The sequence below is a fragment of the Falco peregrinus genome, chromosome 4 (genome assembly GCF_023634155.1).
Source record: "Falco peregrinus isolate bFalPer1 chromosome 4, bFalPer1.pri, whole genome shotgun sequence".
NCBI classification, from domain to species: domain Eukaryota; kingdom Metazoa; phylum Chordata; class Aves; order Falconiformes; family Falconidae; genus Falco; species Falco peregrinus.
This window is the reverse complement of record NC_073724.1, coordinates 38,815,488-38,959,666: the sequence shown is the minus strand read 5'-3', so window position 1 is coordinate 38,959,666 and position 144,179 is coordinate 38,815,488. Positions and strand designations below refer to the sequence as shown.

At 45.6% G+C, this 144,179-nt stretch overlaps 2 protein-coding genes across 2 annotated transcripts; both read right to left on the bottom strand.

Moving 5' to 3' along the window:
- Window positions 1–148: 148 nt before the first annotated feature.
- MID1IP1 (MID1 interacting protein 1) lies at window positions 149–2,822 on the bottom strand. Its single transcript, XM_055803041.1, has 2 exons — window positions 2,506–2,822; window positions 149–2,070 (listed from the first exon to the last, which is right to left on the bottom strand). The coding sequence occupies exon 2, from the start codon at window positions 1,924–1,926 to the stop codon at window positions 1,432–1,434; it is 495 nt and encodes a 164-aa protein (XP_055659016.1). The 5' UTR covers window positions 1,927–2,070; window positions 2,506–2,822; the 3' UTR covers window positions 149–1,431.
- Window positions 2,823–35,066: 32,244 nt separating this feature from the next.
- Window positions 35,067–138,669, bottom strand: TSPAN7 (tetraspanin 7). The gene is made up of 8 exons (XM_055802960.1): window positions 138,518–138,669; window positions 54,310–54,498; window positions 52,018–52,092; window positions 50,471–50,566; window positions 48,517–48,672; window positions 44,023–44,106; window positions 36,507–36,579; window positions 35,067–36,184 (listed from the first exon to the last, which is right to left on the bottom strand). Exons 1-7 carry the CDS (start codon window positions 138,596–138,598, stop codon window positions 36,511–36,513), a joined length of 750 nt encoding a protein of 249 aa, XP_055658935.1. The 5' UTR covers window positions 138,599–138,669; the 3' UTR covers window positions 35,067–36,184; window positions 36,507–36,510.
- Window positions 138,670–144,179: the final 5,510 nt, after the last annotated feature.

The window sequence follows — 144,179 nt, the reverse complement described above, 5'->3', positions numbered from 1 at the left end:
TCCTTAAAGCGGAGAGAAAAATTCTTCTATTTTTAAAAGAAAAAAACCCCACCAAACAAGCCCTAAATCCGATGGCAATAATACAAAATGCAATTGCAGTATGTCTACAAACTTGGCATTTCAGTGCATGAGAAGAAAACTTCATACGTTATGTAAGGATGTACGTATTTATTAAATCGTTATCCTCTGTGATATGCACACATTGTATTGTAATCAGTAAGTACACTTTTAATATTAGAACATGATATAGACACCCAATTCCAAGGCACATTATTTCGCCAAATAAAAGAAAATAATGCAGAGAGAAAGAAATCAATACAACTTGGATAACATAAAACCAATTAATTACTTGTATCCAAGGAAGATTAGAGAGGAAAGAAATGCAAGAGAGAAGGGAGGGCAAGTATCCCAGACCTGTTCCAAGGGATAGAAAAGAGCTCCCCACAGTACATTAAGATACTTCCCGAAAAAGCGAGTCATTCCTAGGCTTCGCTCCAACCTCCATGAATCTCTGCCTGCAAAGTAACCATGACTCCATCTTCTCAGATTCTGTTAAAGGGGCACTGACCTTCATGCCAGCATTCGCAAGGAGCAACTGGACTGTCCAGTTGGGAGCAGCTTATCAAACTTAGGCCGTGTATGGTGCAGTCAATATGGTCATTCATCCATTTTGGATACGCCAAGTTATCACTACCTAATCACTCCCTTCGGGGCGGGGGGGGGGGGGTAGGGGTGGGAAGCCCACAAAACCCCCTCTCTTGCACACGAAGAGGCTTCTCCATCTAGTAAGGCAGCTCTGGAAATAACTTCGAACAACAGAAGAATTCCAGACGTTAAAAATATCATTTAATTAAGCATAAGTCATACCAAAAAGTTTTAAGTCACTTTTAGTTAATACATTTGCATTTATTTTAGAATATACTCTACATCTGAGTAAAAAAAGTTTAAATAAACTCCAGTACATGTACAACTGTGGGGACCTGCCATCCGTCCCCTGGCAGAGGGATGCTCGTTTGCTCACTGGGTTCCCTCCCGGGTATCGGAAGCAATTTTTATGTTTTGTTATGTTCATCGGCTTGTGTCGAGCCTCCCGTCTGCCAGCTACGCCACCGCCTCGCACGCGCACCGGTTCGGCACCCCCGCCCGGGGAGGCACAGCAACCGCTCGCCCCATACCCAATAATAAAAAAACCCAAACAAAGAAGGAAGGGGAGGGGGGAAATAATTAATGAGCTAGTATTGATTAATTTACATCTCTCTCTGGCTTGTGCGTTGGTAGAAAACCGGCTGCAGTCCCGGGAGCGCGCAGGGGAGCCGCAGCCCGGGGCACACGCAGGCCCCCACGGCGGCGGCAGCAGCGCCGGGCGGGTACGCGCCGCTCCCGCTCCCGGCGGCGTGCCGGGCGCCCCCTTCCCCCGCTCCCCCCCGGCGCTCACTGCCCCCAGCTGCTGAAGCCGATCTCCTGCTTGTATCTGTTGGTGAGGACGTTGGCCTTGCGGGTGAGCTTGGAGAGGACAGAGTGGAGTCCGCTGAGGTGATAGTGGAACTGCTTCTCCAGGTCCTCCTCTCCCTCGCCCTCCTCGGCGGGCCCGCCGCCCAGCTTGTCCTTCTTGCGGGCCGCCTCCTCGCCCGCCGGCGGCTGCACCACGCCCCACTCGATGTCGTTGCGGATGGACTTGAGCAGCATGTAGTGGCTGTACATGTCCCTACGGGAGAAGTAGGCGCCGGGGTCGCCGGGCGGCAGGGCGGCGTCCCGCTGCGGGCAGACGGCGCCCGCCGCGTCCAGCTCCTCCAGCAGCAGCGGCACGTCGCGCAGCAGGCTGGGCACCATCACCGTCTGGTCCATGTTGTTGACGGCGCCGATGAAGCGGTTCATGGCGTTGAAGAGGGAGTACTTCTGGCTGTACGAGTCGCAGATCTGCATCATGCCGGCGGGCGGGCGGGCGAGCTCAGCGAAGCGGCTCGGACGGCGGGGCTCCTCCGGCGGCGACCTCCTCCTGCTGCTCCTCGCTGGCGGCACCGCTCGCCCTCCGCCGCGGGCTGGGCTGGGCGGCTGCTGGCGAGCAGAATCCTGCTGGGAGGCAGCGGCCGGCGGCGGGGTTAGGGGCTGCTTGCCCTCCCCCAACCCGCCTTCCCTTCCCTTCCCGTCCCCTCCTGCCGGCGCCCTCGCCATCTTCTTCTCCCCCCCCCTTCCCGCCTTTATCCGCAGCCCCGTCCCCTTTTTTAGGCTTCCCCTCCGCGGCCCTTCTGTTCGCCCTTCCGCCCCCCGCTCCCCCAGCAGCCCTCCGGAGGCGCCCGGTGCAGCCGCCGGGGCTCGCTGCTGCCGCTCCCCTCCGTACAAAAAAAAAGGCGAAATGCAAAAAAATACCCACCCCCCCCCCTCCCCGCCGCTCCCGCCGGGAGCCACGCGTGGCGCGGCGCTGGGGGGCGGCCGCGGGGAAGGCACCCCCGCACCGCGCCGGCGAGTCAAAATGGAAGCGGCGCCCAGCCGCCGCGGGGGAGGCACCCACCGTCTCCGGAGCCGTCAGCCCGCCGCCGCCCGTGGCCGCGCTCCCATCCCCGGCGCCGTATTTATAGCCCGTATCTTAAACCAAGGTGTTCCCCAGTGCCACCCCCCCGCGCCGGCACGCCAGATAAAGGCGGCGGGCGGCTCCGCCTCTCGCCCCGCACCGGGGGAGGGCGCCGCGACGGGGAGGGCGCCGAGACCGCCCGGGACGGGGCCACATCCTGCTCCCCGAGCGGGAGCGGGCGGCGCGGGTTCGGCCTTCGCGGGGGAAACTGCGGAGCCGGGACCCCGGGCTCCCCCCCCCCCCCGTCCCCGTCCCGCGGCTGCAGCACCGCACCCGCACCCTGAGAGAGGGACGGGGGCTGCAGAGCCCCCCAGCCCCGCGGGCGGGGCACGGCGCCCTGACCGAGAAGGGCTTCAGCACCGCTGTCCGCTCACCCAGCGCCGGGGCCAGCGGCCTTGAGCCGGCGGGGCGCCAGCCGCCCCCTCCACGGCCCGGGCGGGGAGCGGGAGGCGCGGCCACGCTGAGCCGGGGCCGGGGAGAGTGATTGACAGGGCGGCCGGCGGGGACACGCGGGCTCCGCGTGCTGTCCGCGTTCGCCCCGGCCGCCCATTGGCTGCCGGGCGCGCGGCGAGCGTGACGGCCACGCCGCCCACCCCCCCGCTCCGCGTGCCGCGGCGGCAATTAGAGCGGGCCGGCAGGGAGGGCGCCTCGGCCCGGCCCGCGTCGCCGCCTCCCGCCAGACCGCCGGGGAGCCGCGGCTGCCCGCTGTCCTCCCGCGCCCCGCCTCGCTTCGCCGTGCCAGCCCCGGGGCCGGGGGGGAGCGGGCGCGCCCCCCCTCGGACAGCCTTTGTCTGCGGGCCAGGGCTGCGGAGGGCCGCCTGCCAGCGGCCGCGGGGAGGCCGGCGTCACCCCACAGCCTCACCTCCGGGCCCAGCCAATCGGCGACCAGCCCAGCGGCCCGGCTCCGCCACCCCCTGCCAATCAGCGAGCCTCGGCAGCAGCCAATCGGAAACGGCAACCCCCTCCGGCACACCCCCGCCGCCGGCTCGCGCGGCCCTGGTAACGGGCGAGTCGGCTGGTGGAGCAGCCGTGGGTCACGTGGGGCAGCACGGCTCGGGGGGAGGGGGAGGTGCGGGGTTGTGTGTGGGGCGCGTTGCCGTGGCAACGGATCAACCAGCAGCCAGAGGCGGCCCCCCCCCCCTGCCGCCCCGCCGGGGCCTGCGCGGCGCCGGGGAAAGCCCGTGGCCGCGTCCCGGGTGGGCTCGGGGAGCCGGCGGGGCCGCCGGCCGCGGCGGGGCCCCAGAGCTCGGCTTCGCCCGCGGCAGCGGAGACCGCGGCTGGGCGGGCAGGAGAAGCCCGGCCCGAGCTGCGCGGCCTCGCCTGCCGTCCCTGCCGTGCCGGGTGCCGGGCGCTCCCCGCAGCCTCGCAGCCCCCCGGGGCTGCTGGCGGCCGCCCAGGGCCCGGCCCGAAGTCGGGAGGCCGGTTCCCCAGGCACCGGGCGGCAAACCGGCTGTGTGAGAGCCGAGGTGGCAACCGGGCGCCCATCGCCAGCAGCCCGGGCACGGCTGATACTTGGCGGCTAAGCAGCAGCAAGAGAGATGATACGGGGAGGTATAAAATTTCAGTCTGTTCGCAGATAATTTCCCGCAGGAAAAAAAAAAAAAAGAAGAAGAAAATAATCTCACCAGGCCAGAAAATTGGCCACAATATACATTTGCATCTTTATATAGACACACTGTGTCATTAATACACCATTAACAATTTTGCTGCCTTTAATTGAAATACAGTGTGTGCTGAACATTCAATAAATTGGAAGAAGCGGTAAATCTTCAGGAACAAGAAATCGGTTTACTGTCCAACGTTCCTGTCCAAATTAAAAAAATGAAACACTGAACAAATTAAAACTGAAGGCTGTGCCCGTGGTTAGAACTTGCTGGCTGGGGAGGAGAAAAAGTTGGTGGAAATAACCCAGTTTGAAGCTGCAAATGGGAGAAGTATGCAGTCATAGCAAAAGCACCAGATGAGGAAGTGCCGTGTCTTCACTGCACTGGTACTACACGAATTATGACCTGAGCATAAAATCATTTTCACCCCTGCCTGCCCTCCTTGTTTCCCACACGTATAGCCACACGGTCTGCTTCCACCTTTGACTGTGAATGTTACCTCGCTTTAGCGTAGCACTAGTGCGGTGCTGTAGCCTGTGCAGGCATGTGTCTAACCCATTAGGCAGAGACAGATCATATTCAAGTCAAACTTCACAGCATAAGGCAAACGGCTTTTTTTTTTTTTTTTTAACTTCCTTATGTTCTGATCGATTTTGATATGCAGTGTAAATGTCTCTGGTACGTATAATGTATATCATTAACACAAGCCTGAGTAGGTTTGATTGCTCTTTGGTTAGAATGAAATAAAGGAGCACGTATTTCTAACTCCAGTGCTATGTAATTGCAATGGCTGTGCACACAAGAGAAAAAGAAACAGCACTTTTCTTTTTTCCTTCCTGTTAAGAAAAGATGATCCCATTTGTGGCACCAACCTTCATAGGCAAGCAGCATTTGTTTAAAATATTTCCTCTTGAGAATGATCTGATTATCATGGCCGTGCAGCGCCTGGAAAAGACGTCAGCTGGAAACCCCTTATCTGGTGTCCCGAGCAATGAGGAAGCTTGCATATTGTCTGTCTGGCAGTCCAAGAAGGTGTAAACACTTACCTTTGCCCAGCACAGGGGCCCAGGTAAGGAAACCAAAAGGGCAACATGCAACTGTAGTCTTTATCCAACGCCTCAACTGGACGGAGCGCTCCTGACGTAGAAGTCCAGAACTGTGGGGGTGAAAATGCCTTTCTGCTTGGATAGATTTGGTGCTGCTATTCAGGAAAGAAATTGTCACATATAAGTTACTATATTAGCTACAAACCTTTAATTTTCCCTAAAGTGATTGAGAGCTGGTGGTGCTCCGCCATTTTTGGATGAGGGCCTTCTTTCTGTGGCCAACTCCTGAAGAACAGGGATAAACTATCGCTATTACTATTTAGCTGTTACTGTTACTGAGCTATTCCTAGTATTAACCAGTTAGCTGTACATCAGTATTTAGCCACAGTAGCGCTAAGGTTAGTGCTACAAAAGCTAGCTGTAGGAACAATGCTGCTAGTGGTCTGTCTCCTCCGGCGACATTAGCAGCTGCGCAGTATTTTTCAGGAAAAGACAGATGATTCTGTCACCTTGCATGGGTTTTTGTACCATTTGCAAGGCCTATCTAAATTCTCTCTTCAGTGGCAACAGGGTAACAAACCATCTTTGTTAACAGTTTTCCCAGGATGCATGTTGGCACGGAATAGGTGCCACTGGCACGTTGCAGACCGGCAATGGCTACACTTTGGCAGTTAGGAAGTTGTTCTGCTGCACAGTGTTTGCAAAATAAGATGAGAACTTGTGTGGGTGAAAAGTGATAAATATGTGCAAATATTTAGTGTTGCGTTCTGCAGCCTGGGAATACCATTTGGACTGGCCCGTCTCTTGGGAATTTCATTTCCTCTTGTAATTTGTTGTTGATGTGACACGGCAGATTAAGAGTTCAGCCTCAGAAACTGCGAGTCATTTCCTTATATTTCTATTTGGCATACAGTTTTTCTCAAACTTGTGAACTGCTTCCCTCATTTTGGGTGGCAGTACAGATGCATACATTTAACACTCCTTTCGTCCTATCTCCTTCTGAAACCAAGTCCAGTTGTACCAAACTCTGAACTGAGGAAGCCTGTCATTTCTCATCTAGAAGGAATGTATGTAAATTTATTGGCTTAATTGATGCCTCTCCATGAGTTTCATGTAATCAGCCCTTGTAGCTTAACGTGCTAATGAATAGGGTAAGTAGAAATCTAATATGTTAAAGGAATGCAGACCAATTTGTCTGAGTCCTGCTGAGACCTGTGATACAACTTTTGCACAGATTTACTCGTCTCTCTTCTATCTTTCGCTTAGCTGCCTTTTAATTGTGATTCAGTTGGTCCCCCATGAGGCCAGAGATTCTCCAAAGTGGACAGAAACCTCTGGGAAGGTGTGCAGAGGGGTGAGGAAGAGGATGTTTGTAAAAGGGAGCAGGGATCGTAAATCCCCTTTCCTCCTATCACACATGCAAATCTGAGTGAGACTGCATGCTGCCAGAAGTGGCACAAGAGCTCTGTGGCGTCGTGTCTCAGCGCAGAGGAGCAGGAGTGTTTCCTGTGCATGGCGAACAGCGTGGGATTCCAACGAGAGCTCTGGTGGGAGCAGGAGTAGGGCACAATGCCGGGCAGGGAGGTGGCTGTCGCAGGTGACTCCAGTGGAACCCCTCCAAGTCACCTGTCTCTGCAGGTTGCACCCAGGTCTCTCCAGGCCCGCCAAGTCCTCGCTTCCTCAGAAGCATTCCTGGAAATCACTGCAAGTTCAGCTTCAATCTGTCTGCCAGTGACTGTGTATTTTCAGGGCCTGGGATCCCTTTCAAGTGGTGCTCAGCTAGCACCAGGAGGTCAAAACAGGCTGACAGACACGCCGCCTTCCCCCACCATAAAGGAGCCGATGGGATAAATGCTGCCACGGTGTTGTTTGCACGGCATGTGCACAGCATCCTTCTCCTCTGCCTTTCGCCAGCCTCATCCGTTTCCCCTGGAAGCTGGTCGGAGCAAGCACCGTGATGTGCAGTGCCCAGGACAACAGCGGCCCTTTTCAAGTGGCTCCTTAGCACTGCCATAATAAGCCTGATAAATAAAACATGGCTTGCAGACATGGATTTACTGGAGAGGGCTAAGGGGGCTGTAGCTCCCTCATTAGTATCTCCCGGTGCAGCATGTGTGCTCCTCATTATGTGGCACAGTGGCAGTTGTCTAGTCATCCACGATGAGGCTGCAGCCACTCCAAGGATGCGCCAGGGATCCCAGGCATCTTTTTTTTCTCCTGTGTTAATAATGGGAATTTACAAAAGAAAAAAATATCCTTGAATATGAAGAGGAAAGAAGGGGGAAAGACTGCAAGTCTCTCCAGGACTTGGCAGGCCTGGAGAGACCTGGGTACAACCTGCAGAGACAGGTGACTTGGAGGGGTTCCACTGGTCTGATTTTCTCTCCCTTGCATCTCAGCAAACGCGGAGAAATCCATGTAGCTGTGCTGATATGGAGTTGGTGTGAGTAGAATCAAGACCTCTGGACTGCACAAAGTCTTATTTTGGGGAGCTTTGTTTCCCTTCAGTCAAAAATACTGCTTGTAAACTTGTGGCCAAAGTATAAACTTCATACTTTCCCTCCCATTTTTCTTCTGTTCAAGGGAAAAGAATCAATTTGGCCAATTTAAAGTCCCTCAAAGCTGGGGACTCAGGAATCTGGGTTAATCTGAACAGGGTTTGTGGAGGTTTGATCCAGCTTTTCTTTCAGGCCATCATTTAAATCCCTCCTACTGCCCGCATACAAGCTGCAACTGCATCATCATAGTAACCCTGTGACCGAGAGGCATGAGAGTCTCCTCTGAGACTGTAATCTCACTCTAAACGGCTCTCTGGCGGGTGCTTGTGAGTGGTGATACATCATGCAATTTTCTCCTTTAGAGGCTCGCGGTGTCATCTCCGCCGTGATCCCTGCCCCGCCTGGCCAGTGCTGGTAAGCCGGAGCCCGGGGCTGGCCTGGGAGCGGGTTCCTGGCGCAGCACCACACGGCTGGGGCACCTGCAGGGTCATGAAGGCATCAGCAAAATCTGCCTCTTCCTCTCTGCCACCCTGGCCACGCTCCTGCAGGGAAGATGCCCATTTAGCATGGCAGGAGACTTTAATGGCATAGCAAAATAATCCTCAATAAACTCGTGACTTTCTGTAACGGTATTTAATATGCAGACAGCCAAACGAATGCCACCATGATATATTTTTATGGACAAATATTACATATTAAGCCCTGATTTATACATTTGAGCGTAATACCTGGGGCTTTGAGGAGAGCCTTTAATCTCTGTCAGCGAGGCAGCAAGCATGCTAAAACGCCAAGTAAATCTGCATGGGAGTGGTGAACTGAGCACAGCGTATATCAGAGTTCTTCCGCCTGATAAAATTAAATACACAAGGCCACCTTTCTGTGACATTAACGGTTTGATACGCAGGGGCTGACATCAGGAAATACGGATCTGCACTTCCCACTCTGACCAAAACCTGCAGTGTTCCTGCTGCTTCTGCTGTCCCCATCCTGACGTGGGGGAAGGGTGCCACCTCAAGCTCCCAGAAGTTCCTGGGTGAAGGAAGGTCTCTGCCTGAAAGTTCTCCCCTCTCCTCCCATCACCCTGCCACACCTTGCCTTCTGTGTAACAGCCTGGGTGCAGCCGGGGATGGGTGGGGGTGCCAGCACCCTATTTGCCCTTTGTCAGCATCTCTAGTAAGGTGAGCGTCATCTCAGCATCGGGTTCTGCATTTAATAATCTCACTAGCTCAACTGTTTCTATCTGATTCTCCCTTCTGAACTGATAAATCTAAATTGCACATTTTCTAAACCGCTTAGCTTAGGGGTAAATCTTTCAGGTATCCTCAAATGACTATCTGGTGTCTTCTGCACCTGTCTAGCACCATCTACTGTAGCTTTTTTATACCGTTTTCCTTTCCCTTCCCATCTGCAGGCCTATGATTCCTGCAGGAGCTGCCTTCATCCCGAGGAGTTTAGGGAAGAACGGGAGCTCTGATTTCGTTTGAAAGACCTGGGGCTGGCATGATGGTGAAACAAATACAATACACATTCATCCTATTGATTAAATTCCTCATTTAAAACCAGTGACCTGATTTTCATGCCTAGCTTGATGTTGTTAAATGTTCTCAGTGCTCAGAAAGAGAAGAAGATGGAGCAGAAGAAAGGTGGCTTCACTAAAGTTTTCCATGCTGGCAGGTGGAGCAAGAATTAGGGATGTGGCAGGACAAGGGGCTGGAGCAGAGCTTTGGGGGGGTGTGTGTGTGTGTGGTGTCTAGAGGGCCTGCATGGCAATAAATCTTCAGTTGCTGCCAGAAGATGCCAAGGGGGAGATGTCAGCCTCGATTCCTACCACCTGATGGGGAGTTAGGGGGTGCGACTAGAAGCAGCAGGATTTTCCTGTGAAAGTCCTATCTCTTCTTGTTACATCTGGTATTAAAAGAGAAGCTGCTCTGAAAAAAATAGCCTCCTTTTCCCAGCTCTGCAGTTCAGAGCTGACATGGAGGCGTTACATGTCCTTATTATATGCACTCCTATTAAAATGTGGTTTGGGCTGGAGGATGTTGTATGGTTAAAGACAACCATTACAACCAAAAGTAGAACCACAGCTTTCCAACTGCTACAACTATTATGGAACTGTATGATTAATATTTAGTTGTTTTACAAAAAGCACCAAAAGCTGGAAGTCAAAATCAGAACAAAGTTGTGCTAAGGACTGCATATCGCTTCTTTAAAAAATAATAAATCTGTTCATAGTGAGTATTTCTGTAGGTGATAGATTAACATAAAAATACTGATGGTCTTTTCCAGGGTTGTAAAACACAGACCAAGGTACATCATACATTTTTTTGTTTTTTATTGAAACACACATTATCTGTTTGAAACTAACTTGTTTCGATAGCAAGTAACATTTTTCTACAGTCCTTGTGAAAACTGGAAATGAGGTAGATATGGAAGCTTACCCTATGAAGTTCTGTGGCAAATCTGCAAACCTAAAGACCACAGGGTTTTTGTCCTGGCTTTGTTTCTTGCTGAAGTTAAAAGAGCTAAATTAAATCCATGCTTTAGCCATATGTGTAATTTTGTTCTACTGGAATAGCTTATAGCTGTCAGTGAATTTATCCATATTCCCAGCATTATGTAAGGGATGACACAAGAGCCTAAAGCTTACTCTCTCCAGTAGTAGCATGCATTCGTGAGCTTAAAATTATTACAACAGCGTTTTTTCATTTACGTGGCTGGAGAGAATCTGTTTTTGCAGTAAATTTGTATTTCAAAGCAGATTTCTGTGTCCGTCATTATTGGTGGTTTACAAGATTTCTCTCCCTCCGCCCCCATTTGGAGATGTGGGAGCAAATGAAATAAACCCATCATAAAAATAATTTTGTCCAGGTGGAACATAAATCAGCCAAAAAAATATTATTCTACATGGCAAATAAAAAGCATATGCTGTATTATTTAAAGCGCAGCCTCCATATTCACATACAAAATTAATGCTACAGTGGGAGGTAAAACTGACGGAGGCAGACAATGAAAATATTAGGAGTAAAACATGATGCCAGGAACAATTCAAGCAGAGCCACTTGCAGGGTCATGGTCATATTCCATTTCAAATGGGCATGGAAATACACTGTGGGTTATTCTTCTCCAGAGATGCACAGATAATAAGCACCTGCTCCCCATGTCTACTCTTCCCTTTTAACTGTTGATTTATTGGATGTTTCTGAAAGCTGTGGTCAGGCTGGTGAGGGATATATAACGTGGTGCCTGCAGGAAGAAATGGGAGCGGGCAGACGAGCTGCCACATTTCCCATCACTACCGCGGGGTGAAGGGCTGAGCGGGGTTCAGAACAAAAGCTGGTTCCTCTTCATCTTCCAAGCAAAAGGACACTACTGAAAGGTAAATCAGCAGTCTCCCTGTACTCATTGTGCCTGGATTGCACCTAGGACAGCCAGTAAAAACATCCTAAACTATGTTCCTTGCCTCAAACTAGTGTAAATGGTGGGTTCAGAGGAGACACATACGGTGTTCAGCAGCCTAAGGCACCAAAAGGGATCTTTTCCATCACTAGGTATTTGACTTCCACAGCATCAGTGTAACTACCAGAATATATATCTATATAACTATAAAACGTATTCTTGCATCTGTTTTAAGGTAGTTTTCAGAACAGCATTAGGAGTCCAACCTTCTTACACATGTATATACTGCATACTACTACTGCGTACTGTGCGGGAGACAGTACCGCCAGCAAATTTTTTATACTCATACTAGTTCTCCCAGGCTCAGGGAGGGCATTCACTCAGTTCCTCCTCTAAACTGATAAACAGCCTCACTAAATAAGGCATGAACATAATCTTCAGAAAATATTGAAGCTGGGTCACTACGAAGAGACTTTCAATTGATAAGATGTTTTTCCATGTAGTTTAATAAAAAAAAAATTGCATAGAGAGTTTGCTTGGTGTAAGTTACGCTCTTTCACTGTTCTCTGATATTTTCTCTGCAGCAGGAGTGGAGCTTTGCAGCTACATGGTCTTGAGATGTTCCAGTCATGGAGGTCTGTGAGATTTAAACGACACTGCGTGCCCATTTAGAAACAAAAGAAAGAAAATTACATTTAATTAAAAATGTGAATCTGGAAATGTAGGGCTATTGAGAATCATTCTGAATTGCGCATTTTACATACATGGCTAAGAAAAAGCTCCACTGTAGCAAGTGGAGTAATGCATGATTCAGTTCCCCTATGATGGTAAGCAGTTTATTAACCTGAACTACAAAATCATTCAAAATTATATTTTGTGATACTGAACTTCTGACAAATCCCCAGATGTAAGGAAACTGAGTGGGCAGCTGCACAGTCTTCCACTGAGCCTTGCCTTGTCTTTAAATGGTCGCAGGAGAGGTGCACTGGGAGCCAGGGTCAGAAAGGTAGAAGAGCAGTGTGGGAGCAAGAAACTCTTGCCTTTTAACCCTGGCTCTGAGTCCTGCTGTGGTCCTGAGCCAGTCACCTTGGGCCAGAGGTTCGGGCATGAAGCAATCACCGTTAAGGCCAGGCTTTAAACGGAGCTCCCTGGGCTCATTCCTGAGCCCCTTGGACCTGACTTACCCAGAAGAGCAGCAAAGTATTTAAAAAACAAGTCCTGATGGTGCATGCTGGGGGCTTTTGAAATGGGCTCCTTAAGGTCTGATCTTGCAAGTTTATGATGGAGTTGTGAGCATGTCCCACTTACAGCTCTACTCATGCTGCCTCTCAGGCAAGGGCTGACTGCAAGGGAACACAACCTCGGCCACCACACTTGCTTCAAGGACTTGTTAGGGCCTTCTTGCAAGAGCAGAGCCCGCAGGACCCACCTCCTTGGTTGGACTTGGCATGTCTCTGTGGTGGGGAACAGCATGGCGGCATCAGTGCAGAGCTTTGCCCTTGGCATGATGGTGCTAGCAGGGCTTGACTGCTTTTTTTTTTTTGGGATGCGCACTCGTGGCTCTGTGTGGCACTGCACTACATTGTGCAGGGCTGCCAGCTCTGCCCAGTGTTCCATCCCAGGCTGTTGATATGCCTTCTCTCCATTTGATACCTCATGGTTTTTCAAAATGAAGTTACAAAGGGTTTCAGGGAATACACCTGACTATGGACCCTCCTGGTAGATTTTACAGCCCCACAGTTGTATTTTGTCTTGCATAAGGCTTTCTTAGTGCCTCATGCAATATGTCCTTGACCATCATGAACCAAAGACCAGTTTTTTCTCTTTTGCTTGTACCAGACCTTAACCAAAGGTGTAGCCTGAATGACACAAAATTACTCATGTGCAGAACAAGGCAGAAAAAGAGCATATCTTCCCCCACAGGCCTCCTGACCCAGGTCTGGATTCATCAGCACTTGCATTGTAAACTCCCCTGAGATGAGCCTGCCCCATGTAATGTGACTGGATGGCAACGCTGTCCTCCTCTGCCACCAGGGCTCACAGAAGGTTGCCGCAGGGCTGGTAGCCAAAGCCTCTCAGCGGATTTCCAAGATGGGCTGCTGGGCAGATGGGTGCACGGGCAGAAGGGAAAATCAGGCAGATCTTAACGCTTGCCTGGCAGTTTGGTTCCTGGTTATCAGGGGATTTTTGGCTCCATGTGAATCTTTTTCTTTGACAGACCAGTTTCAAGGAAAAAAACATGTTTCTCAGCCTGACCTTCACACATGCATCACTGCATGTGTGTCTGCTCTGCCATGTAACTGGAAAGGAGATTTAGGGCACAGGTCTGGCAGAAAGCACTGCCAAATGTACAAAGTAAACATACCTACCAAAAAGGGGGGAGGTAAATTTACTCTCCGATGTCTTTCAGCTCTAGTAATCTCAACCGGTCCAGTAATCTCAATTGTTATAAATAACACTGCAAATGTTCTCCAGGAGAAGCGTTATCTTTCAGCTGACAGCATCCCTTTAAGCGCTAAGACACTGTTGCACCGAGTTTTTGCTGTATCCAAACGGGACTAGATTGAAATCAATAGCCCCATTTCGCCTGTCACTTACTTAAGCTTGATTTGAACCCATGTCTGTAAAGCTGAAAGGCTTTCCTAGTCCATCGTTACTGTGCCTCCCATGGCCAGCCCACCTGTGAGGATTTCACATTCCTATATTTTAAAAAGAAATATGATGGACAATGAAAAGAAATGTTTGTTTTGTTTTAATGTGTTTAATTCAACACCTTTTCTGTTGTTAAGGCTGGGCTCGGAAAGAGACACATCTGCTCAGAGCAGAGACTTTCATAACTCAGAGTTACTGGTCTTACCCACAATATTGGTGATAAAAATTGATTATCCATTCCCACTTGCTTCACGATCCATAGCTTTGTTTTTTTCATTCATAGTATAAGCTGGCTTATACAGAGTGAGCCAGTGTTATTTAACTAGCCAGGGATGAGCATAATACATCTTACCTGCTAAAAGCCCTCACCAGCAGAAAGCAGGATTTTTTCATGTTAGCCCTGTCCTGTGCTGAAGGTAGAAATAATCTGGACTTGGGAGCTGCCACATCTTCTTTCAACTCTGAAAACACCCTCCGATTAGTGTATGTGCACAGCCTACTCAGGCTTACTGCTGCCTTTTACCGCCAGGTGCAAAGTCTGGGACTCAATAGGGCCCCATCCTTTGATGAACAGTTATGCTGAGTTTCCCAGGGGAAGGTCATTTTGGGATTGTCACCAGCACCTCATAAAAGGCATGGGAGAGGGGGAAGGACTGCATATTGCAAGGTTGGAGAGAAAAATTAAAGGGAGGGAAACAGCTCAAAGCTTCTGCAAAACTTCCTGAGTGAAAGCTGTGTTTTGGAAGTCACGCTTCAGCAGTATGGGCTCACCTGCTCCCAAGGAAGGGGACCACGCATAATACATCTCCAAGGGGGTCACATCATGACCATTAGCATCCAGAGCCTTATATGCTGTCTTGCAGCTGTAGGAGAGAGGAGTAGTGTTCCTGCCATCAGCTCTCTGCAATTCCCAAGCACTAAAAGGGCAGAGCAGTCTGGATATCATCTTCAGATGAAACTGTAAAGGTTGCAATCTCCAACTTAAATTGATTCTTTCGGTCTAATAGTTAGATATGGTGTGGGAACAAACATTATCCCTAAAATGGGATAAGCTATAGTGTTGCAGTTGTGAGGAGGAGTTTATTGACATGACCATAACCGTAACTCCCTTACAAAAAATAGAAAGGTAATTTACTGGCCTGCCCAGAGATCAGTGTTTTTGACTTAGACCTAAAAGATTTTGGTTGTTTGATCCAAAACTGGATCCTGGAGCCTCCACCTTTCCCCTTCTGACTCCTTTTAGCACAAACAGGTATTATCTGCACACAAGGAAAAGGGAGAACAGACTCCTAATAAAAATACCTCGTAGCTTATCTGCATAGGTGGCAACTGCCTTCACGTAGTAAAACAGCCAATGCATAGGCTGACATAAAATTGAAAGGAGAGGTGCTTCCCCATGGGACTATTAAATGTAAATCTTGTTTTGTTCAATAAGGAGATGAGACAAGTTTTGTACCCAGTTGTTGGGTGATCTCTTTCGGAGAGAGGACTGCTTGTCTTGCACAGAACGTAGAGCTCCTGAGGGCAATTGCAAAGCAAACAGCTAATGCCAGCAATGGCAATAAGAAAAATAGCCACCTACACAACCGCGCGGGCCTTTATGGTCTGCTCCCCTACGGTATTTAAGAGATGCATCTGATCTTTAAGGTGCGATCGCTGCGGTTGCAAGTCACCCTCGTGGTGTGAAGGCGGGAGGGGGGTCAGGCAGGGCAGGGGGGGCACAGCCGGCCCCCGCGGGCCGCCCACGGGCAGCCGGCACCTCCGCGACCCGCTGCGGGGGCGGGGGCGGGAGCAGCGGCCCGGGCTGCGCTGCAAAACTGGCGCTGCTGCGCCACCTAGTGCCGCGGGGGCGCACTGCAGGGCCCGCCCCCCACCCGGCCCCGCACGGTGCTATGGCCCCGCCGGAATGACGGAATTACAGGAACTTCAGCTTCCCCCACCCCCATTAATTCTCATCAATATTTTATGTGCCGTAATGGCTGGATAACCCCGGCTCAAGAGGCGGCATTTCATGCTGTCGATAGCGATGGGAAGGGGATAAATCGCCAGTGGCCACAGGAGCTCTATCTGTGGCTCACCGGGAAACCCTTCCCCCGCCGATTAGCTGCCACGGAAAAGTAGATATTTAGTGTCATTCTCATCTCCTGATTTAAGGCTGAAACCATGCGGGAGCCGAAGCCACCGGCCGAGCACCGCTGCACGCTCCGCTTGTTCAGCACATGCGGCTCCGTCAGGGTGTGGGACGTGAGTCAGCGGCGCTCGGCGCGGAGCCAGGCGATTGCTCCCAGTGACAGCGAGTAATGAATGTGATCAATTTTGCGGGCCCTCCCCCTCCTCTGGTAATCGTCCATGAGTAGGTCACGGTTGTCTCACATTTATTAGTTCTTCGGAATTATTCGGTGAATAATTGCAGTGAACGCAGGGCGTCCTGAAGGACTGTGCAAGCAGCTTACTGGGGGGGCTGGGGGTCAAAGGGGTTTTGGCTGGTTGACTGGAAGCACAGACACGCTGTGCTGAGCCTTTCGGTCCAGACACACAGGGGTTACTCCCGTGTGTGAATTTACGGTTTACTTTCTGAAATCATTCTCCCCTGTTCGTTTAGAGTGTGCTGTGTCTACAAACTTTGGGGCTGTGACATTTTTAAGACTATAACTAGATATGAAAAAATGCCTGCGATGTAGTCCAACCTAATTTCCTATAAAATACAAATTAATATTTGCTGAACCTTTTAGTTTTAGGTTTAATTTCAGCAAATTCTAGTCACCTCCAAAATGGAGAGGGCAGAGAGAAGTGAGTTTGGCTGCCCCACAACCGGTTCCCAGCACAGAGAAGGCTCATGCTTCGTGAACTGGAGTTAACAGGACGGGAAAAGGAACAGATTTGGACTTTGAATACCATCCCCTTAGAGAAAAAAAAAAAAAAAGAAAAAGAAAAAATTTCTCTTTTTCAGGTAACCACTTTCCAGAGGAGCTTTAGGTATAATTTCTGGTTTTGTTATGTAAAACTTCCTTCTGCAGTTGAATCCACACGTATGTCTTCACAGGCACCAGAACTTGTCCCAGTGCGGAGTCAGTATTGCTGGGGTCAAGGACTAGACCCTATACCATGCATGGTACACAGCAGATAATAACAAGGCAAAGCAAAGAGAAACTGAGTTGAGCTGGGGTCAGAGAGGTAGCCTGAATGAGCGAAGGCAATGATAAATAAAGAGCAGTATTCAGAACACCTCTACGGCTGCACAGGAAAACAGTGCAATGGACATACCGCCATGAGGAAAACTTGGCAGCTTTCAAGTAAAGCCGTACCACACCCTGTAGGCTTGGTGAGCTATGAATAATATCAAGGTTTAATTTTACATGCTAGCGCAGGCTATATTGTCATCTGCAATTCAAATCTTTACTTAGAAGGTTATTGGGTTTGCTATCAAGAGAGAACAACAAAGAAGTGTTTGAAAACAAGAGCCAGTGAGACCTGGTTTTCTACAGATTCATGGCTTAAGGCTGAGCACCTAAGAGGACTTTGTACTGTGTAATAACAGTTACGCTCACACGGTACCCTTTCCGTCAGCTGGGAACATTAATAGGGTCTTTTCCAGCCACCTTCTTGCTTTCATGCAACCCACAGGAAATTTTGATCTTGGACGTCTTTGGCCCTCTGTCACGTTTGGTTAAATTGGCTGGTGAGTTTAAAAACTGTTGAGGTTACCTGGACTGAAAATCAACTGATGGATTGAATTAGTCTTGCTTCCTTAGCAAACTCAAAGTTAATCAGCACAGAGCTGGAGGGATGAAGACTTCAGCCTTCAAAATGGGATTGAATCGCAGCAGAGAGAATGAGTTTTTTGAAGCCAGGCAAGCATTTTCATCATTATCAACAATTATGACTAATAAAGTAAAAACAGTAACAGCGGACCTTTACGTAATAGCTTACACCTCAATGTGCTTTTCAAACTTCTTTTTTCCACTTTTAGAGTAATTTTCTCAAAATGCATTACATTTTTGCAGCACTGCTGAAGTACAGTCCCTCCTTGGATAGGGCAAAGGCAACACACCGCACATCAGTGGAGGGAGAGGAAATTTTTGACAAAGATTTTCACATAGATCCCTGCCCTGACATAAAATGCCATATTTTCTTTCATATTAAGGAAAGGAAGCCAGGGCTTAAACAGTAGACATCTTAGTGTTTTTTTGGCTAGACAAGGCAAACTGTGAGCATTACTGTAGATAAGACACCCCAAAGCCAATCTCCTGTCAATACAAGGAGCTGAGTTTGAATTGGAGTTGTGCTATGAATGCATAAGCACAGCAGAGTTGATCTTATGAGATGTGCAGTGATGTGCAAGCGCACAGATCCTAAAAGATACAGAGCATGCACCAGATAACTCCTCAGACCCAAACTTGTAAATGCCTCTCTTCTGAGGACTTGAGTGCCAAAGATGTGTTCAGAGGCAGAGAAGAGTCCATCAAAAAGCCTTTGCAAGTATTGCTGCTGAGCTGCAATTCACTTTAACTGTCGGGGTAGGATGGGTTGTATTGTATTCTTACAGAAATATTAGCTATGGAGTATCTGCATGTATGAGGATATATATACAAAGATCCAGAGACAAAAAATTACTGAATGCTTTATATTTTACTCCTTACAGATTCTAAGGTTGGTGGTAGTTATATGTTGAGAGGAGGCTGAGCTCTCATTACTCACCTACCATCAGCACACAGACATGAATGCTGCTTCTGCAGTTTAGCAAACACACAGAAGGGGTACTGTAACACTTACTAATTAGTTTTCCTTTACAGTATTTCATTAAGTTATTATTATTGTTGTTGTTATTGTTACTATTTTTCTCCCAGTGAGTGTGCACAGAGAATGACAAAATAATCTGGGCAGACACAGCATGATTGGGAAAGAAAAGGGTTTTTAAGCACTTCATTTCCCCCCATCCTGTTCCCTCCAGCAAGACGAATAAAATCCTGTGGTTTTGATGCAGAACCTTGTGCAGGAGACAGGCAGCAAATAATTAAGCGTTCCTTTCTGACAGCCCAGCTTCGGTCCTGCCTGCAAACACGCAGATAATGCCACTGCAGAAGCAAGGTGTTAGTGGCTGCATTAGTTTACCGGTATGCCAGCACGTGTACAAGGGGGCTGCATGCTGTCAGCGCTTGCTCGCTGACCTGATCTGTGTCAGAGGGTCAGTGCCAAGCATGGCTAAAGCCTGATGGATGGGCATAAACAGCGAAGTGTAGTGGGCTTGTATAGGGGTCAACACCTGCATGAAGTCTACAAGCATGAGAAGGAGAAAGGAGTGGCACATCTTTAACTTTCCCGGGGTTCATATGAAAGCAAGTTAATGACATAACCCATGTTCGTCTCCTTGAGTTAGACACAAGGACAGCTAGGAGATGCTGGAGCAACCTCAGATACAGTGAGCCTACGCCAGCTGCTGGTGGTGTGCCAGCTGTGATGTGCTGAGCATGAAGCTGATGGAACAAAGTGCATGGGGTCCTGACTAGCCAGCTCTTCATCCAAATATTCCCCTCTGATAAAGGAAACTTGTATAGCTTCTTTAAAGCTCCTTAGAGCTGCAGAAGCTCAGTTATTTTATGGAAGGTCATAGGATAAAATAATGGACATGGCTGGAGGTGGAAATGAGGTGATAGAAGGACAAACTAGACCGAGGTTTCCTTTTGTACTTTGTTGATGCAAACACCAGTGATAGCCAGATAGCTAAACTGAAGTGTAGGACTTCAGAGAGACAAAGACTGATGAGGAAAGAGCTGAAGCACTTTTCCATGTCAGTGACGCTGTGCCAAGAATGCCCTTCCAATTTTTTTTCTTCCCGCAAAATAAAAATATGTGAAGTTGTATGAAAAATATTTGATAGGAAATACTAATTGTGTATAAAGCTACTTCTGGAAGTTTTATAAATGAGCTTTTCAAGGAACTTACAGGGGTGAGAGGTCAATTTTAATTGAATTTCAATGGGATTTGTGCATCTGTTGTTTCACAGTCTCAAACAAAATTCTAAACCTGTTGGTTTTCACAGCAGCAATACTTAACTGCTTTCTTCATACTGTAGTAAAAAAATAAAAGTCCTTTAAATAAAAATCAACATAATGGACAAAAAAATTACCATTTGAAAATCGTAGGCTACTATATTCATTTAAAGAAAACATTCTTAATCTTGCTAATCCCTATTCAAATAAATCCAGCAACTACTTTAAGAGACATATAATGATCTAATGTACTCAGCCAGCTCTGTGTCTCCTTCAATAACTCAAGGGGAGAAAACAAAACAAAACAAAACTCCAGCCAATTGCCAGATGGGGATATGGCACAACTTAGTAAATTAAAGTAAGATGTGAGACAGATGGAGGAGGCCCTTTCAGAAGTCAGATTTTTGGTAGTTAGAAAGGACAGTGATAGGCTGTGATAAAATCCCAGCTAAAAATCACCCAGAGCAGATTGGACCTAAACCAGCCGTGGTATCCAGGAGTCACAGCCTTACGTTAAAAGCCTGTAAATAGTTAGCTCCACAGCTCTCCTGTGCTTAGATATGAGTTATTTACCTGGGAGCATTACTAGGGTACTTGGGCATGATCTTTGCTGGAGCAGCAGGCATTTAGCGCTGCTGACCTGAGCCCCTCAGTCATCTGCCTTGGGGTGAAGAGCCCCTACCTGGCTGCCTTTCAGGGTGGACACAGAGGTCCTTCTCACTGTCCAGCTCAGACTTCAGGATGTTTTCTCTCCATTTCAATGTCAGTGAGCAGAATCATTGCAAAGCACTTTCCCACACTCCCCCTTCCACACTTTGCTTTTCAGCATCGTGGGAAATACTGTGTCCACGCTTTCCATGACTACTCCCTAAATGACTGAATGTCCATGTCAGGAATATGTAGGGGGATTGATTACACCATCCTTTACTTTGAGGGTTTGTTGCTAGTTACAGTATTTCCTCTTTGGCTGTGTTTCTTTCCCCACTCTCCCATTTTTGCTGGAGACACAGCACATTAGACTTCATCGTGTTCACATGGGAGGCTTCTGCTTTCTCCAGATCATTTGACTGTATCTCATCAAGCTGAACACACTAATTACCGGGTGGCATGCTGGCTATTATTTTGAATTGACATTCTTCTTCTTCCAAACTTTCAACCTACTTCCAAAGGCACTCACAGTTACCTGCCAGGATGCTGCTCCCTGCCTATTCCTTTTCTGTGGCAGTAGAGTAGTTTAGGAACAATTTCTACTGGGATGCTGCAGAGTGACTAGATGACCATCAGAAAACTGCACGGTGACCTACATGGCCTGACACATCTTTCCAAACTTGTTCCCTGTCCTTGTTGTGCCTCCTGTGAAGCTCGCTACAGGGTACAGCTACTCAAGCCTGTATTTCTGGGGTGACACAGCACTTCTCCTTTCTTTATTGCTCCCTGTGGACATCTTGCTCTCTTTCAATGACTTTTTTTCAGTTTAGCAGCTTTCCAAAAGCAGAGACACTTGATCATCATCTAAGCTTCACCAAGCATGTTAAGTCCGTGCTGCACATCAACAAATGTCATACTGTTTGACAGATTATTGTTCGAGAATAAAAATATGGCCATTCTAATGAAATAGATACTTGTGAAGGTGGGAACCAGAAACCATGGAACATTTCACAGTCATTGCCATAGCTTCACAAAGTCCTATTGTTTATTTACTGCTACATTTTGGTCTGCAGCATGAGCCTGATCGTAGTGGTTGAAGGGAAAGGAGGAGGAAATACTAAATGGCAATGCTGGTAAACGCTTCAGATCATTTCTCTCACCCCTTCTCTACATCCACTGCTCTAATTGTCATACTATGCTGTATCTGAGCAGTGCAGTTTCTTTAGTAAGTGATTTGAGTTGCATTCCTGGGTGTGAACACGCTGACCTACTTCAACCTCCTTTGCAAGTTCTAAATTTCCCTGTTTACCCCTTTAATTCTCAGCTTGTTCGCTGTTGCTTATAATCAGCAGGCTTCACTGCCTTTCTGGTTGGTTTCTCCAGACATAATTAAATTGTCTGGGATTGACATCTGGCTCTGCTGAGGTTTGGGTTGTATCTTCTTGGCTGCCTCAATGTCCTCCTTGGTTTGAGATTCTGATCGCTGCCCGCCCCCACATGGCACATCATCAATGGGTGCTTTCATTCCTGCAAGACTCTCTTGCGCCTACAATAACGCTGTGAAGTATTTCTGGCTCTCAAAGCACTCCGGAAGGTTATTTCAAGACTCAGTCTCAGCTGTGGTGCCTGTTGTGCATGCTGGAGCCTCCAGCAGGACTGCATCAAGTGAGAGCAATTTATAAGGGTCCCTGTCCCTTTGCAGAGGGCCCTGAGCTCCCTAGGGCTGTTGTCTTCACCTTCACACCCAGCCGGAGCTCTGGTTTGGAGCATCCCTTGGTCATTTGGTAGCTGATAAAATCCTGCTAAAATAGATGGTTTGTGGAAGAACGGGGTCTCTTCCTACTGTCTGTGATCTTGCCTGAGGGTCAAAGCAAGACCTGGTACCTCTCCTGCTCCTCTTCCTCTCCTCCACTCTTATGAAGCAGTCTCTTGTTTTGTATGCTACAAGCTATGCTGTCTGTGCTCTTCTGCAATGCTTCTTTTAATTAAAGTTTGACATTACAAGTTTTAATCTTGATATTAAATTTCCTGAGTTTTCTGGTCCCATACTTGCTTGCGTGGCCATGGTTAGCTATGACCATTGCTTGTCTTCTCGTGGCACTTGAACTTGCTCCTATCTTTCCTGTAAAGACCCTTCACCATTCTACCTTCACCTCCCAGCTTTTACCACTCTGGAGTTTTTGTGATTGTTTCTAGTTGGAAGCTCTTCAAAGTATGCATCCAATCTGTCTTGCTATCATTCCTTTTAGAAAAGGTTTCCCCCTTTCCCTTGGATTTTGTGTGCACTTTTCCTCTGTCTACTTTACTCTGGCATTCCCAGCCACATGCTTTTTAACACTTTCTAGACATCATCACAGTTGTGTTCATTTCTTTTGTGGGCACGTTGCTTTGCCCGGTGTGATCTTTGTGCCCATGCAGAGGCTGCCATATATCTTTATTTTCTACAGCCCAATAAGGTGACATTCTGCATGCCCATAGGGTGTTAAATGAAGATGTGTTGAGAGCTGATTGGTTTGGAGTTATAGAATTTCTTTAATATGCCAGATTAACAAGGCTAATTAATTATTTTAGTTCTGTTTTAAATATGTAGGATTGTTTTTCTTTCTGAGTTCTTACACAGAACATGGAACTTTGGTAGATCAGATATGTAAATGCATCAGCTCTAATGTCACATTCTTCCTTTCCTACCCTCACTCTCAGCCTTGCAGGTCCAACTGCAGCTAAAACCAACAAAAGGTGCCACTGATTGTGCTGTTTCCCATTTTCCTACCAAGAGGCAGACTTCTGAGGTTTTTTTTTACCTTACCTTTCCATGTTCCCTATATTTAATCTTTTAAGCCTGGCAGCTGATCTGTAGTACATAAGATTTCTAAAGTAAGCAAAGTAAACTCATACAGCAAGCAGCCCTGCAATGCCACCATGCCCTAGCCTGGCTGTATTCTGTGGCAGCTTCCCAGCTCCATGTTTGAGGCATGGCAAAAGTCAGCTGGAAACTTGGCGCCGCACATTAACCCACTAGGAAATACAGTCTCCTCAGATTTGCCGCTGGGCTTAACTGGAGACCACCTCTGTGCGCAGAGACTGAGCACTACGCAGGCTCTTCCAACTTGCACCAAATGAGATGTCCTTTAGCTGTGACAAAGTGGGAAGTTGTATTATTAGCAAGATTAGTTGCTCTGATCTCAAGCACGAGGGCAATCTATTAATTGTACCCTTCCTTGATTAGACAGTCTTCTCCGAAGCACCTGAGCTGCATGAAAGCTCCGGTCCTGCAGTGAGAGCCTTAACGAGCCCTGGCTGCACTGTGTAGCGGGCAGAGCTCTGCCTGGGAGAGCTGGAGCTGCTCTGGGCTTCAGACGCTGGTGAACAAGCTTGTTTAACAGGAGGAATATGTAAAACCCTGGTCTTGTGCTGTGGTCATGACTATATAATGAGAAATCTTTCTCTTAAGCCTGTGGTTTTGGTGCTGAGATCTTCATGTTGAGTCCCTCCGATGATCAGTGTCTGTGTGTTTCAGCAATACCTCGTCTACACGTGGGCTCATTAGTAAGAGTGAGATTTACAGAAACAACCACCGCTGGAGAGAGGGGGGCTCCTCTCTTCCTGCATTTGTCTCCCTGGCTCCCAACTAGAAGTGTTCCTGGGATGAAGGGAGTGGACTCGAAAATATTTGGCATCCAGCATAACTTGTTTTCCCCCGGTGGAGCTGGCAGATCAAACAGCAGAAACCAAACTGGGACCAGTTTCAGGTGACTGCCCTTTGTTTCCCATGGATTTCAGAGCTGCCTCCATGACAGGCTAATGAGGGCTGCTGGGTGCCAGGCGCTGCCGGGGAGTGCCACTGCGCATCCTTCCCCGTGATTGAACTGCCACCGTATCACAAAGCAGTGAGAATAACTTTGATACACTCAGGAGGTGAAATGGCAAGTACAACTGTGAAGCTTGAAAGGGAAGCGCCAGAAAGCAGAGTACAAGCTACTGCTTGTCATTTAGCAGAGACAAACATGAGTGCAACCAAAACAACAGTGTTATCCGATTAGCAAGCACCTGCAACCCGACAGGAGCAGATCTGCAAAGGCAGGGGATCTGTCAGCTGCTCTTGCAACACCACTGCAAGTGCCACAATACATTAAGTGGGAATAAAGGGTGGTGGTGTAACAGGTGTAATTGCAACAGTGCTGAAAGGGACACTGTCAGAGCTTGCAGACCTGAAATTAGATCTCCCAATCTCCTGCGTGGGTGTGTGGGAGATGCAATGTTGTATTGCACTGAGGCTCTGACTGATGGCTCTGCTGTGGCATCCAAGGATGCAACAATCCTGTGCTCAGGCACAGGGCTTGCAAAACTCAGCATCCCCTTTGCTCGTGGTCCAGAGCAAACAGAGGACTTACGCGACTGGGAATACTTCAAAGAAAGCAGCTGGTACACACATGCTTGGGACCTCTCTGCTGACCTGCCAAATACATCTCTGCTGCCCTGGAAAGCCACCTCTCAGAAACACGTATCAGCTTTGAAAGCACTCAGTCACTTTTAACTGGTCTTTCCCTAGCCACATATTCTCCCCTCTGATAATGCAAAAAATGTATTCAATTTCAGTCAGAGTATAAGTTATACAGGTATATTACACAATGATGATGATGATGATGACAATGATGGTATGTGGCATAATAGCTGTCTTTTACACACATAATACAGAAGTGAGTAGCACCACACACTTACTTCACACTTTACAGAAAATACTCAGTATATGAAATGTCACCTAAGCATGGTTTATCTGATCATATTTCTTCCCTGAAGGATAAGTGGTGAAAACAAACAACACTGATAAATTGGAATGTCCTTATAGGGTTTTTCACGGCTAGGAGTTCTTCTGCTGATTAACCTGCACAAAACAGAAAAGATATGGTTCACATGAGGGACCGGTGTATTGTGCCCATCTTCTGCTTTAAAGATTTTACAAGCCAGCCTATTAGGCTGCTACCAGTTTAGTCAATCAGCCCTTGGTTGTTAGGCTGTCTTGAGACAGTTCCTTAGATGCAAAGATGTGCCTCCTCACTAGTACGTTCCCCAGGTGGCACACGTGTGCATCTTTCTCAAGGAATCAAAATGCTGAGAATGCTAACTGGGGGATAAAACCCAAAAACCTTGGTCTTTGCACGTGGTGTTGAAAATTGCACTGTCAGTACCAACATGGGGCTGGAAGGGACTGCCAGGGCTGGGAAACACCTCTCTTCTAGACCCCTGCACCTGGGCCTGTGGGTTGTGTCCTCCACAGCATGACTCTGATTTGATCAACTAGACTGGAATGTCAACTCCAGCATGGCAGAAAAGCCAGGCCCTTTGCTGTTTGCCCCCATGCCATTTTGGTGGACTCACCACAGAAGGGCTGAATTTCCAAATGTCTTTTGGGTGCTGGAACCCCATAACGCTGCCAGGTGAAGCCCTGCTCTCCACCAGCCTGTGTTTGCCAGGGAAGGGATGGACATGCCCAGTGGGGGGAACAGGGGATGGGGACTTGAGCCTTCTCTGGACATTGGTTGGCAGCTCCCTGGCATGTCGGTGCCCGGGGGAGCAGCTCAGCCTGGGTGAAGCGGGGTGTTGATTACACCGTGCTATGCACAGCTGCCCTTTGACACAGCCCAGCAACGCGGCCTTGCCAGAAGATGAATGAGGCCCTACAGATGGAAAAGGCCTCCTTACCTGCTAAACCTGTCCTTGCCTTCTGCCGGCAGTAGGAACGCGCTACATACAGTGCCTTGCTGCGATCCATGTCTTAAAAGCAGCTTATTTTTCCCTGGAGAGATGACAGTTTGCTGTGAGTTTTTGGACATGTACGCACACAGCACACCTTCCACAAGCACAAGACCACAAGCAGAGAACTAGCATGCCCTTGGAAAACTTACTCTGCTTACAAAGAAAAGGGGCTCCAATTATTCTCAAATGCAAGACACCGGTTGGCAAGAGAGAAAGGGAGGCTGAGGAACAGTAACAGCCACAGTTTGTCCACTCTGGGAATAAGCCAGTGGCAAACACAACAGCGCATTTGTGTCCCAGGTAAAAATTCCCTCCTGTCTATTGTAACTACGCAGGGTGTCCAGCGTTTGAAACTCTGCTGGGACAAGCAGCTGTGTGCAAACACCTTCAGCGCTACAGGCAAGTTCATTGCAGGCAGCAATGCAGCGAGAATGTTGGCGCTGACCTGACTGCTGGCTGGACAGGTTGAGCTTCGACCTTATACCGGACTGTCACACTGCTGTGCCACCTCAGGCCAAGAAGAATAGTTCATGGCATTTCCAGCATTCATTTTTAACACAACCATTCTTTGAGCATCCAGCTGCAGGCTGCTCAAGGGGAAAGCAAGAGTGTGGCCATCAGGGACTAGGGGCTGGAGCCCATGGCTTGCCCTGCAGTACTGCTGCTGCAGCCGCTGCCCTGATCTGAACCAGGTACGTGGTGCTTGTTTGGGCTGGAATTTCAGTGCCTTTTGCAGAAACATGGTTTGACTCCAGAAAAGAGCTATTATTAATCATCTCAGTCATACAAAGAGAGCTGCATTTGCCATTATTTAACCAAGCATCAGTTGATCTACTAGGAAATAATAAAAAGAAAACCAGCAGAAGAACAGTTCAGGTTCAGAAATTACTGCAATTTCAGGGTTGGGTTTTGGTTTTTTTTTTTTCTTTTTTGTTTCTTTTCTTTTTTAAAGGGAGACTGCAACTCTGTAGCTGGAAGAATCTGAGCTCCTTACTCCAGTGGCAGCCTGCATTTCTGTGTATTTCCCACCCTACCGTTACTACATCCCTTCCTATTAGGGAAAGTTAGGCACATCACATTCACCTCAAGACTTACTCGAAGACTTGGGATAAAATGCAAAAAATGAGCAAAGCTGTCCATCTCCTTGCTCTGCCAGCCTTTACTCTTGAACTGCTGCTGTGCACAGCTGTCCTCAGGAAGCCTGGCAAAGCCATCCAGGCAGGGAGCCAGGGCGAAGAGGAGGTGCTGGATGTGCTGCCCCACGGCAGTGGCAGCATCCTGGGAAGGACAGTGACTACCTCACAGGCTGCCAGGGGCTGACAGACCTGGCCCAGGGGCTGGTGAGGGGTAGCCTGTAGGTAATAGCTGTCCAGACTTCACGTTTGCTGTGCCTATCTGGGATAGGTTCCTTAAATACTGTATAAATGGGAATTTTGCAGGGCAGGTAATTTATAGGGAGGGTTTATGAGCATCTCCCACTTCAGTAAGTGCACCTGTGTACAGGGTCTCAGCTCCTACTGGACCAAAACATACTCACCCTGTAACTCCACTTATTTTTGAGCATGGAGCTGCCTTTATGTCTTAAGAGTCTGACCTGTCCTAGCTGCAGATATTAGTGGCTACTGTTTCTTGGCACTGTGGCTATGATGGCATTAAAGGATACTTTCCTCTCCAAGCTTCAACCATTCCTGCAAAATTTCCTTTCCTGATATTGCAAGAAAATGAATGATGGAAAATACAGACTCCACCATGCTGTATCGATCCATAGGAGGCCTATCGAGCCCTGATCTTCCTTGGTTCTGTGGCAAGATCACACCAAATCTTTACCCATTTTATTTGTTGAAAAAAGCAAAAATCAACCAAAAAAAAGAGGCAACTCTCTAAGAAGTGAAAACTGCAAATACATTATTTTTAAATATCATTATATCATCAAAATATATAAAAAACGTAATCCTTGAGCCCAGATACTTTAAATGTGGTAGTTAAGTGATCACTAATTCAAGTTTCAAATCTAATTACAGTCAGTTGAACTTCTGAAAACTTCTAAACTGAAAACAATTATTCCCCCCCGCCTTGTCTGCCAACCTTTCCAGCAAAAACTGAGGAATAAAACTCTAGTGAATATTAAACTGAGGGACCTTTTCTTTCCCTTTATATTAAAATCATGACACAGCATGGGAATCAGCCTCCCCAGGGGGCAGGTGCTCTGTGTGGTACCTCAGAGGATGGTTATGGTTCCACATGAAAAAAATATTTTTCCCGATGTCCTTTTTTTTAAAGTTAAGTAATTACATCCAAACAAATACATGCTCGAAGAAGCTTACAGATGCAAAATTAGGCATCCATAATCTATGAAATGCCAAAATCAAGACTGCCTAAAGCAACTGTAGTGCAGCCCTGTGCTCATTGCACTGATCCCGATCGCCTCCACACTGCCTAATTCTCTTCTTATTTTCTGCCCCTGTTTGTTCCTATCCTTACACCGACAGCCTTAGCTCCATGGCGTGACTGTATTTCCTTGACATATCCAGTGAGACGGTGCTCTGATACTGCACTATTGCCTCCAGGCAGTACCACAGTGCAAGCTAAGCAATCATTAACATTTACTGCTCATCCGAATGTTTTATCTTGCTGCACACAGCATGGAGCAGCAGTGGAGCCACGACCACTGCAGAGGCGTTTGGTACAGCTGGCTATTAAAGTTTGTGTTGGCTCCAGAGCTGGCTGCCATGCTTGCCTCCAGCGCTCACATGATGCCCCTGTGGCTGCAGCATCATCTCCCAGCAGCCCTTGTCCCCACCATGGGGTGGAAGGTCCCTGCTCCCAGGAGAGCACAGAGGGGCCTGGAAAGGAGAAGAGGCTGGAGGTGTCTTTTTGACTTGGAGTGGGAATGGGCTCCCTAGCAAATAAGTGTACGATGGCAGTGGGAGAAGTGGGCAAGGAAGATCTTACCTGCAACACGTAAATTTGCTGCTGGCCCCCTCAATTAGACCTCCCATGACCTGCTGTCTTTCCACAGGGAGAATGCCCTGAGGGCCAAGCTCCCCAGCTTCATCCTGGACCCCTTCTTCCTAATTTGGCAGCCCAGCTTGGAGGGGAGGATTCAGCTCTTCGCTTGAATCATCAGGTTCATAAATGTAATGGGGAAGCTTTTGAAGCCTGAAGTGCAGGATGCAACGCCAGCAGCCCCCTGGTAGGCAGCGGCAGCCTGGGTCCCCACCAGATCCGGGCTAAGCAGGGGCCACACCTGGGTCCAGAGGGGAGCACTGTCCCAGGGAGCAGCACGGGTGCTCCCAGGGCAGGGGAAAGGGAATTGCTGTTTCTTCTGCTTAGTCTGTGAGGGCTCTCCCCTGACAGAGAGTACTAGCCTGCACCAGGCTTACCACCTTGAGGAGAACCAGGCAGCCGTGATGACCACGGATGGGCTGTCAGAGCAGGCCAGCCACTGAACTGAGAAGTCAACTTGATTTTTGCATTTGTACCAATGCTGAAAAATCTCGCTGAAAATGCCAACAATCAAATAGGAGCAATGGGGAAGGGCTGCTGTCACCTGGTGCTGTTCCCTGTGGTGCCAATGGGTTTAGCAGTGAAGGGAAGGCAGCAGGGACACACAGCCCTCCGCCGCTCAGCTGCCAGACAGCTCTCAGACAGTAAAATCACCGTGTCCAGACAACCACGAGCCAAATTCCACCACCACATGTTCCACCCTGTCAAGCTGTATGGACACATTGAGCAAAAGGTAGCAGCCAGCACTAGCGCATCTCCACTGGCTTCCTAAGCTTTGCACCCAGGGACAAACGAGGCACTAGTCTTTTTGTATGCTTTGCTTCACCTCCTTAATGAGTAAGAAATCAAGTCTATTGCAATAATGCAAGCAAATTATTAATGGCCTTTCATTCTGAAGCAACCAGCTCCAGTGTTTACCAGAGTAGGATTGCCTCCTGTTTGTGACCATCCTGCTGCTCGCGTTGTCAAACAACATGGTTTTAAAACAACATTCATCTGAAGTGGATTATTACTGGGTTGACTACCCCTTGGGGTGTAATGAAAAGCATTCATTAATTCTCAGGGCAGGAGGGCTAATTACTTTTTTATAAAAAACCGTGCTAATTGCCAATAACTTCTTTATTAAATGGGTCTCATAGAGATGATTTTGATTGGCTTTTTGATTTCCCTTTCACATTGTAGCATCTAAAAAGCATAGGCCAAACAAGAAGGGAGCATCTAGGTTATCCTGGTAAGCATCGGGCAGACACCCCACCATTACAAGGACCAGTGGACTACGCCAGTCTACTACGCTCAGTTCAGCACTCGAGCTTGCTGTGGTGCCGGCCAGGGATTTCTGAGCCTCATACCTTCACGCTGCCTCATGCTTCCACACGGCAGGTGGGGACCTGTTTTCCACACTCCACAAGGCACGGCACTGATTTTGGCAGGCTCCTTGTGCCGGCGCGGCAGAGGGAGTGCACAGGGCTCGGACTGGTTCCCTGCAAGGCTGAGTTCCACCTTGCCCGCAGGGAGGAGACAGTCCCTGGCCCTGCAAGTACCAGGGCTGCAAGAAGGTAAACGGAGTAGCACACAGCCGTAACCCACGGCCTAAGTGTACCAGTTCCTATACTTGGTAGAAGGGCTCATTCATCTGACATTTGGGTCACACTGAACTCCAGGATGATGAAAATTCTGGGCAATTTTTTGTTTGCTTTTAATTACAAACAACTACAGGGCTGAAGATACCAAATAATCAACATAAGCACTAACTGGTTCTCATGAGCAAGCAGTAACTTACAAATGCGAAATTAAAGGTAAATCCCACAGAAGCACGGTAAGCCCACGGGAGCCAGAGTAGGAACCTACCAGTGTCAAACTGCTCCTGCAAAGCCTCAAGTAGTGCCATGGATTGATGCTGGCCATGAATTTCCTTGCATGTGCACCACAGTAGTTTCTAGCAGTCTGACACCTGCAGACTCCCACAAAAGGCTGCTGTCACCATCAGGAGGACATAAGAGGTGTCCTGGCAGGCAACATTCCCTCTGGACCAGACCACAGACCTCCCTGCTGTGGGCCTGAGCTACTGAGCCTGCTCATCTTGGAGCTGGAGATTGCTGTGCCACCGTGTTGGACACATGATCAGGTTGAAATACTTCCCATTTCAAAGCATTTTGCCTGAAAAAAAAAGAAGTTTATATAGTTTTTGCTCTTTTTTCTCCCCCTATCCCAGCCTCACAGTTCTCCTACTGGGCATCAGCCTTCTCTCACATCAGGTTTTCTGATTCTCTACCCAAGAAGATAAACCACACAAGCCATGGCTTCCATGCAAGCCAGAAAACTGTCCTTGCTTCCCCCTCTGGAAATGATTGCAATTTAAAAAATATGTTTTTTACTTGGATGAATAATAGGGCCTTCAAAACCAACTTTTCATTTCTGAGTGTCCTGGGAGGTTTTGATAGGGCTGGATTCCCAAAAGGTACGTTGCTCGGCACTTTTTGAAAGCTAGAGCATTTTGGAAATGCCTCCAGGGGGTTGCCCAAAATCTCCTGCTTCTGAAAGCCTTGGCCAAGATACTGTTATATGAGCAAGGTGAATAAAAAATAGCATTCTGGTGATTTAGTAGTTGCATTGGGAATGTACCTCACATTAGGAGTTACACTGTCATACAGTGCACCAGGGATGTTATATATGTGTGTGTATATACACAGCGCAGTTACCAATTACAAAACCCGACTGCAATCTAAAATAAATACTCAGTGTCACCTATAGATAGCTTCAGCAGAGACCAAAAATAGCCACACCGCAGTTACCATGGAGCAGAACAGACTCCAGAGCTTCAGGAGATGCTGCTTCGGCATGGCTTGCTTTTAATGAGCTTGCATGTACCAAGTATCTCCAGTCATGCCGGACAAAAATGAAACGTCCTTTCAATAAAACGTTTCCTGGCTGCAACAGGAACAGGTGCAATGACAAGCAAAAGGCAAAAGCAACAGCTTTTTTTCTCCAAAATTAGGCCAAGCTGGTAAAAGCAGCTTGCAGAAAGTTGAGCAGATTTTACATGTTTGGGGGGCAAAATGCTTTTACTTACAAAAAAGCAGAAGTGTCATTTGTATGCCAAGTCATGAAGATTTCTATTTTTGTTACACAGGTTCATACTGAAGCAGCCCTAACTCAGCCCTCCTAGGAGTCCGACATCCTGATCAATCCTGCCCCTCCAGCTGGATGCCAAATATTTTATGCACGGGGCTTGGCTGGCAGCCAATTGATTTGCTAATCTTAAAATTATCTTAAACAGTAAAGAGCCATTAAAGTCGAGGGAAAGAGCCACAGAAGACAGAATCATTTTAGCCCCTGCACTGGGTCCTCCAAGAAGCAACAGGCTGAAGTCCCATAAGCAGTCCCGCAAAGCCAGTCTCCGCCGTAGCGATGCTACTGGGGACGTGTAGGGATGGCAGCAGCCAGCAAGGTCCTCCAGCACGGCCGCCTGCTCCTTGAGCCACAGTTTAACACTATGGTGAAAAATCACCTCCACAGCAACATACTATCCTCTTGGCAGTGCTCGAGGCTGTCCTCCTCAGCAGAAGCAAGCCCTGGGAGGCAGCTCAGGATGGGGTGCATGTGCCAGCTAAGGCCGGTGGTCCACCCTGCAGCCAAACCAAGCTAGCAGCTCACCGGGACCAAACGAGGTGGTCTCAATGCCCTTTCTTCCTCCTCCCAGAGTCCCGCTCTATCTCCCACTCTCCTCATCCACCAGTCATGCCCCATTTCTCCCACCCCTCTTGGGACTCATCCAGTTGCCCCATCACCCATTTTGACTCCCAAACCTGCCCAACCTTCTTTTGCCCAGCTTGGGTCTGCTGATTGCAGTGAATGCAGTTTGCCCGGGGAGGGATCACGCAGCCCAAGCCAGCCCAGTGCAGCAGGAGCTGGCTCCCTCCACCACTGATTCAGTTCATGCCAGAAGGTGGACCTCAGCCCCTGAGGCAAAGCCCCCCTGGTACCCTGTGACAGCTTCACCTCTGGAGGGAAAATCCTGCACATCTATGCTCAGCTGACGTTAATGCACACTCAGCAGCTCTGGCTTTGTTTCCTTTCCATTGCCACACTTCTCCCTCCAGGACAGAGGAATGTAAGTGCAGCAATGCTGTGCCTGGGGAAGGGGATGCCACAGTGCCAGCTCGTGCAGCCCTCCCTGCCAGAGCGGCTGCGTGGCCCCAGCCTGAGCCAGGGGGATTTCGCTGGGGATGCCCTGGGTGGATCCTTCACCAGCCTGATCCACTCCATGGAAGCTTTCGAGAGCCCAGTCAAAACACCTACCCCATACAAGCAAGACTACTGCTGGGCTGACGGAAGCAGTTGAGCACACACTGAAGGGCTTTGCTGAGTAGACTTAATTCAATGCTTACACCTTAAAGGTGAGCACATGCTTTACTGAATGGGGATGAGCAAGCTGAAGCAGTTTGGGGGCCCGCTGACCCATCATCCAACATCAGCATCTTCAAAAGAAACAGCTCTTGGCACAAACAACTCTTTCTTTCAGGAAAAAGAGAAAAAAAAAAAAAAAGAAAAAAAACAGAGTAAAGGCTGGTGCTTTTCCACTCTGGAAGGTCATTGGTGGCTCCTGAGGGAGGAGGCAGCAGCCTTGTCCCCCTCTCTCCCCTCTGTGGGGCAGGGGAGACCTGCCCAGGGATGAATAGGGAAGGGAAACTGGGGCGGCTGCTGGGCCAGTTCTTTCTGGTGTGGAAAAATATCCCCCTGCGAACTTCCTGAGCCTGCGGGAGAAGGGCATCACTCCAGCATGGCGTAGCCCCAGCAACCGAGTGAGCAGCTGCAATTTTTTAAGCCCTCAGAAGGGACTGCAAATGTGAGTGCTGCAACCTGTGCCGAGTGGCTTTGTCCCCAGAAAAGTACACACAAACTACACAGCATTTATGCAGGACCTGTATTGCTGTTCTCTATGTTTAAAGATGGCCCGCTCCCTCACAGCAGATGCTTTATTGCAGGCAGATTTAAATTTGTGGACCAGCTTCCTCTTCCCTTATTTACAAATCTCTATTTGTAGATTAATAAAAAAGTTGATTCTCTTTCCTGCTTTGGAAGCAGGCTCTGAATAAAACCAAAGATGCCACCAGGGTTTTTAAGACCTGCCGCCTTGGCACATACCAACAGGTTTTTGCCCGTGTGGCTGCAAGCCCTTTTTATAGTTGTGTGTGACAGCACACTGACCGCACCAGCACCACTCAAATGTCCATCGAGGGCTGATGCTGGAGACACCACGTAACTGGGTGGATGGCACTGATGGATGGACCCTGGCGGCTGTACGGGCTGTGTGGACACAGGCGCTGTGCAGCTCCTCCACAGCCAGGAGGCTACAAGGCATCCCTCCTCGAGTCTTCTCTGTCCGTGTTGCTAGTGTAAAGGCTTGGTCCAAAACTTCCAGGTTTAAACTTTCATGGGCTTTCCATCAGATCTTCAACATTTCAGGTATTAAATGAGAAAGAGGTAAGTGTCTGCCTTTCCACGAATGCAGCAAAGACGCATTCCTCCCCAAATCTCCCTTCTCCCCACCCTCACCACAACCAGAGAAATGCTTAGTGCCAGAATCACACACAGTGCTAAGGATGGGATAATTAAATATTGCATACTGTTATCAGTCACAGGAAGAAAAATTGCAAAGCAGAGGGTATGTGTCTGTCACGTGGAGAAACCAGCTGTGGAAGGTTTTTCTAGGAGATTTGAAACGATTCCAGCTCTTTCTCTTTTTTTCCCAGGGTAGTAACATTTTTCTGTCACAAGCAAGTTAGTTGTTAAAATATGCATAAAGACATGTCACTCCAAGCTATGCACTTGTATTTCATGTTCACTTCCCCACTCGGAAGAGTTTTTCCATGACTAAGGAACAAAAAGGAAGCGGCTAGAAATCTGTAATGGTTCCATTTATTAATACGTATATCACAAATACTCACAATATCAATGCATTCTCGTTGGCATGCTAGACAGAGGCATTATTAAAAAAGTCCTATTTTTTTAAAAAGGTTTTAAACTTTTGCTTTCCCCCAAAAATATTTCATATGCCTGTTTTTTTTTTTGTGATTTTTTTTGTGTGTGTGTTTTTATTTTGATTTGATTCAACAATGTATTTGGTGGCTGCAACCTCAATGCAAAAGAAAAAAAAAAAGAAAAAGAACAGGAAAAAAGTAGGAAGGCCGCAGTACAGCACAGTTCAATTAGTTCATAACTACCTAATAAAAATAAAGGAAGCAAAATTCCTGCCTTCACAGTAAGCAACAACACAGCTTAATAACAGTATTACACAGGATCAGGTTCAGAGGCAAAATGCACTAGACAAAGCCTATCGGGATACGCACTAGGCATACAACACTGAGTAAGAATCAAAGATGTAGAAGAACATCAGGAATAATGGTTCCCTTCAAGCACAACATTTTAACATCATTTTCAAGTATCTTTATGTTATGTTACTGATTCCTTTGTTTTTGGGGAAGGGGGGCAGGCGTGGGGAAGGGGGAAAGGATGAAAATCTTAGTAAAGCAATAAACAAAACAAGAAATTAAGATAAACCCAAAAGAATATATATTTCATATACCGGTTTATATGGAAGTGTGCAACACTTATTAACCATGGTGAAAGGCTAATTATGCCCTCCAGTCACTACATGCACAGCCCAATCAATGCTGTTAATGAATTACCTTTGTTAACTTACGATGCAACTACTGTGTGACCAAGAACATACATACGGTGCCGTCCTACACCGAGCCGCGGGGATGGGGTCTGGGTCTGGAGGCCGAGGGGACTCGGCTGCTCTTGGTGGCACCGCGGTACTTCACAGAATGGTACACTACGCATGGGACAGAGTTCGGGAGGTGGGGTGCGAGTGTGCGCGCGCACGTGCTTGCTTGTGGGGGTGTGGGTGTGCGTGCGTGCGAGAGACAGTGTGTGCTATAACATTCATTTTAGTCTTTCTCCAATTCTGCAGCTCCTGATCTTCAGACAGGCTCTGGACTTCACACTCCTGAAAGACCTAGAGAACAGGGGGGATAAAAATAAAAGACAAGTGGGTTGCTTTGGCTGATAACAGTGTTCATGGCAGTTATGTTGTCCTCTCTTTTCAAGAACAAAACTGAAATGACAAAACATTCAACAGGCCATTTCCCCCTTCTTTTCCCACCAGACAGCATATCGGGATGAAAAACCCAAAGCAAAGAATCCTGTGGGAAGACTAAATTCTCAATGAACACACTAAGCATCTAAAACTTGCCCGCCACGTTCAGCAGAAGCAGCACAGCCACAACCATGTACCCGGGTGTACACGGCACGTTGCACAGAAAGCGGGGAAAGCTCACCTTGTTACACCATCTCGTACTGGTTAGCAGTAATAAACCGGGACAGACAGCATGCCAGCAGCATCCCAATCAACTGTTCCAGAAAAGAACAGAAGAAGAATAGAATTTAAGTTAAATTAAATGAATGCAGAGCAAAGGAGAGGCCATGGTAAGCAAAGACTTCATGTTCTGGAGTTACTATGCACAACATAGTTATGCCCTGTTTTAGGGACTGCTCTAATCAGAAAACCAGCATTAAAGCCTCCTGTCTTTCTTCATTGGATCTTCTTGATTTTTATCAGAACGTCTTTATTTAATAGGCAGCATGCCTTTTTGCTACTTTTCAATCCCGTTGTCATTGCCTGGCCAAGTCAGACGTGGATGGGTAAACCGGTGGGGGGTATCAGTCAGCACACTACCAGCTGAGCTTCACTCATGAGGTCCACATGGGTCCCTCACCACCACCCACCAACACCACAAGCTGGCAGCCCCCTTAACTTTGTTACCAGCGTGCTGGGGAAAAGCTTCCTAATGCCCCAGAGCTGTTATGCTTTCTTTACATACGATGCAGCACTGGAGAAATGAGTGTTATAAATCTGGAAATAAATAAAAAAAAAGGTCTTTCACTATTCCCTTGGCTGTCACTCAGATTATTGAAAACAGATCCCTGGCTTCCACTCGTCAATAAGCACTCAGTCATTTCAGCGTTTTGCCTATTGCAGTTTGTTAACGTTTCCTGCATATGCCAACAGTGTTAATATACTATAAATAATTCAACCTCGCTTTTCTCATTTGGATCGGTCAATTAATTAACTTATGAGCATATCCAGATTGCTACAGCTCATCCCTGCCTACGGGGGTGAGGTGAGAGGGCTGTCCCTGCAGATGGACCAGCCTTCCCAGGACCGGGCTCCAAGCGAGTGCTGTCACAGCTGCTCCAGCTGGCTCGCCCCTGCCCGTGGGGTCACCTCTGCCCATCTCCTGCTGCGGGCAGCGTGCATCGCAAGGGAGTGGTGCTTAAGAAGGGGGATCACAACCTTTCAGCAGCAGCCAAGTTCCCTCAGATCCCACAGAGCACGTGTAGATAGCTCCTGGCTGGCTGCTCGCCCAAACCGGCTCCTTCTATTTCATGCTTGGGATTGCATGTCCTTTCCTCTCAACTGTCAGTGCTCCCCGTTAATGTGATCATCATCAAAATATACATCTTCTCTACCAGCCAATTGCTTGATTTGAGCTGGCATCAGCCCAGAGCAAGACCAAGCCAGGGTACCTCAAATCCAGATAAACTGTTTTCTGCCTCTGAGATGTCACATTCCTGGTCAGGCCATGCTCTATTTGACAGAAATTTGATCCCTCTCCTGTTTCAGTGTCCACCAGAACTGTTCTGGGCATCTCAAAAGGGTACAGAGGCACCTTTAAAAGCAGGCTGAACCCCACTGTCCCCAACAGGAACTCCCCAATTCTGGCACCAAATACAAAGGATGACACTGCCTTGGTTATAACCAGATATGGGGCAGAAAACACCTGACCAACCTCCAATAAAAACCTAAGCTACTAGGGTTCAGGGGCTGTATTTTCAGCTGCCAGAAGAGATGTGGGCACTGAATACCCTCTTCAGCTTTGAAAATCTCACTTGATACCAAGAAGACATTTTAGCCATCTTGTTGTCTCTTCTACTAAAGTTCTCTAGATGGGTGTTCAAACAGGAAACTTATTTGGTAGCTGGAATGCTCATGCCCTCACCCAGGAGTCCATGGGCCAGTGATGATGAGGATGCCAGCATTGCCTGTCTGGGCTTCGGATTTCCACGCTTAAATACTCCAGTCACTGGGAGGATGATTTTATCAATCTGGCAATTTAGAAAGTGTTGCTGAAACCCCACCACATTCTGCAGGTTTACTGGAGAGGCTTCAACACTCCCACTGCTGACTTGTGTGATGTTTCTTTAGCTCAGTTTTGTATTAGAGAATGAGATTTCCATGATCTCCATTTTGGAGAACAGTATGTATTTCTCTGTGCATCGACAGGCAGAACAGAGTAAGTGCCTCTGGGTGGCCCTGTCCTACCCGCTTCGCTATTGCTTTTCTGTGTTTGTGGTAACTTTCAGTCTTTTTTCACCTTCCTCTGCTGGTCTGAGAAGTTACTTCTCTGCCTTGCTGCATTTTTCGTTACAATGAACTTCACAATTATTTTCACTGAGCAAACTGCGGCCCAGACCCAAGTCAGTTCCTCCCTCATCCTACAATGGCCAACAATGTGCATACATTCAGCCTTTTCTTTTTTTTAAAGCCTGTGCCATGAGTTATCTAGTATTGCTCCCGACCACAATCTGCCTGTATCAGATTTACAAGGGGAAAGATGCTGCAGCCCGTACAAATAGGGAGCCATGGGCTTTTCTTTCCCCCTACAGCTGTAGCAGGCCTCCCCAGATACATTTAATTAGAGATTCTTCTGTTTTACATAGGCAGTAACTCTAATTAATCAGTGCATCTAAGCTTTGTAGCATTTGCAGGCATGTGGCAATGTTTTGATTTACTCACGTTACTTGTAAGATGAATGTCAGGCTACACATGAATGTAACTTTCTGGTCTTTGGCCCACATTAGTTCTTGGCTCTGAACGTATGCTGGTTTATGCATTTAAGTGGTTACAGTACCATAGCATTAAACTTCTCTGTTTCAAAATTTCAAGAATAATGCCACTGCATACACATTTCACACAGCACTTCCAGCTATTACCAGGATATAGCAGAGCTAAAGTACCTTAAAAGTACTTTGAACACATATAAAAACATGTATTTTCCAAGGTGTGCAGACTTCCACGTCTAACCACAAGAGCACTGTCCCTTGTGCAGCCAAGAAGAGGCAATACTGTATTAAGCTGCTGAATTTTCCTCATGGTGCTCATTACAGTCATAACTACAGTTCACTGCATTTAAATCTGGTTAGAGGCTCCCAGTCTGCGAACCGCGAATGAGCGCTCTCCACCCCCCTCAGCTCTCTGCATTTGCTTGATCACTTGCAACCTCTGCTCTTCAGACAGTTGGAAGCCCCTGTGCAGCAGGTCCTTGCAGCTCCTCTGAAAACACAGAGGAACTGGCATGAAAGGATTCCTGCAAAGAAACTACTTGCTAGAAGTTGCATTCATTTCCTTTCACTTCCATTGTCCCTCAAATGCACATCTCAACTTTCATCCACTTCTTAAGTTTTTTTATTTTATTTTATAGTCCTAGTTTTTTGAGTGCCAAGATGCCAGACTTGGTTCTGGTTTTGTATTCTTCCTCACTTTCCCCCATTCTTCCCTTTTTTCTAAGATTATCATAGTCTTCTGAGCTATTACATGGAAAACTGAGATTTGCCTTGGAACCTCTGGTCTTGCTGCAGGAAACTTGAAAATACTGACAGTCTTTGGTTTAGAGCACAGGGAAACCCACATCCCGCAGGTGCATCTCCTATATCATCCTGTTGGCCAAATCTCATTCCAGACAACAGAATGCAGTGTGTGAATTCTTCATCTCTCCATGGTTTCAAGGAGTCATCACAGGCATATCTCTGTTCTGACCACTGAAATCCACCCAGAGCAACTTCTTATCAATCTTACTGGCCTACCATATACATGATAACTATTTTTTAAATATAGTTATTTTGCAGGAGTTAACATTGACTGAAAGCTGTCCTGCATGACATATTTATTACATCTTACTATACTGAAGAGAAACTGAACTGCAATTTGAATTTCTATTTTATTTCAGGTCTTGGTATCTTCACCATTTCTCATTCTTTGAGAGAATTTCTATAAATAGAAATGTGTTGAACTAACTTAGAATTCATCAGCAGATCAGGTAAGCTAAAACTGGTTTTTTTATTCATCAGGAATATTTTTTTAGCTCAATGATTTACCTTGCCATATTCTGAAAATGAAAATCTCCAAGCATCCAGGTTCCCTGGTTTTATTTTAGAAGACAGACAATTTTCTACGTCACATTTTGCTTACCTGAGTCAGCCTCCTGTGCCATGGTATGCCTCTGGCACAGGTCCTAACTCCATGCTGAATCCACAGTGATCAGTTTTTAGAAGGAACCCAGTCTTATATCAGATTTCAAGTTGCATACTGGGTCCTGATATGGAACCCACTCCCTAACCCTGGTGCAAGGGTGACAGAGGTGTGTAATCCTGTGCTAGGGCCAAGTCTCAGCCTCTCTATACTCAGACAGGAGTTGCAGCAGACAAGGATGATGTCTGTGCCAGAACTGCGCGCACAGTCAGGCAGAGCTACTCACATTAACACTGACAGCAAAGAGGGCAGGTGGATGTGCACTGTAGAGAGGGACTGTAGCTGCATGAGAACTTATCTTCAAATGACAGGAACCGTGCGTGCTCAACAACTGGTTCTGGGCACGTGGACAACTCCTGGCTTCCAGTCCTTCAGTACAAAGGGAGTAACTTGGCATTAACACTTCCCTGAGACTCCCCTCCTCAGGGAGTCTACTGCAACCATAATCTATAAACCACTCCAGACTCTGTCTTTTGCATCCCTTAAGCCAACGCCTACACTGTAGTTTTATCTGGGCAAAACTCTTCATCATCTATGCTGCTTGCATAATTTTATTCTCTGTTGGGCACAACACTGCGATCATTCTGCTGCTCTGAAGAGCACGTGCTAAACTGAAATTATTCCAGCTGGAAGTCAGCACTGGCATCTGAGTCCAAAAACAATCAAACTGCATTTTATTGTTATTATTTCAAACCCAAGGAGCAGTGCAGACAATGTCAGCAACACATCAGGTTTTTTTTTAAACTCTGACTCTGATTGGGAGGTCTGTGCCAGGCCTGTAAGATGTGCAATGCCATTACATCAACCTTCCCTATTTCTGGGAATCAGCACATTCCCCATGCTAGTCAACACCTAACAAATCATGTGAAGGAAAGGCCCTTGAGCATGCTTTACTGTAGAAGAGCAACATGATCTAATTTGTCTTCTATTTAGATTAAACCCATTCTCAGTAGGAACGGCGAAACCTCGCCTACAGCTGGAGCACTGCCTGGCATTACTGCCAGCCACAGTTAACCTGAAATCAATTTGTAAACAACGTCCTTAATTGGGTCCAGCAAAACAGATTAGGCAGTAAATTATAACTGGCCGCCTTCTATTCTTCACACCCCAGGAGAGCTGCATTTTTGTCCTCTGCATCCCCTCTCTTCTCCTTTTTACACATTCCCAAACACCCCAAGCAGCTGGATATCTACTGTGAGTGCCAGAGCCTTGCACATTCGCAGGGGGAGGCGCATCCCCAGCTGGCAGCAGGACACACACTGCCATCAGGCAGCACGAGCTGCCAATGCCACATCAAAATATACTTTGGTTTTCACCTGGACTGGCAGTGGCAAAGTGCCCTCCCCGCTGTGCTGCCTGCAGCCTGTCATGCTAATCTCACCCTGTGCCAAAGGGCTCCTGCTGCAGGGGCCACACTGCCTGCACTGCCCGCACTGCCCGCCTGCCTTGTTGTACGGAGCTCACAAACAACCGGTGACCTAGAGTAAACATCCAGACACATCCCAAAATACTAACAATTCCAGCTGCACTCTTGCAATGGTCTCCCTTCCAGCTGCAAACAATTTTCAGGCAAGACAAGATGATGCTTTGCCTGTTGTATGTATGACATGCTGATTAAAGGTTTTCAAGTAGCACTGGTCCTGCTCAGCAGCATATGAATTGTACAATTCTGCTCATCTGTTTTTCTTTTGGATAGTTCTATGAGATGCTTTGTAACTGCCTGGCTGTCTAGAAACCAAACTGAAATAAGAGCTCAGAGTCCCATAGCAGTAATCAAGTCATAATCAAGGTTGGAGAAGAGAATCAAGGTAACGTGACCATTCACCAAGAACTAGAGTAGCCTATTAAAGAAAAAAACAAAAGTGAACTCCCCCTGCTCCATGCACCAACAGCTCCAGACTGGTGGTTTCACCGCTTCAGGATTCTGAAGACCTGACACTCACGCACATGCTCTGGGCGGCTGGCAGTATGATGAACCAACATTTACGCCCACATGAAAAGGCCTGACAGGCCAAATCATGGGTTTCTCATATCTAACACCTAAGCTACAAGGCATCAGATTTCCAGATATGCCCACAGCAGTGCAGTTAGCTGGTTTGAGGCCAAACAGGTTTAGGTCTTGCTCAAGTTGTGCATATGTTGACTGAGAGGACATGGTGGCCATTTTCCACAGGGCTTGGGGACAGTTTTACTGAAGAACCTGGAGGCCATTGTAACTGCTGAGCAAATTAAAACTCAGAGATGTAACTAAGCCACCTTGCAGCCAAGCATGGGCTGATCACATGGGGCAGCAGGGGCACGAGGGCAACCACAGCCCTCCCATTAATTCACCTGCCCATCACTGGCAACAGCACTGGCAAACCTCTTGTTTCCAGTGCAGCACAGTGTAAACCTATAACTTGCTAACTGAATTAATGAGTTTTAAGAAGTCAAATAATTTTTCCTAGCACCTCATTTTTCCCAACAAGTGGATAAACACAAGACATTCAACAGATACATTCGTATTTTCAGCGTTGCCTCAGGACCCAGATCTGTAATATTTGTGAATGAAGCAAATGAAAGTTGCATGACAGGTTTTGAATATGACATTTGCCATTGTACTATGTACTGTCCACAGAGAGAGTACTTCTCAGGTAGAAGTGGTTCAGGCATCACACATGTCGCTGTATGTTTTGCTGAACCATTCTGCAAACACTTTTGCATTGCCCATGTTTCCCTCCCTCTCATTTCTGCATGTTTCCAGAGAGTCCTAGTCATCACACACGAAGTGACTAGTACAAAGGACCATCTCACTGAAAGATGCAGGTGTTTTCCTGCCCCTTCTTCATCAGAAGATTCTGACCAGACCTTTAGTTTTCCTAACTAATGTCTAGGTCAAGGCAGTCTGAGCATTAGGGAGCAGCAAACACCTTCTTAGCTCCCTTCTTGTCCCTCCCATGCCAAACTCCTTTTGGTGCAGGCAAGATGTTGGTTTAATAACCTGATCTTGCCAGATCTCTGCTCAATGTTCAGTGCTAAAAGAAAAAAAAATAAATAAAATTGGTCACCGAAACCAGGTGACCCCTCCAGACTCCAGGTCTAGGATAAGGAGGCCTGAAGGTATACTCTTACTTGAATTCTAGACTCCTTTAAGAAAAAATAAGAGTGCTTAGAAGATAGAAGCCTATCCAAACAGTGGATAAGCTATTTGTCTTCTTAGCTGTTTATGCTCCATTTAAGCCAATGTTTTATTGGGTTAACCTCTATTTGACCCAGTGGAGGGACAAGTTGTTTTCCTTGAGCTAGTCATTAGCTCAACCGTAACTGATATTCCCAAGGAGAAACTTCATTTAAGTTGAAAAAAAGAAAATCAATGAACAGATGACCTCAGGACTAATGAGCTTGCTGAGTTCAGTCCCTTTCCATAATCCTTCCTTCCTTGAAGTCTGGGTACAGAAAAAGAGAGGGGGGAAGAAAGGGGGAAAGGCAAGCATTTATGCACTTACCTGTGAGAATGCAATCCCAAAAGCCACTCCAGCTATGATTCCCATATTTGTCTCCATAAAACTGGTCACCAAGTCATAACAGCCCTGGAAAACAAACATAATCACTCCTTGTATTGACCTTCCCTCCCATGAATGCATACATACAAATTTCTCATTTAAAATGGGCTTAAGCTAGACAATATTTTTGTGGCAATTTCCGAAAACGTCACCGTTTTATTTAATAGCAAATCTGAGTGGATGATGGGAAATGGTGGCAAAACCAGTTCTTAGAAACAAATGTATTTCAGTACTTTTTAAAAGCTAAGTGTGATGCTACACTCATTTTTATAGGTCTTATTAAAGAAACCCAGTCTGCATTATTTAATAATACATTAATATAGCCTTGACCTGAAAACAAACCAGTAACAGTATAAGGTAATGTTACAGTACAATACAAGTGTCAAAGATGAATACATGATGCTGATTTCCTCATACTTCATATATTTAATACAAGCATGCTTCAGGTGTCCAGTGAGGCAATGTGCTTGCCTTCGCCTGTCAAAGGACACCAGGCAAGGTACGGAGTAGTATGTACTTTAAACCTTATAGCAAAGTTATCAAGGGTTTTGTACAAAGTTTGTTGGTTCATTTGCCCTTGGACATAAATTCCCTGTCCTGCTCCCCAAACCTAATTTTTTACCTCTAGCTCAGACCCTGACTCCATCAGCTGACGTGCTTCATTGTGCCTCAATTCACAGCCCACACTGAGGCCAGAAGATTCATATATATTTCTGCCTTTCTCTTGGATAGGCTTTTTTGAGATGTCCCCTTCAGTATGACAATTTTTGCCAAATTTCTCCCCTCACCTAGTCTACCACTCAAAAAAGTATTTGAAATCATCTTTCCTAGTTTGTGATGCCTAAATGAATCTAAACAAGTGAAAAGAAGAAAGATGACATCTTGAAGAAAAAGACGACAACGTCTACTTTTTCTTTCATTACTAACTCATCTGCACACCCAATCCAAAGCTACCTCTCAGCCCCTTTTGCCATTCTTCCTTAAATGACCAACACCACTCACCACTTAAGGCCAGTCCCAAGGCATTTTATTTGATGTTATAACTTCATCCACTTTATCAGAAGTTGGAAAAAGCAAAAGTAACAGTGATTTCCCTTTCGCAGTTTGGACTTCCATCCCATAAGAGAGCAGTGTCTCCACATTCCCCCTCCATCCACATACCCCTCATTTCTGCAAACACTGTAGGAACTCTTTACGTGACCTCAGAGCATTAGGTGCTTGTAAAAAATAAGAGCTAGAAGGAAAGGACAATGTCCTTTGTTAGATACAGGCCATTCATTAACTGAATTGTACCTCTTTTATAATATCAGAAGACATTTTATTTAATCCTGAGAGTAATGAAGTGGTAAACCTAATAGCAGCTGAGGACCAGCACATTCTGAAATACATATTAATCCTTATTTATGTCTTACAACAGTGTACCGTATGTCACATTCAAGCTTGCTTATTTAACACATCAAGCAACCACAGTTGTGTGTGTCTTACATATTATGAAATGAGATTAGATTTCTCAAGCAGTATTTTCATTCTGTCTGACATTCCTTAATGTTCTCCCAGCTCTTCTGAAATTTGTTCTGTTCAACAGCCTTCAAGAGATGCAACATCTAACAGCAATGGTAATTTGAGGGAGACAGAAGATCATGTTAAAAAAACATGCAAGTGAGAGAGTTTTGATCACTCTCCTCATTTGAAGACTATGCTTCCCAAAATCACAATAATCTCTTTCCTGAAGTACACTGCAAAAATACAGCTTAACTGCTCAGTCCTTACTGTGTACCGAGGGAGAGTGCAAGAAGCACCCAAGAGTTGCATACACAGTACAGATGTATGTGAAGCACTGTGTGGGCACATCCTTGACTCCACGCATCTGGTCCTTTATTAAGATTTTAGAGAGAAGTCATTCTTGAGGTTTATTGGTAATGAACTCTGAAGATTAAAAGCACTATATGAACATTAATTAGCTAATCCTAATGGCAGCTCTTAAAGTTAGGTATTAGTCCCATCTGAGATAAAACTGACAGAGAGACTAAATGATTTACCCAAGGTCACTAAGCAAGTTTGTAGCAGAATTGGCAAAGAAAATCCAGGAATGCTGTCTTTTAGTCCTGCAATTAGATCATTACTTTAATCCTCTTTGGATAATTCAATCATTAGTTCTCATAAATTGCTAGCAATGATTAGCTCATAAAGAACTTGCCTTACTGATAGTTTTGCAAGACCCACCCAAAAAGATGTACCTCAAATATACTTATACACAGGAATGGTAACAAAGGTCTTCCACAACACAGAGAATATGTATCTTCCTTTTTCTCCAACACACAGAGAGCAGAATGCCAGTTTCCCAGACAAGCAAGGGGCTTGGGTCAGAGGCAGTGACATTTGCTTGCTACCTGAAGTGAAAGCACTGGTCTACACAGTATTTCCTCCTGCTTGCTTTTTATTCCCATGCCTCTTTCAGAAACATCCCACCTTTCTCAAAACATTTGGGACAACTGTGATCTCACGACTGCTAAACAAAAATATTTACAACGTTTGACTACAAATTGCTATCTCAGTACCACAGGACATCCAAACTTCCTCTAGGTAATTAAATCAAGTAATTAAATCAACTGCTTCCTCAGGAACTAGCAGTCCTTTTCTGTCAGGTGACGCATGCATTTGACAGGAAAGCAAGGAGCAAGCATGAGTGGAAGTGAGTTACTAGCCCTGGACTAGCACAAGCTCATTCATCCCTCATCCGCTTTCTACAATTTAGCAGGCATCCTTTGCCAAGAGGAACTCGCAGGGGGACAGGGATTTCTCTGTGCATGCAGAGCATACAGAGCAAGCCTGGCACTTCGGGAAACACTGGATCACTGCTGGGAATGCAAATGCCACCTGCCCAGTTATGCAGCCCCGAAAAGTCCGGAGCGAGTGGCCATCCCGAACTGAAGAGGTGGGACCTGCTGACAGAGTACCAGTCACACCAGAAAGCTTCCTGGCTGGAAAGGTGGGCAGAAGCAAGGGCTCAGAGTGGGCTGCCCAGGAGGTGCTCTGTCTGCAGTGGATGCTGGCTGTACTACATATCCCCTAGATCCACCCCACCGTGCCTCTCACCCTCTTTCCACTTCTGCAAAAACAGAAAGTTCCTGTCCAGTCCAAAGTGCGACTGGATGAAGTGGGTCCTCCTTTACACTCCCGTAATCCAGCAAGATTCTTTTGCTGGTGGTGAGTGAGTTTCTTAACAGGGAGACGTCACTAATGTTCCACATATGTCTGCAACAAGTGGCTCTCATTAAACTATTACAAAAAAGAAAGGCTTAATGGAAAATAATTCCCTAGTCTCTTTTTTTTTTAATACATGTTGGAAAATGTCCATTTGACTAGTTTTCAAAGAAAGGTGTTTGAGGCTGTGCTCAGCCACCACTCCAACCTCCTGATTCAGAAGTGACTGAGGTGAAAAAGACAAGAAGAGAAGACAGAGAGGCATTTCCATATTTCCCGTTACCTACTCAGGACTTGCATTTATTTTCTTAAATTCAACTCTGAAAACAAAACCAGAAAAGAAAATAATCCTCAAGTCTCACTAAACTATGCTGCAACTTAGCATGGTAATTTGGCCACAATATCATTCCTTTTGCCAACAAACTTGTCTGTTGCCTCTCTTGCAAATCTCAAGTGAGAAAATAAAAACTGATGATGCACTAGCACTTAAAGCAGTAACTTGAGCTGTATTTCTGCAATGCTGTGACTGCTAAATATGCTGCATTATTTTCTCTTTATTCCTCTCTTTCTTTGTGTTTTCTGTACTTTTATTCTCCAATTATGCCTTTTCTTCCTGTTTTCCCAACCTGCTTTCCCAAGCCTATCCTGTTTTTGGCTGTGCTATACTTGCAGCAACAAAATTTCAAAGATTTTAAGAGTCACTGTAAACGTACCAGCCAACCACAACATTTGTTGTCAATTACCCAGTTTTTCCTCTGTTTGGGATGACAGTTGGGCTCCGGCACTGAAATTACTTTTTGAACATAAGCAAGAGTAAAACCTGTCCTTCCCTCCACCTAGCTATGTCTTTGGCCTCAAGAAAACCCCACAGCATTCAGCAGGAGCAAACAGGGAAGCAAAGAAGCACTGACAGATCTAACCCTCAAGGGCACACTCCACCCTGTGCCTAGCCAGTGTTGTCTCTGTGTGCAGTGCCATACCTCAACCTCTGCTGTGAGGAAGGGGAACAAATCCCCTCCTCATCAGAAATGCTGCTGCACCTGGTCATTTGAGAAATTCCGGCTTAAAGAATTTGCAAGCAAGGGTGAGGCAAAGCCCATACCGTCACTCAAGCCCAATATACACATTATCAAACAACCATTTGAAATGAAATGCAGTTGTAAGCAGCCATATGCTCCACTGGTGTACTGGACGGTTTCATAATAATTGCCTCTGGCACAACATTACTGGTACCTTCTGGTTTACTTTAGTGGCAGCCACAGTCATATTGCGCAGATCCTGAGTATTACAGTCACTGGAGTTCATGCAACAGCTTGTAGGAATGCCGTGTTTGAAGAAGTAAGGGCTGGTGCTCCAGTTGGTGTAACTCTGAATGCCGCAGCAGCTCAGCTATGAGGAATAAGAGGCAGATTTAAAACAAACAAACACAGAATCATCACTGCTCACTTAATAAGCTCATAATTGAAATAAAGACAGGTTGTCTTCAGTTTTGAAAAGTAGATACCACCCCCTACGCCATTTATCACAAAAGCATCAGGAATGGCATTTACAGAAGATGGGAGCAGATGACCTACTAAAAAAAAGGTATTTTATGAGCAGAACTATTATTTGTAAGACTTGACAAAGGTCCAGCTATAAATCCATTTTTTTTCAGTCGAAGGTCTGTTAGTTTTCTTTCTCATTTGTTTATTTCCTTTGTTTATTTAGCTACTGATTAAAGATGACCCTGGGAATTCAAGACAGAGCCTCACAATGCAGTCAAAAAAAAGGCCTTAAAAACCCCAAAGCATTACATAGAATTACATGTAACACATACAGGGTCAAACTAGTACAAATTGCTAAGGTGAAGCAAGTCTTTCTAACTCACCAAAATAATTTCTAGGAGAATTTACTGAGCTGTGAATAGAAGGAGACCGTAGGTTCATAGAATGTGTCTATGAAATCAGCTGAAAAAACCCTAAGTTGGGAAGAATGTTCTGCTCTGGATGCTAAGCTAGAAGACAGTCACTCAAAGATATACAGTATGTGCTGAATTTTCTGTCATGAAAAGGGCTTATAAATGCAGTTCCTATACAAACAGAGCTACAAATGCAATGAACATTTTGCTACGACAGAAACACTGAACAATTACTCAAAACTATTTAGTTTAGCCAACTCCAAGGAATCAGAATTTCAAAATACAGGTTAACGTTAGGCAAACAGACAATTTGATGGCAGAATATACTCAGTTTAGAGCACCACAGTCATCTGCTAACCCAGAGAAGCCAGGTGAGAGGTACAGTTTCAAACATGCTAAGGGGTCCAACATAACATTTGTAATTTCTAAAGAAGATCCAGAAGTCATCAATACAATCACATTAAAATTTCAGCCATTCAGCAAGTTACAGTCATATGAAAAGCAAATTGGCTCATAGAATGTATGGCGAGCTGAAGGGATAGCTTCTCGCTATGGTTTCCAATAGGAATTTAAATGTGAATTTTATTGCTCTGTGCTGCAGCTGGTGGACTTGGTCCCTTGTGGCTGGCATCTCCAACTAGTTTGGCTGTGCTGTGGCATTTGCTCATGCCCTGTGCCCTGCTGGAAGGCAAGGCAACCTCTCATTGCTCTGCTACCGCACGCTATGGGTCAGAAAGGCTCTTCCACTGAACACCTATTCCACCCCTCCAGCACGGCCAGAGAACAGCTTTCATTGCCAATCTCAGCAGCACATTTGTTCACCCCTTTTTCCTCTGGAGAAAATAAACTCTGTTCCTCCCCTTAACTTACTAATCCCCTTTGCCAGCATCTCACTGTACTAGTGAAGAGAACTGTGGCAGTTTATCCATGATACAGGATGCTAGATTATAAATCTTGTCTCATCCAGATCAAATTTACAACATTTCCTAATACTATTACAGATCCCCTAAAGAACAAGGTGTGTTCTTAAGAAATAAAACTGGACCCTAAACCTAATTCAAGATCTGGGACCAACAACAAGCAAGTGGGACAGTCCCTGTCTCTACTAGATAGCTTGTTCATCAAAACTTAGGCATCTTGGACAAGCATATCAGTTGAAATTTTTTTTCTTTAGATCTGCTTTTCCAGCTTCTAATTTTGCTTGCAATATACAGCTTGCAGATTGATCTAATCTAGACGTATGCTTTGTCTCTCTTTATTATTAATTTTAATATCCAATTTTAGACTTACACTTTCCTGTACGTTATCCACTGCATGGCTCCGCTCATCGTTCTTGTTGTAATTCTGGATTGCTTCAGTATATGTCCTAAGGAAAGTATCCTTGATCTATGAGGGCAAGGAAAAAAATACAGCCCACATGAGCAATGAAAAGCATAACATTCGAGGCATTTTTTGCAGGAAGCAAATACAATACCTAACAAGGCACTCAAACTACCCCTTCACACTCATTTTTAAGTGTGCTTTCAGAGCTGGCAGAACTCTCTCTTAACTGTCAGGAGTAATTCATGCCATTTTTCAACTGGGGTCTACTGGACATAGAAAGAAAACTACCCCAGCAAACTGCTACATTTTAAAAAAACAGAAAATGACTTAACCTTTAAGAAAGATATCCTTTGATGCTTTTTTCCCCAAACACTTTGTTCCAGCACTAAGCTGAAGGAGATTGTGTGCTTCTCTCAGCCCATGGATGCCCAGTGGGAGCCAAAGCTTGTGCAAGTGCCTTAGTGGCAGAAGTCAGTGGCATCAAATGAAGACATGAATTCCCTGACCAGGCAGCAGCCCTTGTCCCCAGCACCAAAGGTGTTTGGGTAAGGGACAAGAGGTCTTTCAGCTGAAGAAGTTCAGGCACATCACCAGGGAAGGCACAAGGGTGGTAAAGGGGCTGGGTAGCAGATAATTTGGGCAGCCCACATGGCTGTGACCTTCACAAGAGACTTCCTCTCCTACAGAGGGGTAGCAGCCTGGCACTGAGGCTGCCACAGGTTAGGCCAGATGAAATGGCAATCCTCAGCAGATAGACAGGAATTTCAGGATCAAATTAAAACTATTCACCACTTGCAAGGGAAGACACCTGAAAAGCCTATAGCAAGGGAAACCTCATGTCAAAAGAAGAGACTAGAAATCAAGGAAGGTCTCTGGGGTTGTCCTGGTTCAGCATTAATGGCATGCAGGTCCGTGGACTTAAAGCTGGAGACAGACCTGATTACAGTGGCTAAAGCAGAAGTGCTACTACAAATCTAGACCATCACATTTTCGAAAGCTTCTTCCTGTCCCAAGTTCCTACCTCACTATTTCTAATCTTTCCTTTTTCTCAGGATAGAAACAAAATCCCATCCCATGCACTCCCTCCCCCCGAAATAAAAAGATTTACAAAACATCGTCTGGCCTGATGCAGAAATGCTCTCTGCTTTACATAAACAAGCACTTGCCTGGCTGAAGAAGCTGTGTTTAAGAAAAGTGTTTAATCTATTTTGCAGCCCTCAGCATATGTAAAAGAGTAAAGAAGATCTTACATGATGGACACAAAAAACCTCATAGCTCCAGAGAAAATTATCAGGCAGCTGAGGCCAAGAGCTTTGGCTAAATCCCTTCATCTGGAATTGCATCAGTTTTTAAGAACTGCACATGTTATTGTTGCACATCAGCCACATCCCTGGAGATGCGTATGGAGCCACCCAGCTCAGTGACCTACACATTCTCCACGCTCCAGAGAACTTCCCAGCAGCGCCTGCCCAGGGAGGCACTGACATATGCAAACTCAGCACATTTCCACCTACCTCGTGACGAAACACAAACCCTGAAATGCCAGCCACTAGCTCAGCCAGGAACACCAGGGACAAAAACATGGCATACTGGAAAAGAAGGAGGCAAGCGAAGTCAGGACATGACAGCCTTTTGTCTCAGCACAGATACTGTTCAGTCATCACATAAAATACAACTTTCTGCTCTAGACACCCCTCAAAGATGTTAAGAAACCAAAGGTCTTTTGGAGGCCATACACAGGTTACTACCTGAATATATTATATGTGTTTATACAACTCAGAGACGATATGTATTGTCTAATTATCGGCTTTTCTGACTTTTCTGTTCCCACATTTCTTAGTGTTCTCTTAGGAATTAAAACACACTCACATGCCAGAGACGGACCAAAGTCATTCAGGTTTTGATCTTGCAACAAGGAATACAAACAGACCCTCCATGTTCGCATAGCACTCTGCTATAGTAAATAGGCTTCTCCAGGTGTTTTGGTTCACCTTTATCTATCTTACTGCTAGACTGGGATTTGCTGCCTGATTCCTGAAGTTTCTCCAATGAACGAACTGAACCACTGACTTCACTGGCAATATTCTCATGATAATACTAGACAGATGCTTCAAATACTTTGCTGACCCAAGGCCCATGTTTGGCTTTAGGAGCAGCATTTGGATCTGGAGCTAAATAAACCTTGAAAACAGTGCTTTCAGTGTAGAGACTCAGAAACTATTAAAAATACATCTAAGCAGAAATATGGAAGGTAAAGAAAAAAATGCAAAGTGGGATAGTAAAATTTGAAGTTGGGTATTAATCTTCTGGAGGGAAAATTACTTTTTTCTCCACATGCTAAATAACAATTAATTAAAAAAGGAAACATCTTAAATTAAATTCAGTCCTAGCAGGACTTTGCAGAAAGAGGGAAATTTATTTTTAATGGAAGGTTGTTGGGGAAGGGAAGACAACAGTGAAGGCAGAACCAGAAGAGTAATTCTCTCCAATTAATGCAGGTGTCAAATCACTGCCTGTATTCTGTTCAGAAGAGAAAGAAAATTTTGAAGTATTTTTTACGTGTACAATGAAAATAAAACCATGTGCTTGAAACAGCACATGCCACTGTTAGTGGCATGCCTAAGTTACATGACTTATGGAGCAGCTAGCAGAGCCTGATTTCCTATGGATTTATATCATCATTCACCTTTATCCCTTTCCCATCTGGACTGCAGTAACTCCAACAAGCCTCTACACGTGCCCTGACAGCACATCACCAGCAAAAGACAGCAGTGGTGCACCTAAGACAGCATTAGGTACGTGCTGACTGGCTACCAGCATATACCTGCTGACTGCTTTGCAGCTGCTACCTCTCCCCTGCTGTGCCATCAACTGAAGAAATTTAACTCTCTTTAAGATGTCCTTTTTTAAAATCCAGTTCAAACTGGAGAAGAATCATCCCATCTCCTTAGAAAACCAGCCCCAAAATACTGTAGCAGCAGATGCATTGTACTGTCAAGCCCCTTTCCACCGTCTCAGTACTTCACAAGTGCTATTTCCACCCTTCAAATCATTACACATGGAGGATTTTGCTCCTGAATATTCCTAGAAACACAGTTTATCATATAGGTTCGTTTAACCTATAGTTATTTTGCATTTTAAGGTAGACTGGAAAACAGAACAGAGAAACTTATAGAGAAGTTAAACTGGACTGAGAGACAGCTGCTGTACCTCTGCTTAGTGTACCTTGAGTCCATGCTGCTTTTGAGATGAGGACAAACATACCATACAAAGCTTTGTTTTCTGGGGTTGACTTGTTTCATTCCAGTGAATGTTAGGAGAAAAAGAAAGGCTGGTGTGCTTTTAGAAGGTGCCAACTATTTTCTCCATATATTTCACATCAGAGTATTACAATGACCCCTTTAAAATATACTTCAAATGAATTTCACATTTACGATGCTTTGGACATTTTTAAGATTGTAAATATACCTATCTGTCTGGCTCACAGAAAAACCAGAATGATTGTAGAATTACTCACAGAGTAATTCATCAGCAGCATTTCACCCTGCTCCCAACAACATATGGGCCTGTACGCTGTGCGGTAGCAAAATTCATTCATACTCAATCAACAGCTGGTTTTGGCAAAGATTTTTTCCCCCTTCTTTGTCCAAAAGACGCATGTGTTGAACATTAAGATCAATAAAATCTGGCTTATGTGCCTAAACCCCCACATTAACATCTGGTGAAGCTTGGCAGGGGGTGAGGGGAATCCCAATACATCAGCAAAACCTCTTCCCCTCTTGCTTAAGGCACTTTGGCATGCTTACCAGTTTCAGCATCCATGGGCTCCCACGACAAGTGGCAAAGCAGCCGAAAAGCCCAAAGACAATGATTGTGGTACCCGTTCCGATGAGCACATAGGGAGCATTGGTCGAATTCTCAGCAATGAGAGAGATGTATGTGCCAAGGGTAAGTTTGCCCCAGACGCCGACTGCGAGAAGGATAACGCCTGTGATCTGCAAAGCAAGAGGAGAAAGCTGTCAGGATCTACCAGGGAAGGCATCCAAATTTAGTACACAGTGACCCTGAAGAGATTCATTGGTGCTGTTGTGTGGGCAGAAGGAAGCCTCAAGACTTTTACTAACTCCAGAGGGATGGATAGAGAAAATTAATTTCCAGCATCTGGAGATGTTATGTTAAGACTGCCGCTGGAGGACAAACATCTAGAACTAATCACTGTACAGCTGACAAGTGGCAAGGGAGTACGCAGTGTACCACCTGCAGGAACAGGCTCTCTGCTCCTACAGCACACTGAGAGAGGTGGCCAACTCCATCACTCTCAACAAAAGCCAACAATAACTGCTGCCACCTCACACCTCCTGAGTTTTGCCACAAAAACTGCCTGAACCTCAAAACTCTGCTGCTTGACATCCCGTCCTTCTCAGTGCCAAAGTTTCAGGAACACAAGCATTCCTTGCAGTGCGTTATTCTGGCAAGTGAGCCTTCCCCAGGCTATACAGCAAGTGACCCCCCTGGCTGTGCAGAAGACTTCCCCCCTGACATGGAGTGGGAGGACACCAGTAGGTCCTGGGAGCACCCAGCCTCTTGCTGGAGGTGCACAAACAGAGGCTGCCATGCTGCAGGGCAGCTGGGGCAGCAAACTCCCAGCACCGGCAGGGACGGCGGGGCAGCCCATGGTATGCTACACACCAACACTGAGCAGTGGCCACAACAGGGATGATGATGCCTGCACCATCTGCTGATCATCACTTGATGCTGACATGCCTGCTTCAAGAGTGCACACACATAACATTCCCACAGTACAAGCAAAGACGGGACACAAAGGGCCAATCCTAAGTGCCAGCTCTGCAAACACTTCCCGAATTCCCCAAAACCTTCTTACTGGCTCCTCCAGACTACTGCAAAAGGGCAAGAGCAAGAAGAAATGTCCTGACAGTATTATTTTGCTCGCTTTCCAAGTTTTCTCCTGCGAATATCTTTATACTGCTGTGAAATGTTGAAATTCAACACCACTATACCTGGGTTGCTCTGCAGTTGTTTGTGGAGGGGATTCTTACTCAGTTATATTGCACCTAAAAACTCCCAACTGAGCTACACTGTAAGATCTTTCAGCTACTTTTCATATAGGTTGTTGTGAATTAATTCAGGGAAAGCCTTCTCAAAGTAAAAAAGGAAAGCAGCTTTTTGGCTTTTTTACCTAGGCTGGTTCTAAAAGGACTATGCAGGGTGCATCCCCGTCACTGCCTTCCCACCGCACCTTTCCGCTATCCTGCAGCTCAGCAGCAGCAGGTAAAAGAGCCTGTCCTCTGCTCGACCTGTGTCTGCGGCAGTAGCAGCAAGTGCTGCTCTGCTACAGCACTTCTCCCTCTCTGGAGAGGGAACTGCATTCAGCAGAGCTGCTGAATAATCAGAGTCACCTAAGGAAAATACCAGGAGGAGGGAGGATACCAAACAGATGCTCTGAAGAAAGATACAGGGGTAGGAATGCAGGAAAAAAGAAGAAACCAAAGGAACAGAGAATAAAGAACGAAACAGAGGTGAGGGGACCAGGCAGGCAAAAGCAAATTAACATGTCCTCAGAGAGAGAAGAACCTTTCTATACCAGAGAGAAAATAATCCCACCTGGCAATTTTGGCACTTCCCACCTCACCCCCTACCCTTACCCATACCTGCCAGAGCTGTAGGGAAGGCATGCAATCATGGAATCATAGAATTGTTTCGGTTGGAAAAGACCTTTAAGAGCATTGAGTCCAACTGTTAACCCAAGACTGCCAAGTCCACCACCAAACTATGTCCCTAAATACCACATCTACATGTCTTTTAAATACCTCTAGGGCTGGTGACTCAACCACTTCCCTGGGCAGCCTGTTCCATTGCTTGACAACCCTTTCAGCAAAGAAATTTTTCCTAATATCCAATCTAAATGTCCCTGGGTGCAACTTGAGGCTGTTTCCTCTTGTCCTATCCCTTGTTATGTGGGACAAGAGACTGACCCCCATCTCGCTACAACCTCCTTTCAGGCAGTTGTAGATAGCAAGAAGGTCTCCCCTGAGCCTCCTTTTCTCCAGGCTAAACAACCCCAGTTCCCTCAGCCGCTCCTCATAAGACTTGTGCTCTAAACCTTCACCAGGTTCGTTGCCCTTCTGTGGACACGCTCCAACACCTCCATGTCCCTCTTGCAGTGAGGGACCCAAAACTGAACAGCATTCAAGGTGCGGCCTCACCAGTGCTCAGCACAGGGGGATGATCCCTTCCCTTGTCCTGCTGGCCACACTATTTCTGGTACAAACCAGGATGCTATTGGCTTTCTTGGCCACCTGGGCACACTGCTGGCTCATGTTCAGCTGGCTGTTGACCAACACCCCCAGGTCTTTTTGCACTGGGCAGCTTTCCAGCCACTCTTCCCCAAACTGTAGTGCTGTGTGGGGTTGGTGTGACCCAAGTGCAGGGCCCAGCACTGAGCCTTGTTGAACCTCATACAACTGGCCTCGGCCCATCCACACAGCCTGTCCAGATCCCTCTGCAGAGCCTTCCTGCCTTCAGGCAGATCAACGCTCCCCCCGCAATTTGGTGTCACCTGTAAACTCACTGAGGGTGCACTTGATCCCCTCATCCAGATATTAAACAGAACTGGTCCCAATACTGAGCTCTGAGAACACCACTGATCATCTGTCACCAACTGGATGTAACTCCATTTACCACCACTCTTTGGGACTGACCATCCAGCCAGTTGCTAACTCAGCAAACAGTACACTCATTCAAGCCACAGGCAGCCAGTTTCTCCAGGAGAATGCTATAAGAAAGGGTTTCAAAGGTTTTACTGAAGTCCAGGTAGGCAACATCCACAGCCTTTCCCTTGTTCACTAAGCAGGTCACCTTGTCATAGGTCAGGTTAGTCAAGCAGGACTTTCATAAACCCCTGCTGGCTGGGCCTGATCACCTGGTTGTCCTGCATGTGCTGCATGATGGCACTCAGGATGACCTGCTCCATAACCTTCCCTAGCACCGAGGTCAGGCTGACAGGGCTGTAGTTCCCTGGATCCTCCTTCCGTCCCTTTTTGTAGACTGGTGTCACACTGGCTAGCTTCCAGTAACTGGGTCACCCCTGGTTAGCCAGGACTGCTGATAAATGATTGAAAGTGGCTTGGCAAGCACTCCTGCCAGCTTCCTCAGTACCCTTGGGTGGGTCCCATCCGTCCCCATAGACCCGTGCGTGTCTTAGGTGGTGCAGCAGATCGCTGACCATTTCCCCTTGGATTGTGGGGGATTTGTTCTGCTCCCTGTCCCCGTCTTCCAGCTCAGGGGGGCTGGGTACCCTGAGAACAGCTGGTCTTACTATTAAGGACTGAGGCAAAGGAGGCATTAAGTACCTCAGCCTTTCCCTCAGCCTTTGTCACTATGTTTTTCCCTGCATCTGATAAAAGATGGAGATTCTCCCTAGCCCTCCTTCTGTCACTGATGTATTTGTAGAAACATTTTTTATTGCCTTTTATGGCAGTAGACAGGTTAAGTTCTAGTTGGGCTTTGGCCCTTCTGATTTTCTCTCTGCATAACCTCATGACAACTTTGTAGTCCTCCTGAGTTTCCTGCCCCTTCTTCAGAAGGTCATAAACTCTCCTTTTTTCCCTGAATTCCAGCCAAAGTGCTCTGTTCAGCCAGGACAGTCTTCTATCCCACCAGCTCATCTTTTGCACATGGGGATTGCCTGCTTCTCCGCCTTGAGCATTTCCTTCTTGCAGAATGTCCAGCCTTCCTGGACTCCTTTGCCCTTCAGGACTGCCTCCCAAAGGACTCTGCCAACCAGGCTCCTCAACAGGCCAAAGTCTGCTCTCTGGAAGTCCAAGGTAGTGGTTCTGCTGACACCCCTCCCTACTTCTCCAAGAATCAAAAACTCTTGTAATTTTGTGATTGCTGTGCCCAAAACAGCCTCCAACTGTCACATCACCCACAAGTCCTTCCCTGTCCATAGACGACTGGTCCAGCAGGCACCTTCCCTAGCTGGCTCACTCCCCAGCTGTGTCATGAAGTTATCTTCCACACACTCCAGGAACCTCCTGGGCTCTTTCCTCTCTGCTGTATTGTATTTCCAGCAGACATCTAGATGGTAAGTTGAAGTCCCCTGCAAGAACAAGGGCTAGCGATTGTGAGGCTTCTCCCAGCTGCTCATAGAATATTTCATCTGCCTGTTCATCCTGGTTGGGTGGTCTGTAGCAGACTCCCACCATGACATCTGCCTTGTTGGCTTTCCCCCTGATTCTTATGCATAAACACTCAAGCCTATGGTCACTATCATTAAGGTCTAGATAACTAAAACACTCCGTTAACATACAGGGGTACTCCACCACCTCTCCTTCCTTGCCTATCCCTTCTGAAGAGTTTATAGACATCCACTGAACACTCCAGTTAAGTAAGTCATCCCACCATGTTTCCATGATGGCAATTATGTCATAGTTTTTCTGTTGCACAGTGGCTTCTGGCTCCTCCTGTTTGTTGCCCATGCTGCGTGCACTGGTATAGATACACTTCAGCTGGGCTATTGATCCTGACACCTTTTTTGTGGGAGAAGCCCTAACTCCTGTGTGACTGTTCTCAATCACTTCTGTGGTTTCTGACACACACATCAATAACTCTTGTGTCTTTGCTGCTGCATGGATCTCTGTCCCCTACCTCCACTGAGATGGCAGACTGAAGGACCTCACTAGCACACTGTCCCTCAAACACTGGTGTGCTGCCTGCAGGCTTATCTCTAGTGACTCTAGTTTTATCCCCTCACCCCTTCAAATCTAGTATAAAGCTCTTTCAATGAGCCTCGCTAACTCCTGTGCAAAGAGCCTTTTACTTCTTTGGGACAGGTGTACCCCATCTGTTGCCAGCAGGCCTGGTGTTGCATAAACCGAACCATGACCAAACCCCCCCAAATTCTGCGCGGTGACACCAGCCTCAGAGACAGATATTGATGTGCTGGCTCTTCCTGTTTCTCCACTCATCATTCTGTGCAACTGGAGGGATTCAGGAGAACACTACTTGTGCTCCTGATACCTTAACTAGTTGTCCCAAGGCCCTGAAGTCTCTCCTGATTGCTCTTGGACTGCTTGTTGCAACTTCAGTGCTGCCTGCCTGAAAAATGGATAATGGATAGTAATTTGAGGGCTGCATAAAAGTAGGAATCTTTGTCTTCACATCTTTAACCCAGGCCCCAGGGAGGCAACAGAATTCCCTGAGAAGTGGGTCCAGTCTGTGTATTGGGCCTTCTGTTCCCTTCAGATGGGAGTCTCCTATGACAGTGACCCATCTTTTTTTCTTTATGGAAGCAGTTTTGATGCAGGGGCATAGGCTAACTTAACCTCAGTGACAGCTCCATGCCAGATGAACCATCGTCCTCTCTATTGTTCTGTTCTACTTGCAGACCCTCATACCTATTATGCACGGGCATCTGGGAAGATGGGAGAGTCACAGAGGAGACAGCCTGCTGTGCCCGGCTGGACCTTGTCACCATTGCCCCTCATCCCTTCAGTCACGGTGTTCAGCCAGGCAGAGAGAGCACGGGGAATCCTCTCTCTCACGTGTCCTGCCTGCCTGTCGGGCCTGTCCCGGGGAAGGTGGGGTGCGATTCCACTGGTCCCTCTCTCTCTTGCACTCCCTGATGCTCCTCAGCCTGCTCGCCTCCTCCCAGTGCTCTGTCACCAAGCAGGGGAGTCCCTCTCCCTGGGTGCACCTCCCACAGGACCGCTCACTGCTGCTGGCCGGTACTGGTGTCAGAGCAGGGCACAGCCAGCAGCCCGGCACCTGGGGGGTTGCCTGTTCCCACTGGAGCTCTGTCTGGGCATCTGTGCCAGTCGTGATGTGTGCAGAGCTCAGAGCGGCCATGGCTTTCTACTGGGGGGAAACTATTGCTCCCTGGTCAAGTTGGCAGGGCTTCAGTGCCTGCCCTGGATGCTCTTCTGCCCAAACTGCCATGCCATGCCATGTTTGTGTGCCTTGGTTGCTGGCACTCCCCAGGGGCTTCTTCTATATATAGGTGTGTGGGGCTTGGTCGACGTTGCTCCTGTCTCTCCCCAGGTCCCGCCAGGTGCTGTGGCATGAGCTGCGAGCTCCCAGGAGCTCTCTCTGCTCCCCCTGAGGTTCCTCCAGTTTGGGAAAACCCACTGTACACCACGCTGGAGTGCTCCACTGCAGATTGTGCTGGCACCAGAGCCACCTCAGTGACTCCACCGACAACATGGCCCCACCTGGCTCCTACTCAGAGCACACCAGCAAGCAACACTGCCAGGGAAACCCATCACATCCCACTGTCTCCCTAAACCTCTCCTGCTCCCCCCCTACCAGCCACAGCAGGCATCAGCATTTCTGTCACACCTTTGGGACAGGGTTAGCAGAAGAGACTCCTGCTCTCCTGCCCATGGTGGTGGTAGGAATAAATCCAGCTCCTCACTATCTTTCAGTGCAACTGCACAAAAAGTGCTGATTCCTTGCTCTTGTACCCCACCAACTAACAGCTGAACATAAAAAAAATCATCAAGTAGCTTACCTACCCTACAGGCACCAAACACCTCCACTGAGTCTGGTCCCATCCACATACAACACTATCTTCACGTCTCTCCCTTTTCTCCCTAAGAAAAGCTTTTTCAGAGGTGCAGATTAATCAGCAAATTCCAAAAGTGAGCTCTGGGGGACTCGGAAATCCGCAAAACAACTTTTGGTTTCTCGCCTCCAGTTTGACAAAGGGCTGGTTTCTGTGCCTGAGCTGCTGAAAGTTTTACCGCTGTCCCCGGGGAGACATAAAAGCAGCCTTCGCTGCCAAAAAGAACAAGCAGTTTCACATTTGAAAGAGAACTCAAGCCTTGTAATAAAAAGCATTTTTAGTTGGCTGTTTGAAACAATTACTAAACCTTTACCATCCATTTTAGGAGTTTGCTTTCCCCCTGTCTCAGGGGGGGCTATCCAATTTATGGTACATGCAGACTTTGGAAAAAAAAGAGCAAAGTCTCTCAGTGGTTTATACCCCTTCTGCTTCTTAATAGAGCTCTGATTTACATGGATTTAAGGAAATCCCTCAGTTTGTGGGGAGGTCTAAACCCTCAGCAAGTTTGGTACTGTGCAGAAGGGATGGGATGTTTCCACAAAGACACGCTGCAGATGCACCTTGGGTTGCAGCAGCACCTGCTAGAATTTCACTCATGAAGAGGAAAAACCAGAAGGCTTCCCTGCAAACCTTTTCATGACCTTTATTCAAAAGAGCACAGGCAGTAGTATGACTAACATCCTCCTCCACCCAAAGGCATACCTTGTTTCCTTATTTTCAAGATAGACTTTTAATCCCTATCTCTCTGCTCCATCACACAATCAAAAGGACAATCAATGTACTGGCCTCTGGTTTGGTTTGGTTTTTAGGTTTGTTCTCTTTAAAAGCAGGAGGGACAATGGCAGATGGAAAACCAGGATAGCACTGGCCTGAAAACAAGACAGCAGGAATACACACGGCTCCTGCCACTCACCATCACTACACGCATCTTCTCCTATTCTACCTCTTGCCTCAACAGGCTGTGGAAAACAGCCCTGTATGGTTGTACCTGATTAATTAAACAATTCCTTCATTTGACCCAAAACCACCACGCCAGCCTAATTCTGTGTCCAGTGTGACCTGTGGGTCAGGCCCAATAGGTGCAAGAGCTTGGTGATGTGGGACCATTTGCATCTGAAAAGTCTAAAAGGAAACTCAGAGCACCTCCTGCAATGCACAGACCCTCCCCAGTCTTCCCCGCTCCCTTCCCACTGCAATGTTTCCATTCAGACCACGATCATATAATTCACTGGCAAAATGGAAAATTATTAGGAAACCATCAAGATAAACAGTGGCAGATAGATATATGGATATGATCAATACACCTTCTCCTGCAGACGTACAAATTATTTCAGACACCCTGGTAGTCAGAGGAAGAACAATCACAAGCCTTTCAAGTTTTACAGCCCCCCCCGCCCCCCCCGAGCCAAGATTCATCATCCAGAGCAGTTTTATTTATAAACACTTGGAACAGCCAGCAAGGAGCAAGACAGCAGCAGTCCTACTCCACCAGTGGACTTCTACAGCAAAACCTGGCCTTCGTGTGGCCCCTCCAAGAAATAAGATTTGTCCTGGAAATGGTATGATGACTACAGCCTGTGCTTAAGGGTGGCACAACACCACTCCAGATCCTAAGAAGACAAAAGACATGAACTAGCAGCTGCAGAGCCTACAGTTCTCCAAATGAGACGTCCGGAGTGGTAAAGAAAAACAAGCATTAGCACAGGGCAGGGAGGGGAGGGGAGAAGTTTGCTTCTAAAAAGCGACCACGGGAGAGATCCTGCCCAAATGTAAGGAGCTGTGGGAGAACCATCAGTAGCTGCTCTCTGGAGGGCTGGGACCCCGTTCCCCAGGGGGCAGAAGGATCAGAGTGGTCTCCCTGAGCCTTGACCCTGTCTTATGCAACACCAGCTGTGATGAATGCGATGTGATGAAGGCAACCCTGGCTTTTACCGCCTCGCTCAAGCACCTCTGGCTTTGTGGGTTGTTGGTTTTTCTTATGGTTTCAAACTCAGAGTCTGAATATGCACAGAAGCAGCAGATCGGAGGAAGGATGCACAGGGAAGGGCGGCCTAGATAGCTCAGCCATTTGCAGTATTTACCAGCCATCATGTACCAAACCATCCCCTTGCCCAGTGGCTAACGACAGGACTGCCTCCACGGCACAGTGCAAGGCAGGAGCCCTGGCACAGGCAGGAGGCCTGGAAGCACCCTGTGGGCACACTGCTGACCTTGGGACAGGGTTAATGAAGTCCACCGAGGAATATCCAGGGCTGGGCTGGCAGCGCCTGGGGTTGCAGCTGTGTTGGGGAGCTCTGCTCACTTGCCGCCATTCCTGGGACCACTGACACGGGGACACTGCCCTCCCAAAGCAGATCTCTGACCACCCCTTCATCACAGCGCTGGGTTCCACATATGGTGAGGGGCCTGAGGCTGAGCAACCGACGCTGCACACGGACAGAGCCAGGCAGGTGAAACACACCCTCCATGCTTACGGATGTGAAACTCACAGCGTGGATGGAAAAACAGAAGCTGTGATTATTACACGATAAAGTTATCCAGCTTTTTGTGCCATCCTGTTGTCTGGTGTGGTTAAGGGAAAGCGAGAGAGAAAAGAACCCCAAAATACCAGGTTTCAAGACCTGTCACAAACACACCCAATGCTTTGATTTGGAAAGGAGCTCTGAAGTTTTCCCTGGACTTTATACAAACCTTGGTTTAAGCACTAATAGCCCACACCTGGATAAAACAGTCAAAGCATGCATCCATTCCCAGACAGCACCATCAGAGATTGGTGCCAGCAGCCAGGGCAGGCCTGGTGTGTCCATGCTTAGGGCCAGTTCCTACTGTCCCCAGGAACTTGGACATGTTTTGTGTCCCCGAATGGGTTTGCAAGCAGTTTGTGCTGGGTTTTGTCGGTTCTTTTGAATGCTTGCAAACTATCCCACCTCTCACACTATTTTGATGGATGCTCTCTTTCTGCACACATTTCCAGGTCAAAGTGCTTCGTTTCTCCTCCTGCCCTATGGCACTCTCCTTCCAGCCTTGTGTGCAGCTGCTGTCAGGAGAGACCTGGGACTCGGAGGCCACCCCGCAAGGAAACATCCCAGCCACGAAATTTTCGTGCTCTGCCTGAGGCACTCCCCATCCCTGACACCCCCCCACAGAACCTCCTGCTAGCAGCCACCACCAAATCTGTTCTTATTTTGCTTTGGTGACTGCCCCACTACCAGCGCTGCTGTAATGCTGCTGCAGCACAAAGGCAACCCTTGTTGACATGGGGACCAGCAGGCTGAGACCCCTGGGGCAGCTTCTGTCCCCTGGCTGCACAGCACACCACCAGACTGGGCAGTGCAGCTGTCATCTCCTGCTTGCCCCCGGGTGGCAGAAGTTGCTGTCAGTCTCAGAAGAGCAAAGGTTTGCAAGTTACTGATACCTGCTCCAGGCTTATAGGCTGAGATGCGTCAAACTGAGGGAAGCTGAGAAAATTAAGACACCCTTTGATATACTGTTACTGCACCGACCTTTTAAGACCAACAGCCCTGAATCACTTTTTTTTGGGGACCAGAAAAGGGACACCCACCCACCCACCTTGCAACTTCGGTTTCTTTTCTGTGCTCTTTCTCCAGCCTCCAACTTTATTAGAAAGCTATTTCATCCAGGATTTCACCAAAGGTAGATCATGTCTTCCTTAAAAAAAGTCACTGTGGTGGAAGCCCCTGGGCTCACATTTCCTCAGCCAGAAAATCTGAGATGTAGCATTCAATAAAACATTATTAGGCCTGCCCTTCATTTAGGTCAAACATCTTAAAGGTTAAAGAAACCCCAACGTAGGAGATATCCAAGTAGGACAAGGATTGTAAAGACTACACACAACTAGAAATTGCATTGTTTCCTGCTAGCAGGTCTCACATTTCATTGCATCTGAACTTGGGCTTGGCAAACACACCCCAGAAACCCTCGGCCGTTGAGATGGCAGGAAATGAAGCACCTGGCATCCAGCCAGCATCAATTCACCACAGCCATGCATTTATTCTCACATCTGAATGAACTGGGGATTGTCAGTAGGACAGCAAGACTGTGTGTGGACCACCAAAGCATCTCTTCTTGCCTTGTCCTGCCTCTGCTCAAGCACGGTATCACAGACATACCTTACCAGTCACTAATTTCTGTCAAAGGGAGGCTTTCTGGCTCTTTTGCCCTCCTTCATTGTTGATACATACAGATGTTTCCAATGTTATCTGCAGTATTGCCCCCAGTTCTGGAGCTGATTCGATGTGATGAAAATTCAACATGCTACAGGCAGGCAGAAATACAACTGAACTTAATGTTAGGTCTAACTTCACTTGTCCAATAAACCATCTGCTTTTAAGAGACACACATACAAAGCTATGGCTAACAGCATTAATACAAAGGTATGTGCTGCAGCTTTATAGGAAGCAGGGAAAGTAATACTCTGATAACACTGGCCATTGCTGAAATCAGAACTAATGCTAAACACATGCAGTTTCTCAATAAAGGGCAACAAAAAAATCTCTAAGATTGACTTCTTTCAATAGTGCCAGGACAAAGATTAAACTACCAACCCCCTCCTTCTGGGTAACAGTGATGATATATGTAAATAAGAGAAGAGGATTCAGAGAATAACTTTTCAAAGTGAACTACCTTCAATTCTGTAAGAATTAGGCAGGAAAACACTATGTACTCCTCCAAACTGAATGCACGCTACATCCTAATGGAGTTTGTTGTCTTCATACCCCCAATCTCACAAAGCATTGGTAGCATGGTATAAAGGGAGCTGCTGCCTTAAATTGAGATAGGAGATATGAAAGCTGCTACATCGCACATCCACAGAGACTCAAGAGGCCCAAATGCAGAGGAATTAATTTATACGCAGGGCTTCCATATGGAACATTTACAGTTTATCAATTACAGAGGTGAAGATAAATGTGCAGCAGTAATTGCTAGTTTATTTGTCTACATAATTCATGTCCTCCTGTTCATTACAGATGTCAGCTATTTTGATTCCTAAGCTCTGGCAAAATAAAACTTGGAACCCAATCCTGAGGGATACGGAGCACACGGCAATCCCTACTGCTTTCGAAAGCAGTGGGAAGAGCTCTCAGCACTTCCCTGGACCAGTTCTTTATCCACAGAACTGAGATGCAGGAGGGCAGCTTCATTAATCAAGATCTCATTGTAGGTGTCATTTTTCTATTTAATTTCATTTTTGCAACCTTGCTAATTGAATGTAAAATTTGTGACACTTAAAAAGAGATCCAAAGTGTCAGCAGAGTTAGATGCAAGGAAAATACCCATGTTGGTGATATTTTCAGCTTCTCGATTCCAATACTTCCTTTTCCAGACACCATCCTCCCTGCATTTTGGTAAGAGGTACGCCATCTCTGCAGAGCTATACTGCAACCTTCTCCTCAAACAGGCTAGCGGAAGTCTGTATGTAAAATGGATGAAGCCAGGGGAAGGCAGACAAGAACTAATGCAATCCATCTTGGCTGAAGCTGAAAGGTCTAGCAATAGGTTTAGCAGGCTATGAGGAAACGAGAGAGGACTAAGGCACACAGCTAATTAGATCTGCCAGACACTTCCCCAAAGGAGAGAAACTTTTTCACAAAGAAAATGGTCGACCTTGACAGCATCCAGAACGAATCCTGCATTAAAAGCATGTCCAGAGAGGCTTAAAAATAACTGGCCTACCTCTGAAAATTTTATAACTTTCCCAAAATAGGCAAGGGATCATATTCAAAATGTTCTTGCTTTACAGCCTGCCAAGCAACAGCAGTGGCTGGCTTTGAATCTTCTTCTGCCTCAGCCTCTGGGCTCTCATCAGGCAGGCAGGTGACTAAAACAAACATAAATCTTCCTTTGAGCTTCAATGTCTGCTCTTCAGAGGCAGGAGCAAAGCAATAAAAAAAGATACAATGCAACATGGAGATGCAGGTAAGCCAGCAACACGGATGAATTCTCTATTCTCACATCTGGTGATCTTGACACCTACAAAACCAGCTCGGGTTACCTTTTGCACAGGACAGACCTCTGCTGGAGCTAGTAAGAAATGAAGATGTCACAAGCTGTATCTTTGGAAGAAGGCAACTCTTTCATGTCCTTACACACCCAATTGGAAAAAAAAATAAATTACGCCCATTCACAGAAAAAATTCAAACACAAAACCACCACCAAAGGTGTAGTTGCCAATGGTGCTGCCTAGGATTTCCACTAAAAATAAAGATGCTTTACAAACAACAACAACAACAAAGAAATTCTGATGATAGACAGAAACATGTTTCTGGTAAAACTTCCTTGACTGTTTTAAAAATCTGCTGTTATTATACTCTACTCAGTTAAAAGTCTGCTCAAGAAAAACTGCAAGCCAACTAATAACCACTTCCAGACCACTTTCAAACTGAGAGACAGCCTGTAAAGGTTACTATGTTAGGAGAAAACACCTTCAATGGCCATTCCAGTCCATAACTGCCCTAGCACCTTCCAGTCCCTGACTTCACCCTTTCTTAGTACACCCCCCAGTACCCAACATGACAAATTTTTGTCTCCCTGCTCTTCTAACCCAGGCCCAGCCCTCCTCTTCCTTTCCTTTCCTGCTAGAGTTTCCCATGTAAATAATCCCTTCCTAAGAAAATCCAGCCAAAAGGATTTAAAGAAAAAATGCCGTAAGATTGTTAGATTACATTCCTCTCTATGACCCACTGCCTGTCTCACCTGGGTAGGCTGCAACTCTTTGGGCTCAGGGTTGTCTCTTCCTGTTGCACATGCAGGATGTCCAGCACAATGGGTCTTGTTTTACCCCTTCACCCCAGAAATCTGAGTTACAATACCTGCTGCTCAGCATCCATCTAGTACTAGCTGCTGTCACAAAATTGATTATCCACCACAGCTTTTGCTGTTACCATCCAAAACTGTGATTCCTATGTATTAAAACTACTGGCCCACGCCCTCCTTGCCAAAATGGTTATCAGGGATACCAGCACGTGCAAACTACAGCCACCCGGATGCTGCCTCTGTTCTCATGTCACCACTAGGTCAAAGCTGAGTATCTCGTGCCCCTGCCTCAGGGCACAGCCACCAGATTTGCCGTGAAATACAGTGGAGGAGATTTTGGTTAGTCATGCTGATGTTAAGCTTAACAACCTGTCCTTGCACAGCTACTTTCTGTAAGTGGACTACCATCCTACTTCCTTTGCAAAAATATTTTTAAGTGCTTTTCCTTGCTGGGACACTGTACATGAATAGTTGTCCTGGGTGAGCTGCCACCAGATTAATGTCCTCAGAAGTCAAACTGTAGTGCTGATAAAAACCCCAAATATATATGAAAGGAAAGTAAAATACTGACTCTCAGATAGATGCTGAATTCAATACTATGTTGTCATGGAGGTGACCTGGCTACTCACCACTGACCCTGCAGACAACAGTGTTTGTACTCATCCCTAACTTTAACAGTGCCTCTATCAACTACAAGGAAGCAGACCTAATGACCTCTTAAAGGAAGGAAACTTTTTATATACAACCCAGGTGTTTCCCAGCACCCCCACCAACCCATACACTAACCATACACCATTTTTTTCCATGCAGGCTAGGGCAGAAATGACAACCAGGGCTGTGTCACTTATTCTGTAGGGAAAACAGGTTAAAAATCACAGAGAGGCAATTGCAACCTTTTCCTTGCAACCAGTAGAAGAGGTCAGTGATCATTTAATGAACAGCAGGGAAGAAAATACCAAGAGTCATTTTGTTTGCTGCAGGCTGAAGACTTCAGTATGGCCCAAGAAGTCCTAAAAGCACTAATTCAGCGTAGTGATGGGGGGGAACACAATGCAAGAACTTGAAAACACTCTTGCAGTGTGGCTCACAACTGATCGTGTCTTGCTAATACAGAGGGAAATACCTATTCTTATAGAATTTTCCTATAAGGAAATAATCACATGCCACTTGTAGGAAGATTCAGGAAGAATAATGACAGCTGGGACCTGATATCCTTAATAAGACCATGCACATAATGAATGGTTACAATAAACAGTCATATTCTTATGGTGAAAACCCAGCTTTATCACACCTTGTACTTACAGAAAAATACTTGAAAATCTTAGTAAAATTAAGGTCTTCATCACGAGGCTTATGCTTATTTTTATGTAAGACACTTCATTAAATGAGAAAAAATATTCTGTTTTACAGTTTAGTCACCAGTGGCTCTATTAATTGATGTATCTTTTAAGTCGGCTGCAGACAAAAATGTGGTCATCTCTGGATAAAAATAAAATTTGAAAATACATTTCTGCTGGGAATTTTCAGACCTATTTTCTTGAAACATATCTTTAAATATGCATGACTGAACGTCTCAGAAAAAGAACTTACAGTTTGGAGACATCAAAAGCGGCATCCCACTCTGCAAGCTAAAATGCGTAATTAGAAAAAGGAGGTGCCTTCAGCACCCATGGTTAGCTTGTGGAGCACGGCGTAGAGCCCTGCAGCCATTCGCGCTTCCCAAATACTGATTCATCATGTGCCCTGGCTCCTACGCATGTCAACTGTCATCACTTGTGAAGAAGATGCATGGTGGTCTGTGGCCACCAGAACAAAATACAGGTGGGGGCGGGGGGGGGGGGGGGGGGCGGGAGGCAAGACTGCTTTGGACTGAGCTTGTGGGGGCACAGGCTGTTCCCAGAAAGCGGCTGGGCAGCTTCAACTTCGACCTGCTCAGCAGGCAGAGCCTCTGCAGAGCTGTAGCCTGCAGCAGGCAGATGGCTGGCTGCAGGTCACCTTTTGTCCAAGCTGTGATGGAAGTGGGACCAGGCCTCACCTTCCCTCACCTTCCCTTCCTCTGTTGAGCTGTGGTTAGACAGCAGGCAGCCATAGCCTCCCTTCTTACAACTCAGGCTTACAGAGCTCAGTTTTCAGGGCCACCAGCTGGACAAAGGCTAAGGCACAAAGCCAGGACTGAGACCACTGCTCAAGCCTGACATTGTACCAATGGGTGTTTCACATTCCCTGTCTCCATCCCCTTCCCAGAGGTACATGATGACAGTGGAGGCCAACCATGTAGACCTGACACAGCAATGAGGCAGCATCTTTGCAGCATGCCTCTGGTCCACATGTCTCCAGGATGCTCCGCAAATGCTGCATCTGCACTGCTGAAACCTCATCTGCAGCTAAGCTGCTCTTTCCTTGATTTTTCTTCTGAATATGCTTCTTCCTTTATCATGTATTTGTTCTGAAGAGGGCCCAGTCTTGTCTGGTATTTAGCTAGAGTTCTACTCTTGCTACCAAAGTCTGGATATGGCTTGTCCATGGATGTCATTCAAATTCACAGCATTCAAGGAGTGCTCATCACACTGCAACTGAATTCCAGCACAGCAAAAGGCTAATGGACAGGAAAGCAGAGGTGGTGCTCCTGTACATGACAAAAGAAAATGCAAACTTCCTGGCTTAATCAGTCTCAATGGTTCAGGCAGCCTTTGGGATGGGAGGAGTCAAGAAGAGGTAATGAAATCACCATCTAGATTTGACAGCAGGCAGAGCATGCACGGAGGAATCCAGCCCTGGCATCCTATGTGTGGATGAACACAAGCAAAGAGAGCAACCCACATCACCAGTCACCCCATCTTAGTGTCTGTTTCACAAAAGAAGACTTTTGTTTACATCTGCTGCTCTCAAAGATGACAGTGCCCACCTCTCTTTCTACTCTTGGGCAATGCAGTTACTGGCGAACAAGAACATTGCCACAGAGCTTGAGAGTCACTATCAGGACTGATGTCCAGTGAACTACCATTCTAGACTACAGGAAGATTCTCCTTCCCAGAATTCATATCACAGGAGAGTTGTGCCGCTCTTCAAGCTCTGTCTTTCCGCTATTCATTGTCAGACTTCAAGAGATGGAGCAATTGCACTTGGTGGACTCTCAGTCTCAGCACTGGATTTCCAGGCTCTCCCTTCTGGTCTCAGGTGAGGAACGGGAACCTGCTTTGAAGATTTCGATAGTCAGACAAAAGAGCCCTGTAACAGCTCGTCCTTATAATGAATAAATCATTTTGGCCACCGATGACCTCAGAGCTGCTAGCATAGCTCTCCCCCAGCAGCAGCTTGGAGAGCGGACTGCAGCATCGCCTGCAGCCTGGCATTGCCCTGCCACACCACAGCTCTCAGTGCTGGGGCTGCGCTCTGCCTGGGAGCTGATGGGGCTACAGGGGCAGCACTGCCCTGCCCTGCCTGGTCCATCCCTGCCCTGCCCTGCCTGGTCCATCCCTGCCCTGCCCTGCCCTGCCCTGCACACAGGGTAGCACTGGTGGTACAGCACCTCAAGTCACCAGCTTGCCAAGCTGGATACAGACCAACTCAGACCCTTCCAAATTATTTAAACCTCCACATTCGCTTGGCTAAAGAAATCAGCAGGTCCTCCTCAAAATTAGGAGTCTCCCTCTATGTCTGAAATTTGTGGCCACCATGTGGCCTGTTCTTCTGTTTACTTGCTTGTTTAACAAACATTTAAGGCAAGCTAGGCTTACTTTCTTCCAATGCCCATCTCTTTTAGAGATGTCCTTCCCTCCTTGCCAAACATCTGTGCTTTTAAAATTGTCAAAATCTATTTTTGAGTGATTAACACTGTATTGAAAATTGCCAATTGAAAATACGCCAGCAAGGTAACTTCAGACACCTGTATACTCAGTTCAATATCAGTGAGTAAGCACACTCCTAACCACAGAAACAGCGGCTATTTTGAAGGTCTAATACTATATATAGCAAAATAGAAGGAACAAACTGATCATCAGCAAACTGCGACAGCCACAGAATATTTGGGACCTGAAAGCTTTTGGAAGCTTAAATGCAGCCGCTGTCCCTCATATGCACGCTTTCACATCCCTGCAGTAGCGATATATAAAGATGACAGAAATGTGGTTTACACAGCGTAACACAGTTTGACCTCAAACTTTAAAACAGTTCTCCAATATTACAAAAGATAATAAATGCATGCTAATCAAGACTAGAGGTTTTGAAAGAGGAATTTAAAGGTCTTTTCCAACCTAAACAATTTATGATTCTGTGATTCTATCCCCTATATAAATCCTTTATTGTTTCTTAAATGCTCTTGTTGATTGCTTGCCTCCCAATAAATCTAGGCAAAATCTAAACTTCTATAATCTATAATGTGAAGAAAGAAAAGGAAGAAAATGAAACACCCTGAAAAATGACCTCTAGTGCTATCCATGCCCACCTGACTAGCACTATGTTCAAAGCCCATGCTGACACAAGAACGTTCTAGACTTCAGTGGGAAAGAATCTCTTGTACCTCAGGACTGACCAGGGCAGGGAAGACTCTGAGTCTTGGACGAAGTCCAAATTATTTCAATAGACTGACTTTGGTGGATCAGTCAGCACAGGAATTCCTCCCTGCGCATGTAACAGTCTTCAGACATGCAGCAACAAACTATGGCATCATACTGCATCTTAAACCCAAGCGAATCATCAAAACTTCTTCACCTCTCAACCGGAATAAAACAAAAAACAGAACATGCAGTGAGCATACAGCGACCACATGGTGCAGTTCATCCAGCTCTAGAGAGGAAGAAAATACAATGTATGCATCCTGAGTCAAACGTACAGAAAAACCCAGACTCTTTTTGCACTAGCACACGTGTTAGATAACAGCAGGCACCATGAAAGCCGTCAGAACAGATACAGTCAGTAAAGACTCTGCAAAACTCTGAAGGGGAAAAAGGAAGATCTTCCAGGGAATTGTTTCACCCACCTAACACACATACATGGTCAGCACATGGAAAAAGGATTCTCCATTGCACCATTACCAGCAATGTGATGGTGCAAAGGTAGCAACCAGGCCTACTGGGCACACAAAAACTCTTGAGCAGATGCAGAGCCGTATCAGTCCAATTCCATCCTTAAGCAGGCACTAGTCTGCCACTGTCCACACCACTATTATATTTCTGTAATCATGACTTCACTGATCTTACACAGCTTCCTTCTGAATATAATGAGAGGCAGTAATGACATCCACAGCAGCCCAAGACCCAAAGTGATTTCTCACTTTGCTGACTGTGGGGACTGGAGGAAAAGCAGGGTTATCAGTTTATCTGCTCGTCTTACAAAGTTAAGATACAGCAGCAAGAAAACATTAAAAGAATTAAAAAGTGATTTACAAGCTTATTAATCACTGCACACAACAGCAGTAGTGTGAAACTCTTGGAATCACTTCAAGCCTCTATGCTCATAACAACCTCCAGAAATAGCAGAATACGGCATTGAAGTGTGTGATAATAGATACACAATGAAATTCAGTAGTACCAAATACAAGGTCATGCTGATGGGACCAATGCCAGAACTTTCAGGCTCCTAAATTTGCAAATAATAGTGGAGGAAAAAGATTTCTGAATGCCAGCTGACCACAGTGTTCATGAGGAACCACTTATGGCATACGCATAGAGAAAAAGTCATGTGCAACACAATGGTGCATCTCCAAAGGCAAGGTACTTCCAGAAGCGGCTGCACACGGGCTGTCACTGCACAAGGCACCAGTGAGCCCCATCTGCAATGGTGTAATGCAATCTGCAATGGATGTAAGACTGGTTATCCCCATTTGAGAAAGGTGAGGTGGTACTGCAGCAGGTACAAAGAAAGACTGCCAGGATGATGAGGCAATGGAGAGTCTCTCTAGCAGGAGGCAAGACCGTGGCTTTCAAGGCCTCGTATGAAGTGGGATAAAGAGAGGAGATGCCTGTAAAGGGATTACACACCAAGGCCAAGAGAGAGCTATTTACATCACAGGACAACTGTGCTGGGAACAAAGCAGGCACACGTTGGCCACGAATGTATTCAAGGTGGAAATCAGAGTAAAAGAGATAGTGAGCAGCCACCTCCTCTGGGAAGAGCGAGGTGGGAGGGAAGGAGGTGAAGCCGGAAACACGACCGAAAGATGACAGCTGGGCGGCTTTCATCCCTCTGCCCATGGGAGAGGGCTGCTGGGCAGCTGCACGAGTGGAGAGTAGAGGGGCTCTGCTGAAATCCATAATTGACTGGAGCCTGTGAAGAGGAAGCGGGGGGCCAGGGGGGGGCTCATAACCTCCACCCGTGCAGTGCCAGGCTGCCTCTGCCAAGAAGGTCGTCAGCTGCAGCATTCATTTCAGTTCAATCCGTACAAAAATAAGCTCAGGAGCACATGTAATGATCTGATAAGGGCTTTGTTTAAAGTTTAAAAAGGATTTTATCATTGCAACCAAACCCCTAATGTACTGATTCCATTTTATGGAAAATCACTGGTTATTTACAGTCTCCTAATCATACTCAGAATTAGCTGAAATCTTCCATTCCTACTGCAGGACTCCTGTTATTTAGACAGGATACGTTTCTTTCATAATTGAGACTTCTGGTTCTTTCCTTCTCTCCTTTTGCATGAGCCATGTTTTCCTCTACAGCTCTTCCAGGCGTCGTGCTGCAGTGAACTTCACTGGTGGATACAGGTTTGCTTTCAGTTAAGCAGTGCACGTGTGGTGGATCCCCACTAAGCGCACATGGGCCATCATGAGAAACCAAGTGTTCTTGTTTCAGCATCCCCAAGTCAGCCCTTCAAAACCAGTTATGTTCTCCATAACTATCTGCATTTGCTCTCACCCACACCTTGGCTACTGCCGCTCCTCCCAAAAAACAGGAAAGCAACACAGCCAAGTAAGAGAAAGAGGTAACAAAACAAGGCTAAGGAGGGCAAAAGTATGGTTTGCTCCACCCTACACTAACCTGTTTTCTCCCAGTCAATGTCCAGCACTCTGGCTCTGCACCTACACAGCAGTTTTCCATACTGCTCTGTTTTCTGTTTGTGTATGGCTCTGTTTTTCATGTGCTGCTCCTACTAAAGAAGCCAAAGTCAAAGCCAGAAGTCATGTTTAATGCTCATGCTTTGTTAGGAAGGAAGTGTCTGCCCAAATCCCAACAGAAAGGTATTCCCATGGACCATGGTGCACAGATGCTCTGTGCACTCTCCTGTGCTGCTGGGAGAAGGATTTAATAACCAAGATTGCTCTCTCAAGGCCTACCTTCCAAACAGCTAAAAAGGAGGAGGAAGGTGGCAGATGAAATTCAAATTTGTCAGTTCCTCCAAGCCTACACAGTAGACACACAACATGCGCATCCAGTTCCTAACTTCTAAAAGTTTTTTTACGTGTCCAAGTGTGCATTTTTAGAATACACAATCCTTAAAATCAGCAACTGCCTACAGATAAATCAGATACATGGGACCCCAAAACAACTCTTTGTGAATGTCAGGGGCCTTCTGTGCGAGACCAGCTGCCAGCTACAGTGACCATCAGCTCCTTTCTTTGCAGGTCTGGCAGGGATACAATGTCTGTATCTGCAAGCAAGTTGAATATTCCAGGAGGTGATGCTCGACTGTGCATGTGAAGCTATGCAATCAGAATGTCCTTATCCTCAGTGGAAAAAAAGATGACTGCTCCACAAGACGGACTGGTCGAAAGGGGCAAGTGACAAAACGGCAGCTTTGAAGAACTGCAGAAGAGAAGCTACAAATCCCTAGAATGCTCCTAGCATTTAGCACAAGGCTGCAGTGAACTGGCCTTGCATTACACCATTTTATTAAATAAAAAATATTCCCAAAATTCGACATTATCACCCGCCACATTTGACATACCATAGCTTATAAATACTATTTCAAAATAGTTTATGATCTGTAAGCATTCACCAGAAGTCCATGGATTACATTAAAAGAAACAACTGAATTGTGTTTTATATTTCTATACATGCTCACATACTGTTGCTTAAGTGTTGAGATACTGGAGTGCTTGTTTGTGGGTATCGCATTTGTGTATGTGTCTGAAAATAAGGGCATATCCCTCACATATAAGTTGTTTTTTGCTACACATTATAATTGCTTAATGAAAATACTGACATTTTCGAGTGTGTGTATGACTGTATGTGTTTGCAAGTAAAAAAAAACCCAACGGGTGTTTTTGTCTAGCCTTGCACTCAAACTGCTGAAATTTTGTAAATTTCAGAAATTCCAGCTAAAAAAAACCCAAAAGAAGCCAGCCAGAGCAGGAACAAAATTTTTAAAATTTCAACCCAGATGTTTGAAGTTTTGAATTTCTGTGTTGTTATTAAAAAAGACAAAAAAGACAGAAAACACCAGATAATCATACGAAGTGACACTACCAGATTGCTGATAACACACATGTAACTATATTTTAATGCTCTTTTGAGACACAAACTAACCTGCAGCTCTATTCTCCATCAAGATGGGCAGGACATCAGGAAAGCTTTTTAGCCATAGGTCTCCCACCGCTTAAACTCATCTTATGTTCTGGTGTGGTCCAGAAGCTGTAGGACACAGGCAGGATTCCCTCATCCCAGCCAGAAGCTTTGCTGCAGCTCCTGTGGGAGCACAGGGTCTCATGCCCTCGTGATTAGTGGCTGAGCTGCTGTGAGTCCCTTCAGAAGAGCCTCAGGAGGCCAACGGCTGCTGCCCCCAGCTGCAGACGGCTCATCCCCGCTGACGTTACCTCCATCTGTCCTGTAAAATGGCCTTTGTCAAAACCAGTGGAATACCTGAATACTTCAGAGCAGGAACGCTCCTGCTATGTGAGATGCAATGTAAGATTCGCAGAAGGTATGGATTATTATTCATTTTTTAATCAGACTCTTAGATTTCTATGTAAAATACTTGTGGCTCGCTTGCTCCCTTCTCCTTCAAGTTTTCTTTTCTTGAAACAACCACAATGATGTCCTGAATGACAGGTGGACCAATTGTATGGGACTTTGCATACCTTACTGGTATGAAAGTTGATTCACTTTTAAATACTTTAAGACTTCTTTGTTCGTATTAATCTCATCAGCTCTAATCAGGTTTTGATATACCATTACATATTACTAACCAAATCTGTAATCAAAGCAAATAAATGAAGTAGGTGGATTGTTCGAAGAAAGGAGAGATGAGGACTTTATCATGATCCATAGCTTTGGCACACAGTTTCGGAATCTAACTTGCAGAGCCTGGCTGGGCCACTCAGAGCAGCCACTGGAAAGGCAGAGGTGAGTAGCCATCCCACTGGCTCTTGGTGCTGCTCTTTGGTCCCCCAAATGTGAGACAAATGCCCCACAGTAAGAGAAAGAGATGAGGTTTGTACTGTGTGGCAGCTCTTCTGAGCATCCCTTAAAGCACCTGTAACTAAGAACTGGAGCAAACCCCTCCATGCATTTCAGCTTCACTGGAAATAGGGCTAATAAAAAAAGCCTATGTTTACATACAGCAGGGAAGAAATATGTTGAGGAAGCAATTTCATTTTCAAGCTTGAATGGAAGTACCGCAATTAATGGAAAGTAAAATGATAAATATAAAAATTAGGCATTAAAAAAACTGTTATATGTTTTAGAACAGCAATTAAAGGAAATGATTCAGTGTAGAGTGCCCATTGAAAAGATTAAAGAAAACCATCGTCTCTTTCTCAAGAAGAATTACAGTTTGAAGGGAGGTTTCATGGTAATATAATGATAGTTTATTTACAGATATTAAATATTTATCTTACTAGCATTGATATTAGCAGTAAGGCAAGCTAATGTTACCATCATTATACACATCATTCTGTTTTATTTCATTTGACTGGTTGTTGTAAAATTCATGTTTGCACTGTTGCCAGTCACTGGTCATTTAAGTCTCATCTATGATTTTTAAAGGTTCCAATTTGGGGAGCTACCTACTAACAAGAGAAAATAGAAGGCATTAAAAGGCTGAGCATGAGCCATACAAATTCCTGGTTGATGACTCTCTTACACGCGTTTACCAAGCCTTCCTATTTTACTTCACCAGCTCTTAAGACACACTGTCAGCAGCTGTCACTACGATCGTACTGTGACTGGCTCCAGGCAGGGATGTAGCTCCCAAATTTGCCATCCTATCTGGCTGTAGCTGAGGCTCACTCTTAATCAAGGATGACATACCAGCAACATGCTGGCTTACCAAATGGGCTGCACTGGGCTACACTAAGCTTAAGGTATTGGAGCCTGGCAGCCCAGCAATGAAGCAGCAGCTGTATAGCAAGGCAGGCAACAGCAAATGAAGTTGCTACACTCACCCACATATAATGAAAAAAAACCCCAAAAAACCCTTGACATAAAACACTACGGGAGAAAATCTGACATACCTTTTCCATTTCATGTTGCCAAGCACATTGTTAACACACATTACAGTGCTTTTACTTCCAAACTCCAGCCATATACATTAAAGGAGCACATCCTCCTCCTTAATTAACATATAAAGATATAAAGACCTGCATTTTAATATGGATTATATCAACAGGTGGACGTCACGGTGAAACAGAGAAAGGTCTTAAAGGATTAGTCAGGATGGGTTTGGTACCGTGCTCTGTGTATGTTGAGATACAACAGAGACGGCACGGCCTGTTTTGTTCTGCTGACGGTACTAAAGTAAGAGATGGGAGGAATGTACTCTGAACAATCTAGCAGTCATAAATAAAGACAACGTGGGCATTTGAACGAGATGAGGAGGCCATGAGTAAGGAGGTTTTGCAAGCTCTGGAAACAAGTTCAAGTGAGGAAGAAGATTGAGCGACCCCCAAAACTGAGGCGTAAGAACGGAATGACCACCCAAAAGTCTCCCCAAAAGATGATTCTAGAAGACTCCATCTCAAGCTCTGCCTAAACCCCGCCTATTATGAATATGATGATTAGATGACGAAAATACATGAATATGTATGTAAAGATGTTGTAACCTCTCACAAAAACTGTATAAATTATCTGACTTTCACTGGAAACTTTGGAGCTAGTTTGTCCGGTGCAGACTGGCTAGCCTCCCCAGCGTTGCATGAAATAAATACTTTTGCTGCTTAAAGACAAAACTCTGAGCATTTACTCTGTGCCATTTTGGCATCAATGGCTTCCAAGTATACCAGGCTGTTGGGGAGCTCTCCTGCCTTAACATTGTTGAGGGCAAAGCTAGGGAACTGTGGACTTTCCTAGGCTTCACAGGGAGAAAATGCTCAACAGACTGCTTCCAGCTGTGACAGCCCTGACAAACAGCTCCAGTACATTCTGCTTCTTCAAATACATGTTATTCCCATCTAAAGTGTTACCAACAGGAAGTGCTCCAAGATCAATCTCTGGAGAAGAAGACACAGCCCAACAAGTAACAGGAACTTCTCTGAGAGAGTCTACATCACTGTTGGCTTCCTCAGCCTGTAAGTCTTTCTTGGACTTCAAGACTATGCCTACAGGTGTAGATCAGTGTAACAGAAATCAGTGTAAGACTTTATAGAAGCAGAAGGTGATTTTATTTTATGAAACTCCAAAACAGATTTTACTTACTCTCACATTCAAATACTCATAAGCACCAAGACTTATGTGTTCAACCAACTGGTATGGCCAGGACCACCTGTGTATACACACCACAGAGGTCAACAGATGCTGGCTGCCTAGTCCTCAGAACATCTCCTGAGTTCTTCTCAATGGGACATAAAAAAGTGATTTGGGGCTCATCGTCCATATCATTTAGGAGTGAATATTGTTCAGAAAACTTCTGCCTCATTATTTGTTTTACTCCTTTTGGAAGTCTTAGATAAAAGTTCCTGAATTTCACAGTTTTTTTGTTTTCTTTATCTGGGCATCTTATGGCTACAGTCTTGTTCTTCACCTTATCCTATCTTTAGGTCAAGGTTTTTTTCCTCTTCTTGCCATTTGATTCCTTGACTGAACTCATACAAAGGGTAATCCATACCAAAACATGCTCTTCACTTAACCCTTGTTGTGCTGTTCCTTACAGAAGTTTCACACACAGACATTTCCATTCATACTTTACTGACAGTGATCTTGGTACTTCAGTTACAAGTTTCTATACTGCAAAGACCTGATGCATTTTACAGTGCATTTTGCTGCATTGTAGCTGCAGAAATGTCTTCATTATGACTACAAAGCATTCCAAAACATAACATGTCGAGAAACATGAAAATCTAGAATTAATAAGAATGGATCTTTTTTATTTGTGCCCAAAGGGACAGATTTCCAAAAAGATATTTCAGTTACACACTGAATTAAGCACACAAGGGCTGAAACTCACTAACCTGTAGGTTACTCAAACACCATGCATGACATGAATGAAATACCAAATGAATGCCCTCTCAATTAAAAAAAAAAAAAAAGCACCTTTCTGTAATATAGCAAGAAAGAAAAACAGTATCTGATTTACAGAGTTTTTTGCACAATGCAAATCACTCACAGCTAACCCCTTATACAATTACACCATCCCAACAGACCAGGCAACAAGGTTTGTCTTTCAGGCCACCAGGTTCCTAGGCTCCAGGCTCTAGGTTCCCAGTTTATATCTTACTAGAGAAATTACAGAAGAAACAAACAAACAAGCATTTCCATGCTGTTGGCGTTAGAAGGGGACTTGATGCATCTCTTCCAAGAGCAGTATGGCATTGTTTAGTAGCCAGCAACATAAGACAGATGATTGGGAGCTCTGGATGCTCTCTCTGGTCTGGGAAGATGAGCACACTTTGGTTAGAAGTAAAGCAACCCAGACTTATTTGAACATTAAGATGTGTGCCATTCATAAAGGCAAAAAAACATGACTGGATGCTAAGGCAAAAATGGATAAATGAGTGTTCAGAGAAGAACACATCACAAGAATATTTAACATCAGATAAACAATGCCACTGCAAGATGAAACTGCCTACAAAACAAAGCTTAGGCAACAGCATGCCCCAAAAGATGCTTCCTTTTTAGTCAGAGAATTAGTTTCTTTGACTGAGTGCAAGGGTCACAGCTCTGCAAAACTGGACTCACTCATGAGACCTGGAACAAGAAGGCACCGCACAACATTTGTCACATTACTGCACACAGGGTATCCCCTTGGCCCTCACCGGGAAAAAACTTATTAGCACATCCTAGACAAGGCTGAAAACAAACCTGAAGGAAGCCTGGTAAGTTTGGAATAGTTAGATGTGGTCTGCTCTTGCTACTTACTCCCCAGGTACGCCATACACATAATAAAAGGATGTTAAGTTCTCAAAAGTTAGTTTTCCTTTCACTAGAATGTCCCATGTAGACTGGGAAGCCAGAAGGTGAGAATGTTCGTACAAGTACATTGCCCCCCTTGTACCTAAATATTATTGCCAGCACCAGTCAAGGCCTGGCTCTAAAGTAATTAATTCTCGGGAGAAGTTTCACCTTAGCTATTTTGTGCTACAGTTGCCAGCACAGCAGAACACCCTGTTACTGAGGGAGCAAGAACAGAAAGAATACAAATAAAGGCCTACAGGAAAACATAAACAGAGAAAAAAAGCGTATGTAAGTGCAAACAAAGCATATCTTCAAAAGCAAACGTTCTCCTGAAGAAAATCAGCTGAAGTTTGTTATCTGGCAGGAACAGTTTTGGTCTATATCATCACCCACCAATGAAAAATAAACAAAACTGTTTCAAGGAGGCTCTGCCATTTTTCTCTCAGCCTTTTCCATCTTTGGCTGCTATTTTGCTCCATCTCTGTGTTTTATACCCCTCACAGGTGCTCGGGCATCCCCTGCCAGGCATGCCTGCCAGGCACTTGGGATCTACAGCCCAGAGGTAAGTTTGCTCTCTTCTAAATGCCAGTCCAACACAAAGGGAAGCCAAAAAACACCCATCGGGAAGCCACCAAATGATTCAGTGCCTCTAGGTCGCCTCCCTCCATGGAGGGGCATTCAAAAGCCACTCGTGATCTGCTGGGTACAGAAAGATAGAACAGAAAGGCTCTTTTCCACTATGCTTTATTACTTGCTTTCTTACATCATATAAAGAATACTTAAGACTAGCTTTCAAGCAAAGCAATGCTTAAACTATAATGAAAAAATTCCTTCCTACATACTTTGTCGTCTCACCCAACAGGACTGCTCAAAACCAGCCAAATTCCCCTCTGTGCTAAAATGGGAAAGTAGGCTGAACTCACTTTGATTAAATTTGATGATAAATTCAGATCTTCTGAAACACATTTACACGTTGAAGATGTGTTGAAGAAAACATTTTCTTGTTCAAATGGCTATTTTAATGTCAACACAAATAAATACATCCCTGCTGCATCACTATAGGAATTGCACTGTTTAAGGAAGTGAATATAAGAAGAAAGTAAAACCGATTAGAACGTTTTAATATTTTTTTCACTGTGCAAGCTGATCAAGTGACAACAGAAATGGAAAACCAAGCCCTAACTATTGAAAAAAAGAATTACTGCAGCATCTATGATCAGGCATACCACTAGGTATGAGCCATTGCCTCCTCCTTTTGGAATGGCTGGCACCTGGGAGCAAGCCATCAGCAAGGTATTATCTTCACTGTTATTTCTTAAACTCATAATGTCCCATTAAAATGCAACAATATTATGAAAATATTCCTTTCGAAACTTAAAACCAGCATTAATTTTCAAATCAAGATCACCAGTGTATGTACATCTTTAGCAGAATTGCCTGCACTGCCGCTGCTACAAGAAGCCAAAAAAATGTTCTATTAATTTAAGATGTCCTTTTTTAACATAAAAATATTTTTTCTAGCTTGCCTCACTTGCTTTATCAAATGAAGGCACAGAGGTAAGTAGGAAGTGGGATAAAGCCATGCAGGATGGCTTACTGAAGCTTAGTTATTGCAAATTAACGCAAATAACTCTGAAAAGCTGACTCACTTTTTATACAACAGAAATACTGCTGGAACCATCTAAGTTCCCTTCAGTAAACCTGCTGACAGAGTGCCACATGGAAAACACAAAAAACAGCTGTACCGAAACGGTCTGATAATAAAGGAGCTGGCAACACAGGAGAAGCTGCAATGGCCTTTGCTGATAGGAGTTACTAGAGAAATTCTGCAAGCAATGTAGCCGACATTTTTATAAGCATCACAAAAAATAGGAATATCCTATGGGAAGTTAACGGTGCTGAACCTGGCTAACACTGTCACATAGAGGACACTGGAGGAAAGGGAAGCATTTCCCACCAAAACACAAGGAACAAGATTAACTGTGTAGGGTCCTCAGCATATGAATACAGATCTCTGCCATACACTGGTCTCAGTCATCACGAATTATAGATGAAAGACCTGTACCAGCTGCTCAGAAGGTGAATATTAGCTACCAATGCAATGCAGGTGTGAGAAGCACTTGTGCAAATGATGTATTTCCAGCAGGGATGTGGAAATATGGGTGCTACAGAACAAATCACTGATGAAATCGCCTCTGGAGTGTAGTATGATTCTGGATGTCCATGTTCAAACATGACATAATGAAACTGTGAAAGACCTAGAGAAGAAATGCTCAGCTCTCCCACCCCTGATCAACCTCCTGTATGAGGGAAGAACAGAAGAATGTGTCTTGCCCTGCTGAACGCAGTGACACCTGAAAGTAACTCCAACTGTCTTCGAGCTCAGCTAGTTTCCCTTGTTTACTTCCAGGGAACTGCATGGGTACAAAACCACAACTGTATTGTCTTAGGCTAAAATTCATACAAATAACTTTCTGAACGGCCTTTCAACAGGATTCTTGCAGGCAACAGCCAGTTAGCTCTGAGACAGAGTTTGGTCAATACATGAAGGCATCAGATGATGTAGCTACCAGTGGTAGTAGGGAGTCAGGCTCTTTTCTCCAGGAGGTGCTTTTCATCGCACATTTCTACAGTTCTAGAAATATCGACATACTACAAAATCATATTCATGTTAGGTCTTTTTCAGTGTTAAAATGTACCAATAATTAGTCTTTTACCCTGGCTGGCTGCCCCCAAATCCCAGCTCTCTGCAAGAGACTTCTGCTCTGCCTGCCCTGCACTCGGCACAGAGAAGAACCTGAGCCCCGAAGTGGACTAAAGTTTGCAGTGGTCTGTGCTGTCTAGGGGCCCTGGTAATCCTGTATTCAAGATGCACCGCGGTGTACGCCCACCCTGTTTGGACGCCAAGTCTAACGCATGCATTTTGTGGCAGCAAAGCCTAGAAAAGGAACAAAGGTGGTGTGAGAAAGGAAGCTCTTATATTTTGTATTTAAAAACTTCATCAGAAGACTGAAGCTTCCCAAACTCCAGCGTGTGATTCCACATCAAGGTCACCGGTGCCTGCAGGGAGCCTCCAAAACCACCAAGTGCTGCAGAAACCAGTTTCCCAAGCTGTCCAGTGGGTTCCTTGTCTTCCTCCAGCAGCAGCACAAGTCACACTCACAATGGTGCAAGTGCAAACTCTAAGTGTAGTTCCCAGCCATGCTCTTAACTCTTTTTCACAAGCACGCATGACCCATGTGACTATGTGGATCATGCATAAAACTGGCTAAACAGCCAGTTTAAACTAGAGCTGGCTAGGAAACAAAAGGATAGGTATTTTTGTGGGGAAGATCTCATTCCGGTTTACAGGTTTTATATTCCAACTTGACAATGCCTGCTAAACTTTCCACCCACTGCACTGAAGCATCAAGCATATGGCCCCCTCCAAAGCCATCCAGCATTACTTGAACAGAGTTTTCAGGTCTCACCTTTCCTTTTTTAACATGTGAGTCCTTAGCTCCCCCAAGGGCAAAGAGCACTCACATCCATGAAATAATGCCTGCCTGACTCTGCAGAAACACTGAAATAAAGGTTCAGAAGTCTCCATCCACAGAGGCGCTTGGTAGAATATAGGCTGCATACCTGAACAGGTTTTAGGTATCTAAATGCTAAGCCATAGCTGTGAGATCCCATGTCCTCTATCTCCTTCGTTGATCCCTCAGTCCAAAACGCCAGTGTTGACACTTGACTGTCAGCACTGTTAAACCATGAATACTGCACCCAAGGATGGGCATCACAGGGAAGAGGATAAAATACAGAGGCAGCATATATAACTACTATAAACCAGATTATTAGAGGTTATAAAATGTCCAGCATGTAAAGAGGGAAATTTTAAAAAGCTACACAATATTCAGAAGGGATAATGCCATAGAGAAGAGGCACTCCATTTCCAAAGACTCTTTCATTGCACAGAGGTCCAGCAACCAGACCATCTGAAAACCCCAGGACTGGTCTGCACCTTTGGGTACTTAAACATCTTTAGAAACCTGACTCTACATAAATATCACCTTTTCTGACCACTCTTGTGCCTGCATTAATCTGTCCCTTCTCTTATATCACTTGACACTTGTTCATTTTTTTAATTTAATCTTTTTTAGAATAACATACTGGAATATTCAGTATTTCAGCTCCCTACTCTTAGCCTTTTAATATAGACACAAATTACTTACAGTGGATTTTTAACATAGATGTGTAACTAGAAACACCAGCAGAGACGGTTCCTGTAAGGAAAAGATCACATTAAATATACTCTGCAAAGAACAAAATCAGTGACATTTTGACCATCAGGCCTTGAGGAATGATCTGTACTTCCTGCTCACAGTGCTGTGCCTGGTGCTGGGCTGATGCTAAGCAGATGGCTGCCGAGCCTTTTTTGCTGGTGCTGAGCCATCATGTTGTTTTTTCCTGCTCGTGACAGTTGGGTTCTTTATTTATTTAGAATGTGGCCTTAGACACTTGTGATCAGGGCATGATGGAAATGCAAACACACGAACAATAAGATGATGTTGCAGTTGTAAGGGGCTACTCATGATCAAACCTTGATTTTCTGCAGCCAATTTTCCATTTGCCACCTCTCACCTAATAAAGTCTACCCTATTGTTTCTCCAGCTTACAACTGCTAATGAAATGCTTGAGTGCTTCTAGGGGAGCTGACATTAATATGTTTTTCCTAGGAGTCTTCTTCCTTTACAAATAGTGCTGAGGATGTCAGCAGAGCTCCTGCAACCTTTTTTGTTATGCACAAAGGGTAGGAATTCAAACAAAATGGTGCAAAGACAAGAGTCTTAATTAAAAATCTGTAACAGTGAAAGGGATTAAATACAGATGCAGAATTATTAAATGCTAATTTTCACACAATTGTTCAGAAGACACAGTTTTACTAACTAATAAGATGCCCATTTTTCCTTGTTAAATCAGTTCCTCCAAAACCAGTAACTTTTTTAAAGCTTTCCTATCACCAAGCTTCTCACAGATGCTCTTGTTTTGACATTAGTTTTGAGAAAAAGCAAAACAAGAACCACATACACATGAACTAAAGTAGAAATAAACCCCATTCAACTCTAAACTAAGATCTACACAAATTACGCTGCAAAGAATCAATAACCATTCTGCTTTTTCCATGCATGTTTAAACAGACCTAATCCCATACCTACAGGCGGCAGGTTTAACAATTACAAGATAATCATCAGACAGACTTTACATTAGCCAGATGTCCAGAACTATACTGTTAATCTCAACTGTAGTTTTACCTCCAAATTTATGCTCCAAAATTTACCTCCAAAATTCTGCCTTCTGCCCCCCATGCCTCATTTTTAAATTCTTCCATTATTCATTCCATAGCTTTTTATTATCCTCCCCTTAACTTGGTATGATCAGTTAAGTTCCAGTAGATGAACACATTCTCCATACAAACAGAAAATCCAACATTGCCACATTGCTGCCTGGTATTTACATGTAAAATGGTAAATCTTATAAGAAGAAAATTAAAATGACATCAATTTATACTTTGCATTAAGTGGATCAGACATCTCCTCTCTCCCTTCCCCCGCTCCCTCCCACCCCCTGAAGCTTAAATGACGACAGCAGCACTTAATCTTTTTTGCTGAAGAATGTTAACAGCACTGGGCATGTGTATTGCTCCTCTAAGTTTCTCGGTTATTAAATACTTTTTTTGCTTGGTTGCATTCAGGCTTAGAGTCATGTTAAAAATAAATAAATACAATGCAATTACTAATACTCAGTTCTCAACCAACTGTTAAGAGTTTCAAAGGTAGCTAGAGAGTGCAGTAAATGTTTAAGCAGAAGTTCTGATGAAATATATTTCCTTTATTTTGATTTTAGAGGTGAAACACAACAAAAATGCAACATTTCTAATGACTGACTGATGTCATGCAGCAGGGCAATGAAAACTCAGGAATACTCTACATAATTGACCTGCTTCTAAAAATACTTTGATCAAAATTAAACGTGAAGCCGCTCCCTTTACCCCATACAAACTCACAACTAAATCTGGTATGTTTTGCTCAAATGGTTCTCTCCCACAAAACCCCCAATGAGTATATTCAAGTGGCTTAAGCTCCTGCCTCTGTTCTGGTCCCTGGTCTGAAAAACAAGAGGGTGTTTCCCATCCTCTGATCCCAGGCCAGCTCCCAAGGGGATTGCATTTTTTTTCTGCAGGCACCTATGGGTGGCACAGGGAAAGTGGGAGAAAATGTTCCCACCAAAAATTGCCCATCCTGCTGGCAGCACCGCAGGTAGCCCGTCAGTCTGCTTTCTCCACTTTCTGCCTCTTGCCCTCCTCTCACTCCTGCCTCCTGGAAAGCAAGACAAAACCAGCACATTTTCTAACGCACGTTTGGTTTCTTGACAGTCTGTGTCTCATCTGACAATGAAGAGGCAGGCAGAAATGGGGCAGCAGCAGAGAGGTTGCTGCTGTACCAGGCAACACCTGCCAGGGGTGCACCTACTGCTCCAGCATATTTTGTCATCTCCAACACCGATGGCCACCAGGAGGACAGCAAAACAAAACTCAGGGCAGCAGAGAGATGAGACCCAGGTGAGGGCCAAAACAACCAGGGCCACAAAGCCAGACCCTGCAGAGCTGCAGCGTGGGCTGCTCCTGCTGGTTGCCTTCTTCAGGTCATGCACGGTCCCCAGGCCAAACAGCTCTGACCAAGGCCTTGCATCCTGGAAACTGGGGACTTAAATCAGGCTTTGGTGGGTCAAGAGAGCACCTTGATAGATGATAGACTCTGCAGGTATGGAGCTACATTAAAGTAGGAAACTCAAAGTTGCAAACTTGCTGGGGTTCCAGAAGGTACCATGTGACATGACAAAGCTTCGGTGATGCCACCACTCGGCTAAGCATCACTCACACAGCTCCCACATCACCAACTGCACAGGCATATGAGGCCAAAGAAGCCAAGGAAAAGCAGCACGTCAAAGAGTAAAGCCAGTGGAAGGGTAAACCACTGGCCACAGAGGATTAGTCCTCCCACTCTCCAGCCTCCTCCCCTGCCAAACAAACCAAACCAAACCAAACCAAAATGAGAGTAGAGAGAGCTGAGCCAACAGCCAAAGCTGTGTAGGAGTGCCTGGGCGTTTCTCCTGAAAGCCAAGATGTAAATAAACTGTCTCCCCACCCCAGAGGCCATGCATACTGGTTTCCCTCAGGCAGAGGTGGCAGAACCCAAATGTGGGGCTCAGCGTCTCCCTGCCCAGTGCAGAAGGCCCCAGCATGGTGGGGATGTGGCACCCAGCCCGGACAGAGATGATGGAAAGGAGCCCTGGCTGGGCTGAGCAGGAAGGGCAGAAGGAAGGCCCCTGCTGGGGATTTTAACAGCAAGGGCACAATGCGTAGGAAGAGGAGTGTGAAGGCTGTTCTTCCATTGGGCAGGGGACAAGAGACAACAGCCTCTGTCCCCTGACTTCTGGGGGAAAGAGGAAGACGGGAGCAAGTGATGCATGACGAAGGCACAGCATGCGTGTGGTGTGGATCGCAATCGTGTCTCTGACACTGTGCAATACTCCACCTCACAGCAACCACTGGTACCTGCTGGCTCCCTGGAAATGTGATTTGTACTCCACTGAATAAATTCCTCATTTCCTTTTCCAGCTATCTCAAATGACAGTCAGTCCTCTTATCTCAGCAAAGCACATTAGCAGAATGAATATCACCCAAGGCAACTGTGTTAATTTTTTTTTGGAGGAGGAGGAGCTCGCGTCAGAGTAGCTAGCACAAACGACATTGCCAAGAAGGTATAAAATAGCTCCAGGAATGGCCAAGAGGAACCTGATGACTAAGGGAGTGCCCTCAAGAAGGCTTTGGGTTATTCAGTGATATGTAACCCATGGCAGCAGGAAAGCAAAAGGCTTTAAATGAAGAAGGCAGGTCAGCATATGTTGAAGCGACATATACAGGCAGTCAGCTGTGCTGCTAATCAATCATTATCCTTCACCCTCTTACAGATGGAGCTTTATATCAAATGCCATTTATAAGCCCTTTACAAAGGGACTTTGCAAAGCACTTGGAGAAAGATGGAAATGACAGTAATCTGCACCCCACAACACACTGGTATCACTCCAATGTGAGATTTGGGCTGAGTCTGTGAGCTCCAAGCTCTGATTTTCCAGTAAACATACAGGTCTCACACCACAGTTCCTGTGACTGTGAGTCACCCATAAATCTTCTATCTAGCAGGAATGCTTAATGCAGCACAGACTTGACAAAATAAAGATAGGTGAAATTCAGTTCTTACAGAATCAAAATACATCTTTTCAGAGAATGTGTAGTAAGCACGTTCATGGCCAGACTGGTATTTGCACCAGGAACATGCTGATGCAATGTGGTGTTCCTGGACAGATTTCTGTAGTTGTGATCATGTTTTGGTTTTCTTCTTCAGAGAAGTGGAGTCATCAAGCTTGCCCCACAGCTCCTCTCTCATGGCCTGAGCCAAATTTTCTGAGCTCTACACCTATGCAGCAGCACTTCAGCTTAAATGACTTAAGAAAGATGTCCTTTTCATACTCCTCCTCCTCGCAAGGGAAAGCCCACATCACACTGCTCCAGCAGGTCACCATAAGCAGACCACAGCCACCACTGTCCATGCAGCACTGTCATCCTAAATTTGTTTCCTGACACATGATTAGCAACTCAAATGTTTTTCTGGAGGCCCTTCCCTCTGTGTTCTCCTGTACTCTGCTTCTTCCCACTGGCATCCAAGCGTCCTGAATATATCACTGGAAAAGGATCCACAATCATGATGACAGCAAAGTAAATTCCACCTTCCGGCTTACCGCCCCTTGTCCATTTGTGAACCGTGTTTTCTGCAGCTCCCGTTCAGCCAACCTCACTAAGACTATGGGCTGCTGGCAGGTGGGGGGCACTACCGCATGATCATCACCACGCTGGCAGCCAGTTCCACTTGGAAATCACTTTGCCAACAAGGAACAGAGGAAATGCAGACTGACAAGACAAAAAGTGAAGAGCAATAAAGTAAGACAGAAAATGAAGAAATGGAAGGAAAGGAAACAGCGACCACTACCACAATGTTTCTATTGATATTTTACAGCCCATCTGTGGAGTCCTATACGCTTTACTAGTGTATATCTTTTTTAAGAAGAGACGTAAAGAAAATGAATCACTGGTATGGAAATGCTTCTTGCTGTCACTACAGCTGGCTAATATCCTTGTTACGTCTTTAATTGCCCCTGTTCTACTGTAAACCAACCCTCTCCTCCAAAACAATACCATCAGCTATTTAAAAAAGAAAATTTAAGTAAGTAAGACCACAAGTAAGACAGCCCTCTCCCAGAAAAATACACAAAACCCATTGCCCTATAAAGACACCACCAGTGATCTGGTTTATGACATGAAATGCCTGAAAAATTACAGATAAAGCTGATAATTCACCTTTAAGATGGCTAAGTGACCATTTTGTCCTCAGACATCTGCATATGATGTAGGATATCATCCTGTGGAGCTTTGACATCTGCTAAGCAAAGCCCAAATCCCCTCTTGTGTTCCAAACGCCAATAGATAATATAACCATTTGGCTCTTAAATTTAGGTCCACATTTCTAGCGGTCAGTACTAGATGCACAGCAACCTGCAAGCCAGCCTTGCTGAAGAAGACTTACCACAGCAGCCTCATCACCAGCAGAGGCAGCTCCTCCACCAGAGCCTGCTCGAGTGATGGGGCACAGAAAACAGCCCAGGAGCCTGCCCGAGCCTCAGTACACCTGTGCCCACAACCCACAGGTCAGGCGCACCCCACAGCAGGGATGCCGTCGCCCTCCGTTTGGGCTGGCTGGCAGGTGCAGCAGGCAGACCTGAGATGGCAGCATGCTGGGTGGCCCTGGCTGCCCACCTGGTAGAGGAGCCCATCCATTTGGCTCTCAGACCCTGCTGTCGCAGAGGCTGCACAGAGCCACGAGGCAGTCAAAAGTAACAGCATTTCATTTGGACATGTTCAAAGTGCTGTGCAAATAGAGGGATTAATTAATCCCCACAACAACAGCGCAAGGTAAGCACCACTCTCCAGATGGAGAAGAATATGACAGAGGCAGTGTGGAAAAGCCAAGAATAAAATGCAGGTCTGTGTGCCTTGTCAGAGTTGATTTCAGTCCCTCAGGCCTCACAGGAAAACATTCGCCCTTAAAGGAGGAGTGATTTATGGTGAACTGGATCTCAACCTTGACCTGTTTTAACAATTATAACTGGACAGGAAAAAAATGTCTCCCAAATCTTAAATGAAAGTTTTAAATAAAAATCTGTTCTAATGCAGAGGCACTTTCTGTACAAAAGGAAGCAACTGCAAACCCCTCCTGGCTTAGTGGTGGCATGTTCCCGAGTTAATTTTCCCCAGAGTGATGCTAAAAGCAAGCAGTGCTGGGATGTTTTTACCAATAGGCTGTGCTACTGGCTATTTTCATATAAGTTCATATGCCATGTACAACAGCAAGCAAAGACCTGTCCTGTCACTAGATTGAATCGCTAAATTGCAGCAAATGTAGCTAAAATACACAAAATCAGCACTTTCATACAGAAGTGACTGGTGCAACTACTCCAGAGGTGTTACACAGTACTGAAGTGCCATGAAACACCCCCCCTACCAAGGTGTGGGCTACACTGTAGAAGAATTTGGAGCCACTACACGACATGAAACCCAACGTTTCAGCATACCAAGTATTCTGCATTCACACAAAAGCCAGCTGACAGGACGGAGAGCAAAAACTACTCTGCCACACAGAAAACGGTAGTTGCTATGAAGGTGACACTGTTCTCTAAGGCAGGAGGTAGACCAAGACCCCCCTGGGTTCACTGAAAAGCCACGATCTATGCACTTGCTCCTTCCCCACAAAAGTATTGAGTGGACTTACATATGATCGTTTATTCACTGGTGAGCAGGAAATTATTACTATGTAGGTTAAGATTAAGTTGTCTTGAACACAAAAGACTGCAGAGTGCAGTTTTATTGCTTGGGAGATCTTGCAGCAGTTCATAGGCTCATACTGTCCTTCCTGCTGCCTTTGCCTACTAACAAAGAGCTTCCCCTCGATTTCTGCTTAAAAACATCCAAGCATTTAAACATCTAATCAAGTCTAGTTGTCTTTCACAGTGGGAAAACACATATGGTAAATATTTTACCCAATAAACTATAATGGACTTGGGTATAATTCAGACTACTAAACATCCTTGTAAAATCCATGTTTTAATTTTTAGGGGCTTTTTTTTCTACAATGTGGGATGGCACACTGACACTATGAACAAGGATGAAACGTCTCTGTAACAGTCTATCTAGAAAAAGGCTCTGTGGATATCATTACCAAAGTCACTGTGGAAAACAATTCCAAAATCAGAGATTAAACTCACGGTCTTATCAGTGGCTGGACAAGGAAAACTAATCTGGGCACCTTCCTACGGTGTGATTTCTGTTAAAACTTTCCAAAGCAAACCACCAAGGATGGGGATGATAAGATCAAGGTATCATGATGTTACTTCCTTTTTCTGCCCTGACACCTTTCTCTGGTGCTCAGTCTTTTTGGTCACAGCCTGGCTCCATCAGCCAGAGCAAGAGACACAACACACAGCTGCCCTTCAAGATAAGATGCTTGGTCCAGAGGCACGATATCTCCTACTGCGCTGCAGCGTTTTTGTTCTTCCCAAAACACCCTCCGTGGTCCCATCTGTGCTGCATGGCTGGAGCATGTTAAGGCTCATGGGGCTGGGACTTTGCCTGTTTAGGGGAAGGCAGAGGGCTGTGGCAAGAGCTCATCTGTGTCAGTTCACCAAGAGCTCAAGCCTTTATTTCAGTGGTGACTGATCCTGTGGCTAGCGTGGCTGCAGCAAGTTGCTTGAGCCCTGTCCATGATTGCTCCCTTGTAACCAGTTCTCCTAGGAACAACTGCCTGAAACCACAGCTGCTTTCTAAAGCATCTTAGCGAAACCCACTTCCACCTGGGCAGTAGCTTCCCAACAGGTTTCTTAAAGATGTGTAGATGTGGCACTTAGGGACATGGTTTGTGGTGGACTTGGCAGTGCTGGGATAACAGCTGGACTCAATGATCTTTTCCAACCTAAACAATTCTGATTCTAGGACCTAGCAAGTCTCCTGTGCTGTGAAGTCCGCAGCAGGCTTTGGCATCATCAGCCACTATCAAGAGGCACATCCTGGGCAGCCTGAAGCCCACTGCAGTCTCTCTGTAGCCCTCATAAGTTTCCTTGTGAGCTGGGCCAGGGCTCCACAGGTATTTCAGTAGGACATACATACACATTGTGGCTCTGGTGGAATTCAGGTTGCCATAAAACTGTCCCATCTGCTGAACATGGCCAGTCTTTCTTAAAGTTTCTTCTACACAGAGTTCAGTTCTGCAATGCCAATAGTCATAAACCTTCACACTTGCCTCATGTTTTCTTTGGGGGCAGCCAGCAGGGCTGTTTGAAGAGCCATCCCTGTTCCTGCTCTGCCCTGCCTCCAGGGCATCTAGCAACAAACTGAGTGCTGGGATGTGCGGCCACCTACTCTGCCAGAAAAGTCAGAGATGAATAAATGGCAACTGTGTCTGAGAAATAAAGCTGGGAAATCCTTCAAACAAAATCCAGTATGGAGGGGGCTTTGGAACAAGCAAACAACAACAACAAAAAAAAAAAGGAAGGGAGAAAAAAAAAGGAGATATTTGTAGCTGTTGGTTCATTTGATTGCCAGAGAAACACGGGGCAAGCTGCTGATAATGCCATGCCATCAACATAAGAACAGGCAAGACGGCACAGATTGCAAAACCAGGAGTCACGGTGGAAAAGCCCCTTCGTGAACACAGTGCTTCCTGCTGCACAGCTAAGAGGCTCTGGGGATTACGCTTCCCAGTGTTAGCTGGCTAGTTTCTTATCTTGGGACTGGAGATTGCAGAGGAAAAGAAACATGGGTTTTCAGGCACTGTGCCTAAAACTGGAACGAGAGTGCAATCTGCAGTATGCCACATGAAATTAATCACTATCACTTTACACTCCCACTGAGGTCTCACTACTCTTACCCAGTGAGAAGGCAGAAACTGGTATCACAAGGGGAACCTGTGAATAGAAAACAAACCATTACAAGCCAAACTGCCCTTTCTATTAACAACACTTTATTCATCTATTCCCGCTACTAGTTTTCACAGAGAAACCACGTTATTCGTTAGTGACACAGCACTGAGTATCCAGGGGGGGTTCACTGACACCTCCTCAGCAGCCACATACAAACCTCAAGCCCCTGTGCTGGAACTGCACTGAGCACACATACTGCTGCACCTGCCACACATGTATGCGCATCTACTGCCCATTTTGCTTGTTCTATCCTCATTTCTGTCTCTATTCAGCACTTAAGAAGGGAAGGAAAGGGAAGGAACAAAAAAGACAAGTCATTTCTAGCAAAAGCAAAAATAAGTTTATTTGTAGCTGAGAATGACAACACGATTTTTTTCCAGACTTAGCCATTTTCTTAGAGCTACCCAGCACACTACCTCATTGGGGGAATTAATTGTTAGAGCAAGAAAATATCGAAGAGCCAGCCAACAGTCTTCACCTCTTTTGCAACATTGCTATATTATCAGCCTTATGCTCTCTAAGCATCAAAGCAGATCTTAGTGAAATTTCACTGGCAACATTTTAAATCAAGATGCACCATATTAATGCAAGCTTATGATTTAATTTAGAGAGAGAGATAAACAAACACAGTTTACTGAAGGGTCTGGCCTGCTCAAATCCCATCCTTCTCGAGGTGTTCCTACTCGGGGGGGGGCAACCACTCCAAAATACAATACCGAGAGCCAATTCAGTTTCTTTTCCAGCGAAGCTACTAAAGCTTCAAAATCTAATGTCCGAGCTACACTCTGGGCAAGATTTTAAGCAAATTAACTGCATTACCTGGTGCTGCCACCAGATGTCAGAGAGCAATAGAGAAAAATTAGTTGTAGCTGTCCTAAATCAAAAAGCTGGCATTATAAAGGGGAGGTATCAAAGTCAGCTCAACCATGCCATCTCTTTGACAGTTATGTCCACATGATTCTACCCCTATTTACTGCAACATGTCTTATCACACCATAGTATCTTACACGCAGTGAGTCTTTTTCAAATAAACATCCCTACACTTTGAGAGTGCTTGTCAGGGGACAGGGAAAAAGGAAAAAAAAAAAGGGGGGAAAAAAAAAAGAAAGAAAAAAAAAAAGAAGCAAGCTTGGTTTTCTGAAGCTGGAAATTCAAAAGAAAACCCTAAGGTAATGCAATAGCGTTATGTAGGTCTTAAAGGCACATGGCTCAGAAATACCCAGCTTCCAACTTTTAAGATCAGCTTTGTGCTCATGTAACAATATTATTACATATACTGTTATCTTCTCTCTTTTAATTATGATGCTGTTGGCAGCAAATTTTACACACTTTATTCAGATCCCCACCCTCTCCAAATCCCCTGTCAGTGATGAATAAAATACAGAAGGATGCATTACAGACTTTACAGCAGTCATATTCTTACTGCCAAATTTGAAGAGTCCCTTTAAGACACTGTAGCAGAGACTGAGAGTAGGAATTGGAATATGTGATGGGGAACGAGGGCATACAAGGAGACTGCAGCATGCGTTTGAAACCACAAATCATACACAGTATGTTTTGTACACAGTACAGAAAGTACGCAGTACATACAAAGTACAATTGGATTTGGATGGCAAGCTAGGAATGTTAAAAAAAGCTACCCTTACACTCACTGCCCTGCATCCTCCGTATGTCACCTTTCCGGAAAGGCATCAGACAGCTTTTCAAATCCTACTACAACTATACTTTGTATCCTTTCAATACAATGGATACAAGGCTTGGAGGATGCTGCAGCCTCTGACATGTTGTAAAATATTTACACTTTCTTGTAAAGAGAGTAACAATATTAAAAACTGGTATCTTCCACCCTTTCCAAGTAAGATGGAAGTGCTACAAGACCCAAGGGAAATGAAAAATTCCCACTTCTCTTGCAGTGCAGATCTTGTTTAGGAGTAGTCCAAGAACATGATTAAAGCTATGGCTGTTTAAATTGCAACTTTGACTGGCTTCAAGCAGAAAAATTTGAAGGCCCAGAGGAAAAAAATACTTCTATGGCAGGTTGAGTGACTGAAAAACATGTTTAACACTTGAAGACATTCAAGGACTGAAACAGGGCTGAGAGTGCACATCAGGTGAGGAGAGAGAAGCCTGGCAAAGCAGCCAATAGCATATTGCAAATAAATTATTTTTCTGGAAGTTCCACATGTATGATTTTATACATTGCATTAGATGCATATATATACACATCTACATCCAAGTACGAAAAATCTAAGGAGCTCCATTTTGAAGGGGTAATTTGCCAGCCCCGAGGGTGGAGTTAGTGGGCAACCCCTCACAAAACCTGTCTTAGGACCTGAGCGATACGTGAGAGGACCAGCAGCTGGGAACACAGCTGATGCCCTGGAAACCTGTGAGCAGATGGAAACTGGAGCAATGGATGTCAGCAGGGGAACGGTGCGGGTAGCACTTTGTTCTGGATGCTTCGTGCTGAACGCAGGAGATTATCGGTTATGTGAGCAGCAGATATATGGGCAGCAGTTCCAGCTACAGTGGATGCTCTGCTTCCTGTCCTAATCCCTCTCCCAGGTGATGAGGGCAGCAGACACAACGCTTTCCTTTGCTATCTGGAACACAGCACAGTATGGAGTATAAGGTAAACAGAGCATCAACAAATTGGTTTGTGCCAGCCTCGGCATACAACACTCAGTACAAGAGGCACACGGTACAGTCTAATGAAAATTGCTTCAGAGAGTTTGAGTACCAAATGTCTCAGCGAGGAGATGGCCCCATCCTTCTGTTAAGCCATAACACCAGGGAATTCCCATGACACTGAAGAGCAGTTCTGCTTGTTGTGGTGTATCTAGCTGTTGCATGCTATAAATACAGCCACTAAGGCTGTACGTTAGTTCCACAGCATGTCAGGCAGCAGACACTTTCTAGTATCATACACTGCGAGCAGTACTTCCTCCTAAAAATTCCTTTGGGTTACGGTGACCTGGGTGTGAAGCAGTTGCTTAGGATTACAGTGTTGTTATCTGATGCCAAATGCTTTTTAGAGCGATCTTTTGTACCAAACAAATCTATTCTATAAACAACATTTGCAAAATTTCCCAAAATGTACCTGCGTCCTTATTTATTTATGAACCAGTGAATAATTCATGAAAGAGGGCAGACAAAGGGAAGATAGGGGAACAAACAAGGTGCTCAGGATTATAACGTATGTACAGATTTGAAGAAAAACATTTGACTTTGAAAGATAAGACTGCAAAGTTATCTGACAGCATTGGCTTTAAAGCCTTATGATGTCATTTCATGCTTCCAAATGCACATCACCAGCCACAGGAGAGATTAATGGTTCAGAGCTGCACCACAGAGATCCAGGCACAGACCCGCTGAGCTCGCTGTGTGCTTTTTCACATAAATGGCCTCACCTTTGCATAACAGAGTGGGAGGCTGTACGAAGTGCACAGGCATTAGATGAGACTCCATCCAAACCAGTAACTTGAATTAAAGGTAAAGCCTGGAGAGCTGTGCTCTAAGGGTGACTGCAGCTGCAAAGGAGGGCCATCAGGGCACAACCCAAATCCCGCGATAAACAAACCTGAACACTTAATTTGACAGATCGAAAAAACCCCAAACCCTGAAAAAAAGCCACCAAAGGTTGCTAGTACCCACTATTCTTCCAGATGCTGTTTGTCCAGCTCTCTAACCAAATGCAGGTCAGACCAATCACATCCTGCAACTGCAGACACCAAAAGGAGTTCATGTTTCAAGCTCTTACTGCTGGCATTTGAGTTTGATAGAATGAGGTCAAAATCAGTCTTGCTCAGTCTGATATGATGCAGAGTTCTGGATTCTACTCTTCTCACCAAGAAGATGTGAGACCTCATTCTCCTTTCCCAGAGTCATGCTGTTAAAAACTGCCAGAGAAGTGCTAGTGCTGTAGGATGACATGCCAGCAGCAAAAACCCCCACCCCTTAACTATGGTGAACGTTTTCAGAGAGAGGAAGCACATTCACAACCACCACTGAACGAAATAATGGAAATGGATAACATGCCAGACGAGGAAGGTACCAAACCATTTCAGTTAACTGCACCCCCAAAAACCTATTAAAAGGCAGTACAAATCCTGAGGTACTGGTCTATCATGTTGTAAATAAAAAGAAAAACATACTGAACAGGATGTGGCATCCTACTTTAGCTCCTGCAAAAGCAACATTTGGCAGCATACACTGTCACAATCTCTTCTCCATGAAATAGGCTCTGGTAAACGGTGGAAGTCAGAGAGTCAGAGGGTACATAATTTTGCCCATCCATCAGTGCTGAAAGCAATCTTAGCTAAAAATGACCCGGGATTTTATGACATAAAGTAAAAAAAAAAAAAAAAAAAGCCTCCAGTGAAAAAGGAGCTCCCAATCTCGTAAGAGTTCCTGTATTTCCAAGAGGTTCAAGCAGAGCAGACTAACATTGTAAGGACATGGGTTAAAGTGATGCACTGAGACCATCTCCAGAAAGGGATCTTCACATATTCTGATTAGTAAGGTCTTTTAATTAGATGAAAGCTTACTATAAAATTGAAGAGTTGCACAGAAACATCAATAAGGCCTCTTAATGCTTCAACATACCTCCTGCAACTTACTCAGGGAAAGCAAAGACCAATCTGCTGCTGAAATACAAAAATAAAGCCACAAATCAGTCTGAAATCCAGGTTAAGAAAGCCAGCTCGTTTTGGCGCTGGGAACATACTTACAGTCATTAAAGCAAAAACCCTATAGCTCTGCGTATTTACTGCTCCAGACAGTCTGAATCCCTGCGACAGAGGCAAGCGGCTGCCATCGCCGCAAGCTAACCACACTGCTGGTGTCGCACCAGGGCCACCGCCGCTGCCGAGGCGGTGTGAAGGCAGCAGCAGCTCTGTGGCACATTCACCAGTAGCTCTCCAAAAACGACCCGCTCCCACACCACAGCCACCATGTAACTGCGGACCGGCATGCAAGGAGGGACACGGGAGGAGCAGCCTGCCCTCCCAGCGTGGTGGCCCACCTCTGCTCCTGCCGCCTGGCATCCCAGTGGTCGTGCTTGGCTGACAGTGGGTAGCACGGGTGGCACCTGGTCCTTCTCAATGTAAAAAAACCCCAGGGCAAGATCTTACGGCAGGGGAAAGGGGTATTTATTTCAACTCCCTACAGATCTGAGGGACCTTTCAGAGAAAGTGAGGCCGGAGCTGCGGAGCTGGCAGGGCACCTGCTGCCTGCCACGGTCCCTGCCTGCAGTTTCCATAGGAAGACAGGTGACCAGCAAGCAGCACAGCTACCAGGCTGCACCCGCTTCCCTGGGGCACTGGCCATGAAACAGTAACTGCTGCCCGTTTATTCTTCAACCCCCAATGTTTCACAGGAATGAAAAGCAAAGTAGAGCAGGGGGAGATTATTCTTAAAATGTTTTCCTTGACCTGGAGAAAGCAACCCCTTGGTACAGACCTCCTGCTGGCCTACTCTCGGTCAAAACAACCAAAAGGGCTGCTGAACATATTTCCATCTCAAAGTTGTTTACAGAGTTTTGTCCTTCCCTGAGGCACTTTCCTTCCCATGATTAGCAGCGATGTGTGAAGATACTTTGGTATCAGTACCCTTTCCTGGGAAGTGTTCCAGTCCACCAGCCCCGAATGACTGCTGTGAAGGGCAGCATTAGCCCCAGCCCTTCTTCTGGTGCATTTCCCATACCGTACAGGTCCCCCAGGTTTCCTCCAGCACAATCAGAAGCAGGCAAAGAGGCACACGTGGTCTGCAGCAATGGGCAGGTGGTTTTTCAGTGTGACTCTGCCAGACCATCACCGTAAGACTCATACATAATGACAAGACAAAATGATGCCACACAACCCTGAACATTAAAGACTGCAGAACAAGTCAGTTCTAAAGAGATACTTAACATAAAATCAGTGCTAAGTAGATGGGGAAAAGGAGATGGAGAAGGAATGACAAATAAAGCTAGCAAGCTAGTGCACCCAGCCATACCACATCTTAGTTACTTTTCAGTCCACGCAAGCTGCCTCGCTTCGAATCAATTCCAGATGCACCTAACTAAATCTGATCAAAGTTGCTGTAATTACTTGTATCCTTAAAGTTATCAACTCATCAGTAAGAATGAAACGGAGGCAGCTCATCAAACACTTCTCATTATTACAGTCTTTCACAGCAGGAGCTTGCCTATCTCCATTCTCCCCAGCTGTCACATCTAAGATGAATATAAAGAAGTGCAAAAGTACTGTGAAAAGTACCTACCGCAAAACTCACGCATTGGCAAGGGATCTGGGGATATAAGCAGTACTTGAACCTACATTTGCCTTCAGTCTACGAAATATATTAGCTTTCCAGTCTATGAGGCCATTTACCATGATGGCTTTCAATGCCAATGTTCCTGAATGCCAGCATCTAGTTGCTTGTTCTTGAAGATTTGAAGCCAGGAATGTGGCCATACCAGTATCTGCTACTTGTCAGCTTCCAAAAGGCTTACATTTATGACTGATTTACATTTCCACGCCTGATTTTTATGTGAAATTAATATTTTCAAGTGAGGAACCTGCACTTAGACCAACTTCATTTTGGACAATCATTCACTGTTGCAATTTAACTATAGTCAGAATGAAGAGAAAGCCAGCATATTAGCATCCCATGAGTTTTCACTTCTGCAGGAAAGCTCCAGATCCCTCTGTATAAAAAATATTTTTATAGTTTTCCCTTCCCATATAGCCACACCTCTTTGGATGCTGCATCCACGGATATTCCCGTAAGCAATCAAGGAAGCATGATCTTGATGAAACCAGCAAGAAATGGAGGACCCATAAAACTGCCACTAATGCGTCACTGTAAAAGCAAAAAGAGATGTCAAGTAGGTTTTCCCCTTTTTTTCTTGTTCTTGGTTCTATTCCACACTGACATTAGTGAAGGAGACGAGGAAGTAGGGGACATGCTTATTAAAATGTGCAGCACACAAGTCTGGAGGGAATGCAATTATACTGGAGGACAAGATTATATGAGATTATTTCATCATTTGAAGACATGGTTTGAAATTCAACATGGCTAGAAGTACAGTTATTATGCATACCCAGAAATAACTAACTGCACAAATAGAAGTTGGGGAAAACTGTTCAGACAACAGCTCTTCAGAGAAAGATTTGGGGTGGAGCAGACCATAAGGTGAAGGTGACTCAGTGAAGTCACACTGTCACTGTAACTGTTGCTGTTATGAAAACTGAACACGCTAGAATGTATAAACAGGAGCACACATCACCTACAATATAGGTCATCCTTCTGCTCTGCTTGGCTTCGTAAGGTCCCAGATGAGTATTACCTGCTGCACTGAGTACTTAAAAAAAAAAAAAAAGGGGGAGGGCGGGTGCAAAGGAAGAGAGGTTAAGAATAAGAAAGATATCTAGAAAATATGACTTGTCAGGAGAAGTTAAAGAAAATTGTGTTGTTTTCATCTAGAGAGGAGAATGCTATGGGCAGGGTGATAATGGACATCTACGTACACAGAAACACGCTACAAAAGTCAATAGAACGACCTGTTCTCCATAACCACAGCAGATAAGGAATAATGGGCTGGAATTGGAGCAAGAACAACTCAGATCAAACATTGTAAAACCTACATATAATGATAATAAAGCACAGGAATAGATTTTCTGCAGTTCTTCAAACACAGGGTAGATTAATACCAGTGATGAATGTCTGAAATATTCATGATCATATCCAGGAGCAGAAAGAAGAACTTGATCACCTCCTGGCATTCCCCCTCCAACCCATTTTTTCCTAGTTCTCCATGAATCTCAGCTTCACAACTGTAAGCACTAAGAGCTACAACAATATTATAACCGTAAGAGCTACAACAAACCCCAGTGAAGTTTACATGCATCGAGTACCTCATTTATACTGAAAATTAAACCACAAACAGTCTGTGCTATCTGGTCAATATGATGGCAGGGAAATGCCTTTTACTAACAACAGGATTCAACTGACATAAGTTTAGCAGAACAACAGAAATTTCAGCCACCTATCACTCTCATCCCCCAGCAGAGCTAACAGAGAAATGCGCACAGTCGGTGCCTGCTTTGGGATGTCAGGGGCATGGACTGTACCAGCTGGGCAGGCAGCTTCAAGGCCAGCTCAGGGTCTGGCTGGAATTGTGAGATTTCGTATACAGGCAATACAGTAAAATTTGTACGTGTGCACCATAACATTTGCCTGTGTATGCTGCATCTCACCCAGAAACCCATGCTTACACTTCCAGCTGTCTCCTGATCTGTGCAGCCAGCCACAAAGCGAAGATGTTCTTACAGCACCAGCACACGAAATCTCAGATGGATTTGAGGTTTCTCTCCTTAAAAGGTTTTGGCTACATTCTTTACTACATAAGGGAGCACAGCATCCCAGTGTGCTTCAGGGCTCTCACCGATGTTAGCCCGTATGGGACGTCAGCGTATTTTTAGAGTAACGCTTCTCTGAAAATTGTATCATTAGCCCTGGCTCTAGAGCCACTCCCCCAACAACTCAGGGTCCTACTGGAGTGGAACAGTTCATGTTATAACCCCACTGAAACACCAGGCCTAACTTCTCGCAAATAAGAAAAGCATAACCTTTCCAACTGTATTTCAGGTTTGGCATCTGCCCATTTTCAAACGGATTTTCTCCTCCTGGGGCATGGCCTCTCTGGAAAACATTACAAAGCAGTGCTGTCCCACAGTTCATGGGCCTTTTGCATTGGTACAGGAGATCAGCAGTTGCTTTCTTACACTGTCAGCATTCATTCCAGCCCTCTTGGGGCAGGGAGGGTGAGGAAAGCATACACAATTCCCCTACTGCGGAGCATGGAGATAATTTCTTCTAATGAGAGAACTCTAAATATTTGGAAGTCAGCATCCATTATTATTCTGGAAACTTCACATGGCTATAGAAGATGGGTTGATTCTGGCAAAAATTTCTTCATAACAGAAGAACATTATCAGGCAAGCACAGAGACACTTTCCTGCTTTTCAGTGTAATAACGCCAACAGATACATTACAGCAGGATTTCTACAGCCAGACAGCTCAGCTAGCTCTGAAGGGGAAAAAAGGCAAACTTTTACATGTGAACATCCCAAATGAAGTGCATTCAGATATCCCTTCTCCTCCCCTAGATGACCCTGTGGAAAAGATTTCTGCCAAAAATGGCACAGAACTTCAACTGAAAAATAAAATTCATATTCACCTGTGTCTTTCAGATGCTGATACAATCTAGGTGACTTCTCCCTGAAATGACTTTGGGAGAAAGGAATAGAGAAAGGAGAAAAAAAGAAAGGGGTAAAAAAAAAAAAAATTGTACTGGAATTTACTTTGGGAACAAATGCTATGTCAGCTGGAAGAAACCCATACTGGGGTTGAAACAGTACTTTGCTCTGTTCAGCTGTACAGACTTCTCTGACTGGAGATGGCTGCGCTCAAGGATAATTGGGAACATGCTGAAATTGGCATCAGAGGCTCAGTCTAGTCATAAGTTGAAGACTTAGAGGCAGTGAGATCACGCTTAAAGGTCTTGAAAACCTGCAGTCAGGACAGCATTTTGGGGAAGGTTTCCTATTTAGTTCCAAAATGTCTTCCTAAGCCTGCTGAAAATGTTCCAGAACAAAGTCGATACTTTCCTCAAATACTTGTCTCAGAGCAACCCCAAGCTACACTTCACTTGATCAAAATGTAGTTAATTCACAGACTTTGCTTAGCCAGCACCACAGACTACATCTGTTGGCCTGTTGATGGGACTCACAAAGCAGGGTGATTGCTTTACCTGTTTATCAATTTTGCACATGCCTAGTTGTGGTTAAAAGATTAGCTTTGAAATTGCAAAATTCCTGTATGAGAGAAAACCAGAAGGTCAAACAAATAACAATTTTAGTCACACTCTCTTCTTGATATGAATTTGCATGGTATTGGGAGAAGCAGAAAAGGAAGACACGTAACAGAGATGATGCACAGATTTGCAAGAAATTGTTCATCAACCCAAACCCTGACAGGCAGAGGGGCCAAGAGGAATTTAATTTCAGAGGAAAATTTCAAATTAAAAACATCCAGTCACCAGCACAAAAAATTACAAGAGGTCACATTTCCAGTTGCAAACTTCTGCTTAGACACATAAAATCCAAGGTATTCCTCTTTCCCTTGGTATGCGGTGCAGACACAAATGGGAATTGCTGCTGAAGAAGTTCATTTGCTCTAGGCGTTGAAGGTGATCATGTTACTCTTAATTACCTAAGAAAATTCCACTGACACTGTGATTTTCAGAACAAGAACAAATACATGATGCAGGGAAACAACAGTGCTTTGGGACTTCAACAGATCACACTACTCTGTTCACAGGATGCTGTGACCTCTCTTTCTGAAACTTGGTTCCAAGGGAATCAGGGATCAAACAGGCCCACCTACTGTTTCTACCTTGCTGTGATGTGGCTTCCTTTCCTTCCTTGCATCCACCACTCATGAAGGAAGAGAAATAATGGGATTTCACTTCCCATCAGTCTGTGATGATGCAAAGGAGTAATGAAAGTTATAGGGTAGGAGTTAGCAAGAATATTGCATCATTGTTCTAGCTGTTATATAGGATCCACATCCCTGCTAGGATACAATAAACAACCAGTTTTCTGACAGTAACAGCATTAATTTTCTCTTTCCAGCCACCTTTGTTTTGAAATTAGGAACCACTTTTATTCTTCCACAGCCCAGGAAGATAAGGGCTTTCTCTGCCTACACATGTGTTTATTTAGCATGGATCCAGGATACATTATTTGCTGAATTTCTTTGAACTTGCTTTTGGTTACCAGGCCATCATCCAAAATGCTCTTCAAGAAGAAATTTCTCGCTTCGTAATATCAAAAGCTGGTGAAACTCAGGAATAAAGCAAGACCTTTGCTTCTAATACACGTCAAAAGGACCAGGGAAGTGGGACTGAGAAAACAGTTTTCTTTAGGAATATACTCAGGAGTTTTTACTGACCTTGACTCGAACTGTGATTGTCTAAATCAAGATTTAGATCTTTGTCTTCCAGGACAGGCAGGCAGACAATGGCAGCCTCAAAGGAGATCAATAGTACAGTACAAGAAATGGGCACCTTCATTCATATCATGGCACTCCCCGGGATACCCAAGTAGGAACAGCTTTGTCCTGTTCCCAACGTGGGTCAGACAAATGGTCAGGCACTCGCCCTAGCCAGTGTCCAGCAACCTCCACTCGATCTTCATTCTCCTCACTTGAAATAGTTCTGCACCGTGTGAGTTTCAGTGCAGAGAGGGTTTGTAAGTAGCCATGCAGATGACCCTGAAGCAATCAAAAGCAGCCATGGTCCTTGCCTCAGCAAACTGCATTTGCTCTTGCAATGTTACATTTTCTTTGCTGTCTCCACTGGGGACTGATTTGACCTGATGTATGACCTGCAGTCCTCACCAAAATTGCCTTCTCTCTGTTCTATGTTTTCCTTCCAGGGTGACTGTTTGATCTAGCCTTTACACAGGAGTCTTCAAGGGCAGAGGGCAAAGGGGAGCTCCAGGAAGGATGGAGGAGAGAAAAATCACACCAGCATGTGGATGGCAGCACAGACTGGAGCTGACACCAGAACAGTCAGACCTTTCTCTCACTGGTGGGGATGACTTGCATGGCAGAAGGTGAAAGTTAGTGCCGTTGAACTTTACATTAATCACTGCCGCCGGGAGATGAGCAGCAGTTGCCCGGCCCCTGTCAGTGTGGCGCACAAGGATATCACTCAAGGGCGGCTGGTCGCTCCTGCGATGGCAGCACGCTGCATCAGCAGTCCTGAAAATTGGACCATTGTGTAACAGAGTTGGAAACTGCCGCAGTTAAAGCAAGGAAGGATGACAGCATGTAAAATCAGCACCCTTCGCTTTCCAGAAAAACACAGAACAAAGCCAGAAAACTTTTAAGGAAAAGATACTCAAGAACTTGGGAGCAAAATTCACTCACATTGGTAAAATGTCTTTCCTTCTCCCTGAAGGCTGTCACTGTCTCAAGGGGCAGAGCAGGTGAGGACACCGCACTTTGTCTACACACTACTTCACCACCAAGGACGCATCACTGCATCACTGTAGGAAAAACACACCGTACTAGCACGTCAAGTCGCAAACATGCAGCCTTTTACATTAAGAGCAAAACCAGCTCTTTCGATTTGAAACAGCAGCAGTTTGGGAGCTTCTCGTTCACGAGCTCAAGAGCATGTGCCATTCCCTAAAAAGCTGAAATTGCTATTGCTTCAGAAGCAGCTCTGCACAGGCCACACTCCCACAATATACTTCACATTTCTCTGCCTACACGAGTCCCCCTGCACAGCCAGGAAGAGGGCAGGCACCAGATGCTCTCAATGCAGCTTTCTGTTTCCTAATGCTGTGCTTCCCAGCCAAACACAAAACAGCCCCAAACAACCCACTGGCTTACAGGTACTGCACATCCCATCTGTTTCATCATCTAAAGCCAAGCTCCATGCTGCAGAAGCAGCTACACCTTGAAAGAGAAAGGTTCACTGAGGTAAAACAGTGCAAAGGAAAATTAAGGAGGGCAGAGGCTCTCGTCAGGAAAGCATTCTGGCACGTCTCCTCCTCAGTGGCTTGGCCCCCTGAGCAGAATACAAATGAAGAGCATCACTGACAAGCCAGTATAACATCTCAGTCCCCTTTACAAGCCATCCATTCGGCTCAAGGCACAGAGACAGTGCAGGCATTGTCAGAAACACACTGGTCACAAACAGAATAAGAGGGAGGCTCACAGACATACATCACCCTATTGAGACTGAACACAGCCTTAAAAATATACTAACAGACACAGCTATTAACATGCCTGCACAAAACGGAATATGGGCAGAGCATTCAAAAGTGCTTGTTCATTCCTTATCCTCCATTTCAAGCTATAACGTCACCCTGTAATTAGCTGAAATAGCCTCTATTCTGCTCAACTTCTCTACTGATGAGAAGCTCACAAGAAGCAAGGATCATCAGGAAAGGTTTAAAAATACACCAGAATTTTACAGCAACAGCAAGAGAAATAAAGCACACACTTACTTTGTCTGCTTTTTTTTTTTTTTTAATCTTGCAAGTGCTCGTTAGCAAGGATGTCACCAGTTTCACTATGCAAGGTAGCTCGTAAAAATTGTCACTCTGGCTTCAGAATGAACCTAGTGGAAAATTTTTATTCCTAGGAAACCTATTTTGGGAAAGTAATAAACCACTGGGCAGGGCAAAGGCTAGAAGTGTTAAAAAAACAACCTGGAGACACTGTGCTATTTCTGACGTTATTGAGGATTTTTGTTTGGTTGCTCCATCACTGCAGGTGTCAAACAGTAAAGTTGATTCTCAGAGACAGCACTTTTCACACAGAGCAGCTAAAGCTGGACCATCTGTTGCAGAGAAACTGCAATGGGGGTGAAAGGAACTACCCTAACCAGCCAGCATCAGTGGCAGAATGGGGACCACCACCCACTCGTCCTACAGTCCAGCGCAAGGGCTTGGCCCACTGCAGGCTGCTCGTGGCCAGTGGCTTGTAGCCAGCGCTCAGTCAGCACAGCGCTGCCCGAAAGGGACGAGGGAGCCTCTCACCCTTCTTTAAGGAGCCTGGCTGTCTGGGGAAACAGGAGGTCTCCCCCTCGTCTCGCCATGTGATGAAAGGGGATGGCAAGGGTGGGTAAGTGGCAGGTGGGGGTAAAATATGCCTCAAGGGTGTCTGAGTGCTGCCCCTGTGTCCTAAAGTGGGGGGGAGCTGAGAAGCCCTGGGGAAGGAGCCTGCAGGAGCTGTAAGCTGCAGCCCTCAGCTACAAGAGGAGCCCACAGTTTGTGGGTGCCAGGGCGTCTCACCACACCTGCAGCTAAGCAACCACACTGCTGTTCTCATCCAGCTATCCATCTATTGTCTAGGGTGTTTTTCTTCAGAAAGAACTTTTTCCTGTATTATTTCGCTTCTGATCTATATGACTACAGAAAGCCAGTGGATTCCTCTGCAAAGATACGGACCAACTGAGTTCTGCTTAGGCTTGAAGGAAGCAAACCACTCGTGAAGCGTCGCCCTAAACCTCACTTCATCCAAACTGCACCATTACAAACCCCCCCTGTGGAAAGGTGAGAAGCAGCTCTCTTCTGCTGCCAGCAGATACACCAAAGTGAAGAAAATTACTGTACACAGCACAGAAAATCATTCCTTTGGCAGCAGTTAAGAAAATGCTATTCATCCTGTACACAGCCTGGATGCTCCTGCATAATAAGGAGAGCAATTGAACAGTCTTTTAAGAAGTTTACTGGGTCACATTTCTCCTGGACTAAGGCCAGCACTCCCATTATTCCCCAGTGATGGGTGCACGTCACACAAATACTGTACTGGTCGCAATCCTTATTTCTCACTGATGCTGAGGCTGCCTGAAAACAGAAATATGACCCCTGACATTACTTAGAATGTAAAACATGCTTCCAGAGGTTGTTTAGGGCAAATTAATAAACCCGCTATCCTTGCCTCTTAAGCGGCTGAATGGTCACGAGAAGTGGAGCTTGCACACTTCAGTGTGAACCGGGATGGGTTTGTCCCAAGTCAAAATAGTACACACTGTTCCTCATAGGCTTGGATGAGAATGAGAAGCAAAGTAAAAATACAGTGAGGGGTAGGATAATGTGAGAACTTGATTATGCAAGCCATTAAACTTAATGGCACTAGTCATTTGAGGATAAATTACACCAGCGAGTATGGCTTTGCAGAAAAGTGGACTGAGGATACATTGTACTTTCCAACTAGAGATTCATGCAGCTTTCTAAGGCAGTCAGTCCTCCCCCCTGCCACAATCAAGGAACCACATTTTCCAAACGGCATGTGATGCAAGATGCTGGGGGCAAGAGCCAGTACAGTGGCACTGCCGTTCTCTCCACAGATGAGCTCAATGCCTTGAGACAATCATCGACTGAATTTAGTGGTTCTCTGGAGAGCCAGCAAAACACAGAGACATCAACAGTTGCACAATCAGTGTCTGAGACTCTCTAGGTCAACACGAGTTGCTAGTAAGCAATGTATCTTTTGCAAAAGGAAGCAATTTCTTAGAGAAGGTGACAGAAAATCTCCCTAAGCAAACCCTGGGGGAAAAAAAAAAAAGGGAAAAAAAAAAGAAAAGCCAAAGAAGGAGTTGGAGAAAATGACAAAGGGATACCCATTTTTTGAAGTCCCCTTTGAAGAACCCTGTTTGCTGCCCTGGCTGTGATAACCAGTCCACCCCCAGGCAGCAGCGCCGCAGCTCTCCCGCTCCTGGCACAGCAACCAGCCCTGGACCCTGCCGCAGAGCCAGACCCAACCAGCAGTGCTGCCCAACGTTACCCGCCACAGCCTCTGCCCCCACGTCCAGGGAGGAAAGCAGAGCTATGGGAAGGATGCTGGATAGCCAAACAGACTGGGAAAGAGGTAGAACACCTTGCATTCTTAAATTAGCCTCTTCTGTATCTGAACATACAAAGCTACGCAAAGGACACAGAATTAAAGAGAAAAAAACTCCAATAGAACAAAATAAAGAACAACTGTTTTTCCCTTCTGCTTAGCTGTACTATTGGGTTTCCCACCTGTTTAACCAACAGGTCTTCTAAAAAAGTTTTCTTTGTTTTTTCTTTAATGATTCAAAAATTATTTTAAAAATATTTAAGAACACAGTGCTTTGGGTACTAGTATTTAAGCAAAGCTCACAAAGAGCTACATTTCAACAACTGTTTCCACAAACTGAGGGTAATAAAGCTATAGAGAATGGCCTGCGCACAGAAAGGAGAAAGGATCTGTGCACGTTAAGAATCAGCAGCTGTTGTGCATCTGGAGGAGGGCAGGAGCAAAAAAAAAACTACCATAAAACCCAACCTCTGATTCAGCCATGGAAAATCAGCCTCCCCCTGCACAGTATCACAGCTGGCTCACTCTGGACATTGTGGACTAAGAAGCGCTGCTGAGAGAAGATGCAACACAGCTCATTCAGTAGCACTTTACACAGCCAACCGACTTGCAGAGTACTTGGTTTAGTGACTTGGTGAGGCCAGTTGGCTTTCCTATCCCGAGCTTGACTGCACGAGACCTCAGCTCAGCGGGGGTGGTCAGCTGTCCCTTCACAAGCAGAAGGCACGCACGGAAGGTAAAGACTCTACAGCAGACAAAATAAACAGGCACAGAGGTACATTTGCAAAGTCTGGCGAAGAGATTCACTCCTTGCTCCCATTAGACTAATGGGCAGAAGCACAAGGCGCTGTTGTTTATGCTGCCCAGGTTTAGGCACTTTTGGACAATTTTGCCTAGAAGGTCCATCTGGGACAATTTTAAAACATTTCAGATCTAAAATCAAGAAGGGGAAAGTAAGGGGGGAAAAGGCAGAAAAAGAAAAGAGGAAAAGAACCTTTGAATGTCTTCTATTAATAGAGTTGAAGAGCCCCAGTAGCTTAATTTCATGCCCAAGACCTACTATATAGTAATAGCACTGTCACTGTACTTAGCAGAAAGAGCCATTTCGTGCCATACTGGTGAAATGTATCCTTTAAGGCATTACTGAAAAGCCTGCAGGAAAGCTTCACTTTCTTCTTTTGAAGAAACTATCAGCAGTTGACCCTTTTATTGGGGTAGCTACGCACGAGCTTAGCAAAATTCTGTGCACTCTTTTGCTGATGCTTTTGTAAGAGCTACTAATCAGCAGTGCACAGACTTGCCTAACAGCCCACCTACTACAAAAAAGGCAAACAAGCAGGGCTTTGCTTCTGCAAGAGGCCACGCACTGGCAAGAGCAGCAGAGCAAGGTCCTGCCTACAGCAGTGCTATGGTACTGAGCCCCCCAGCTCCCACCAGGGTGGCCAGCAGAAAGGGAGGATCTCCTCAGCATCCTTCTGCAAAAGCTTCTTGGCTCGGGCAGCTTCAGAAGCAATAAGGCCTCCCTTCTTGTTGCCTGCATGAGCAAGGAGCAATGGCAGCACTTTGAGCAGGAGCTCCCTCCCAAAAGCACCCTGGAGATGGGACAGCTCAGCTCCGAAGTGGCTTCCTCCAAGAGAGATTTAAAAACAGACAGTTGTTCAGGCAAGAGGCAGCAAAACAGGTGCTATGTAGATTTTCTCATTGCTCCAAGTTACATTTTCAAGTCTCCCATAAGCCTCCTCTGTTGGGACACCCACCAAAAACTTGGCTGTGAAGAGGCTGCAGCTGTGCAGGACTGCACTGATTTCTGGCACAACCCCCAACTCCAGGGCAAGGACACAAAAAACAGATGGAAATGTAGACACTGCACCATAGACACTTGCGATGTGCCATCTCTCCGCTTTGCACAGCAGCAGTTTAGTTCTCTAGTTCTACAGACATGCCAAACTGTACCGATACCCTCCTTTTCTGCCTGTCCACTGGTACAATCCAACAGTGTTTCTGCAGTACCATCAGCAGTACCACAGTTCCCAGGAGAAAACCTGAGCCAGCTCAACAATTCTGACACGTTTCCCACAAAAGAGGTAATTTTAACCATGCTGGGTATGCTACAGGCAACATTTATATCTGCACAGGTTTAAACAAGCAGAGTTCAGTTTCCAGTACATGTGGATCAAGCTGCAGTGAAAAACTTAAGCTTGTGACACTTGTAGGAAGGAAGGCTGGGCTGATAAGTGGTGACTCAGACAAGCTGGCACTGAGGAGCAAGCTGACAAACATTTAATTAACAAATTAACTTTCTACTCTCTTAAATAAGCATTACAGACTTGCAAACATCTAAGAATATAGCATTCAATTTCTACCTAGAAGGCTACGCCTGACATTTCTCCAAGCTTCACTTCCCAGTTTCCATTAAAAACAAGTTTACCTACTGCATCATGAGATATTTTGCTGACAACAACATTTTGCTCTGTACATTTCTATGTAGCCGCAGGGTGTATTAGCCAATTCCTCTGAGTCACTTCTAGCAGTGTCTCACTATCAGTAGCACCAATTTGTGCGAGTGCCTGTTTGCTTGGCTGTCCTCCAACCAAACCAGCTTTTTTGACTAAATCTCCTGGTCCCTTTCCAAGCAAATAAGAGTCAGGAGGCTTGCAGAAAGTCCTCTTCCCACCGGGAGAGGGACTCGGCAACAAAATCTCAGAGACCACCTTCAGAACTGACTTGGAAGAAGGAAAAGAAAATGGATAGGAGTAACAGAGATCCATGTATCTCGCCATAGGAGTTTTAATAACTTGGTACCTTTATAAAAATCTCAACCTTCCAAATTTGGGAGGGGTGTGTGTGGAGTTAACCCGTGCCAATAATGACCATTGAAGGACATTTCCAGAAAACACACAACTTTGAAAAGAAGTGGCTAAAGCTACAAAAAGGCATCTTCATGTGCTAACCTGATCCATTAAGACAGTGAACCAAACATCTGTCCAGAAGATTTTAACTCCTGTTCTGCTTTTTGGTCATCGTCTTTTCCACACTTCCAATGTTGGAAAAAAGATTTACCATTAGCAAATTTTAAGAGCTTTTAAAACAAATTTGGCTCGTGTTTCCCAAGCTAAGTCATTTGCAAGTTCAGGCAGACCTGAGCAGCCATCTTCCCTTTTGAGCATCTGCTCTTACACTGGCCGACACAATGTGTCAAACACAACGGCCCCGATTCCCCCCGCAGCCATTATTCAAGTAAAATAATGACCGTCATCTGCTTAACCAGCAGATGAAAGCAACATCTCCAAACACTGCTCAGACAGGTCCCTTGGGCCAGGACCCTTCTATAACCCTTGCAAAAGCAAGCCACCTATTACACACTTACAGCAGGAACCGGTAACAGACATTTAATTGTAATTAACAGTTTGCTGAAGGGAAGGCAGCAGTAGCAGGGCCAGAACACAAAGGGAAGAGATGCTTCCTCTCTTTTTCTGGGACGGGGAACAAGGACTAGAGAACACCGGTGATTTGAAAGAGCAAACAGTGGCCAGCTGAACTGCCCTGGGGAGTCCTAACATAACGGGGAAAACATTTCTTGGCCAGGAAAAGCAACCTGAGAAGGAGGAGCTTCCCATCAGACAAAGCTAATCCTAAAAGCCCCAACGGACATGCAGTAAGGAAAGTAGGAAGCAATCCCATTCCTCCTCCATTTTCCCCAGGGCACTCTTTCCATCCTCCATGCCTCAGCACCCTGTGAATGCTTCCTCGCTGGAGCAATGGGTTTGCTTACTGCATTACCATCAGCAGGAAAATCTGGGTTGTTTATTGTCCCTCTCAGGGAGGGCGATCCCGTATTAGGAAGATTAAGGTCAGCCTCTAAGCGCATGACATGATAATCTCCTGCAGGCGTCAAAGGGGCTGTGACAGAGACGCGGCACACATCCTTCCCCAGCTCCGCACCCGCAGATAGCAACCGTGCCAGCCAGCCCCTGCACCACTCCTGCACGCTCAGCTCACTCCTTGGGTGCTGCCGGCCATGGCGCACCCCACTAGCTACCTGCCCTTAACAACACATCGATGCTGGAGCCTGCAACCTCTGCCCAGAGCCCTGCAGCTCAGCTGCTCAACTACAGGGCACAAGCCCACGGGGTCTGCAGGACCTCCCCAGGCTGCTGGGCTTGTCTGCTGCCTAACCCCCCCACCTTCCTCACCAAGACACAAAATTTCAGTCAAAATATACCAGCACTGCTTTGGCATCCCCTCCATCTTCCCAGCACAATGCAATATGCTCTCTTCTGTGCTTTCTGAACAGCTTGTAAGCCAAGCTCCTTTTTTCAAATGTTAAACAAACTATACTGGGAAAGTCATGAATGATTCCAGTGAAGTGGGGGGAAAAAAGATATCTTTATTTTCTGAGAACAGCAGCTGTTATTTCCCTCCTGAAGGAATAAACAACTCCTCTGTACATTTTGGGAGAGCAGGATTTGGACTTTTTAAAACTATTATTTACCTCATAAAACTAAAAGTGTAATTTCATTTCACCCTGAATAAGATAAGTAAACACACACCATAGTTAAAAGCACAGCAGCATCACAGAAAAAAAAAACCACCAAGCCCCACCAACCCCAAAACTTACTTCTTGCCCAGAATATCACTTTACTGCTGACTTAGGAGAGAAATATTCAGGTATTCTTAACAAGCCTGATCAGAATAATTTTCTTCAACAGCAAACCAGAATTCAAGTTTCTGGATGCTCACCCACTGCAGCTCACAGCATTTCTAGTATTTCACAAGCAAAGCCATGGGCTTCCACTTGCACGCTGTCCTGACAGGAGGCCTTACAGTGCAAAAACTACAGTGCAAACCAGGCACACCATAGGCAGGCAACACAGTGTCCGGTTACCCACTGTCTGAATCCCCTTGATGCTTGTAGCTGCTTTATTTCTTTGGTGATGGTCCCCACACTACTTAGATCAACCTCTTCATCATCCCTTCCTCGCTGCCTCCATTTGCAGAGGAGACTCCAGCCCATAGCTCTTGTGCACCCAGGGGACTGCAGCACTGATTTTTAGCACACGTTATCACTCTTGCTCTCGTTTCACGAATGAGCAACAGCTTCGTATGCTTGTCTTCCCTCCAAATACTTAATTGCTTGATGTATTGAGAAACCACCTTTTAAAATTATTATGCAGCTCTGTTTCACTAGCCTCAGTCTCCCAGAATCAAAACCCATCATGCACAATCAAGCCAAAGGAATCTTTTATGGTGGCATCACAAGCAAAGGAATAAGATTCCTATGAAGTAAGAAAACTGCTCTTAGCAAGTTCAGAATGGTTGGTACTTTTTGTCTCAGCCTTTCTTCTTTAGAGACAAAAGCATTTTTTCAAGACTTTCCTGGTACCGACTTTCTACCAGAACCTCAAGTGGGCAAATCACTATGTTCATTCTCAAAAGGCCAGCCTTACTGCAGATTTTGTACCTCATACAGAGAGGGAAGAAAATAGCCCACAGTACGGTTTTGAAATCAGTGCAAATGCAGCTAATATTTAAATAAGAAAACTTTCTTAAATATATCTTTACATATAGAAATCCAACCTGTTTTGATTCTCCTTTTCTAATCCCCTCTCCTATTTCCTCTCTAAGCCAGCAAAGCCAGCTAGAAAGATCAGTCCATGTGATGCAGCACAAGAGTTACCGTTTGGTATTAGAACGTAGCCCCTCCACCCCCAAACCATTCCTGCTTCCAAGGGCTGCGGTAAGATGCTGGCTATACCAGGTATCTGCTTAGCACTAATCTCAAGGTCAAATTTTCTTTTAACATCCACTTCCTCCAGAAAACGATGAGTTTGCTCTACCAAAGGTAACTCAAAATCCAAGTATCTTAGCTACACACAAAAATATGGGGGTGTCAAGTGAGAAAAGTAACGAAGCCCCCTTGGAGAGAATCACAGTAACTGCTGAAATATTAATGAAGCTCTTTATTTGAGAGAGTCTAAAAGGGACTTTGAATAATGCATTGCAAGCAACGGTACATCAGAAGTGGCTTTTTTATGCGAGAGGCAGCTGGCATTTTAAAAATAGACAACTTTCAACTTGATGGGGGTAGCTTACCAGCGGAGGAAATTATCCACAAATGCACCATCATTTAAGGGAACAAAGCAGATAAACAGGCAGAGTACAAAGAAATTTTATTAGTACAAATGTTCTGAAACAGTCCTCTGCTGTCAGCACAGGCTTGCCCACCATAAGCGCAGCTTCACTATTATTGGGTGTCTCAACATATTCTGTTCTTTACTGTCATCAGAAAAGTCTCTTTAAGCTACTCCGCAATGAGCACGGTCTGGCAAAGATCTATTGATTTGCTTCTGTAAAAAGAAAAGATTCTCTGTCCCCCCCAGGCAGCACATGAATTTCTGAAATTTATTTTTAAAAATAGCTTAATAATAGCTTTCTAATTCAATAGAAGCAAAAGAAGTGGGAGAAAATGGCATTGTAATAGGAATGGGGTGGAAAGTAAGACCCCTGGAGCCTGCTCAGCTGTACAGCTAACTGGAGCATGTGGAGTCTTTGGCTTTAGGATTATGGTCCTACCCCCACAGCACGAACACCTCTAGCAGCAGCATATTAAACAGCCACACGCAATGCAGCTAGCAAACTGCCTGGCACATTTGGGGTTTCAGTGTTTACACTTACTAACAGCAACATGACTGACGGACAAAGATGTTGCTGTAGCTGGCTTTGTGACAAGTCCCCCGGAAGGTGTCACAAGTCCTTGCAGCCAGAGACGTTTTCTAAGTATCCTTGATATGCGCTCCCTTTCCCTACGCAGCCAGGATATAAAATGCATCTTTAAAATACAGTTGTGTGGGCATATCCAGAGGCACAGGGCTTGATTCAAGGCACAGGTGCCCGTGTACTGGGCTCTGCCTGCACGTTTACGTTGCTAAGGGCCAACATCATTGGCACCTTTCTTTTTTGGTGGAAGCACATAAATCTCAATGCCCCCAAGAGCCACGACATTACGAAGCTATTTGGGAAAGGGGCTAACGGGAGTTTTGCAGCCACCCAACTGGAGGCTCCTCTCCCCGCCCTCACTGCTGCGCTGCCCCCGCTGCCCCCGTCAGCCCCTCCGATCCTGCTGCAGAGACCGACCTGCGGATAAGGGGGTTTCATGCCATGATGGCATGTTACAAGGCAGCACAGGGATGTCTTCCCCTACCCATTCCCAGGCGTTCTTCTACCCCAACACAATCCCCTGTGAGACCTGCTGATCCCAGAGACTGGCCTGCCCCCACCCCATTTCCCCCTCACACACATCATCACCCACCCCACCCCAGTAAATGAAGTGGGAGCAGCAGGGTAGCAGCTCCCCGCCCTGAAGGATGGGGAGCTGAAGGGGGAGTAGAGAGGAGCATGAACTGGGCCCACAGCCAAGGCTACACACCACGTACTACAGTGTTTTAGTTACCTGGTATCATACACAGGCAGAACAGCAGTGCTCCCACAGTACTGGTACATTGCCCATCACTGCATGTATATGGGCACACTGCTACTGAGGCAGACAACCTTAGGAAAAGTGAAATGTCCCAGCAAGCAGGTGCACAGGGCAATAAAACAGCATGCTTTGCCAGCCCCATCTCCTTTTCCATCTGCCTGATTTATTCTATCTAGCCACTGATTTATTTTACTGGCCATCAAACAACTGGTTGGTTGCCTCAAGCATCAGTTTCTCTTTGCCCTTCTCTTCCCCATTAACTTTTACCTTCCTCCTCCCCACGTTCCCCTCCTCTCTCTTTGTTAACCCATCCTTTCTCCTTTTACATCTTTGCCTGCACAACCGAATTCTGTCAGTCATTTTGCATACCCACGTTTCACATGGCTAGAAGCAGGCAGCTGACAGCACTAACAGCCACGCTCCTGGCGAGCGAAACGATCTGAAGGAAGAAAAGCCCGAAGGAAAGTAAGAACAACCACCCACCCCAAAAGCATTATGTGTTACCACGGCCTTAAAGAAACTTCCAAAATGGCATTAGGAGGTAAGGGTTGGGACCCCTGATGCAGCCAGTTTCCTTGCTCCCAGCCCACACTGAGGGGTAAGCAAAGCGCTGCTGCCCTGCCACAGCCACCTGGTACCCTGAGACCCGCAGCATCGACTGAGGATAATGCACAAACACAATGTGACACAGCCTGGGGCTTGACTTGTTTTCAAAACAAGCTTTGCCTTGCCTGGGCATGGGGGGAGACATCTGGTCACCACTAACACCGCAGGCAGTCTGCCCACACCACCTCCTCTTAGGAATACCTGGGGGGTGCTTCCAATATTCACACGTGATGGTTCATCTATTCACAGAGAGACCATACTGCCCAGGGGGTTTAGCTGTGAATGAGGTGACAAGAAAGCTTTTTAGGGCTTGCAGCCCAGTTTGCACTCTCGACCTCTCTGTGCATGCTGGTGCCTCATCCAATGCCATTCCCTCCTGTGTCAGCACAACACTGCACCAAAGTTTATGCTTTTGCATCCCCTTCACACATATTTTTCATTTTTTCACCTCTCCTCTCTTTCCCCTCCCTTTTGTTTAATGCAATGCAGCCTTTTCCCCTCCTGCACACTGCTGAATGTAGGAAAAAAGACCAACACAACTGCAGGGCAGAGAGGGGACTCGAGCGAGAGGGCGAGCAATGCCGCCATGGGCACAGGTGCCAAGGAGGGCAGGGCAGGTGACTGTACTGAGCGTACACAGTAAATAACCATGGCCTCATCGGGAAAGCATTACAAATCCAAGGTATCCAAGGTACAGCTTGCACTGGACAGATTTAGCGTGGTTGTGATATTCAGCATTGGCATAAACCCTTCTAGCCTGTGGCTGGACCCCCCGCCACTGCAGTGCAGTTGTCCCCTCCCTGTGTTAGCAGTGCCCAAGAGCCAGACCCCCTGCAACATGTAACTCTCCAAAAATGTTGAACAAAAGTAAAAAAACACAGGGAAAACAGCCTGTATGACTGTTGGGACTGTACCACAGCCTAAAAGCCACAGCAGCATGTGGACTCCTGATGAGGCGGGTAGTGTTTCACGTAGAGGGAGCCCACAGAGCGATGGCAGTTCAACTAAACCAAACTAAACCCATATGTTAAACCTTTAAGCTGGGTGGAAAAAAAACATAATAAAAAGAGAGATTATTTACCAGGAGTTTTTAAACAAAAGGCAATGGGGAAGTGCAAAAGTGTACTGTGTTTAGGATGATTCTTTCCCTGGGGACCAGGTCATAAAATCTCTGCAGCCTCTAGCCAGGGACAGGACAAGAGTGGCAAAATGCAAGGGTTAAAAACAAAGAAGTCTGAATAAATTGTTCCATTTTAAAAAGACATGGGAAAATAGCGAACCAGAACAAATGCATATACTTGTACACAAGATGGTGGAAGTCTAAAACACATGATGCAGACTAAGGTGGGGGGGGCTTAAGTGTTTGGTTTTAAATGAGGATGCCAACACAATAGCCACATCAGGAACCTGATGAAATGGAGGTAGTAATGGGGATTGTTAAAAAAAACCCTCTACTTATTACTTGGAAAGAGAAACTGGATCCTATCGGTGGAGAAACAGCACTGCCTTTGCAATGTGATGTCCAAAGGTCATCAAAAAAGCCAAAGAAATCTACTGCCTTTCTACAGAAGAATGATCCCAAAGCATGGGAGCCTGTTGGAAAGGAAATGAGAGAATCACATCAAGTTGATATACTTTGAGGGGTGTGGGATGATTGCTTAAACATATCCATCTGGAAGTACAAGGCAAATAGTAACTGTCAGAGGAGACAACCGAAAGACCAAACTAAGCTGCTGCCGTGGCTACCCTTATATTAAAAGACAAATGCTGCAGATCCATCCCTCACGCCCCACCAGGGCTGCATCCCAGGTAAGCTTCATGGCAGCTGTCTGGGAAGGGACTACCTGATGGGACAGAGGGAACCTAAAGGTTAGCCAAAGAGAAGTATTAAGAATGGGATAAATGTTTTGCTGCTTTATACGACCAGAACATAAGCTAAAGGCAACAGAAGCAAGTGAACTTTGAACTTCTGGATCACTTCCAGAATATTCAATATTATTGCTGTTGTTGTTGTTGTTATTATTATTATTTAGGTTAGATGTACATACAAATACCATGTTATCATTAGGCATTTCAGGACAAACTGTTCACTACTTGTCTTGCTATTCCTGAAGCTGGGAGCCTCAAAGGTGCAACCCAGGTGTGTTGCAGAAACACTGGCAGGTAGGTCAGGAGCAAAGATATAAAACTTCAGTAGTCAGTAACTACAGCACTTCATAAAAAGAGTTTCAAAACAAGTGATGCTAGAGGTTTTCCTCCTTCAAATATCTTTCTATGTCATCAGAGATAAGTCACCTAAATTCTTCCTATTCTTCTAGATGAATCATCTTTCACATGTTGTTTGTTGGAATACAAAGCATAGTAAAATATTCTGTCTTTAAAGGCATCCTTACTTACTCTGCCCAATTTGAAACATAAATTAGTAAAAGTGTAAAAAATCCACAGTGTCCTCCTACAAAAGGAAACAAATACAAACCTCTACACTTTACAGTCATCCTGTGGTTTTCTTGCCAGTTTCAAAGTCAGGTAAAAAGTTCATGGTTCACTGTAACAGACCTCACCAGTGAGCTAGAGAAAAGGCCAGCAACGGATAGTGTTATGACACCAATATTCTCCTTCCTAAGCAGGTAATGAACTGTCTTTTCCTCTAGCAGTGCTTGCCAAGCCTACACAAAAGGAACCCGCCAATTTTTATCTATCTGCAAGGCTGACTTATGAGGTCAAAGTATTATTACAACGATCTTTTTACCTGTCAACTTGCGATATACACAAAGATCTTTGAAAAGGAAAGAAAGGTACTACATTTAAACTCTGGTGTGAAGTTTTGGAGGAAGGTGGTCATTAAATTCAGAGTCTGTCTAAGCTATACAGCCCTTACCATCATTTCTTAGGTAACTTCTCATGTCCATCAGTAACAGATTTTAGATATATCAGCCAGTGTATGAGCAGCAGCCAAGCTAGTGTAGGGCACAACAGGGAAGCACCTTCCTTGCCACCCAGCTCCTGATCCCTCTGTCAGAACAAGGAGGGGAAGAGCAGGCTCCTGACTGCTACAGGGAGACAAATGACCTGCACTCGTTTGTTAGTGGCTTTCCACCCCCTCCTTCCTCACCAGGGCACTAACAAATTAATGAGGTATTTCTCAAGAGCAGAGCTTAAGGAGGGAAGAGCAAGGGAGAGTTAACATTAAATACTTTGATCCCTTCAGCAGCTTAGGTACAGAAGCAGGTGCTCCCTCCTTTGCCGCTCCCCAGAAGATATGCCACAGCACTCCATCACAGAGCTAACAGAACAGGAGAGCCAGAAAAGGCTCAGCTGTCAGCTTCATCAAGGGTAAGTGCATTCGACCATTTTTGCAAAGCCATGTATTCTCTGGCTCCTGGAGCAAGTGGGGATAAACAGATCTTTTCCTCCCCTGAAAGACCAACAACATATTTCTAGTCCTATCTCCGCAAATGAGACAAAAAAGTGAAAAAGCAGGGCATGGGACTGGGAATCCAGCCTTTAAATTCACTGCTCTGAAAATACCCTGCAGCAGTTCTAGCTCCCCACAGGAGAGGCAAACTGACCTGAGTTCTTAACCTGGTCAGTTCACAAGGGAAAATAAATTCCCAGTAAGAACTCTGCAGCAATTCATCTATACTGTGTCAAATGCTAGTTGAGGGATTCTGGACAAATTAGAAAAAAACCCAAACAACCAAAAACAAAACCCCAAAAAACCCCAAACCCACAAAATTTAAAAAAAATATCTGACTTCTTAGATAAACTATAAAATAATTAGCTCCTGTGAAGAAATAAGAAGTATATCTACCTACCTACCTGTCTATCCATGAAAAACCTATCTCCTTGAACACCTGAATATCACTACACCGCACCACAGAAGCACACCAACCTGTCTATGAGGTGCCTTCATAGAAACCAGAAGTTCAAACGTTGTGGAGAGTTGAGCTGAGGGACATCTAGGGCACACCTACAGTGCACCATGGAGCACTGTGGGGCAGCTGTGCAACCAAAACCAACAAGGTCAAATGTGTGTGTCCCTGGTCTGCAGCCAACGAGCTCTCCTGAGAAGCAAGGAAGAGCCCAGCTTTAACCACGACCACGTTACTTCCATGATGCAGGTACCTGAGCAATAGCACACTGTGCTAGGAAGACAGGTCTAGCTGAGACAGAGCTCTGCTGCCTTTACAAAGAACTGGGCGTTGCAGTCCTAATTCAAGTTTGGACCTTCCTTACCTTTGAGCTGGTTTCTGCCAGACTAGGAGCCTAGCACAGGATTACTCTCAGAAGGCTGTACCCAGAAATAGGGCTCTGCGGATGTATCGCACAAAGACCGTGCAGTTGTCTTGCGTATGCCCAAGATGGAAACACCCCTAAGGCAGACGACAGACTACTTTCCTTCAGACAGAACAAGCCTTGAAATGACCTTCCAGCTTCAGGCCAGTGAGGTGAAAGTGAAAGGATATAGAAAAGGATATAGAAAAATTGCCCATGGGACTCACATCATATCCAAGAAGGGCTTTTAGTTCATCATGAACAGAGCCCCTCTGCCTTTCTAGTGCTGAGCACAGGCAGAACAGTCTCACTAGTACAAGCAGGCAGGTTTGGGAAGAAAGCTGACAGAATGAGAGATCTTTGTGCTGGAATCCTGTGATCACCTGAAGAGTGATATTTCTGAAATATCTCAGCCCTTGCCTGGAAACTCAGCAGAAGGCAGTACGGTCATTAGAGTCCTGAAAGCTATTTATTTCTATAAGCTGAAGGGAATGCTTCAAAGAAAATGACCTTCTGTGGAGGAAAAGGAGTTCAGAAACGCAGAATGGCACAAAGAAGGCTTTAATTGCCTTTGAGATTACTTAATACCAAATGAGGAAAAAGATGGTTTAAATGGAGGGAAGGCAGTTTCCAAAATAAGAAGTCTCACATTAATTGGCAAGATGCTCCCGATGTACCGCTTGTATCTTTCTATTTCTTGAATGACTAGAAAAGCTTCTAAGGGCTTTACCCTCGACTCAGGCAAGTGTGTCTGCGTGGGGCAAGGGGAGAGGTGGAGTTTTCACTGCCTTGGTTTCCTCTTCTCTCCCAGGGGAATTCAGAGGCAGTCTCCGTGGATCTTTTCATAACATGTTGCCAACTTTTTCTGTTTATGCTCAAAAGACAGAAGTCAAGACAGCAGGAACTACTGTCATCACAGTGATGCAGCACTAGAAAAGTGCAACTTTTGTAAGCCAAGTTGCGAGGCAAATGCTTCCAGGCCAGGCTGAGAAGTGTCCTCCCCTTGCTCAGCAGCCCAAGGATAAGGCTTCAGCCTGACAAGATCACCTCAGGTCATCTTCCACATCATTCCCTGGGTACCTGTAATGTGTTTTATCTACTACTGGTAGTTATCCTACACTTGAGAAGTCAGAACATCACATCATCCCACAGTTGACATAAGTTCTAGATACCTTACATGACGCAAGGACTGCTTAGCCTCTGTCCATCTAGGGGGTCGGAAAAGGGTTTAAATTCAGAACTGTGGTAGGGGGAGAACTGAATGAAATGTTATCTTCTAAACTGGAAGCTCCTGGGACAACAACAACAAAAAGAAAAGATCCACAAAGCGAAGATTTTCCCACATCTGACAGGGAACTTCTCAGTAGGAAGTTTCTCCCACTTTTATTCATGTGAAAAAGGAGTTTCCTGCCTCCCAGATATGTGGTTTCTTAGTGTCAAGAGGAGACAGATACCGGTATATACTGCAGAGCCCTCTGAAAGGCCTGAACTACCAAATCACGATCACACAGCCACATCTAGCATCTCCTGGCCTTTGCCTGCTGGCACCTTGACAAACATCCAACATAATACAGCACACAAAGCAAGCTGTAATTTCAGTGGTTGTGGCCAAGCCTTAACCACCTTAGCAGAATTAAAGATGTACCTCCACAGACTGTGTTTAAGCTCACAGCTTTCTTCATCCACGCTTTTTCCCTGCCCTCTTAGAGATATGCCTACTGCTACAGAAGAAAACCAAGCAAGAGCGTAGAGGATGCTGCCAGCCCAGTGTTCAGAAGAGATGGCCCCAGTACAGGAGCTCTGCAAGGCAGACACTTTCTGACACATCCCCCTACCCTCTTCAGCTTTTTGCCCATCATGGTACCTAAGCATTTTAGTGCCGGAGGAAAGATAAGAGGGGGAAAAACTGGTCTGAAATGTCTGCAACTAATTCTGTTCTTCCTCCTTCAGTTTTGCATTACTTGCTACATTTTAAGGCCATTCTGTGGAAAAGCATACATGGAAGCAAGATTACATAATGGAACTGGCTGCTCTTTTCTGCATACTTTCTCACACAGTACTTTTGATTACAGGATAAGCTAAAAAAAAGGAGAGAAAACCAGCAAGCACAGCAATTTTATCCAAGAAGAGGTATAATTTCAATATTATTGATATAGCCCAACATGAACCACATACGTTCATTTTCAAATATGCCAAGTCTCGGAATAAAGACTACCAAAAATTAGATTTCCACAATTCCAGTGCCAGCTGTGCTCCCTGCTGGGAAACATTCATGATGCAATCCAAAACACGTATGAGGATAACACTGGCTCCTACCCCTATGATCCCCTTCCTGTCCTAGCTAGCATGGGCCATCTGTTACTGTTTAGCAGGCAGCCCCACTAGATACTAGATTGGTACTACTTACACGAAAAGGATGAAATAAACTGCCAGCAAAAATGGCATTAAGAAGTCTTTCCTAAGCAACTTGTAATTTACCATTTGAGAAGTGTAATTTAAACTGCGCCACATAAGGTGATAAAAGATACCAAAGCACAAACTAAGCCACAGGCCAGTCTCTGTCTCCACATGATACCACTTACGGAGAAGCACGAAACAGAAATCATGCTGTAGATTACCTGAAAATTCTCTTTTCTAGGTAGTGAGGTCCAAGAATGCCAGAGAAATTAACAACCTTTTGCTGAGTCCCCTTCCACTCTTGTTCACCAGATCATACAAGAGGGTAAGAACAAAACAGTGACTGCTCTAAACAATTCTGCTCTACTCTCAGCTTGATCAGCTGAGCAATAGCCATTACAGGAGACAAAAGGATAAAACTGCACAAGGACCATCAGAAGAAAACCAGCCTGCCATTCACCCAAACCCACTCAGCTTCAAGATGCACTCTAGGATAAACGGTCACTTCTTTCCATGATTTGTCCCTGCCTACACCCACCAAACAACAAAATATACCTTGATCTATGGCTACTGAAAAATCTTAATTTAACTCTGACACAAAACCAAGGGCAGGAGCATTAAATTCTTCCAGAAGGGCCTCCCTGGGGTGTGGGAGAAACCTCAGACCTACGGTACAGGTTACAGAACAGGCTTTCAGCATGAACAAACTCCCTTCTTCTTGAAGATACCCCCAAACTAAATGCTTCCTCCAAGCAGTAAGTTACCTGAAGCCCTTATCCTCACAACCTGTTCTAGCCTTAAAGAGCAGCTTGGGAAGCCCACTCTGTCCTTCCCAGCACAGCTGCCACCCCCACATGGACTGTACTTTGTAGCTGCCTGATTAAAATTTAGCAAAGAAAACTGCTGGTAATTCTTTGCAGCTGTCATAGCACCCACTGTATGAGTAAATTAAGAGAGAAATCCTTCTTTAGCTAAGAAGCCAGTCCAATTCCTAGGACCTCTTGAGAATCTCACTCAGAAAATCTGGCAGAATCCACAGATCACACATTCTGCATACTGGTTTTTAACCAGAGCTCCATGTTAGCAAAACCTTGCTCTATATCTTCATGTCTGCAGCAGGGTAAAAGCAAGCAAACTAGCTTTTTCTGGACGTCAACATTTAAACTTGATGCTGCTTGCCACGCTTGGTGCATAGCATGGAGATAACAGATCAGTGACACATGAGGCGGATGGGGACATTCTGAAGCAGGCACACTGAGTTTCCTTCCTTTGGGGTAGGCGCATCACCGTGCTTGCTCCCCAGCCAAATGATCTTTCCAAATAAGAGGTGGATATCCACCTACAGAAATGGGCACTTACTTCCTTGAAGGAAAACTATCCCCTCTATGCCCTGCATGAGGGCGGAATTTTTTTCCCCCCACAAAATGGCTTGCCTGATCTATGAAGTCAGGAAAGTTGCCTGGATCATCGCCAGCTATGGAAGCCCACTCACCTGAGGCCCTGCTGCCATGCACTGGCAGCTCTGCTCCCTGTTCCAAGATACTGGGCAACCTGGAATGCTTTTTCCAGTGCACTGTGTATGCAACTTCGGAATAAAGAAGCATGACGGTCTAGCAGTCTCATAGTTCAGATACAGCCAGCTGCTCCATCCAATAATCTCTTTCCACAAGCACTATTCGTTAGACTTCTCAGAAATATTCCCATACTCTACGAGCTACCTTAACAAGTTGGTAAAATGCAATTTTTATTTCAGCTTGTTATTCCTGCAATTGAAATAAGATGTCAAAGCGAGTGCTACAATGTAATAATTATTACAGTCAGGGACATAAAATAACTGAATCACAGCTGTGCCAAATTTGGCTGAACTGTTCCTTAGACATATTGCTTGACTTGCATCAGTGTCTCCACCTGTAAGATAGGCATGCCAACCATTATTTTTTAAGGACTACCACTGGTAAACAAACCCAAAGATTTAGTTTTCCCATAAGTAATTACGCTTCTTAAGAACAGCAGTATTTGAAGAACAGAGAAAACATAATAAACAACTGTCAATGTTGTAACCCCCCCACCTTATCAACAAACAGGGAACAGCCAGGCTCCATTTTTTTCTGAATTTAATCCAAAAAACGTGCACTCTGCCATGCCCTCTGATGCAGGCCATAATACTCAGCATTTATTCATCCACCAGCTGACTCACGTGTGACCTCGCAGTACTCAGTCTCATCAACACATCTACAGATAGATTTGAGTCTTTTGCTCCCACATTCTTTAGTTTAGGCTTTGTTTTTATTGAAGCTGCAAAATTTTAAATGCAATTCTACATCTTTTGGGGTCCATGTAAGCTTCAGTGGAACCATCATACTGGAGGAGCACACATCTTGTGAAATGATGTTGTGCTGCAAAATCAAAGGGCATCCGAAGCAAGTCTATAGTGACAGAAGGCAGAACTTAACAAGTCTTCTGTCTTGACAGAGGAAGGGAAAAATGGTTTATCCTGCTGAGATACCCTGCACAAGAATGAGCGGTAAACCCTCCCAAACCCAACTCTATGGGAATTCTGTGGGATCCAAGCCAGAATAACCTTCTGCTTCAACAAACCTGAATATTAAGCACGAGTGAGTTTCAAAAACAACCAGCTGACTGTGTAAGACAGTCTGGTCCTATATGGTTCCCACCGATTTTAAGCAAAGCAAGATGACTTTGCAAGATATTTTATATATTTCATATGGTCAAAACTCAGTCCACCCACATGTACTCATCAACCTCAGCTGATTTAAATGTCTTTAAATACGATATCCTTTTGCTTACCAGTATTGCACTAACATACAATATAGAGCAAATATGCTTTCAAAAGGCAAATGTTACTGCCACACAGACCCGGGCTTGGGTGCACAACTGACTGGCTGCTGAATGGTACCAGAAGAAAAACTGGTTAACTGTTTCTCACTGATGAGGTGGCTCTTATTTTTATATCATTAATAGCTTGATTGATTGCCTAAGAGCAAAAGCTTAGCATGAAACTCTCCTCGATATCCCTCAGATTTAAAGGTCTGCCATTTTATGCAATTTACATATACGATGGTGGTGGAAAAAATAAGAAGTCTTGGTCTAACACCTGGCATGAAACTGCAAAGCCAAGCCACTTCATGAAATTAAAAGAATAAATCAACAAAGTGGTTGCGGCTTGGTTATATTCTTGATCATTTGAGGCTTGCATGCTCTAGGAAAAAGACCAGCTCTTTGCTTTAATACTGGATATTCTTCAGGGTACAGGGATTAATCCTGCCTGGTCCCCTGGCAATCTGAGGTCAGTGAGGGAGGAGGGAGGGAGCACTTTAAATCTGATACTTCTGTTAAAAAATAGCTATGGAGCAGCATGCTCAGGTTTCCATAAGACAGGGACTGGTTTGGTTTTTTTTGTGTTAAAGAGCACCTGTTTATCTCTGTATTACATGCATACCATGCCAGCTCACAGAAACTGAGGCAACTTTTCCATATCATTTTGAACAATTTCACTACCTTAAAATTATCTCTCCCACAGATGTACCTATTTTAAGTACAACCATCTTTCACGTCAGAAAGCAACTAGCCATTGCTCACAAAACACAAAACTCCTGGAAGTGGGAGGTTTTATTTTTGTTGCTAGTTTCAGTTGAAAATAACGCACCTGCTGGATGAAATACCCGGTTTATTACCATACCGGTTGGCCCAGCAGATCTCCTGCAGCTTCTAATTTCACAGATCAGCGAGCACAGTAGGCAGCCCACCCCCACGCCTGCCCACCCCAGGGCAGACCCTGGCGGTGTTCTCCCCCTGCCAGGCAGCTGCTGGCTCAGCCCCAGCTGCGGCAGGGACCACCTCGGATGGGGCAAGGTCCAACGGTCCTGCCTTGCATGCCTCTCTGGTGAGCGTGCCCACAAACATGGCTGAGGGTGGGTGAGCCCAGCGCTGGGTAGCGGGGCAGAGGGCATTGAGCTGCCCTTTCCACACTGTGAGGATGCTCAGTGAAAGCATCACTTTGAAGTTGGGAGAGCAAAGGGGAAAGCTTTAAAAAGGAGTATTCTTCATATGAAGTATTTGTCTACAAGCTCATGGGCAAAGACAACAGCTAACCCATCCTGCCAGCAAGAGTTTTGCAATAGCACTCTGAAAGCTGCACAAAGATCCTGCACATACCCAGTAAACAGAGCAAGGTCTTGCTGCCTCCTAGAAAGGCTGTATGTGTCCCCAGATTTACTTGCCGTGGCAAACTAAACCCATAATGCACTCATAAATTAGGGGTTTTTTTCTTTTTGAAAGGTGTGACCTTCCATTAGTAAATCCTGATCCAATCCCTCTGCATCGTCCCTTGTTTTATAAGAACACACAGCAAGGAACACACTGGAGCCTAGCTTGTATGTTCCAGGAAATAATACCAAAATACTCAACAGCCAGCTCCCAGACATCTTGAAGTCCTGGTTCTTTCTTTAGTTTTTAAACTGCACTTGACTGGGGGGAAAAAAAAAAAAAAAAAAAAAAAAAGCAACAAACACTCTAAAGTCTGCAGGTGATGTACAGATGGTCCGTAAGTTGTTCTGGGACAAGAGAGATCAATTTAAGCCCTTCAGCAGTTTTTCCTGAAGTATACTGGAAAAAGAAACTCGGTCCCAGATAACAGGCAAACTGATCTTTACATTAGCAAGTAACAGCAAACTGGATCTGCTTCAACTGACTCAAAGATGCAGCTACGTACAAAAACGCGGCTCTAACATAGTAAAAATGCACCTGTAAACCACGAGGAAATTAAAAAAAAAACCCTCTAACCATGCCAAATATCAGCTGCTGGTTATCTACAAGACATTATTTTGCAGGTAAATTAAATCATGCTCTACAGCAATCAGTGTGCACCTGGACCAGTAAGTCTCACATCCAGCACAGGACAGCTGTACCAGTAAAAATGATCCCAGCGATGAGACACAGTCATCAGGGCGAGCATCGAGGTACTGAGAGGGTAACCTATCTGTACTTCTGTTTCCTCTTTGTTTTCAAAGGGAAACAGAAGTGACATGCACTTAATGATGTCGTCCTTCCAAGCCTTAACTACTACGGAAGGGAACTGCATACAGGGGAATAGAGTTTCCACCTTTTCTTCTGTTAATACATAACTGGAAAGTGTCCTCTCTTTTATCTTGATTTTTGCAAGAATAAAAGCCACAATGTTCCTGATGATTTCCGGTGGTTTGATTGTCCTTTGATGCAGTGGTGGTAACAGCAAGTTGTAATGAAAATGCTTTGGCCACGAGACTATTAAGGAACCCAACAGAAACCATGGGATCTACCCCCCTCCCCTTCACCATAGGAAATCTGCAGCAATCCTCCATTTCAAATATGGAACTGATCTGCACGTGCTTCCATAAACTGTATACAATGTCCTTCATGTTTTCTTTGATGAGGTCAGAGTAAAGTACTTGGCCAGCCCCAGGCAAGCTGCACATTGTCATGCACCTTTGCCTTATCTTCTAAAATGGACAAAAATCCCAATCCAGGGATACATCCTTCCCAATCCAGGAGTATATCCTTGCAGACTGCATGGGCCCACAGACCCCAGATTCCCCATCTCTGCTACCAACTTTCAACTCTGGCTGGGCTGCAAGCCCCAGATATGATTTTGAAGCCAACACGCTTCGTAGATCTCCACAAGGGCAAGCCTTGGTTCTGCCTAATTGGACAGATTTCAACACATGCCATGACACAACCCATGATGCTATAAACTGGCCTAATTTTCAAGTCCAGCTACAAAAAATGTTGACGTTACCCGCCATATTCAGTAAGTTTTGTTTCTTTGAAAACTTATTTTTTTTTAGGATTTCCTAAATCATCAACAGTTTCCATCCCTGAGAGGACTACTTCCATCAAAAAACCCCAGGTTTTGATATAGCTCCCATTTATTTTTAGAAACACACAAAATGAGCACTTTTTCATATCCTGTTGCCAAAAATGCTGAAATTTGCTAAACATTTCAAAGTTGTTGACAGGCAAAGGCCAACCTATCAGAAATTCCAGCCAAATGATAAATGTTTTTAAAATGTAGCAAAGGATTAAATCAGCATGGCCTAGCTGAAACTTCAGTTGTAGGGAACACACTTAGGTCCTTGCAATAAGAATGATTTCTCGTATGCTAGAGATGAGTTGTAAACATACTTTGCTGGTGGCGTTCAGAGCAATTTTCTGTTTCCAGGTATTATATTCTCTGAAGCAGTATCTGTAAACTGGTCAGAACAAGATAGTTAAGAACTTGTGAGCTTCACTGATGACTTCAATCCTGCAGCATCAGCAGATCTGAGCTGCTCATTTCTGTTCAAAGGCAGTAAGGCACTGAGTGGGTTATAAGGCTCATACAGCAGGCGATTCCTTCACTTCCCAGTTTTAGGGAAATGTAAGTGCTCCTCTTCCTATGGTGTTTACAGGGTTTCACCCTCTCCTCTCCTCCTTCTGTGCTACACCATAGAAGCACGCCAACCTTTTCCTTAGGTCTGCTCCCAAGAGCCACAGACTGCTGCAGATTAAGTCCATCACCTCATTATTCACATCACCACATACTCCTAGCAAATAAACTCTTAAATAAACCTGCCTGAATATTTAAAAAAGAACATTTCAACTTGATCCATCCAAATCCACATGCAGCCCAAACCAAACCCAACCTTTTCTCAAAGCTCACAGCAAATAACTTGCAGAACTAAATGATGACAAGACACAATTTCAGCCTTCTGCCCAGCCTGGGCTGCTCTGCAGGGTCCTCCTGCCTTGTGGTACATCCAGCCCGGCCTCCGGGAGGGGGTCACCGCAGGCAGTGCAGTCATCAGCCACCACCTCAACTTGGCATGGCAATTCAGGGAGATGGGGAAAGCATGAAACGGAGAGGGAAGGTGGTTGCTTGCTTCTTTTAAGGATTTTAGTGCTGTCCCCAGAACCATATAGATGAAAAAATAACATCTGGAAAACATCTTGCAAAACACTACATGGAAATTACAGCAAAATTAATATTAACAGCATCAAATCCATTCTTTTACTACAGCTTCTAAAAATCCTGTGGCCTGCTCCCAGAGCTCCAAGAACCAGCTCAGCTGTGAAATAACGATAATCCAGTAAGACTCAAGCGTGCCATGCTTCAGAGCCCCTTTAGTACAAGAGAAATTTAAATGCTTCCCTCTCATAACCCAGAACTGTTATAAAGATAGAACATATAAGTGATCTGCCCACCACAGTGAAAGAGAGCTAAGATGGAAAGAGGTCTGCTCTACTGATGTGAAGGATCTATTCGCCAAGAGATGATTAAATGCTAATTAATAGTGATCAGCCCAAAGAAAAAATTTATGCAATTAAAATCGGCCTTACAGTAACTGTCATCTGCTCCCTGTAGCCACCTCTAGAGTCCTGTATTTTATTCTAAAGATTCAGTCACCTAGGTTTGCAAGACACTGAGGTCAACAGGATTTTCACTCACCGATTTGGTGGATGCAGAACAGACTCAGTACTACAGTTAAGCTAGCATCTCTGTAACAAGAATCATTTGACTTAAAAGGCACGTGGAAGATTGAAGGAGATGTTTCTGCAAGCTCACATGCACAAAGAGCTTTTCTAGATATTCATCTGTTAACTCATTGGCACATAAATTTGTAAGACAGTTGCAACAACCAAAGAAACGATGATAAAAATCCAGAGATGGAGACAACTAATGGTACCAGGTAACCTAATTTACCTCCCTGACAGCACAGGGAATTGATAAATAGTCACATAATCAGAGATAAAATCAGATTCTTGGAACCATTTTAAATTCCCTTGGTTTACCTATAATAATTGCCTCTGTTTCCTTGATGAGCAAGGCTGGTATGAACCAGCACCCAAGAAAAAGGACTCTACTGCCTCGTTGATGGAAAAGTGCTAACAAGGTCTCCCCAGCACCCTTCCCTAGATTCTGCATTTACACTGCTTAGGCCACACAACAGGTTGCTTAGAGCAGGAGTGAATGCTGAACAGCCAAAGTGTTTACTACACATCCAGCAGTACTCCAGCACACCTCTATCCCATCACCTGTGCAAAAACAAGGACTTCTGCCACTTGCTTGTTCACGAATGCATCCTATGTCTTCCCAAACGTAATTGAAACACTTCAAGTCACCCACTGTCCCTCTTCCCCAGTCCAAATTGAACAGTTAATGTGAAAAAGTTGCCATCCCCAAACTAGAGAACTGTCCAGATACAAACTTCAAAGTGAAGGTGTAGCAGGTATCTCGTCAAGACAAGCACAGTTATACTAACAGCAAGAAAAGAAGAAGCATTTAACCAGCAGCAAAGTCAATTACACCCTTAAATGAGGTGTACAATGCTGATTTTTACCATACATGCACAATTTTCAGAACATGAATGGGAATCGGCAATGCAAAAACTACATCGACTCGCCAACTCCTCTGCTCCAAAATACATGAGCTGACTACACTCATAAAAACAGTTCCCCGCCAAGGAGGAGAACACCATGAGCTCCCTGCCATGTCTGAAGGGACAACTAATGCCACAGGGCAGCTCCCCCAATGCTGTCCCACCCAGGGGTGGCCCCAGGGGACAGGCAGTAACTGCCCTGGCAGCTCCTCCCAGCACACCTGTGAGAACAGCCCCAGCACTTGCTTCTGCGCGCAAGTGGAAGTCATGGCTTTATCTTCTCTGTTTACTCACGCTTAGCAGAGTTGCCATGCTGGCATGGGTCTCCTCCACTACGACTGTCATTAAGGGGGTTTTAAACTGAGCTATGATAAAAAAAAAAAAAAAAAATCCCACCAAAAAACCTGCAAAACTAAGCCAAATCGGTTGAGTACCCCAACAGGGAACTCAGAAAGCTGACTCTGGAGCTGTTTGTAAACACCATCCAGCTTGCTTTTTTTTTTTTTTAAATCCAGTTATTTGTTTAGCCAACAGAATTCACCTTGGGCTATGCTCACAAGAAAACACCATTATATTTAATCTTTCATGTATGTCATTATGAAAACAGAATAGAAAGCAACTGACTTGAGGCAACTGCACGAGGTTTGTGCCTAAACAATGGAGCACTTTAGATCCAACATGATGGAGATTCTGTGCATTTTTGAGAGTGCAATTTTTCTGGATTTCAGGTAACTGTACAAATAATAGAAATTATTTCTAAAAGTATAGCAACAGTGACTTTGCATCAATGGAACCATCAAAAGACTGAGCGATGTGAGAAACAAACCATGTGGGAAAGCTAAAACATTTCCCAAAATTCTTCCTTTAAAACTGTCTCCTAACAGATACTAAAAAAAAATAAAAGAAAAATCATAGGCATAGTAAGAGGTATGAAAAAGACCAGACACATGCAGAAACCAATGCAGAAGCACTGGAAAGAAGTTCTGGGGATAAAAACAGCAATTTCAGCAACCCAGCTGGACATTCATAGCGAAAATGACTAATGCCACCAGTAACTCAAAGAGACACGCAAATTTAATCCCATATTATAATGCACGGCTCAAACGGCTGCATTTGAAGATGGGTCAGCAGTTCAGCCATAAATTTGTGTTACAGAGCAGGCCATCATGCTTGCTCTTTGTCTTGGGCATTTCCCAGAAAACGGCTTTGTGAGCTCCTGAAAAGGTGGGTGGACGCCCCCGGCACCATACTGCTGCAGCATGAGGACCGGGAGCTGCCCACCCCAACACTGCAAGCCAGCCCAGCCCACCACCAGCAACCTCCTTTCTGGGGAAACCTAAGAGAAGAGGGAGATGGGGGAGCTGTTTCTCTCCAAAGCAGACACCAGCCCTCCCCACACACCCCGTGCCAGAGGGGGCCTGAGCCTGTTGTCCTTCACAGGGCCATCTTCTGACCACCTGACTGCTCCATGCCGGCAACGTCACATTCCCGTGGCCACCAAAGGAACTGGCTGGAAGAAGATTAATGATAGGGCAGCATACAATTTCAAGCTATTTAAAAATCACAGCACGGGCTGTGGCCTCGCAGCCAAGCGACACTTACCTGGTTCCACCACGCTCCAGTCCACGGCTTTCCTGCCATCAGCTAACCTCCAAGGGGTCATACCAGGATGCACAGGTCCATTCTCCAAGCAATAAAATCTCAGAAAACTAAACTACTACTTTTAGTAGTAAATAGGTACCTTAGTTCTAATTTTATCACATAGCAAAAGACAATCCAAGTTCTAAGAACCTAATTTAGTATCCAAAACATCAACCTTGGTTGAAGATGCTCTTCAGATCAGTGACCCGTCTTGGAAAAATACCTGAATGGAAACTGTACCTATATGCTTTTATTATATTAATTAACAGCAAGAAACCCCCACACCAGCAGGACAACACACACAAAGCACTCATCTGAATGCCAAGTGCCTCACAGGGCCTAAAATCAGAAGCTAATCACTTTGCTATGGTGTCTGTTTGGGGCAACAACAAGCTTTGCATGGAAGATGAAACATTTCTGGCCACCCTATAACTTTAAGGATCAGTGCATGCACCCTTTAAAGTTCCCTCCCAAAACACATTGAGTCAGGCTGTTAATGTGATGAAAAAATACATTTCAAAGCCTACAATGAAATATTAAATATATGTACATTTTAAGAAGAACTAGATAAATATAATGTGCTGGGGGTGTTTAAAGGTTTCCCTCCCCTACAAAATATTCACTTTGAATTCTAATGCAAAATTCACCCTCCCTTAAAAACAAGACAGGTTACAGCTTGGATTTCTATGCAAGCAAATTATTATACCCAAAAGAAAAAATACAAATAGCTAACAGCCAAGCAGTGCTTTTATTGCCTTTTTTTTAATCTACTACTTCCAAACCAGACCAGATGCATTCACTACAGAATTCTGATTAGGAAAAAAATGGCTGTTGAATTTTTATTACTATGTCCCTCAAGGACCAAAAGTGGTAACCCTAGGCATTTAATGTGTACTATGAATAACAATACATATGAGCACATAAAAAGCTTGTTATCTCTGTTTATGGATTTTTTTTACCATGTTGATACATTTACAGAAAGAAGTTGGGAAGTACGGTGAGGGGGAGGAGAGGAAGCTATTAAAATAACAAATACCATTAAATAAAACCTATTCAGGAAGAAACAAGCTATGCAGTACGAAATTTGAATGAACCATGTCTCTTCATTACTGCCCTGCAGCTCCCATGTAGTCAGTGGAGCCTCATTTAAAGCTTATACTAAACGCATTCATCTGCATACATCTCACTCATTGATACAAATGCAATTCATATTTAACCCTGACAAACAACCACTCACGGTAGGAACATTCTGCATACACAGATCATCTTCTTTTACAAACAATGTAAACACAGAGAAGTCCTTCTGGATGTTTCAGAACAGCTCACTGGATTCAAAGAAGCATGTTCTCCCCCATCCCCTCACACCACAACCCATAACCGCCTGGCCAGATATCCGAAGGGTTTCCACCACAGGACCACTTTCCTCCCTATGTTATATGGCAACTCCATCCCCGCAGCTAGAAAAAAACTGTACAAACTGCAGCTAAGCAACGCAGGGCTTTCTCCTTCAGAAATCTGCTTACAACCTCTCAAAAAAACATGCGGGGAAGCCATCAGAATAAAATTCTACAAACCAGCCATTTGTGGCACTGGCATGGTCTCCTTCTGGTATTTAGATAAGTCCAAGAAATATTTTTTTTAAATAGTTCCTCCTATTGAATCCTTCCCATATTTTCAGCTCTGAGAATTCACAGGGACCAAATTTGAGTTACGCTGACTCTGGAGCCAGCAGCTTGTGAGAGTACAAAGAGCACCCCAGACAATAATGGAGGGGGGCTGAGACAGCTGCACATCCCTCGGCTCTCCAACCTCCCTGCAAAAGGAAAATGAGGCTACAGCCAGAGCACACCAAGTTTCTGCTCTACTCATGGTGCAGCTTGCTCCAATTTATATTTAATGGGTTGATTCAAAACCCAGAAAGGGGCCAAAAATGTGAATTATTTTTTGTTCTTCCGTGCTAAAAGGAAGAACAACTAACAAAGACTTTGGGTCTGGTGTCAACTGCTCTGGACCTTTACCACGCTCTGTGTTGTCTTCTCCCATCGAGATCTGCCTAGGTTTCCCTAGGTAGGTGGCTCAGGAAAGCAGATGCAACAGCAAGAATCATGGAAAAGAAATTCCTTCTCTTTTGCTCATGGTTGGAGGATTCTGTCTCCAACCATTTATTTCTTCCTTCTTTTCCAGGCTCAAGGAAGTGGACAAGCAAACACCCTGACGGCTGGCAACTGTTAAGTAGCTAGAAGAGCCTCATTAGTGGGCCATGCCCTTGGAGAAGACTGGGACACGCAGGAGCCTGACAGACAGTTCAGAGGAAGAGAATTTGCACTAGAGCATCCCACCAGCACAGACGCATTGCTGTAGCCCAAACCAGAGCTCAGCTGTGTTATGCCAGGTCCCAGCTGTCGACCTGGCCTGGCATCACGACAGCCTACAGCGCCAATGCACTTAGCCAGCTGCTTGGCTCAACATACAGTTATCTCTTTTTTTAATGAGATCAGCGTTCGTGAAATGTGCTAGCTCAATGGGCACACCGATTTAAGCCCTCTGTTTATTCAGGCTACAGCAGATAGAGCAGTGACTTTTAAAAAAGATGTAATCTGAAAAGATACCGTGAATTCACCAGAGCTACTGCAGCTGCTCGTTACTCACAGGAGGAAGAGGGGTTTCTTATAGATCCGTTAAGAACCAAGGACTGGAAAGGATGAATCTTGAAATTGTGGTAAGCGTGTAAACTTATCAATCTACTTCCTTGATACTAGCGTGAAGGATCTACTTTGCCAACAAAAAAACAAGATGATTCCGGCTTCCTATCCATTTCAGCCACCACACACATCTGCTGCAGTTACCACCAAAACAGTCAAAAAAGAAGGGGGACGGAGGTGGTGGGGTGTATGTTAAATACTGGGGGGTGGGGGGGTCAGTAACACGGAGGTACTGCTCTAAGTACGGATTAGAAAATGACTTCTGGTTATGCTTTTTTTAAAAAATAAATAAATAAGCCTATGAAGTTAAAGTGGAAACAGTTAAAGTCGTACATTCGCTATGAAGATGTAAACCCTTATTGCCGCGAATATGTGATTCTTTGTTCAGAATACACTTTTAAGCAGAACGATGGAAATTCGAGTTACGCCGTTTCACAGGCACTTCTCACAGCACACAGCTACTAAACCGAGAACACACCATCCCCTGCCCTTGCTAGGAAGCGACAAACCCGCTTCAGCGCACTGTATCAACGATGTGCAGATTACGCTCCCTAAGAGCACACAGCGGGGCCGTTATCGCGGGTTGTCACCCTGTACCGCCGAGATCCCTAACCTGCAGCCTGCCGCCGGGATGGGCTGCTCGTGCCAGCGATCCGCCGAGCACTCGGGCCGGGACGCTGCGAAAAGCGCCGGCCCCCGGGGTCGCCTGAAAAACCCGGCTCGCCGTCAGCCAGCCACCGCCGCTCCATTAATGCATCTGGGTCACAGAAATGGTTTACGGGAGCCCGAGCCGGGTTACGAAACGCGGCGCGGCGGGTGCAGCGGGCGGCGGCGGCCAGCGCCGCTGCGCCCAGGTGAGAGCCGGGCCCGGCACCGGGGGGCGCGGGGGGCGCCGGGGGCGGGACGGGGATGCGGCAGGCAGCGGGGAGACGGGCGGCGAGGTCGCCCCGCAGCCCGCCCCCCCCGCCCCGGTCCCGCCGGCCAGGGAGGCGGCGGGGAGAGGGGCGGCCATGGCAGCAGGCGGGGAGACCCCTGCAACTTTCCCCCGCGGGGGCTCGGGGGGATTTGCTCGTCGCAAGCAAAGGCCAAAAAAAATATTATTTTGTATATAGGTGTGTATGTATATGCGTGCGGATATAAATACACATACGTATGCATGGCCATATGTATTCCGGCACCAAGGGCGCTGCGTCCCCGCACGGCACATCGGTGCCATCCCGGCGGAGCCCCGCAGCCCGCAACAGCGGCCCCGCCGCCCGCCCCGGGCAGGTGGGGGCCGCGGCCGCCGCGGGGGTGCCGGGCCCTGCCCGGGCGTCGGTCGGTGGCCGCGCCGCGCCGCGCCGCACTCACCCAGAAGACGAAGGAGTAGATGATGAGGAGGGTTTTCAGACACGTTATCACGGGTTTGGTCTCCATTCTCCTCGATGCCATAATACTGAGATCCCGGCTGCAGGCTGGGCGCGGGAGGAGGAGGAGGAGGAGGAGGAGGAGGAGGGAGGGAGGGAGGGAGGGAGGGGAGGCGGGCGGGGGGGGGGCGGAGGGAGGTGAGCTCAGCGCTGGGCTCGCCCCGCCGCGCCGCTCGCCTCGGCCCGGCTCGCCGCGCCGCCTGCCGCCGCCCCCCCGCCGCCGCCGGAGAGAGCGCGGCCCGCCCCGCCGCCAGGGGGTGCTGCCCCGCGGGGCGCCGCGGGGGGGAGGGGGGGGCTCTGCGGGGGGGCCCGGCGCGCCGGCGGCCCCCGCTGCTGCGGCCTCTCAGCCCCGGCTGGCGCGCTGCAACGTCGTCGGCCGGGGCTGCCCGCAGGGCACCGGGCTCTGGCCGCAGCGTGGGAGACTGCTGGAGTATCTCCGTGTGTGTGTGTGTGGGGGGAAGCTTGAGTTTTTTTAAGACGAAGTGAAAGACCCCCCTGGCCGCCCCCTTCTCCCGCGAAGGCGCTCAGAGGCTTTGCTTGGGCTGCTCAGGGGCAGGGGAGGTGGGGCTGGAACGTGGAAGCTGGACAGGGAATTCCCGGCGTGGGAGAAAATCTCTTTCAGTCTCATGGTGCCGACACCGATCTGGAGGCCGCGGCGGGCGCAGGCAGCGCAGGTGTAACGGGTTCGGTTACAGCCGGGACACGGGGGCCCGGCTGCCAAGGAGAGCAGGAGCTCTGCAGTGACACGGCCCGAGGGGCCAGGGCTGCTCCGGCTCTGCCCCTGACAGGCCTCTCTGGCAGCTCACTGCCAGGCGTTGAGGCAGCAGGATCTGTGGATGTTCCCTCACAAGGGCAGGTCATGAAGCTGGGACGCTGCTGGAGCTCGGCCCCTAACCTTCGCTCCACCTCTGCCTTGCATCTGAACTCTGCCCTAAGACTAGTCTGGAAATTGAACCCCAGCCTAAACGGATCGGTAGCCTCATGCTGCTGTATGTCTCTGAGACCCTGAGCTGCAGCTGGAACAGACCTGGCCTGTCTCTACCGGGCCAGGATGGGCCTCGAGTGGCCACACACCCTGCAGAGAGAGCAATGCTCCAGCGAGAGCCTGCTTCATATTGCCACTGCAGCTACCAGCCCACCCCAAAATCCAGCAGGGAATGGACAGCAGAGAAGCAACCCTATCAGTCAAAGGAAAGGGATCTGATCCTGCAGAGCCCTAGCAGCAGAGCAGCGGTGTGGGTCTCACTGGCCTCCTCCAGGTGGGATAAGAGGCTTGTGGTGTGCCTGCCTTCAAGAAAAGCATGGCCAGAATGAGTGCACATGTACCCCAGTAGCCTGAACCGCTGCACCAAGACCACGGGCAGGCATGGAGGGAATGCTTTCAGGTTCTCCTTTCAGTAGTTCATGTTTTGGAGGAGGGTATGTGTACATGGGAGTGAACACTGGAGCATAGCATGTTGCCCCTAAATGGTGTGCCTGCACATCCCCCAGAGCAGTGCTCCAAACTGTACCTTTTATTGCATTAGAACTGAAACAAGGTCAATACTAAGCATCGTTAGCCCCTCAAGCTACAAAACCAATGTAGTTTGTGCAGACATACCAAAGTGACAAACCAGACTTCACCATTCAGGCAACAGGGTTTAAAAACAAGAGAGAGAAAAGATGGTCCTGGAGCAAGTGCTTTTGTAATATGCGGACATTTTGCCATTCAGACTGCTGCAAGATTTTGCTGGGTTTGACTTATGACTTTAAGAATTGGCTGTATTAATGGATAGCCTACTGTTTCCCAAAACAATGAAGGCATTTAAAGGATGTTTGGAGGGAGAAAATTCTGCAGGAGATACTGTTTTTTTAAGCATTCACCACTTCTGTGGAAAATTCAGATGACAGGTACATTAATCTTTATTGACTTGGCCATTAAAATGTAAATAAGTGCAGTAACTGCAAAAAATTATATTGATGCTAACAACAGTTATTCACTGTACAAAAACTACAGTAAGATTTTGACAGAAAATAGCTAAGCAAGAGCAGGAGAGACTTCTCTTCCTGCCCCTCACACATGGGCTTAGAAAAAATAAATGCTGCTGTCACAGGCCAGGGGACAGAAACCATTTCTTCCAGTAGCTATGGTTATACTTCTCTTCAGGTGTTTTTAAGAAAGTATGAAATAAAATATAATATCAACCATAATTTAAATATCCAGTCAACAGAAAGCATGTATGGCTATTTTGGTAGATGCTGATCTTGACAGAGACTCACTTTTTTTGCCAATAGCACGTGATTTTAGGTCACTCTATCTTGTAGTGCCTAATTTGAGATACAGCCCCCGAGTCTTCCCACAAGGGTGTATTGGGGATTTAAACTGCATAAATGCCTACAGAGCCTCCCTTTACAGTGTTGTTAAAACTCAGAGGGTTTTGTGCCAGGGAACTTGCACAAGGAAACCAGAGAGAAAACAGAGGTGCAAGAAGAGAAGTCCACATCAGGAAATATGGCTTCTTCCTCCACAAATGTCAGTCCCTAGAGGGGATGATGTCCTGAGAACTGAGAAACAGAGACTCCATGTTCTCTCTGCTCAATCCTACAGTCTCCTGCCGAGACTGTCTTTGGAGAAACGCTGAGTTGCTTTTTGACATGCAATCAAGCAGCATACACTTTACTGGATGTAGATGCAAATTTTGGATTAAAAATGAGAATGTCTGAATAAAGCTGGACATAAGTCTGCCTGGTTACAGCAAACACAGCAAAAAAATATGACAAGACCACCAAGCCATCAAACACTGTAGGCTTAGATAGAATTGCCAAACAATTTCTAGCCTTCATGTGTGCATTGGAAACACATTTACCTTTTAAAATGATTTTGTCATATTTTCGTAGATTTGGGAGTACAGATTTTCAAGTATTTCTTGGAACAAAATCAAAGCAAGTCTTGCTAAAGCAAAATACATTTTCACTTCTGTAATCCATGTTTGCAAATTTGGGAACATAATTGCTCTTCACATCCCCACAGAGAGGACATTCTTGTAGTTATTCAAAACAGGACATTTTTGCCTAGCTGTGTCATTTGAAAAATATTTCTTCAAAACACTAGCAGTTTGCAGGGTATTCTTCTCACAATCGGTGCCCGTGATCTCCTTTTTCTTCATAATGCACAGGGAATATTCTCTTAATAAGTCTGTCTGCAGAGCATCAATCTAGAAGGAGCTCCTTCATCCCACAACCAAAGTGCATTGTATTGCAGAAAGTCAAAATGAGGACTTCCATCCTTACCTGAAGTTGACATTGGTTATTTGATAGTTAAAGAGAAACTTTCTGGGGAAAGTGGTGGAAAGATGCAACAGCTGTTGTATCAAGTGTGATAAGGCCTTGCACCCTTCCACAGTTACAGCAGGTGTAATGAAATGTGGTGCTTTCTTCTCTTCATGCCCGCTCTGGCCTTCTCTGGATTCCCTGTGGTGCTGTTGCTGCTGCAGCTTCTGCTGTCCTTTATCGGGCGTTCAGGCTTGTAATTCATGCTCACTTCAGCCTCCCTGGAGAGCAGAGGTTTGAGGATTTTTTCTTCTTCTCTTGTTCCTTCTCTCTCCATGTTGCCTGCCAGTGGCTGTCCTCAGCTGGCAGTACCTGCAGCCTGCATTCGTCCAGTGCAGAGTAGAGACAATCTTTTGGCAAAACGCAGAAAGCAGTGGGGGAAAAATAAGTGTCTGATAACTTTGCTGTGCTTGTGTGTCTTGAGTGAGTTCATGTGGCTCTGTATAGGTCCCACTAACACCTCCAGATCATAATTGAGCTCTAAGAAAGCAGGGCTCTTGGTCAGCGGCCAGTTTATTACATGGCTTGGTAGCTGCATGCTTTTGGGAGGTGCATCGATGGGACCAAGGTGTCAGTCCCAAGCCCCAAAATGTGTCTTCTAATGAAGCCTCAGGCTTTTTATGTCCTCAAGGAAGCCACAGGGGGTACACAGCCAGTGTCAGAGAATGATCTGTCAGAAGAGACCCTGTAAAGAGACAAATGTAGTATTGACAATGTCAACCAAGGTACGCCCATTTATAACAACTGATGAAGAAGATCCAGTTTCCTGCAGCACAGACATAAGGGAGCAAATACACACATTGGCTTCAGTAGTTTAGCAACAGTTATGAGGTAGGATGAAGTGCATATTCAGCACCAAGGCAGGAAAAAGGTCTCGTGGCATGCTCTGCAGTATTGAGAACATACTGCCATCTCAAACTGGTGAGCAAGCAGTACATGTTTACAGAGGAAGAAGTAGTAATACTAGGAAACTTTCTTAGAACTTTTAAGAGTCTTAGGATGCTTTATAGGAAAGCACGTCACACTTTATGAATTGTGCTCTGTGTACGTATGCTCTTACGTTAGGCAAAAAAGAAATGTTGGAATAAGAATCAAAAGAAGCAGTTGTAGGAGAAAAAAAGTGGTAAAAGGAGTGAACTTCATACCTTTAACAACACGAAGTAATCGATGACAAGGTCAAAACTGGTACAGAGATTACCAAAACTGAGGCAAAGATTACACTCAGTCCTCCTAGAACCCAGATGGCAACTGGATTTATTCACTTGCCATGTGTGGTTTTGTGCTGTTTTGTAATAATTCCTAGATGATAAAGAAAGGTCTCTGCCATGCTGCGATCTTCCTTTACGCCTGGCTTGTTCCTTCCTATGCAGACAATGAAGTTCTTGATTCTTTGCATTGTTACTTCCAAAGCTTGAACAGCTTTGTCCCAAAAGCCAGCAAGCTGTGTGGAGGCAGGAGGGAGTGTGTGGTGTCCTTTATCCCATTTCCCTTCAGAGCAGGCATGTAGTAGCTGGCTTTTATCAGTAATGACGATACAAATACACTTTTCATAATTTTTCCTGTTTCTCAGGAAAGACCTTGATTTAAAAGGGAAGTTTGTAGCTGTTTTGTAGGCAGGCAATTCCGATGGCTTGCGATGACTTTCCGGATTACTCTAAAGCTATGCAAAGTGTCCTTTCTGAAGGGAGTGGAACAGACATATGTTTGTGGCTAAGTGTAAGTACCACAACAGGATGCATTAAAATCCTCAGCATTTACAGAGAAAGGGTGGAGGACTTGCAAAAGAAGTCAGAAAGCAGAAAAATACTCAAAGAGCATATCTGTACTATTTCAGGAGAAGCATTATTACATGTCCAGATGATAGAAGTTTTGACACACAGCAAGAAAAATGGAGCCATACAATTTTATAATCTTCATTTTAGCAATAAAATGACAATGCTGCACATTTACCAAGTCACTCAGATTGGTTTGTCACACTGTGTTTTCTCTTTTGTTTAAATTGTTTTCTTTCCTTGTGAGTTCTGAATACCAGCACCAGATTCTGTCCTAGTGTCCCTGGAATACCCAAACATTTTCTTAAGGTCAGCAGGTAATTCACGATTACTTTGAGAGGAATTAGATAATTTCTTCTTCTGGAAAGATCAATGTGAGGGGTTAAGAAGCACCTGTGAGGTCCCCCTTGTCCATGGTTTTCTGTTATTTAACTTCTGTCAAGAAGTGTGGTGGAGCTGCACCTTAACATTTGAACACCACAGCATTCATTACTGTTTGCATTTTCCTCCTTTTCCTTTCTTGAC

What these genes read in the sequence shown, in the direction of transcription:
- MID1IP1 (XM_055803041.1), bottom strand. Translation starts at nt 1,926, where the DNA reads ATGATGCAGATCTGCGACTCGTACAGCCAGAAGTACTCCCTCTTCAAC.
- TSPAN7 (XM_055802960.1), bottom strand. Translation starts at nt 138,598, where the DNA reads ATGGCATCGAGGAGAATGGAGACCAAACCCGTGATAACGTGTCTGAAA. An exon ending in GCCCATGGATGCTGAAACTG is followed by an intron (nt 52,093 to 54,309) that starts GTAAGCATGCCA and finishes CTTCTTTTCCAG; the next exon opens with TATGCCATGTTTTTGTCCCT. An exon ending in TGGATAACGTACAGGAAAGT is followed by an intron (nt 48,673 to 50,470) that starts GTAAGTCTAAAA and finishes TATTCCTCATAG; the next exon opens with CTGAGCTGCTGCGGCATTCA.